Consider the following 144,179-nt stretch of genomic DNA (forward strand, 5'->3'; position numbering starts at 1 on the left):
GTTGCACGTATAGCATTTCGGCACGTAGGGCGCACAGATCATCAGTCATTATGTGTTACACCTGTGCTGGTTGCCGTCTCGTTAGTGGGTAGGTGTTTCACCTGTGTTGGCCCAGGTGCTATTTAGGAGTGGCTGGACCAGTGCTTCAGTTGAGTTTGAGAGAGCTACACGTCACATCAGCTGAGGTGCGATTTCAAGCTCAACCTATATAAGTTTGAAAGAAGCCTGAGTTTTGGTTACCCCTATTTTGCTCCATTTTCTTTTTAGTCCCTATCCTAAGTTGTTGTGGGTTTTTCTTTTAGTTTGTCTTTTCGGAGGTAAACCTAGTGGGCGTCCATGGTGGGCGTCTTTTAGAACCCCTTGCTAGTGGCTTTCCCAACTTTCAGTGGGCACCCACATGGGTGCCTTTCAGAACTCCTTTTGAACCCCTTCCTGTTTTGTTCGGTTGGTTGTCAGTGATTTTCTTTGTCAGTTCACTTTGTTGTGAGTGTCATTTTGAGTTTGTCTTGTGGGAATGTAACAATATATATTTCACCTGATTTTAACATTCTGTCATAAAGAGCACATGTTCAACTTCATAAAAAACACATTTTCCCATCAATAAGTTAAATTATAAAATACTATAGTAAGTGTCAATTAAAGTAACAGGGTCGATAAATTCATCTTAAATCAGCGATAAATCTCCTTGTGACAGGGGGAATGAAAGCTTGTTGTGTGCAACAGGGAGGGGCAATTTTTGTTTTATTGCTAAAACCTTTCTAGTCTATCTATGGGTAACAAGGTTGGCATGTTATGCTCGACCCACTCAGTTTTCCACCACAAAACACCAGAAAATTGCCAAAAAGATAAGAACCAGCTCACCTGCTTTTACACTATGATTTGACTATTAGATGTTCAATGTTTCTTTTGAAAAAATTATTGTAAATGGGCAGTGCAGGCAAAAATGTGAATTTCCATTATTATAATTTTTTTATCTGGTGAATTAGTGTACTGTATATTGTATGCACATATTACCAGCACCTTGAATTATGATATTGCCCTTTTAGTGTAAGAACCTTTTTTGGAAAAAAACACCTAGAATTTCAGCCTGTTCAGGTGGGATGGAGTTTTTGGCCAAGAGCATGACATCTGAATCTGATCGGATTATTCTGACCAATTACCAGTCTTCTTTTATTTGCAAATGTATCCTCCTATTTTGAAGGGGTAGGCTCTAGAGTCTAGACGATCCTATCCACCAATCAGGGCTGTGTATGTAAATATATACAATTCGTATCAACACGCCCACATGATCAGACTGAGCATTTTAATGGCAAAATGAGGCTCAGGGAAATAAATGATTAACATTTTTTAATTATTAAATTTAAAAGACTGCATGGGGGTGCTCATATTTCTCCATATTTAAATGAGAGTACAGTTCACATAACAGGGTAAAGTAAATTAATCACTAATCACATGAAATAAATAATAATCTTCAGAAATTGCTTTGTCAAAGCAACAAAATAACTAGAGCTTTACAATGATGTTAACTTTAACATTCTATATTGGTGCACAATTTCTACTTAAAATATCAAAGGGTATTTGTTGAACAACCCATATATATTATACTAATCAAGGTGCTGGTAATTTGGGCATACAATATACAGTACACTAATTCACCAGATTTACAAGCTAATGTGACCAGTTGGACATACACTAACACACGCCCTCTCTCTGTCTCGCCCGTGGTCTCAGTAATTGTTTAGGATCAAGAAGCACCATGTGGGCGAGAGCGAGAGAGATGGCGCGCTAGTGTGTGTCCAACCGGTCACACTAAGTATACTGAACCTGTTATGTTTTAGAAAATAATAAAATACTTTTCTTTGTTCTTGTTATTACCATTTATGTGTTTAAAAAAAGTGCAGATTGCAACACTTGATAGGCAAAATAACTGTTGTAAGACAGAATTAAATATTTGACATATATCATATAGTGTCATAGTACAGAATCAACTGCATCACCAGTTTTAATTTCAAAGGTCATAGCAACACAACAAATGATAGTGTAATTATGGATGCATTATTTCCTTGAATGCAAAATATCTTACAGAACAGGAACATTTGGAGGTTGAATATGCAGATCGAAAGTTAGGACAATCAAAAGGTAGGTTTTCAAATAAAGGTTAGTTAGCAAGTATATAATTTCTGTGAGAGTTCAGTGACAAGCCGGAGGAAGTTGACACGACAGCACCCTCCTCAGGGGATAGGTACTCAGTGTAAAGCCAATTAGCACACAGCTGGGCCGATTAATTGCTTTGTCTTCCTCTATATAGGTGTGCCAGGAGAGGAGCTGAGGAAGGATTGGGTGTAGAGACGGGGACCTGGGAGGACGTCATATTGTCCTACCTCAGAGAAAGCTTCTTCGTTTGGGGCACCGTGTCTCTCTATTAACCAAGGCAGACTGTAGATAGAGAGAAGCGTTCCTCCTGTAACTAAACTCAGCAAAAAAAGAAACGTCCTCTCACTGTCAACTGTGTTTATTTTCAGCAAACTTAACATGTGTAAATATTTGTATGAACATAAGATTCAACAACTGAGACATAATCTGAACAAGGTCCACAGAAATGTGACTAACAGAAATTGAATAATGTGTCCCTGAACAAAGGGGGGGTCAAAATCAAAAGTAACAGTCAGTATCTGGTGTGGCCACCAGCTTCATTAAGTACTGCAGTGCATCTCCTCCTAATGGACTGCACCAGATTTGCCCGGCTGTGAGATGTTACCCCACTCTTCCACCAAGGCACCTGCAAGTTCCCGGACATTTCTGGGGGGAATGGCCCTAGCCCTCTCCCTCCGATTCAACAGGTCCCAGACGTGCTCAATGGGATTGAAATCTGGGCTCTTCGCTGGCCATGGCAGAACACTGATATTCCTGTCTTGCAGGAAATCACACACAGAACGAGCAGTATGGCTGGTGGCATTGTCATGCTGGTGTACAGGCCTCGGTGTAACGCTCATTCCTTCGACGATAAACGCGAATCCGACCATCCCCCCTGGTGAGACAAAACCGTGACTCATCAGTGAAGAGCACTTTTTGCCAGTCCTGTCTGGTCCAGCGACATTGAGTTTGTGCCCATAGGCGACGTTGTTGCCGGTGATGTCTGGTGAGGACCTGCCTTACAACAGGCCTACAAGCCCTCAGTCCAGCCTCTCTCAGCCTATTGCGGACAGTCTGAGCACTGATGGAGGGATTGTGCGTTCCTGGTGTAACTCGGGCAGTTGTTGTTGCCATCCTGTACCTGTCCCGCAGGTGTGATGTTCGGATGTACCGATCCTGTGCATGTGGTGTTACATGTGGTCTGCCACTGCGAGGACGATCAGCTGTCCGTCCTGTCTCCCTGTAGCGCTGTCTTAGGCGTCTCACAGTACGAACATTGCAATTTATTGCCCTGGCCACATCTGCAGTCCTCATGCCTCCTTGAAGCATGCCTAAGGCACATTTACGCAGATGAGCAGGGACCCTGGGCATCTTTCTTTTGGTGTTTTTCAGAGTCAGTAGAAAGGCCTCTTTAGTGTCCTAAGTGTTCATAACTGTGACCTTAATTGACTACCGTCTGTAAGCTGTTAGTGTCTTAACGACCATTCCACAGGTGGATGTTCATTAATTGTTTATGGTTAATTGAACAAGCATGGGAAACAGTGTTTAAACCCTTTATAATGAAGATCTGTGAAGTTATTTGGATTTTTACTAATTATCTTTGAAAGAGGGTCCTGAAAAAGGGACGTTTCTTTTTTTTGCTGAGTTTATAATGTGTAGACGATAGTCTAAAGAGGAGTAGCCGTTTGTTGTTTTGCTTTCCCTTTGTGGGCCACGGCCTTTTGGTCAACGGCTTAGTTTAGGTTTATTTTGTTGTTACGCTGTTGTTTCAGCGTTGAACGTTACCCTGTATTGGAATTATTATTGTTGGGCGAATGAAAACCCGCTCAGTAGCAATACAAAAGAAAAGGAACCACATACAATGCCTCTGGTCTGTTCATTTCAAGCCTCCTGCTTAAGTTAGGGTGCTTCGGACAAGCTGATCCTTTTACATTTGCCACATATTGGTGTAATGTTCCGATATTGCTTGAAGTCTTGACATAATATTCTTGAAAGTGTACCTTACAGTAATATGCATGACTGGTTTTCAAATGTTGTGTTTAAAAGATTAACCCTGAGCTGTGTGTGAGTCAGTTTACATTTGCCTCTGTAGATGGCCATGGACAACAGACTACTGTATGTTTGGCCCAACATCAGTGAGAATGATGTTGAGGTAGTAAGACATATTGCAGAAGAACTGGAGAATGTGAACTTGACCTCAGCTGCAGGCATGACTCAAAAGTATTTGGAGGAGTTGAGCTATGTGAAGCTGAATATTGCAGTCACATGGGAGTCTGGCTCTGGTAAATCCACCTTTATCAATGTGATCAGAGGCCTGATGGATGAAGAAGGGTCTGCTGACACTGGTGCAACTCAGTCCACTGAAAGCAACACCTTACCCACACCCACAATATCCAAATGTCAAAATGTGGGATCTCCCAGGTGTAGGCACTCAAAATTTCAAACCAGAGGATTACCTTCAACAAGTTGGATTTGAACGCTATGACTTTTTTCATCATTTCATCAGAGCGTTTCAGAGTCAATGATGTTACGCTGGCAAAGGAGATCGACAATGAAGAAGATGTTCTACTTTGTGCGCTCTAAGATCGATGCCACCATAGATGCAGAAAGAAAAAGAAAAAATAATTTCAACCAGGATGAGACACTTAAAAGTAGAGTATGCACAGCAAATGTACATTACTCCCAAATAAACAACATTTCACTGCAACTATCCGGTGTATGCAACAATAAAAGAGAAATGGTCATTTCATATTGCAAAGCCACATTCTGGAGTCTGTATAGCCAATTCACATTTTTTAAAAATCATGTTCATTATCTCCAGCACCATACCAATGTCTGCCTATCTGAAAACCGTGAAACACATAGTTACAGTTTCAAAACATTTTTGGGGTGGGGGTAATTTTCCCAGGACCTTTTCTTCGTATATTTTGGACTACAGTATGGAGTATTGCTGTTTTTACATACAATACACTGAGTGTACAAAACATTAGGAACATCGTCCTAATATTGAGTTGCACTCCCCTTTGCCCTCAGAACAGCCTCACTTCGTCGGGCATACAAAGTGTTGAAAGCGTTCCACAGATATTCTGGCCCATGTTGACTCAATACTTCCCACAGTCAAGTTGGCTGGATGTCCTTTGGGTGGTGGACCATTCTTGATACACACGGGAAACTGTTGAGCGTGAAAAACCCAGCAGTATTGCAGTTCTTGACACACTCAAACCAGTGCACCTGGCACCTACTGTCACGCTCTGGCTCCGGGACTGTGTATTTTGAGCCAGGGTGTGTTCATTTGGTTGTGTTGTATTTGGTTGTGTTTCATTGTTTGGTCGTGTGACTCCCAATCAGTGGTAATGAGTGTCAGCTGTCGGCTCGTTATCTCTGATTGGGAGCCATATTTAAACTGTCAGTGTTCACCTTAGTGTTGTGGGTTTTTGTTCCTTGTCAGTCATTGTACGGAGGACTTCACGTTTCGTCATTGTTTGTTGTTTTCGTGTTTAGGCTTTAATTTAATAAAGTCATGTTCACCTTCAACGCTGCGCATTGGTCCTCCTCATTAGACGATCGTGACACCTACTACCATACCCCGTTCAAAGGAACTTAAATCTTTTGTCTTGCCCATTCACCCTTTGGACGGCACATATACACAATGCATGTCTCAATTGTCTCAAGGCTTAAAAATCCTTCTTTAACCTGTCTCCTCCCCTTCATCTACACTGATTGAAGTGGATTTAACAAGTGACATCAATAAGGGACCATAGCTTTCACCATAGCTTTCATGGAAAGAGCAGGTGTTCCTAATGTTTTGTACACTCAGTGTATATAATGTATGCCATTTAGCAGATACTTTTATCCAAAGCGACTAACAGTCATGCATGCATGCATTTTACATATGGGTGGTCCCGGGAATCGAACCCATTATCCTGGCGTTGCAAGTGCCATGCTCTACCAACAGAGGACCAAAATGCTTCAAGCACCTGGTGGAAAGGTGCTATATAAATCCAATGTTGTTGTTATTATTAACTACTTGTAAGGGCACATCAGGACTTTGTTGTTCCATGTTCTGAATGGGAGCTATTCCATGACAAGATGCACCTGACAATCTTAATCCTCTACCTCCACTTCAGCTAGCCTAAACCAAGCCCTGTTTCAGAAGTGCCAACGTGCGATGCCCATTTATTTATCTTTACAATAAGAAAGTCTGCACATGGCATATTCTGCTCCCAAATGTTTCAATTTGACCTAAACCTGGTTCAATGTGCTCCTGCCGAACGTTAAGCACTTTCTTTCACTATTCATATCGTTTATTGTTGGCAGCAGGATGTGCCTATCGCTCACACAGACTTCTTGTAATGGTACATGACACATGATTCAATCCCTGCTGACTAACGTGTATTGGTTTTGTAAGTGCCTGTATACTTTTCAATACATTACACTAAAGGTGTGGTCTCCATTTTCCCAAGACTTATAGCTAAAAGTCTTGAACGTGACTCAAATATATTTGTTCTGACACAAACCTGTCTTCTCTAATGGGGGAAGATTTCTGCAGTTTCACAATAAATGGCAAGAGTTTTCCCTTCTGTTCTCGATCCAACAAGGATCATTGAGGTTTAGAATATTCTAATAATATTTCTCCCAGAGATGGTGTGAGCACTCAGGAAATCTGATCACCCATGTAGTCAAATAACAATAATGTTATTTTTCTGGACAAAAGGTAAAGTGAATTTAAACACTTAACCCTAGTTGTTCCTGTAAGTCCCTCTGTATAAGAGTGTCAGCTAAATTACTAAAATGTATATGCAATTTGTCCAATAAAACAGAATTGAACAGACTCCTGTGATAAAATGTTTTTACAATGATTGCAACAATGTCATTGGAGTGTGTGTGCAAAGCATACACAGAATATGCACAATATTGCATCCTAATGAGTGATGAGGGGACAAAGAAACGGGGCAGGAAGCCAAGTAACACAAATGCATACAACACTTTGCCCTTGAACTGAAGGTAATATGTAAAAGATTTACAAATGATTTACAATTGATTTGGTTGGTGATATTAGTTTGTCACACTCCTGTTTTTACTTTCATTTCCTCTGCAAATGAGCCCTTAAGTTTCTATTCCTTTCATTACATTTCCTGTCAAAACCTCAAACCGAACCACGTGACAAGCTCTACCTTTGAATTGATAAAGCCTGACCCACTTTCATTTCTTCCATTGTGTGGTCTATAATCCACATCTTTTTAAGGTTCTGTTTCTCTCAGTTATGTTTTATGTCATGAGCCTGTTTCACAACTTCCCGCAAAAAATAGCGGGCTCTGTCTGTGTTGCACCTATTTGTTATTGTTTGAATCCTGGAAAACAATCTGGATCCCAGTCAGAGGAACACACCTCCTATGCCTGAGGGCATTTTACCGTTCTTTTCCTCCTGTAAAAGACACCTTAGGGAAATTAGCTGCTCTGTGGTTGCTATATAAATCTGATCCAATGTTGTTGTTATTATTAACTACCTGTAAGGGCACATCAGGCAGAGCCCGCTATTGAAAGGCTTTTTCAAAGACCGTTACCCTGGCAGTGCCAACTTCACCTTTTCAACAATTAATAATCGTTCCAAGTTCATTAACCTACATTTTATACTACCCTATCATTATTACAGAGTATGTAAATAGACCAAAAAAGCAGATAGACTAGGGATCTTGTTCTTGAATAGAAATTAATGATGAAAGTGAAAACTATTGACTGAACAATACTGTTATGAAGAAGGTTAAAACTAACCACTAAAATGATTGGGGTGTTATGTCCATAGCCGCAGGAAGTAGGGGTGTTGCAGCACCCCCTGAAAAGTCGGAATAAAAATAAAATATTAATAAAAAATAAAATATGAAAAAATATTTTCAGGAAAGTAGTGCCCTGGGCCTTTAATAGTAGTCCTGTATTAGTGAACCGATATAGCCATCTGCAGCACGGGCAAAACTTTTTTTCCAGGACAAAATTCAAATTAAAGGTATATCAAATTTAAAGGGATGGCTTTAGCTAAATGTACTGAAAACCCTATTGAATGAAAACTCCATGAGAAACTCTGATGGCCAGCAAGTGGGAGGGTTTTCAGCTGTTTAATTAAATGTATTCAGCACACGCAAGGGAACCACGCCTGCAAAGCTCGTTACGCACATGCATAGGAAGTGCGTAGGAAAGGTGTACATTTCCTAAATCTGAATCGGCCCTAAATTACCACAACTGTTTTGAAACCATTTTGATAAATATAATTTTGTTGATATTGTTGTGAATGCAGATATACTGTACCCCTTTTATGTCCCGCCTACCTTGTTGGTGATTTGCAATAGTGTCGGCCAATCACCAGTCAGCACCACATTCATGTTCTGTGTAACTGTCATTTTGGTCCAGTTGACTTGATGTATGGCCCCTGCATAGAACCCAGATTGTTCTGTGCTGGAGCTAGTCAGTCCTTAAAAGTGTGTGTTGTTTGTGTACAATAAACATCAGGGAAAGAAGAAGGTTTGTTGTGGTCCTTCCACCCACGTCCTCCACATCAGCTGTACAGTGTTAGCTATTTGTTAGCTACTGTAGATTCATAGCACTAGCCAGGGTAAGGTTAGCTGATTAGGTGATTGAGCATTAGCTAACGTTAGCTCACACTCAGTGAAGATCTCAAAACATAACACTAGTGCCAGAAGTGTTTTATTGTATTTTTTAAATATTTTCTGTGCACGTTGACGGTTTTGAGTGTTTTGGGGCATTCTCACTGATCTGACATTGCTAGCTAGCTTGTTAGCTAGATTCAGTTGCTAGCTAGCTAGCTACGGGCTCTCTCCTCACAGGCCCTCCCTGTGAGCTGTGCAAGCCCTGAACACATTGCTATGGCAACCCAAGGGCAGCTAGCACAGTGAAAAAAGACCCTGCACTGCAGAGGCACAGCCAGGCCTATTTAGCATTTTTGTGCAATCCACATTTTTTCCTCTTCTGGATATTTGCTTTTTTTCATCATTGTAGGGACTAAGTGGTTCAGGGAATACCACATCCAGCTGGCCAACACCATAAGGCAGGCTGGAAAAAGGCTCTATTTTGTTAGAAACAAAGTGGACAGTGACCTGGAGGCCTCATTCAGGTGCAGGAGTGGCAAGGGTCTCACTGAAGCTGATATTCTGAGTCAGATAAGAGCTGATTGTGAGGTGAATCTGAGGAAGGCTGGGGTAAAGCAGGCCAAAGTGTTCTTACTGTCCTGCTTTCAACCACAGAGCTTTTACTTCCCCCTCTTGCAGACCACCATTGAGAAGGAGCTTGAGGGCCACAAACGCCACGTTTACCTCCTGTCACTGCCTAATCTCTCATCTGCTGTGGTAGAGCGTAAGAAGATGTCTCTGGCTGGGACTGTGTGGAGAGCCATAGAGGCATGCCTGACTGCTGTAACAACAGGAGATGCTGGCCATGGTGTTGTGTCTCTGTTGATGAACACACAGATCTTACCAGCAGAACTTTGGTCTGGATGCGGATTCATTTTGTCAGTTAGCTGCACTGACAGGAAAGACTTATCAGGTAAAGGAGCCGCTCTACTTCAATATGAGACAGCAACAATATTACAAATGTTGATAATTGATTAATCAATAATAATCGATAATAATTGATAACTTTTTATTTTTTTTTTCTCTCTCCAAAGGTAGATTTTTCTTTGCTATCCATAATCACTTCTCTGATCATTCTTTTTCTGTCAACTCAAAACCACCTCCCAGGTAACAGGTTTGGGTTTTTCCATTTATGTTTTGAGGTTGCACGTATAGCATTTCGGCACGTAGGGCGCTACAGATCATCAGTCATTATGTGTTACACCTGTGCTGGTTGCCGTCTCGTTAGTGGGTAGGTGTTTCACCTGTGTTGGCCCAGGTGCTATTTAGGAGTGGCTGGACCAGTGCTTCAGTTGAGTTTGAGAGAGCTACACGTCACATCAGCTGAGGTGCGATTTCAAGCTCAACCTATATAAGTTTGAAAGAAGCCTGAGTTTTGGTTACCCCTATTTTGCTCCATTTTCTTTTTAGTCCCTATCCTAAGTTGTTGTGGGTTTTTCTTTTAGTTTGTCTTTTCGGAGGTAAACCTAGTGGGCGTCCATGGTGGGCGTCTTTTAGAACCCCTTGCTAGTGGCTTTCCCAACTTTCAGTGGGCACCCACATGGGTGCCTTTCAGAACTCCTTTTGAACCCCTTCCTGTTTTGTTCGGGTTGGTTGTCAGTGATTTTCTTTGTCAGTTCACTTTGTTGTGAGTGTCATTTTGAGTTTGTCTTGTGGGAATGTAACAATATATATTTCACCTGATTTTAACATTCTGTCATAAAGAGCACATGTTCAACTTCATAAAAAACACATTTTCCCATCAATAAGTTAAATTATAAAATACTATAGTAAGTGTCAATTAAAGTAACAGGGTCGATAAATTCATCTTAAATCAGCGATAAATCTCCTTGTGACAGGGGGAATGAAAGCTTGTTGTGTGCAACAGGGAGGGGCAATTTTTGTTTTATTGCTAAAACCTTTCTAGTCTATCTATGGGTAACAAGGTTGGCATGTTATGCTCGACCCACTCAGTTTTCCACCACAAAACACCAGAAAATTGCCAAAAAGATAAGAACCAGCTCACCTGCTTTTACACTATGATTTGACTATTAGATGTTCAATGTTTCTTTTGAAAAAATTATTGTAAATGGGCAGTGCAGGCAAAAATGTGAATTTCCATTATTATAATTTTTTTATCTGGTGAATTAGTGTACTGTATATTGTATGCACATATTACCAGCACCTTGAATTATGATATTGCCCTTTTAGTGTAAGAACCTTTTTTGGAAAAAACACCTAGAATTTCAGCCTGTTCAGGTGGGATGGAGTTTTTGGCCAAGAGCATGACATCTGAATCTGATCGGATTATTCTGACCAATTACCAGTCTTCTTTTATTTGCAAATGTATCCTCCTATTTTGAAGGGGTAGGCTCTAGAGTCTAGACGATCCTATCCACCAATCAGGGCTGTGTATGTAAATATATACAATTCGTATCAACACGCCCACATGATCAGACTGAGCATTTTAATGGCAAAATGAGGCTCAGGGAAATAAATGATTAACATTTTTTAATTATTAAATTTAAAAGACTGCATGGGGGTGCTCATATTTCTCCATATTTAAATGAGAGTACAGTTCACATAACAGGGTAAAGTAAATTAATCACTAATCACATGAAATAAATAATAATCTTCAGAAATTGCTTTGTCAAAGCAACAAAATAACTAGAGCTTTACAATGATGTTAACTTTAACATTCTATATTGGTGCACAATTTCTACTTAAAATATCAAAGGGTATTTGTTGAACAACCCATATATATTATACTAATCAAGGTGCTGGTAATTTGGGCATACAATATACAGTACACTAATTCACCAGATTTACAAGCTAATGTGACCAGTTGGACATACACTAACACACGCCCTCTCTCTGTCTCGCCCGTGGTCTCAGTAATTGTTTAGGATCAAGAAGCACCATGTGGGCGAGAGCGAGAGAGATGGCGCGCTAGTGTGTGTCCAACCGGTCACACTAAGTATACTGAACCTGTTATGTTTTAGAAAATAATAAAATACTTTTCTTTGTTCTTGTTATTACCATTTATGTGTTTAAAAAAGTGCAGATTGCAACACTTGATAGGCAAAATAACTGTTGTAAGACAGAATTAAATATTTGACATATATCATATAGTGTCATAGTACAGAATCAACTGCATCACCAGTTTTAATTTCAAAGGTCATAGCAACACAACAAATGATAGTGTAATTATGGATGCATTATTTCCTTGAATGCAAAATATCTTACAGAACAGGAACATTTGGAGGTTGAATATGCAGATCGAAAGTTAGGACAATCAAAAGGTAGGTTTTCAAATAAAGGTTAGTTAGCAAGTATATAATTTCTGTGAGAGTTCAGTGACAAGCCGGAGGAAGTTGACACGACAGCACCCTCCTCAGGGGATAGGTACTCAGTGTAAAGCCAATTAGCACACAGCTGGGCCGATTAATTGCTTTGTGTCTTCCTCTATATAGGTGTGCCAGGAGAGGAGCTGAGGAAGGATTGGGTGTAGAGACGGGGACCTGGGAGGACGTCATATTGTCCTACCTCAGAGAAAGCTTCTTCGTTTGGGGCACCGTGTCTCTCTATTAACCAAGGCAGACTGTAGATAGAGAGAAGCGTTCCTCCTGTAACTAAACTCAGCAAAAAAAGAAACGTCCTCTCACTGTCAACTGTGTTTATTTTCAGCAAACTTAACATGTGTAAATATTTGTATGAACATAAGATTCAACAACTGAGACATAATCTGAACAAGGTCCACAGAAATGTGACTAACAGAAATTGAATAATGTGTCCCTGAACAAAGGGGGGGTCAAAATCAAAAGTAACAGTCAGTATCTGGTGTGGCCACCAGCTTCATTAAGTACTGCAGTGCATCTCCTCCTAATGGACTGCACCAGATTTGCCCGGCTGTGAGATGTTACCCCACTCTTCCACCAAGGCACCTGCAAGTTCCCGGACATTTCTGGGGGGAATGGCCCTAGCCCTCTCCCTCCGATTCAACAGGTCCCAGACGTGCTCAATGGGATTGAAATCTGGGCTCTTCGCTGGCCATGGCAGAACACTGATATTCCTGTCTTGCAGGAAATCACACACAGAACGAGCAGTATGGCTGGTGGCATTGTCATGCTGGTGTACAGGCCTCGGTGTAACGCTCATTCCTTCGACGATAAACGCGAATCCGACCATCCCCCTGGTGAGACAAAACCGTGACTCATCAGTGAAGAGCACTTTTGCCAGTCCTGTCTGGTCCAGCGACATTGAGTTTGTGCCCATAGGCGACGTTGTTGCCGGTGATGTCTGGTGAGGACCTGCCTTACAACAGGCCTACAAGCCCTCAGTCCAGCCTCTCTCAGCCTATTGCGGACAGTCTGAGCACTGATGGAGGGATTGTGCGTTCCTGGTGTAACTCGGGCAGTTGTTGTTGCCATCCTGTACCTGTCCCGCAGGTGTGATGTTCGGATGTACCGATCCTGTGCATGTGGTGTTACATGTGGTCTGCCACTGCGAGGACGATCAGCTGTCCATCCTGTCTCCCTGTAGCGCTGTCTTAGGCGTCTCACAGTACGAACATTGCAATTTATTGCCCTGGCCACATCTGCAGTCCTCATGCCTCCTTGAAGCATGCCTAAGGCACATTTACGCAGATGAGCAGGGACCCTGGGCATCTTTCTTTTGGTGTTTTTCAGAGTCAGTAGAAAGGCCTCTTTAGTGTCCTAAGTGTTCATAACTGTGACCTTAATTGACTACCGTCTGTAAGCTGTTAGTGTCTTAACGACCATTCCACAGGTGGATGTTCATTAATTGTTTATGGTTAATTGAACAAGCATGGGAAACAGTGTTTAAACCCTTTATAATGAAGATCTGTGAAGTTATTTGGACTTTTACTAATTATCTTTGAAAGAGGGTCCTGAAAAAGGGACGTTTCTTTTTTTTTGCTGAGTTTATAATGTGTAGACGATAGTCTAAAGAGGAGTAGCCGTTTGTTGTTTTGCTTTCCCTTTGTGGGCCACGGCCTTTTGGTCAACGGCTTAGTTTAGGTTTATTTTGTTGTTACGCTGTTGTTTCAGCGTTGAACGTTACCCTGTATTGGAATTATTATTGTTGGGCGAAAGAAAACCCGTTCAGTAGCAATACAAAAGAAAAGGAACCACATACAATGCCTCTGGTCTGTTCATTTCAAGCCTCCTGCTTGAGATAGGGTGCTTCGGACAAGCTGATCCTTTTACATTTGCCACATATTGGTGTAATGTTCCGATATTGCTTGAAGTCTTGACATAATATTCTTGAAAGTGTACCTTACAGTAATATGCATGACTGGTTTTCAAATGTTGTGTTTAAAAGATTAACCCTGAGCTGTGTGTGAGTCAGTTTACATTTGCCTCTGTAGATGGCCATGGACAACAGACTACTGTATGTTTGGCCCAACATCAGTGAGAATGATGTTGAGGTAGTAAGACATATTGCAGAAGAACTGGAGAATGTGAACTTGACCTCAGCTGCAGGCATGACTCAAAAGTATTTGGAGGAGTTGAGCTATGTGAAGCTGAATATTGCAGTCACAGGGGAGTCTGGCTCTGGTAAATCCACCTTTATCAATGTGATCAGAGGCCTGATGGATGAAGAAGGGTCTGCTGACACTGGTGCAACTCAGACCACTGAAAGCAACACCTTACCCACACCCACAATATCCAAATGTCAAAATGTGGGATCTCCCAGGTGTAGGCACTCAAAATTTCAAACCAGAGGATTACCTTCAACAAGTTGGATTTGAACGCTATGACTTTTTTCATCATTTCATCAGAGCGTTTCAGAGTCAATGATGTTACGCTGGCAAAGGAGATCGACAATGAAGAAGATGTTCTACTTTGTGCGCTCTAAGATCGATGCCACCATAGATGCAGAAAGAAAAAGAAAAAATAATTTCAACCAGGATGAGACACTTAAAAGTAGAGTATGCACAGCAAATGTACATTACTCCCAAATAAACAAAATTTCACTGCAACTATCCAGTGTATGCAACAATAAAAGAGAAATGGTCATTTCATATTGCAAAGCCACATTCTGGAGTCTGTATAGCCAATTCACATTTTTAAAAAATCATGTTCATTATCTCCAGCACCATACCAATGTCTGCCTATCTGAAAACCGTGAAACACATAGTTACAGTTTCAAAACATTTTTGGGGTGGGGGTAATTTTCCCAGGACCTTTTCTTCGTATATTTTGGACTACAGTATGGAGTATTGCTGTTTTTACATACAATACACTGAGTGTACAAAACATTAGGAACATCGTCCTAATATTGAGTTGCACTCACCTTTGCCCTCAGAACAGCCTCACTTCGTCGGGCATACAAAGTGTTGAAAGCGTTCCACAGATATTCTGGCCCATGTTGACTCAATACTTCCCACAGTCAAGTTGGCTGGATGTCCTTTGGGTGGTGGACCATTCTTGATACACACGGGAAACTGTTGAGCGTGAAAAACCCAGCAGTATTGCAGTTCTTGACACACTCAAACCAGTGCACCTGGCACCTACTACCATACCCCGTTCAAAGGAACTTAAATCTTTTGTCTTGCCCATTCACCCTTTGGACGGCACATATACACAATGCATGTCTCAATTGTCTTAAGGCTTAAAAATCCTTCTTTAACCTGTCTCCTCCCCTTTATCTACACTGATTGAAGTGGATTTAACAGGTAACATCAATAAGGGATCATAGCTTTCACCTAGATAGTCCATGTCAGGGAAAGTGCAGATGTTCTAAAATGTAATGTTCCTAATGTTTTGTACACTCAGTGTATGTAGACACTGGTATGGTGCTGGTGTAGAATAAAGCCTAATGTTAAAAAGTGGCCCTTTAAAGCCAAAAAAAAATATTTTTTTAGGGGTGATGTCATTACGTCCAGCTGTTTTCATCGAAAAGATAGAGAAATGGAAACTCACCCTAGCAGACAATTGTCGCATCTATTTACTATGCAAACTTTCTAAATGTCGACAACAACAAAAAAATCACTGGACAAGTTAATGGAAACATAGTTACTGTTGTGGTTGTACTTGTCTTGATTTTATTAGCTTTGCTCTTCTTAGGACTTTGAGTATCATGGTGTGGTCTCCTCAGGTCTTCCTCGTCTCCAGTTACAGTACCTCTCTATGATTTCCCCAAACTGGAGGAGACGATGGAGAAGGAACTTCCTGATCACAAGAGGCGTGTCCTGCTTTTAGCCATTCCCAACATGAGCCTGAAAATCAACCAGAGGAAGAAAGCGCCTCTTCAAGCCAACATGTGGAGATCAGCTCTTGTATCTGGATGTGTGGCAGCAATACCAATTCCAGGTCTCTCCTTTAGTGTAGATATAACCATCTTGGTAAGGGAGATCAGAATGTACTACCAGGCTTTTGGTCTTGATAATGAGTCTCTGCAGAGCCTTGCTGGTAGAACAAATGTGCCAGTGGAGGAGCTGAAAGCAGTCCTCAAGTCCCCTCTGAACAAGGAGATAAGCCAAGACGCATCAAAATTCTGACCAAGGCAGCTGGGTCAACATTGAAGGTGGTTGAGTACTTCTGGAGTATCATTCCAGTTTCTTTGCTGCAGGAGGAATTTCACATGGCACCACCTAAAAAAAGTATTTAGTCAGCCACCAATTGTGCAAGTTCTCCCACTTAAAAAGATGAGAGAGGCCTGTAATTTTCTTCATAGGTACACGTCAACTATGACAGACAAAATGAGAAAAAAAAATCCAGAAAATCACATTGTAGGATTTTTTATGAATTTATTTGCTAATTATGGTGGAAAGTAAGTATTTGGTCAATAACAAAAGTTTCTCAATACTTTGTTATATACCCTTTGTTGGCAATGACACAGGTCAAACTTTTTCTGTAAGTCTTCACAAGGTTTTCACACACTGTTGCTGGTATTTTGGCCCATTCCTCCATGCAGATCTCCTCTACAGCAGTGATGTTTTGGGGCTGTCGCTGGGCAACACGGACTTTCAACTCCCTCCAAAGATTTTCTATGGGGTTGAGATCTGGAGACTGGCCAGGCCACTCCAGGACCTTGAAATGCTTCTTACGAAGCCACTCCTTTGTTGCCCGGGCGGTGTGTTTGGGATCATTGTCATGCTGAAAGACCCAGCCACGTTTCATCTTCAATGCCCTTGCTGATGGAAGGTTTTCACTCAAAATCTCACGATACATGGCCCCATTCATTCTTTCCTTTACACGGATCAGTCGTCCTGGTCCCTTTGCAGAAAAACAGCCCCAAAGCATGATGTTTCCACCCCCATGCTTCACAGTAGGTATGGTGTTCTTTGGATGCAACTCAGCATTCTTTGTCCTCCAAACACGACGAGTTGAGTTTTTACCAAAAAGTTCTATTTTGGTTTCATCTGACCATATGACATTCTCCCAATCCTCTTCTGGATCATCCAAATGCACTCTAGCAAACTTCAGACGGGCCTGGACATGTACTGGCTTAAGCAGGGGGACACTGCAGGAATTGAGGCCCTGGCGGCGTAGTGTGTTACTGATGGTAGGCATTGTTACTTTGGTCCCAGCTCTCTGCAGGTCATTCACTAGGTCCCCGCGTGTGGTTCTGGGATTTTTGCTCACCGTTCTTGTGATCATTTTGACCCCACGGGGTGAGATCTTGCGTGGAGCCCCAGATCGAGGGAGATTATCAGTGGTCTTGTACGTCTTCCATTTCCTAATAATTGCTCCCACAGTTGATTTCTTCAAACCAAGCTGCTTACATATTGCAGATTCAGTCTTCCCAGCCTGGTGCAGGTCTACAATTTTGTTTCTGGTGTCCTTTGACAGCTCTTTGGTCTTGGCCATAGTGGAGTTTGGAGTGTGACTGTTTGAGGTTGTGGACAGGTGTCTTTTATACTGATAACAAGTTCAAACAGGTGCCATTAATACAGGTAACGAGTATAGGACAGAGGAGCCTCTTAAAGAAGAAGTTACAGGTCTGTGAGAGCAAGAAATCTTGCTTGTTTGTAGGTGACCAAATACTTATTTTCCACCATAATTTGCAAATAAATTCATTAAAAATCCTACAATGTGATTTTCTGGATTTTTTTTCTCAATTTGTCTGACGTGTACCTATGATGAAATTTACAGGCCTCTCTCATCTTTTTAAGTGGGAGAACTTGCACAATTGGTGGCTGACTAAATACTTTTTCCCCCCACTGTACATGCTGAAGAGCTGTTTGAATGAGGTGGCTGAAGATGCACAAAATGTACTGAAGGCCGATGAGTGAGATGTCAAAGAGACTGTTTTGATTGTGTTTATCAAGATCGAGGGATGTTTTTTCATAAGTGCCTTTTTATTATACAAGGGAAATATATATTGCCCAAAAATATACATTAAATACTACGCTTCTTTTCGCATTTCATACCAATTTAATCTCTATAACCTACAGCATGAAATCTATTATTTATTTTTTAAAGGATTCTATCACCACCATGACAGTCAAATCTGATGTTTTGAGATGAATGTATAATCAATCAATAATTTTTGCTTCTGGATTTGAAAAGAATCCTAGTTAAGACTTTATCAATATTACTTGCCTGAAATGTAAAGGTTGTGGTTTACAAAGGATTTTATACTCTTTCAGAATGTTCTTACAATATTATTGTTATTACATCAGAAGGGAGAAATAACAGAGTATATCTGTTTAATGTTAATAAGTGTCTCGTACTGAATCTCAGCTCCATCTTTACATAATAAACAATAATAACATTTCAGGTGAACAGGTAACAAATACTTTAGACAATCACATATTTTGAAATAAAAATTAAGCACCGCTGTACACTTAAACTAAATATTACTTTCACCATTTGCATCATGTTAGTCAGAATGTACAGTACCAGTCAAAAGTTTGGACACACCTACTCATTCCAGGGTTTTTCTTTATTTTGACTATTTTCTACATTGTAGAATAATAGTGAAGACATCAAAACTATGAAATAACACATGTGGAATCATGTAGTAACCAAAAAAGTGTTAAACAAATCAAAATATATTTTATATTTGAGATTCTTCCAAGTAGCCACCTTTTGCCTTGATGACAGCTTTGCACACTCTTGGCATTCTCTCAACCAGCTTCATGAGGTAGTCACCTGGAATGCATTTCAATTAACAGGTGTGCCTTCTTAAAAGTTAATTTGTGGAATTTCTTTCCTTCTTAATGCGTTTGAGCAAATCAGTGGTGTTGTGGTAGGGGTGGTATACAGAATATAGCCCTATCTGGTAAAAAACCAAGTCCATATTGTTGCAAGAACAGCTCAAATAAGCAAAGACAAATGACAGTCCACCATTACCTTAAGACATGAAGTTCAGTCAATCCGGAAAATGTCAAGAACTTTGAACATTTCTTCAAGTGCAGTTGCAAAAACCATCAAGCGCTATGATGAAACTGGCTCTCATGAGGACCGCCACAGGAAAGGACGACCCAGTTACCTCTGCTGCAGAGGATAAGTTCATTAGAGTTACCAGCCTCTGAAATTGCAGCCCAAATAAATGCTTCAGAGTTCAAGTAACAGACACATCTCAACATCAACTGCCATGACTAAAGGACACCAATAAGAAGAAAAGACTTGCGTGGGCCAAGAAACATGAGCAATGGACATTAGACCGGTGGATATCTGTCCTTTGGTCTGATGAGTCCAAATCTGAGATTTTTGGTTCCAACCTCCCTGTCTTTGTGAGACGCAAAGTAGGTGAACGGATGATATCCGCATGTGTGGTTCCCACTGTGATACACAGAGGAGGAGGTGTGATGGTGCTTTGCTGGTGACACTGTCTGTGATTTATTTCGAATTCAAGGCACACTTAACCAGCATGGCTACCACAGCATTCTGCAGCGATACGCCATCCCATCTGGTTTGCGCTTAGTGGGACTATAATTTGTTTTTTAACAGGACAATGACCCAACACACCTCCAGGGTGTGTAAGGGCTATTTGACCAAGAAGGAGAGTGATGAGTGCTGCATCAGATGACCTGGCCTCCACAATCACCCGACCTCAACCCAATTGAGATGGTTTGGGATGAGTTGGACCGCAGAGTGAAGGAAAAGCAGCCAACAAGTGCTCAGCATATGTGGGAACTCCTTCAAGACTGTTGGAAAAGCATTCCAGGTGATGCTGGTTGAGAGAATGCCAAGAGTGTGCAAAGCTGTCATCAAGGCAAAGGGTGGATACTTTGAAGAATCTAAAATATATTTTGATTTGTTTAACACTTTTTTGGTTACTACATGATTCCTTATGTGTTATTTCATAGTTTGATATCTTCCCTATTATTCTACAATGTAGAAAATAGTACAAATAAAGAAAAACCCTTGAATGAGTAGGTGTGTCCAAACTTTTGACTGGTACTGTGTCTTTCAAAGTCAGTCATTTTCTGTATCATCTGATTCTTCCAAGACTTACCAGGGTTATTTACTGTCACATTGACACCTGAATCTGACCAGCTGTCCCTTTTTCTCCCTCTGTTACAAAGCCAGAGCCACCAAAGTTGAACTGTCTGTAGTTCCATATGTTCCCAAAGAGATGGACCTCTCCTCAACATCAAGCACCTCAGATCACCACTGACTGAACCTGTGAGCCCAATAGTACTGGAACTGTTCATCTCCAGACCCACCTCTCTCGGTCTCTTCTGGTCCTCATGTAGGATAGGGACATCTATTTCCTCCAGTATATTCATCACAGCAGGTTGACAGTGCTGCTAGGCCTGTAGACGGCTGTATTCAGACAGGGCTGAGGACTTCTTTACCCCGTCCCAGATGCGAGCTGCGTAGTGAAACCTGTCACAACCACAACATAACAGTCAAACATATTTCCGAGTACAGTTTTGCCTCATTTCCAACTAATCACAAAATGTATACAGTGAGTGACAGACACGACAACACTTGTGTCCCTCTGTGCTTCCTTACCAGTTCTTCTCTGTGAGGATGGTGTGTGACAACTGACAGCGGGACATGGCCAGGATTTGGCTGCGGAGCTTGGAGACCTGAGAGGAGAAGGTGGGGTGTCCTCTGTACCCCGGGAGGAGAGAGAAGAGAGGGGCGGCCCCAGACCCTAGAACAAAACACCAAGACACAGACATGGGTAATCAGTATCACAAAGGACAGTGAGGAGAATATCCACAAAGATAGACAGACGTGTGTGAAAACTAAGACATGGTAGTTGCTCTGACCTGCTTTGGTTAGCGCGTCCTCCCCCTCATTCTCCATGAGGGGCAGCAGGAACATGTTGACCTCTGTTTCCAGGTAGTCCCGGCCCAGTCCAGGGAAAATATTACAGTCCAGCATGGACAAAGTGCCTGCATATAGAAACCAAAAGATGATCAGCCAATACATGCTAATTAAACCCATGTCTGCACACTTTATGGGGATTTTTAATGACATATGTCACTGCTTTGCACTTCTCATCCTTCAAAAAGATGCACGTGCTGGAATCATAATATAGAAACAACACAATAGTATAGTGTTTAAATATGTGAATGTTGTGATAAGCCTGTTGGTACATTCTCTCCAGTGTAACCTTTGTATTTCAGATGGGAGTGGGACATCAGCTTGTCCACTGCCATGTGCATCTTCTTCAGGTTTCTGGGACAGAACTCATCTCGACTAGATTTGTTCTGCAGGAACACTAGACAACAGAACAATAGCAATACATTAGTGAGCGTTCAGTACAATGAGCCAGAACTAGAGTGCGTGTGTGTCCGTCTCTGCGTCTGTCACCTATGTGAGGGTAGTACTCTGATCCCTCTTCGTTGCCAGAGGAGCCAGTGCTGTCGTGGCTGGCTGAGGGGGTGGACGGCTTCAGCATCTCTGCTGTCTGGAGGAACCTGGCCAGAGACAATATCATCATCACCACAGAGACACTTCATACAACCTGGTCAGAATATTCACACAGCACAACAACCACTACAATGACAACGTGAATATGATATCAGAACATTCACACTGTTGTGACAGTGGAATGGATGCGAGGGTCTAAAACATTTCCCCAAAAATATTTGACAGGTGGGGTGATTACCTGTAGAGGTTGATATCAGTGAACCAGTCTTGAATCACAATGACCACGTGGCACACTGTGAACAAGAAGGCAGTGATCTGAAGAGACTGATTCAAAAAGAGCAAAGGAGAAAGAGTGAGTTATAACACCTTGAGAACAGTAGAACTTACAAACCGACTTCAACATACAGTATGGAAACACGTTATGCAAACACAGACAGATGTTTCAAGACTGAATCAGCTCTCCTTTAGAGCCTCTGTTGTTGCCCCGTGCCCCCTGCTGGCCCCTCACTGACCTGCATCTCCACATAGGTGTGAGGGAGGTTGTACTCTGGAGGCAGCTTGCGGTCGTTGTTGATGAGGTGATCCAAAATGGAGGGGCTGAGAATGGGCTGGAGGAACACACAGAGCAGAGGAACATATTGGTATAGAAAATAATGTTGGAGCAAGAGGAATGGTATATGGATAAATACAACATTTGAGATACAGTGAATCGCCTTAACCGCTGATGCTTTAATCTGACCTGTGTGTCCAAGAAGATGACTCTTTCCTGAGTGATGTAGAAGTCAATACCAGTGCTCTGGTTCCCCCCTCTCTCTTTGATCTCCTGAGTCTGGGCCCTGAACACATAGCCCCTACACAAACACAGGCCTGTCAGACACACAGATACAATACAACCATCTGTTACCATTTACTTTCTAATTGAATTACATTCATTTAGAATATAAAGTACAATTTACAACACAATATTCCCTGTCTTTGCAGATGGAAAGAGCTCCATGTAAGGAGGTGCCAGCAGAACAATACCTTTGGTCTTCTTCAGGTGTGTTGGCAGACAGGAGAGACATGATGGTGGATTTCCCTGTTCCCTGCAGGCCAATGACTCCCACTACCAACATGTCTGTCTGATCCCTTAGGTACTGTAACACAGGACAACACAACTGTTACACAACATGTCTGTCTGGTCCAGTGTTTCCTCTGGAAAAATGTGTATCAGTGGGGAAAAGGATCGCAGTGGAGGGGGTTAAGAGGGGGGTCCGGGTCCCCCCGGATAATTTTTACGTAGAAGGACTGAGAAGCTCAGTTCTTGGGATTTTTTAAAAAGGTTATTCTTCTCCAAAATGAATGAAAATTATGCTGACACCATATAAATTATAATTTCCACCTTCAGAAATGAGCCCAATAACATATTGGTAAAATTATTTTAATATATTGGACCATGCATATAGCCTATGCATGGTCCATATTATCAGGTATGCTATTAGCAATAAGCATGATCACCTGTAGCCCAACCAATAGAAGTGGATAGAAATAAATTGGCTGAAGCATTGGGTCGCTATCTGCATTTACCCTATTGCGCTAATCATTAGCTAGATCCCAAATGGGATCTTTTAAGTAGTTAGCATCATATTGATGCATAAATACAGTGAATATAATGTAGGCCTACCCGTTAGGGTAACTTGGGGTAAAATGCCACTTTGGTAACACGTCCCCTGCCTATATTTCTCACAGAAACCACTTCATGTCACAATCCCCCCCCCCACACATTTTCCCTGGTTGCCACTATTCTTGCTCAACTAAAAATTACATCTGTCACATCACAATTTTTGAAGTCACTCCCCAAAAAATATTTTTACCCCAAGCTACCCTACAATTGACCTGTGTTATATTCAGCCCCACTATCCCCTATGCACTCACAGCAAATTGCTGAGCAGTAAGGTGCTTAACCATTTAGCTGCTAAAACCTCTGGATTTAAAATGGTGCAGTTTGCGCATATTTAGGAGTTGATAAATAAATAAAGTTGTAATGGGATGCTTTAAAACAGCTGTCCCTGTGATTGCATTATGAATTGTTGTGCATTGACTGCTTGTCAGAACACGTTTCCCTCCCTATGGCACTCGCAACTTGAATGTGCCTTGAGAGTAATATTTATCTCGCATAGAACGTACAACAACAAATCGACTAGGTAAATAGATAAACTGTTATACTATGGGGTTGTCTGGTTTTTCTATTCATTATTCATTTATTTTGCAGAGGAAAAGTAAATGTGGACTGTTCTAGCATCTAAATGACGGAAACACTGGTCTGGTCCCTTAGGTACTGTAACACAGGACAAAACAACTGTTACACAACATGTCTGTCTGGTCCCATAGGTACTGTAACACAGAATAACACAACTGTTACACAACATGGAACATGGTCCTGTGTAGCTCAGTTGGTAGAGCATGGCGTTTGCAACCCCAGGGTTGTGGGTTCGATTCCCACGGGGGGGCAGTATGAAAAAATTTATGCACTCAGTAACTGTAAGTCGCTCTGGATAAGAGCGTTTGCTAAATGACTAAAATATAAATATAAACATGTGTAGCCTGGCTACGGATCTGTTACACATATGTATGGCATGACAACGATAATCAGAAGAGCTTTACCTCCATGGCGCTGTCACACCAGTTCATCTGATCGTCCACCAGCTTGATGCTGTGCTTCATCTTCTCAGGGGGGACGAGCTTGGTCTGGCCAATCACAGCTGTAAGTAACGTGCATTTGTTAGAGATTGTATTCACTGCTGCTGTAAATAAACACTTATGATGGCTAGGGTAATGCTGATGATCAGTAGACATGTCCTGCATCCATGGTGGTCTGAGGCCTTTATTTCATTGTCTCTATTATGTCTCTGATGACACTAGTAAAGAAAGCAGTGGTCTTTGACAAGCATTGACTCACGGTCCACAGCACCGCTGGAAGCAGCTGCTCCCATGCCTCTGTTTTGTATCTGGTAGACAGGTTGGGTAGGGCGCTGGCCCTCCCTCTCCAGCTTTGAGGCCCCAGAGCCAGAGGCCGGAAGAGCCACCTCAGGGGGGGTCCCTGGTTTCACCCCGTCCTCCCTGGTCTTGATGAGCATGATGGGCTTCTCCAGGGCCTGGCCTCCGCTGATGGGTACACTCTGGGAAGGCTTGGACTGAAACAAAACAAGAGCCAAAGCATTATACTTGTTGTTGTGTTTACTGCCAAGACCCATGCATCTGAATTCAGTAAAAACTTTTAGTCAGCTTAAAGACTAAAACCTAAAGTAAGAGCATCTCTCCTTACCCGTTCTCCAGGGGGTTTGGCCAGTATGATGGGTGTCTTCTGAACGAGTGGTCCTGGAGGCTCCTCACTGCCATCCTTCAAAGATCAGATGAGAACTACAATAAACTAAGGAAACCCATATAGATAATTTTCCCGCATAGGAAAGCGTTGCACTCTTGTCCTTACCCTGCGTTCTCTGGGAACATATTCCCGATCTCGACTGGGACCAGAGAGGTTTTGCCCCAGGGGACCCACATCCCTGTCTCGGCGTCGCCTTCTCCTCCTTCCCTGTCCGTACATGCCGGGTTGACTGTGGCCGGATTCTGACATGTTGCACACTGAGGTCAACTGTCAAAATAAAACGAGAACAGATAACTACAACATCAGTTCAAATGTAATGCATACTGCTCTACTGATATGCAGTGGCTAGCTACAGTAACATTAACATATATGGGTGGAATGGATCTGAGTGGCTTTTTTCACACTTCCTGGTTCTTAAAAGCGGAAGTAGCTGCAGATGGGAAGACGCACTTCCGGCAACAACAATGCCAATGGCGGAATCGAGAAACATAAGATTTTGTTGTGTCCCGCAGTGCTCAAATTCCAAACAAAAACAGCCATATTTCCCGAGCAATTATGAATTGAAGAAGGAGTGGGGGCAGGCAACTAGATGAGACTTTAAGCTACGGCGAGGAAGCACATCTTGTTTATTTGCAGCTTCCACTGCAACCCTGGCGACTATCTTCCTTCGTCAGACCACAAGTGTCAGAAGCCGGATGCTGTTCCTAGACGTTCTCAATGGAACGACTACCATCCCCCAACAACGCGGGAATCTGGATATTACATTTACATTATTTAGCAGACGGTCTTATCCAGAGCGACTTACAATTAATGCATACATTATTTTTTTTTTTTTATATACTGGCCCCCCGTGGGAATCGAACCCACAACCCTGGCGTTGCAAACGCCATGCTCTACCAATTGAGCTACCTCCCTGCCGGCCATTCCCTCCCCTACCCTGGACGACGCTGGGCCAATTGTGCGCCGCCCCATTGGTCTCCCGGTTGCAGCCGGCTACAGCAGAGCCTGGATTCGAGCCTTAGACCACTGCGCCACTCGGGAGGTTGAAATGGATATGAAAGGGAAAATGCTCGTCTTGGAGTTGATGTTCGAGAAACCGAGAACCAGCAGCCGGACACTTAACTGCTCTGGTGTTCACGACTATGCGAAACCTCCTCCTCTCGGTAAGTGGTGAATGTCTATTACTGTATTATTATTATTATTATTATTAACTAGATCAACTCGCTGTCCAGGTAAAGTGGACAGGAACATTTTAAATAGAAGATATACCTACAACACGAACAGCCATGAACAAACCATGTAAATAGCTGTAGCCAGGAAATTACAATGATTGAAGTCTTTTCAGGCCAACGACGCATATTTAAAACACATTACCTCGTCTTTACAATACACAGTTATTTCGTTAACACTTACATTATGCGTTTAATTTGGTTTTCAAAAAGGATTAGCTACTTGCTTTCCAGATAGAATCCACAAAACGGAAACAAAAACAGACGATAACGCTGAAGTACATCTCTCAAATTCCTTCGTTGGGAAACGAAGGCAGCTGACTAGGCTACATTAGTTCCGGGCAGTTCAATGTGGTTTTGCTGCACGACAGGGTTGTATTCATTACGCCGATTATGTGGCAAAACGGAAAACGAGAGTTTCTATTGGACAAATTCAAGTAGATAGGTGCGAGGTCCCTCCCCGTTTCGTTTGCTCTGTTTTCTTCCGTTTGGTTCTTAAAAGCTAAACGGTTTCCGTTGCAAGACGTAACGAATACACCCCATAATTCGATGTTTTGTACACTGACTGGAGTTCCAACATTTGTAAATGCAGTGTAAAATATGGTTAGTAAAATGTTGCACCGTTCATGTAGTTCAGGCATACATTTAGCTAATCATATTCTTTCCATCTTTTTTTTTCTTCTCATAAACAGGCCTGGCATGGGTGTCACATGTTGATGACAGTAATTTCAGATGGATTTTGAAATGTCCTCATAGTGAACCTAGAATAAATCATGTGAACAGGCACAGACTTCAAAGCAATACATGCATGTGTAATGAGCCATTGCCCTGAAAACATTTTTATTTTGTTGTAGAGGGTGAATATACAATATAGGCCTACACCCTGGTAAAAAAAAAAATATATTGTAGCTATCAAAACTTTACTCATTGGTAACCAGGTTTCCATCCAACCTTTTTTATGCGAGTTAAGTACATGTCGGATAATTTTTTGATAAACTTTCCAAATGTCGACAAAACAAAAATATGCTAGACAAGGTGGGATCTTTTTGTGTCCGTAAAATTAATTATGCAAGAAATACCTGTGGAAACGCTTTTATGTGCAAATATTGATATAATTACCATCATATCGAAGTAAATTTGGAGTCACGCGATGACATGTTGTGTAGTCCTCCCACTACCACTCGTCAGGAGGCATGCAGTTTATTAGGCTACAGATTAAATACATTATGATGGACTTCAGAGTGGTGAAAGTGCATGGTGATGAGCTCGATGCTCCTTTACAATAATCTGGTGACATGATCATCGATGTTTGGTTGCCATTTGACGAATACAAATAATCTCTCTCTTTAATCCATAATAATCTCTTAATGTAGGCTATACATGCGCTCTAGCCACTGCGCGCTGTTGGGTAGAGCGCACGTGCCAACACCAGGAGTGGGCACACTCGCTATATAACGCAAAATGTTTTGTGAGAAAACCATCCGTAGAGTTGAAAATTAAATGGAAACCCATTTAACTTGTATTTTTTATTCGGTACATGGGAATTTAACCGCAAAAGGTATTTTTATGTGCACTACGTCATCACACACATTATTTTATCTGCAACAAATCAATTTGATTGAAACATCTTTGGTGGGGAAAAGCCCATATTGTTTTTATGCGGATTTTGGAATATTCACATGAAAATCTCTCACCAATTGGATGGAAACCTAGCTAGTGATGCAAAACTGAAGAAATAATAATCAAATGGAACCAAGTGTATTTTCTTAGGCCTAAATGGTATGATACCATGATCTAGCACAGCAAGATTTCATGACTATGTTATTGCCATTAGATTGTGCAATTAGGCTGTGGGGAAGATAAAAGTGCCCTACACATAACCTAAAAATAGTAATTTAGCTACCTAACAACAATATAGTCTTATTGTTACTCATTTAAATTCCCCACTTAGCTAATAAAATAGTCCTAATAATATAATTAAGCCCATAATTGAAATTGCATCAGAACTTTGCATTAAATTTAAATCATAATTTATAGTAGGCCCTTATGGACAGAGGTTACGTTATGGTAAACAAAGGTACAGTTTGTAGTTTCTACAGCAGTCTTTCAATTTGCAATAGGCGATATGCACAGGCGAGCATGACGTATTTCCGGTTAAATCTCAGGATGGATGTAAACTTCCGGTTATCGTAGAATGCTGTGCTACCGTATGCTAGCATTGAATGCTTGTCGTCAAAAACATCCGAAACGGTTAATTTTCGTCGTTGTTGTTGTTTATCTTAATGTTTTTACTTGTAATACTTTGTCTTGACTTATAACACGATGACGTGTAAACGTACGAAAGTGTCCTTTCAAAAACGGGATGACAGCTCTTCCAGCCATCACTGCTGTGTGCCGCAATGTACAGTGTCTGCCAGATGCAATTCTTCTGTTAGTTTTTTTACTTTTCCCAAAGACAGTGAATTACATAAACGGTGGGTGATTAACATTCGACGAGTCAACTTTCTTACAACAAACACACGAGTCTGCAGCCGACACTTTCTAAGTGAAGATGTGATAGAGCCTCCGACTCCAGCTGGGCGCAGACGTCTGAAGAAGGGAGCTGTTCCAGTGCTGTTTCAATGGAACAATTTCAGTCTTCCAGCCCCACGGCCCGGAGTTTGGGAAAGGACCGAGCGTCCCAACACAGAAGGCAGGTAGTGGTTGAGGATTGATGGGTCTGGTAGCTCACAGCTGTAGCCCTTGTAAACTGTAGATCTGGAATAACAATATCAGGAAAAGTAAAGGGTTCACTAGGAAATACACCAGAATCTAACAGCGATTAATAACATTTATTTCGCAACACATTGTAGTCTGCCTATTTAATTGGACTCTGTATACCTAATTCCGCTTGCCGGAGTAGCATCTGGTTTGGCTTCACTACAACCATGGCATCCACAGGTCCTGGCTTCACTCCCTATTTATTTATGAGATATGAGAGATGCTAGTATGCATGTGACACAACTGTCTGGTATTGAAATGATACAAACCATTATTCGTGGTTTATGCTACTTCTGCTCTGTTTCAGTGCACGAAAGTACAGGAGGGACGACAGACATGCCACATTCAGAGTAATGGGCAGTCTGATATAGTAATGCAACCAAATGATTACATATCCCACACCCAGCCACACAGGAACAGTAGCTTTTAACAAGCACAACTGGCTGTGAATCACGCAATGTCATCTGAAATACACAGAAGCATAATTTAATGGGTTTTGAAAGACGAGGGTCTACAGCAGCAGGAGTAGGAGCAAAACTTGTTCTTTCTACTTTTTACTGGTGTAAGCAACTTATCTACTGTCTCGTGTCACTTTTGTGCTTTCTGCATCACTTTCCTACTGTCTTGCACCACTTACCTATTGTCTTGTGCCATTTACCTACCTTCAAACAGTATTGGCAGAGCAGTAGGTGAGTGGTGCGACATTGTAGCCTAGTACCAATAACAACAGTAGAGTGAAGGTTTTGCTCCTAATTCCTCTTGAAAAGTAGAAACATTAAGTACAAAAGCAAGGAAGTTGGGCCATATGTTTATAAAGAAAGAAGTAAAGATGACAGGACAGTTTTGAGTAGAACATCAGCAGTTTGAAGAATAGCTGAGTAGAATATGTTACTGACAAGTCAGGAAAAAGTAGTAATCTCATGATTGTTTACATTTCAAACCAAACTCCAATTTGTTTACAACAGACCCAACAACAAAGCATGGCAATTCCCACTCAGCTACCCTGGTCTGTATTAGGCTACCACTGTTCAGCTGTAGTGAAAACCACTAAAGTTCTAAAGTGTTCTCTTAGCAATGGCAATCAAAGCTGTGGTAACATTAAACGAGTAAAACATGTGTTGAACGGAACCTTGAACAAGTTCAATAGAACTTTGAACGTGTCACTTAATCTAGTCCTACTCTCAGCTGGTGTGGTGGCTTTAGTTTCTTAATTGAGCGGTAGCAGTGGGCTCTTACAGAGATCTCATTTGTAGCCCTGTTTTTACCTGATACTTTCAAAAAAGTACAAACACATGAAGTGAGAGGTATATACACATGATTAAACTTTATTTAAAGCATGATTAACCTGAAACAGTACGGAGTCATGACTTAAAACACCAAAGCAAGGCTTCTAGCTCAGGCTAGCTAGCGTTAGCATATTACCTTCAAAGTTGCAAAGAAAAGAAGAAACGTAAAATTTGAAGCCTTTATCCAGTTTGCGACGTGGTGTCGTACTGGATGTCCGGACGACCCTCCGTATATCATTAACAGATACTTTAGGCAACTCCAGCAAACACCTTGTACACTTCATCTCTGCCATCATAACGGTCTACTGTCACTGTCTGTTTTTTTCCGGTAACCAGAAATGCCCAAGCATCCTTACGCCAATGCGGAAGTGATGCGTGCATAGAGCCTATAGCAGTATGTGTAGCCTAATTATGAATTTGTTTGTTTTTTGCAAATTAGTGGAAATCGTTTAAGTATAATATGAATACTGGTAGTTGTAGTATAGCGTTTACAAAGATGGCCACTGATGCATGCTGGGAGCTGTAGGCTTCACACTGACTCCACCCATTCCTGTTCAAACAGGAAATAGAGAATAAATGATGGAAGCCAAAGCAGGGAATATTAACGTTTTAAAAAGGACTTAAAAGGTAATGTTTTTCGAAATGTTGCTATAGTTATGTACAATTCGTAGTAGGTGGTAGCTAGGGAATTTAAGTCAAAAAAATAAACGAATCAATGGCAATTTCGCACGTGCACCAGACCAACGACATTGTCGAATGGGGAAACGCGCTCTCTCTCTATCGATGACAACAACGTTGGAGATAAATGGTTACGTGATCCTCACATTTGAGAGTTAACTTGTACGTTAGCGAGCGATCAAACTACACACCCGTGTAGTCTGAAGTACATCATTGGAATAACTTGTTGTCTCATATCTAGTTAGGGGTGTATTCATGAAGCTATTCTGTTGCAAAACGTTTCGTAAACGGAAGCAAACGAAACGGGGTGGGACCTACTTGAAGTTGTCCAATTTTCAACTATTTGTCTAATGATTACACCCTAGGTTGTCTGAATAAAAACATCTTGATGATGATAACTTTTGAAGTGGCTATCTGTGTAGCCTAGCTAACGGTAGTACCAGCAGAGAGGAATAGGCGACAGTACCAGGTAGTTAGTAACGTTTGTAGTTAGCTGGACAATATCATGGAAGTTAAGAACCTGCTTAACCAATATTAGCAACGTTTTGCAGAAACTGACATTGTAACTAATCTTTTGCCTTTGGGAGTTTAACTATCACAGTCTACACAGTAATGCCAAAGATACTGGTAACTAGCCATTCTATCTGTGGTAATACTGTAGCAAGTTATTCTGACTTTCTCCATGTCACTATATCATCTCTCTGTGTGTCTGTCAGTAAGTGTCTGTTTGTGTGTGTGTGGATTTCTCTTTGCTTACTTTGTGTCCCTCAAAATGTAGGGAGCCAGTATACGGTTGCTATGGAGATGGCTGCTGAAGACATAGTGATTCAGGAGATCTTGGGGGCAGAGGTGGAGCTACTGGAGGATGTGAACAAAGCCCACAAGCAGAGCCCACCGGTGAGTTGTTTAAACAGAGTTGATACAGGCCAGAGACTACAGTTATCAATGATATCCTATCAGTGTTCACAGTGTCATCCATCCCAAATTATGTACAGCGGGAGAGTACATATCATGTTGATAGCTGTCAATTTAGATAATAATTTGTTTGAGGAATTTTTCATTATTTACATTTTTAACCCAAATTCCCTTTCAATCGATTCAGTCTGGCATGGAAATTGAATTGGCTGTGTATCCCTCTTGAATGTATCCCTATCTATAATTCTCTCTTACCTCTCTCAATGCCCTCTCCATCGGCTGCCTTGTTATTTTCTCTCTTTTCTCCTCTGCAGGACAGGGAACCGTCTGAAAATCACAACTTTATTTCTACACGTGTACACTTGGTTCTTTTTATATGTTTTCCTTTATGTAGGCTATTAAAGGAGAAGTTCACTCTTTTGAACCAAATCTGTATTTTAGATGTAAATGGCATGTTATAGAAGTACCCAGACACATTTTTCCTGCGATTTCACTTGTTTTTGAGAAGCGTACCCCACCAGCGATATACTTCTTAATGCTCGTTCAGCAGTTGCAGGGGCATTATAAAACAGGAACAAAGGCTCCAAAAACACCCAAGTACATATTTTTTGAAACGGCAACTCTCTCAGTATAGTGATGCAGGTCTTTAGATATTGTACACATTAAATTGTGTGATTCCGAACTTTATCCGCAACGTTATATTCCATTTTGTGTGATTTGAGTGCTACTTCTCCGTGTAGCCCATTATACTTTTCTGTGTGTGTATGTGCAGGCTACACAGAGAAGTGGCACAGATGGATAGGGGAAACTGCTCGAGTCGCACAAAATGGAATATAAAGGTGTGATTAAAGTTCGGAATGACAGAATGTCATGTGTATTGCTGGTGGGGTAAGTTTCTCAAAAACAAGTGTCTGGATACTTCTATAAAATGCCATTTACATCCAAAATACAGTACTTATCCTTTAATGAATTGATTAAGAAAAACTACTTGGGCTGTTAGGCTTTGAGTATGCTGAAGCTTAGGCTGTATCTTTCTGTATACTGTTTCCAAGGCTCTATTTATTGACCTTCACCAGTGCCTGCCTCATATGTAAGCAATTGGCAAACAAAAATATATTTGTGGTCAGTCAATAGTCATCACTTTGTAAACTATTGATTTATTTACTCACTTTGTCTCTAATATGTAATTTTGCTGTGAATTGCAGGAGATCCCCAGGGTGTCTGTGCCACGCCCATTCTCCATGCCAGAGGACTCGAGTGACGATGACTGTGACCTGTCAGGGGACAGTGTCTCTGCTTACGGCATACATTCCATGGAGCTGGGGGGAAAGTGCTGGGAATGTGGCGTGCAATTCAAGTCTGGTCAGGAGTTGATCGAACACTTTGAGAGCCACAGGTCCAAGGTCTCAACGTCCTGCAACATATGTCGGGTGACTTTCAGTCGCACAATATCACTGGCCATGCACCTAGTCAACGCACACCCAAACTCAGTCCTCCATTGCAGCAGCTGCCAGCTGCATTTCAGCAACTTGTGGGATCTCAACAAGCACATAGGAATACACTTGTTCACTGAGTTGTTAAATACACCCCTTGAGGACATCTCAAATAATGGCTTGAATAGCAGTGAAGAGACTTTAAAGGGACAGTATACTCTACCTTCAGCAGTGGCCCTTAAACATGAGGACAACTCAAATGATTGCTTGAATGGAAGTGAAGAGACTTTAAATGCACAGTGTACTGTACCTTCAGCAGTGGCCCTAGACCATACATACAGCATGGAAAGCAATGGGAGAGTGACAAAGACAAGACATAGGCTGGAGGAATCAGAGGAGGAGGAAGATGTCAAACCAGACCCCTCCACTCTGACCCTAGGCCCCTCCATTCTGACCCCCTCACTGAGGATCCGTGTCAAATTAGAGAGAGGGGTTGAGGTTGATGGCGCCCCCCTCCAGTGGGATGAGGGGATGAGCGATGGAGAGGGGTCTGAACATAGCGAAGACACTGAGAGCGCAGGAGGAACAGACAACGACAGGTTAACAGAGAGCAGCGGGGAAACGGATATCGATGAGGACATCAGGCTGAGTGAAGAAGAGGAGGAGGAAATGAAAAGCAAACAGGGGGAGGATAGGAAGAATGACATCCAGAGCGAAAAAGAGGACGAGGATGCTGAGATGCTGATTGACCAAGATGGTGAGCCCTCCTCGTCTGAGCGGGAGTCAGAATTTGACCCAGAAGAGTTATCAGATTCTGACTCGGGGTCCAGCAGCAGCGGGGAATCCAGTGGGTCTTCATACACTCCTGTACGCACAAGGAACGCCATGACTCGGCCATCTCGGACTAAGCGGCCCCGGACCAAGCTGCCCCAGACCAAGTTGTCCCAGGTCAGGCCTTATTATTGCATCTATTGCGCCAAAGGACCGTATCATAATATGGACTTTCATGTGAAGAGCTGCAATATGAAGAAGGACTTTCAATGCTCTTTGTGCCAAGCCGTCTTCCCTACCGAGATGGCCATGTTGGACCATGAGGTTCGGACTCACTCCGAAGCCATATCGGGCCAAATGTACGCCTGTGAGTTCTGCCGTAAGGTCTTCCCCGATCTGGCCTTCTACCAAAACCACAACTGTCCCAAAAAAGACACATCCCCCCCATATGTCCCTGATCCCACTACGTGTATCCATTGTGGAACAGGGCCATTCACTAATATGGACGTTCATTTGAGAGGCTGCAGTTGGAAAGGCCTTACATGCACTGAGTGCAGAGTACTCTTCCATAATAGGAAGGCCCTGCAGAACCATAACGTTTCGGTTCACGGACAACTTTCCACTATGTGTGCCGTTTGCGGCAGAGGGCCTTTCACTAATATGGACTTCCATTTGAGGAGCTGCTCTAGGGATTGGTCCTTCCAATGCTCTGAGTGCAAAGTACAATTTCCTTCAGAGAAATCCCTGGTGGACCATACTTTTCACTATCACAGTGCCACATCAAAGACCTCTGACAAAGGTGTCTGTGTTTATTGCGGCAGTGGACCATTCACTAGTCTGGACATCCACATGAGGACCTGCTCTAAGCAGAAGGGCTTAAAATGCTCTGTGTGCAAAGTATTTTTTCCTACTGAATCGGTCCTGGCGGATCATATGGTTTGCTATCACAGCACCCCATACCAAGTCCAGAGCATCCCATACCAAGACTCAGAGACCCCTGAAGGTACCTGTCTCCATTGTGGCAGAGGTCCATTCAGTAGTCTGGACATCCACTTGAGATCCTGCTCTGAGAAGAAGGGCTTCAAATGCTTTGTTTGCAATGTTTTCTTTCCTACAGAGACATCCCTGGCCGACCATAAGGTTCTTGTTCACAGTATCCCATCAGAGACCCCTGAACAAGGTACCTGTGACCATTGTGGCATTGGGCCATTCACTAATCTGGACAACCACATGAAGACCTGCTCTAAGAGGAAGTGTATCCAATGTTCTGTGTGCAAGTTTTTCTTTCCTAGTGATGTCCTGGCCAACCATATGATTTCCTATCACAGTACCAAATCCCGAGTTCAGAGCCCAGTCACAGAGGCACATGACAAAGGTGCCTGTGTCCATTGCGGCAGAGGGCCCTTCACTAGTCTGGAACATCACATGAAGTACTGCAATAAGCAGAAGGGCATCCAATGCGTAATGTGTAAAGCTTACTTTCTTACTGAGGGCAGTCTGGTGGACCATATTGTTTTGGCTCACACTGACAAGCTGGTGACCCAAGCTGGTGGGTCCTCCGCCACAACTTTCTCCTTCTTACCCACGGCTATCTCTACCACCTCAGGCCAGCAGAGCCCCAGTAGCCCCACCCTGATGTGTTACAGTAGTGGTGTCAAGGAGCTGAAACGACTGGCCCCAGTCCCTGTGGCTGATCAGGGCCCCAGTGCAGTTGGCCAGCTAACACCTGTTGGACAGTCTACTGTGTCTCTGCCTAGAGTAATGCTGTCTACCTCTTCCCCATCCTATTCCCAGCCAGCTGTTCCTGTGATGGCCACCTTGCTCTTTGACAACACTGGTGGTGGTCCAGGGAAAATGGCAAGGCTGGTCCCAGTGGCCCCACAGACCAACCCTCCCAAACCGCAGGTCACGGCCCCCACACAGACTAACACAGCAAAGCCCCTTGGGCAGTTCTCTAACCTTCTGCAACAGGCTGTCCAACAGCAGACACCCAGGCCCACTGCCCTAGCCATGGACCCTATCAGATCCCCCACCCCCATCACCCCATCCCCTAGACCTGTCTCAGCCTCTGCCCCGGGGCAAATCACCATGATCCGGCTCTCACCTGTCCCTACCCCCCCTGTAGCTCAGTCTTCCCCCCTTACACTTACCCTTGCCCCAGCCCCTCTAAGCATCATGTGTATGTTTGTGAATAGAAGTAAGGAGCTGGCCCTGAAGAAACGCATGAAGATGAGCTGGCGCTCCAAGGGCACCTACACCTGCCGCCAGTGCGGCGCCATCTCGCAGCAGCCCTCGCTCAGCGTGAAGCACCGCTACCTCCATCGGGGCTCCCGGCGGTACCGCTGCCACTGTGGTAGGTCGTTCCTGCGGCGGCTGCACCTCCTGCGCCACTACCTCCAGCACGCCCAGGCCACCCGCTACATATGCACCGCCTGCGGGGAGACCTTCGACGGGGCAAAGTGCCTCGCACAGCACATGGTTGGCGCTTCCAACATGACTAGATGTCCAGGTGACAGCTTAACTTTGAAGCCGAGGAAAGCGTGCCGGATGCCCTTCTCCTGTCATTGTGGGCAGGTTTTTTGTAGGCCCGCTGCTTTTCTCTGGCACAAACTGAAAAACACACAAAGGACTTAACACTGAAATGGGCCCACAGCAGGGCCCAGTCTAGGCCCTATTCAAAGCACTGTTTTTTTCCATGGTTCACACAGGCAGGCAAGCCTATCCTTTACTATGCTTAGGGGTAGAGGAGGACAATGCAGTTTGTGGACTTGTTTGACTTTTTTCACTGTGAATGAAAGATGATTCCATATAAAAAATAATCTATGTAAATTATGTATGTATTGGTTTAAAATGCATTTTACTTCCACTAAAACATTGTTTTCACCAAAAGAGCAGAAATACAATCATATTAAAATATATTTGACTTGAGTTGTCTTTATAAGAGGTCATAGGGTATTTGTACATTAGGAAGTCTAAAGCATTATCATTAATTTGGTTCCATGAGATGGCAATATTATTATCGTTAATATTATAAGTAGGTTATGATTTAGCTGGGAGAATAATACTCATTCAAAAACATCCACTCACCAATGGCTTTTAATTGTCAGGAAGACAAGAAAATGTATTTACAATGCATGGTTTTATCATGTGCAAAAGAAAAGCTGTAAACGTTTTCAGTTATTGTTTTTGCATAATCTATCCTTTGTAAGCCGATTTCACAATGTTACCTGTACATGTGATCCTCGTTAAAAAAACATTTTTTAATAATTACATATCTTAACTCCAGTTAATGAAGACGCAGAACTCCAGTTTAAATACAACCATGGGAATAGTTGTCCTCACAAGGTGCTTGATTTGGTAATGCCCCAGATTACCAGCATGTGTAGAATTTGTGGATTCACAAAGTGAATGACATAAATTATGCATAAAAGACAATGCAGTGCCACTGACATACATTTCCCCATTCACATTTGAGTGCAAAATGTATTGAGAGCTGTGTTCTAAAAATGCACCCTCCTTTGAAGACTGGCCACTTTTAATCCTACCTGTGTACTAAATATAATGTGGCTGTTACTAGTCCAAAAAACAATCCATGTCACCAAAGTTTTGTTTGGTTAATGATTTCAAAAGTATTTAGACTGATGATGTATTATTACCCATAGGCTTCCACAGAGACCCAAGAATAAGACATCGTTTGACATATATTAATGTATGTGCCTGGTGTGTGTAATTGTCATGCATGTACATATCCACTGGGGGGAGCTGCCACATCAGAATTAGAATAACAGTGAGAAATGTCTCCCTGTACTTTATGCAGGTTGACGTTAATTGTCGTGAGTCTTGCCCTGGAGGCAGAACTGTCAAAATTGGCTATATTGTAAAAATTAATGAAAACAAAATTAGGTTAGGCATTATGTTTTGCAGTGTGGTTAGGGTTCAGTTTCAAATCAGATTGTATGACTTTGTGGCTGTGCCCAGCTAGTGACCACTCTGCAGAGCTGCCTCCAGGAAATGAGTCATCCCAATAATTGCCAGCCTGCGTACTTTATTAGGCTATGCCACTTGTCTCTTGATTGTTATAAGAACAGCTTAACTATGTAAACTGACTGCTTCCCCATACAATCATCCTTAAGACAACAATATATGTCGGGCCTTAACAGTCTAGATTAGTTCTTTATGCGAAAGAGTCTGTTAAATTCAGTCTACTTTGGTAACTCCCCAGTACCCTAGGGAGTGTTTGAGTGGGCAGTCCTTCAGACATGGCAACTGACTAGCAGTTTATCCCTCTAACTAAAGCCGTGTGAAGAGAAATTGTGTTTTATTCCCTAATCTAACCAAACGGATAGGATTAGAACAGTAAAAGAACAGAGATGTGTATTTTATAAGTGACCAGCAGCTCTCTCTAATAATGAGGCAGTTGTCCCATACACTGTGATGTTGCCGCTTTATACTTCCTGGTAGGAAAAACGTGTGGAATAACCGTTTTGCTTTTACTTGTGGAAAAAGGTATGATTGAAAGACACTGAGGGAGGCTGTCAATACTGAGTGGCATACAAATAAGTTCCCCTCACATTTAAAAACGCTGTTTAAACCTTTCTGAGGTACAGAACCAGATGCTATGTTACTGTAGTTCTTAATTGAGATTATTACGCAATACTTTGTACATTAAACACATCTGATACAAATACACAAGTCATCTATATCAGACCCCGCTTTTGTAAAATGAAGTATTTTTCCTTTTTTGTCTTTACAAGTACGAGTCGTTGCGTAGGGTCCATTCAGCCGCTGGGTCAGAAGACGATGCCAGCCTTGGTCCTGGCAGTAGTCCAAGTGGTGCAGCAGGCCAAATGTTAAATGCAGCTTTGGGGGGAATAGGATTCCCATCCCGGTCTGACGGAAATACAGACAAGGCTGGTAGCATCCATCTTTAGTCTTTGGGAAAGGCCTGCAGGGAGTGTGGTTCACCCAACCACCACACAGCCACGAGTCACCTGCAGAGAAGGAGAGAGAGAATAGTTAGAATCTACAGTACAGGTTATACTCATGCATGTTCATATCAAGTTTGGTTGTGATAGTTAAAGGTGCTACACAGAAGTGTTTTGAATTTTTGCATTGTAATTTCAGAAAATGTCCATAATATATCTGGCGCTAATAGTGGAATGATAGTGTTTCACACTATTACTTACACGCCAGTGTTGTGATTGGCTGTGTTATAGTCGCCTGTTGATTTCTCCCGCCGCTGTTCTGACTGTGTGGCTGTGTTATCTAGTGGACATTTCCGTTTATGTGAGAAAACAAGCACTGAATAGTGTAGGGAATCGTTGTACCATCGAAACACTTTGAAATATATTTTCAATAACAGAAAATATCATTTTTACGGCTGTTTGAAGCTGGTGGACCAAAACCAAAAGTAACAGCTGTAAAAACAAAATGTTTTGTTATTGAAAATATATTTCACAGCGATTTAGTTGGTACAATGATTCCTTACACAATTAAGTGCTCGTTTTCTCACATAAACGGAAATTGAGCTAACAGTGTAGAATTTTAGCAACCAGGAAATGACAGCGATTTCCACTAGATAACACAACCACAAAGTCAGAACCGCTTTCCCAGTTTGACCACAGATGCGACTCCTTCAGAATAAATCAATTGGCGACTATCACAGCCAATCACTACACTGGTGGGTAAGTAATAGTGGGAAACACTATCATTCCACGATTAGCGCCAGATACTGAATATTATGGACATTTTCTGAAATTACATACAAAAATATATAAAAAAAAATGTGTAGCACCTTTTAAGGTCTACAGTAAAAACTGCTTAGGTAGTGGTTGTGAAATGGTCTAATCTCAGGGTTGTGTTTGGGTTGTGGTTGTCTTACCTATACCTGATATACAGTATGGGTTGTGGTTGTGTTAGCTGTACCTGATATATGAGTTTTGTATTTATTAAGGATCCAAACAAGATTAAGGCGATTACATCACAAAAAATAAAACAGTACATCATACAACATATTATTACACCACTACTCTACCACTACATACAGTATCTACAATACAAAATGTATAATACCACAATACAACAATATTACAATGTATGTGTGTGTAGGGTGTGTGTGTTAGCGTGTGTGTACGTATGCGTGTGCGTCTCTTCATAGTCCACGTTGTTCCATAAGGTGTAGTTTTATCTGTTTTTTTTTTTTAAATCTGATTTTTACTGCTTACTTGAGTTGCTTGATGTGGAATAGTGTTCCATGTAGTCATGGCTCTGTGTAGTACTGTGCGTTTCCCGGTGTCTGTTATGGACTTGGGGACTGTGAAGAGACCACTGGTGGCATGTCTTGTGGGGTATGCATGGGTGTCTGAGCTCTATGCTAGTTGTTTGAACAGACAGCTCGGTGCTTTCAACATGTCAATACCTCTCACAAAGACAAGTAGTACTAGTTGTGCAGTCAATCTCTCCTCTACTTTGAGCCAGGAGAGATTGACATGCATGTTATTGATGTTAGCTCTCCGTGTACATTTAAGGGCCAGCCTTGCTGCTCTGTTCTGGGGCAACTGTAATTTGCCTATGTCCCTCTTTGTGGCACTTGACCATATGACTGGGCAGTAGTCCGGCTGCAACAAAACTAGGGCCTGTAGGACTTGTTTTGTTGATAATGATGTCAAGAAAGCAGAGCAGTGCTTTATTACGCACAGACCTCTCCCCATTTTAGCTACCGTTGCATCAATATGTTTTGACCATGACAGTTTACAATCCAGGGTTACACCAAGCAGTTTAGTCTCCTCAACTTGCTCAATTTCCTCATTATAAGATTAAGTTGAGGTTTAGGGTTTAGTGAATGGTGCCAAACAATGCTTTTAGTTTTTGAAATATTTAGGACTAGCTTATTACTTGCCACCCATTCTAAAACTGACGGCATCTCTTTGTTAAGTGTTGCAGTGATTTCACTTGCTGTGGTAGCTGACATGTATGATGTTGAGTCATCAGCATACATAGACATTTTTTACATTACATTTTAGTCATTTAGCAGATGCTCTTATCCAGAGCGACTTACAGGATCAATTAGAGTTAAGTGCCTTGCTCAAGGGCACATCGACAGATTTTTCACCTAGTCGGCTCGGGGATTAGAACCAGCGACCTTTCGATTACTGGCACAACGCTCTTAACCACTAAGCTAACTGCCGCCCACACAGGCATTACTCAGTGCCGGTGGCAGGTCATTGGTAAAGATTGAAAAAAGTAAGGGGCCTAGACAGCTGCCCTGGAGAATGCTTGACTCTACCTGGATTGTGTTGGAGAGGCTTCCATTAAAGAACACACTCTGTGTTCTGTTAGACAGGTAATATTAAATCCACAATATAGCAGAGGATGTAAAGCCATAACACATACATTTTTTCAGCAGCAGATTATGATGGATAATCTCAAAAGCTGCACTGAAGTCGAACAAAACAGCTCCCACAGTCTTCTTATTATCAGCCAATCATCAGTCATTTGTGTAAGTGCTGTACATGTTGAGTGCCCTTCCCTATAAGCGTGATGAAAGTCAGTTGTTAATTTGTTTACTGTGAAATAGCATTGTATCTGGTCAAACACCATTTTTTCCAAAAGTTTACTAAGGGTTGGTAGCAGGCTGATTGGTTGGCTGTTTGAACCAGTAAAGGGTGCTTTGCAATTCTTGGGTAACAGAATGACTTTTGCTTCGCTCCAGGCCTGAGGACACACACTTTCCTGTAGGCTTAGATTGAAGAGATGGCAAATAGGAGTGGCAATATAGTCCGCCATCATCCTCAGTAATATTCCATCCAAGTTGTCAGTCCCAGGTGGTTTGTCATTGTTGATAGACAACAATAATTTGTTCACCTCTTCCACACTCACTTTACAGAATTCAAAATTACTATGTTTGTCCTTCATAATTTAGTCAGTTATGCATCGATATGTAGGTTCAGAGTTTGTTGTTGGCATGTCATGCCTACATTTGCTAATCTTGCCAATGAAAAAATCATTAAAGTAGTAGGCAATATCAGTGGGTTTTGTGATGAACAAGTCTTCTGATTCAATGAAGGATGAAGCTGAGTTCGATCTAATTTAAGGTGCTCCAAAGCTTTTTACTATCATCCTTTATTTTACATTTTAGTCATTTAGCAGACGCTCTTATCCAGAACGACTTACAGGAGCAATTAGGGTTAAGTGCCTTGCTTAAGGGCACATCGACAGATTTTTCACCTAGTCGGCTCGGGGATTAGAACCAGCGACCTTTCGATTACTGGCACAACGCTCTTACCCACTAAGCTACCTGCCCCCATTTATCTTTGTTTCATTGTACAGTTTCTTCTTCTTTTACTTAGGTTAGTCACATGATTCCTCAATTTACAGTAAGTTTGCCAATCGGCAGTGCAGCCAGACTTATTTGCCATTCCTTTTGCCTCATCCCTCTCAACCGGGGATTTAACTGTTTTTACAGTCATTTTCCTAATGGTTGCATGCTTATTAATAACTGGAATAAGCAATTTCATAAATCCATCAAGTGCAGCGTCTGGTTGATCCTCATTACACACCACAGACCAGCAAATATTATTTACATCTTCAACATAGGAATCACTACAAAACCTCTTGTATGATCTCTTATACACTATATTAGGCCCAGCCTTTGGAATTTTGGTTTTCCTTGATATAGCTACTATATTATGATCACTATATCTGATGGATGTGGATACTGCTTTAGAGCAGATTTCTGCAGCATTAGTAAAGAGGTGATCAATACATGTGGATGATTTCATTCCTGTGCTGTATGTAAATACCCTGGTAGGTTGACTGATAACCTGAACCAGGTTGCAGGCACTTGTTATAGTTTGAAGCTTTTTCTTGAGTGGACAGCTTGATGAAAGCCAGTCAATATTTACGTCACCCAGAAAATATACCTCTGTTGATATCACATACATTATCAAGCATTTCACACATATTGTCCAGATACTGACCGTTAGCACTTGGTGGTTGGATTGTGGTTGTGTTAACTGTACCTAATATATGTGTTGAGGTTGTGTTAGCTATACCTGATCTCAGGGTTGGGGTTGTGTTAGCTGTACCTGATTTCAGGGTTGCGGTAGCGCAGGGCCTGTGCCAGCAGCTCAGAGGTCTGTTGGAAGCAGTGGCCCAGCTCGTCTAACTTCTGCTCCATGGAGATGATGCGCTGCTCCAGCTCCCGGTACGAGTTGTTCCAGTTGGCACTCAAATCGCACATGATCATCTGCATCTGTTCACCATCAATCAACCAAACAAACAATCAAACAGACAATTAATCCATTCATCCAATGCTAGTTGTTTTGTGCTTTTTATAAAGTTATTTGTCGTAACAGCACAAGCATGCCTAACAGAATCCAGACATGGAATTCAGATAAACCCAGACTTAACCCCGGATGAGCTGAGGGTGACAGTGGCAACTTTCTTGGGGGAACAACTCCCTAGGGTAGTTAAAACATTGAGGGGAACCACATACGTCACATGTACATATCTCCCTCCTAAATACTGGCTCCTGTGACTGTTTCCTCTTCATAAATTTGCTCCTGTGTTCGATATACATATGAGCTGGACTTGCACAAATATATAGATCAATTTAATTAATAGAAGCGCTCACAACCCATTAACTATAGCCATTTTCTTTAGTTGTGCATTCTTTGCCAGGTATACTGCCCATTAGGTAAAAAGCTCTGACTCTAGGATTACATCACAGAGTGACTTGAACCTTCTGCTAGACCTCATGGCCGTTTTATAGAGTTTTATGTGTCTTTTACAGACATTTTATGTGTCTCAACACCTAGTAATAAATAACACAGCAACCTTAATATACTGGATAATGGTCTGTGTAAGAGTGTGGTTATTACCTGGAACTGGGTTATCCTGCGCATGGTGTGTGTGTGTGTGTGTGTCAAACATGTCGACACAGCTCTGCGTGAGTTGTTCTAGCCTACTGTGTGGTGTGGTTGGTTTACCTTGGGCAGGTCGACCATCTCACTGGCGTAATCTCTCAGCTTCCGTTGTTTGAGGCGCAGGTGCCGGAATCTGTCCAAAACAGACAAAGTACGTAGCAACATCTTAGTATGATAACAGTGTGATAGTGACCTTAAATAAATGCCTGGGCCTGAAGTGAGAAACTATCGTCACTGCCATTAGTACACATTACAGTATTGTCTGTTGCTTCAACGTTCTTGACGTTAGTGTTGGAATTTTTTATTTTTTTAGATGAAACCAGAACTGCCCCAGAAAAAGAAAAATGGAAACCAATATTGCAGGGAACTTCCATCAAGCACTCATGTGCACTAAAATGTCCTAGTGGGGATGCCAGAGCCAAAGAACCGATGCATAAAAGCCTGAAAAAGTCCAAACAAAATTAGTCTCTAAATAGTCTCTTAACTGTTTGGCTCTGTCTCCATTCCAAGTTGCTGGAAGTGCCTCATCATGCTTTCTTTCCACCATATATTTATAGTGGGTATGCTAACTGTACAACAGGAAATGTAACCCCTCCACCCTTACAGGCATACTCTCTCTCTCCCACACACATACACACACACACACAAGGACACACACACACACACACACACACACACAGTATTATGAAGTCCTGCTGCCTGATAATGACTCACACATTCACACGTCTAAGCTTCCTAGTTTCCTATTTGTTAGGATCTCCCGTGAAAGAGGTCAGGCAACCCCACACCTCACTCCACTTGTTATTAACAGGAAGGCTAGGAGACATATTGTCAAACAACATGGATGAACAACAATGAAAGTAGAGATGGGGAAGCAGGCAGAGGACGTCAAAGTTTCTAAGTGCTATTATGGAGAAGGAGCTGTCATTCAGAAATTTTTTTTTGTCAAATTCAAGCAGTTTTTTGTTAACTTTTCCGGTGTTTCTTAGTTGTGATTTGACTACACATGATGTAGGTTCCTTCTTCTTCTGAATTCCGTGTCAAATAAATGTTTCACTGTTTGTCAGATGACCACCGTCCAGTTATTTTGGTCACGAGAGCTTTTGTGAGAGTGAGACTATGTTGTATGCTTTTCTCTATTCTAAATTTAAACTTTACTATTAGATGACTTGTCAGTGAGCGTATCCATTTGATTGATGTCTAAAGTAGATTTTACATAGTGGCCTAGTCTTTTACCAAAGGGGTGGAGTGCCAAGATTGTTTTGCTGGACCGTAACATCCAAACAAAATAATAATAATAATAATATGCCATTTAGCAGACGCTTTTATCCAAAGCAACTTACAGTCATGTGTGCATACATTTTTACGTATGGGTGGTCCCGGGGATCGAACCCACTACCCTGGCGTTACAAGCGCAATGCTCTACCAATTGAGCTACAGAGGACCAAAATAGACTCAGTTCAGTGTTGACAAATAGTTAATGACCCATAAAACCAGCACAACACACACAGACACACACACACACACACACACAGAGACATGCACACACACACACACACACACACTTTAGACGGCTTAGTGGTCTCTAAATGCATTGCTATTCTTCTGTTCTCCAGTGTTCCTGCAGAAGAAAACTAGTTGAGATGAGTTCTGTCCCAGAAACCTGAAGAAGATGCAAATAGCAGTGGACAAACTGATGGCCCACTCCCATCTGAAATACAAAGGTTAGACTGGAAAGAATCATACTGTGATGAGGACTTACACTCTGATGGCCTCCAGTAGGCACCTCTGGTGTTTCCGGTGCTCTCCACTGTTGCCCTTGGTCAGGTTGGTGCGGTGCAGCAGCCAGCACTCCCTCAGCACATTGGCAGCAGCATGGCGTATCTGGGACAGACAGAGCCGCCAACATCAAGACCCAGTCAATCAAAGCTGCAGCCCTAATGTGTAAGTGTGTTACACACTCCTTTGTACAGAAGGACTGTCCCAGCTGGAGATAAGAGTATATGGAACTGTGATGCATTAAGCTAACACTCATGTTTATAGCAGGATTAAGTTATAAAGAATTACAGCACTAACCGGAAGGATGACAGCATGTCATACCATGGTGCCATCTTGGGAGCATGTTTATATCATGGTGTCATCTTGGGGGCATGTTTATATCATGGTGCCATCTTGGGAGCATGTTTATTTGCTGATTAAACTGTTGTTATGAAGTGAGAGGTAGTCCATGGTTAACGTTGACGAAAACAATGTTGCCTAGTGCAGAACTGGGTCAGGCGGGGTGGGCTGTACACTGATGTTTGCTACACGCCGGTGTTTGCTAAAAACATAAACGGATGGACACGTACTCGTCATACAGGGAATAATATTTGAGGATGCGAATAGGCATCAGTGGGCCATATGTTGGTTACGGAAACACAATCCTATTTTTTCTCTTTGATTCTATTCGTGTCTGCTGTCCTTCCTGATGAGGACACCGTAACTGCCCTGCTATCTGAGCCTGGTGATGTTACTCCAGCCGGGCCCTGTCTTGTGTTGTCCTGTGTGTGGGGTTATTATTAGGGGCCGTCAGGGGCCGTGGCCAGATGTCTTCTCTTATTCTTCCTGTCAGCATAAATCAGGGCAACGATGGACAGCTCCGCGGGGATGCACACACACACCAAACAACTACAAACAGACGTAAGAATGCACCCAGTGAGAGGATGTGTTCAGTGCCAGGGGGGAAGTGGTTGTATCCTCAGCAGACTCAGACCTACAACCTCGCATCCTCACGCTGACAACACACTGCAGCCTGCAGCCAGTTGTAGCCTACACCTACCCTGCCAACCTAGTGCTCAGCTAATGCTCAGTCAGGTCAGTGGATTTCAAAGAATCCTGCTATACACTACTTACATATTAGAGAATTATGTATTTGGAAAATAGATAGGGAAATCATGCTAGCATCTTCCGTTGCGTTCGTTTATTTTCAGGTTGTTGATTCTCCTTCCGTGCGATAAGCAAACAGATGGATCCTGTCCAAGGCTTCAACATGAAGTAACCCCTCACCAACACACACTCGCTCACTGTATCCTCAGTTATGGCAGTGAGTATATACACACACATGACACACACATCATCTTATCCAGTTTCCCGTCAGTCCGAGTGCCCCGTCCTGGACTGACACAAGTCCCTTTCCTGACAGGGACACGATTGTTTCCTCCTTTTGACGCCTTTTGGAGGCTATTAAGAGATTGGCGGGCCCCACCTCCCAAGCCCTCCAGCCCCCCAGTCCTTTTCCCACACTATCCTGTCCTCTGGAATGCCCTATTTAAGGAAAAAATAATATTATAAAAAGACAAAACCATAACACGCGTGCAACGCGGAAAATATCGCTGCATCCACCCAGAAGGCCTCATCCGTTGTGTCATGGGTTTTGTTTTTCTTGTGAGACCAAGGGAACCTTTGAAGGGAGCTGGCTGTTACCGGTTATCAATGTAGGACAGTGGTTTGGATCTTCACAATATGTTTTTCTTATCATTCAGTTATTGGAAAATGGGGATAAATGACTCCTTGAACTGAGAGACACCCACAACATGTTCATTCATTACTGTCATTATAGAGCCAGGTATTTTTACTGACCATGTAACCAGGAAAAACTCCCAGCCCTTGTAAAGGTTATAACTAGGGCCCAGAGTTTTACTGACTAGGTGGACACATGGGATCTGGAAAAACTCTGGTCTCTAACTCTGAGTGATTGATACAGTCGTTCTCCTCCTCTCACCCGTTTGGAGATCTGGATGTCCATCATGAAGAAGTGCACGTGTTTCTCTCCTTTGTTCAGCGCCAGCTTCTTGGTCATGACGGCCACCAGCATGGCGGTACAGGCCACACCCTGAGGACAAACACACAGACAGCCACACCACCGTCACCATGGTTACCACAACCGCCATTTGTCATCCTCCTCCTGTCCCCTTGTGACCCGTAAGAGCGGGAGTCAGAGTCGGAAATCACAAATTATCATGTCAACATTCCAAATTTGCCCTATAGCCTCAGGTCTGTTTGGCCAACTTCAAGATAGACATCGTAATTCCTTTTCAAGAGGTTATGAAATAGTTGTTACTTGCTATAATTTGGACAAATATGGTGGGCCTATTTCGCCTATTTCGCCAAATAATACTAGTTACACTGAATTGACCTTATGCTTATGTGAGAGTGAAATGGTTAATCATATGCCATTGTGGGCACTGATATAATAGTATGGGTTTACTCTGAGAATAGCATTGTGCTATTGCTGGATAGGGAACAACAAAATGCTGACGAATGCTTAGGAACACCACAGAGTGAATCAGAGTGACTTGCACACTAAAATACCCTATATTTCAGTGTGGTACAATAGTTTCAACATACTAATTCTTACTGCGTAATCTTAGACTACACTTCTGACCTATGGGGAGATTTAACATAGTTAATTTACCATTGAGTGCAATTTTATATCAATATGTACTGTAATTACACAAAGTTCACAGTTGTACCAATATGTATCTACCTACACTGTAATTGCATTGTACATGCCAGTGTAATTACTGTGGAAATACAGTACATGGTTTTAGAGACATAGTGTAATCATATCATTTCAAGATTAGACTGGTTTGAAAATGAAGACCGATTTTTACCTTTTTTTCCTTCCCTTGTTTGCATGAATAAAAGAGAGAGAGAGAGCAAAATCTGATAAGGAAGAACAATCATATTAGGATGCACGCCAAGGCTCACAATGAAACACAGGTCACAGTCTGGACACAGAGATGATGCTAAGAGCCATTCGGATGGATGAATCACAAAACTAGTCCCCTGTCCCCTCCTAAGAGCTCCCAAAATACTCTGCTGGCTTCCTAACATCAACCAGCCTACTCACTGGTACTGGCATGGGCATGACTGGAACCAAAGATTCCGTGTGAATCTGCCCCAGTGTAATCTGGGAATTCTGAGAGGCACAACATCCTTCCCAGGGATCCATCCACACCCCACTGATAGGATGTGTGGCGAGCACTCTGCTCTGCTCACCTCCCCAACACAGCTGGGGCACTACCAGAGAGGCAGGTTAGCCCAGGGTAGAGGTGCTGAGCGTAGGGGTCCTTGACAGCCGAGTGCTACAGGTGTGAGTACTGCTTCACTCATTGTCCTAGAGAGCTGCCCTGTCGGGAGTAGGAAACGCCCTCCTGTTCCAGTGGTGCCAAAGGCTATAAACCACCTACAAATGGAAATGGTGGAAAGTTTTCCCTTAAAAAAGGGGAAAGCTTATAAAAACAAGGGGAGAGGGAGAGAAAGAGGCGTGAAGGATTATTTTCCACTGTGTCAGGGAGGTGTCTCGGCCTGGCTCGCGCCCCTCTGCCGGTCTTGTGACTCGCCACCGCTTATCTGCTCGGATCGGAAACGGACAGAGCTGAGGTGAGGCAGAGAGCCAAGTCCTTACAGCCCAACAGGCAGAAAACACCCAGATACCTCCCTCTCCCTCTCTCTCTCTACTAGTCATATGGCCCTAAACCTTTCAAAATGCAAGATCCTGTTGGTGACATGTATGAGGAACCTGCCCCCTGCATGTCCCCTTATGATATATGGGAAAAACCTGCACGTCTGTGAGTGTGAAAGTCCTTGGAGTCATATTGCAAAACAATCTGCAGTGGGACGAACAAATCGATTCAATGATTCGCAAGGGAAGCAAAAAGTTGTTCTTCCTATGTCGACTTAAAATATATAACGTGCCACAAATGGACCTGGTAGCCATCTACACAGGCTATGTTCAACCCTGCCTAGAGTATACCGCAATAGCTTAGCACAGCTCCTTGACTCAAGCCGTCTCTGCACAACTCGAGCCCATACAGAAGCGAGTTTGCAGAATCATCCCTGGCATGGCATATCCTGGATACAACAATGCTCTGACGTCACTATCACTGCCCTCACTTCATGAGAGAAGAGAAGAGAGAAACTGTGCCTGGACTTTGCTTTCTCCCAGTTCAAGTCCCCCTTCAGAGACTGGTTACCTGCCTGCTGAGGACAAGTGTCAGGCAAATATTCCAACTGCCAGGACTGAGATATATAAAAACTCACCCATTCCATACCTATGCATATTAACAAAACAAAACTTTGAGTCTCCTGAATGTACATATTGTCATGAATTTCAACTTCAATGTGTTATTGCGTGTGTATTGTAATATCCAATAAACTTTGTATTTCAGTTTCATTGACTGCCATGTGGAATCTACCTCTACCTCTCCCTTTCCCTCTACCTCTACCTCTACCTCTACCTCTACCTTTCCCTCTACCTGTACCTCTACCACTACCTCTACCTCTACCTCTACCTCTACCTCTCCCTTTCCCTTTCCCTTTCCCTTTCCCTTTCCCTTTCCCTTTCCCTTTCCCTTTCCCTCTACCTCTACCTCTACCTCTACCTCTACCTTTCCCTCTACCTCTACCACTACCTCTCCCTCTCCCTCTCCCTCTCCCTCTCCCTCTCCCTCTCCCTCTCCCTCTCCCTCTCCGTCTCACTCTCCCTCTCCCTTTACCACTGCATCTCACTCTGCATCGCACTCTCCTTCACTCTCTCTACTCTCCTTTTCACTCTCCCTCTCCTCTTACTCTCCATCTTCCACTCCCTCCAACCTCCCACCTCTCACTCTAATTTACTCTCCATCTCTCTCCATCTCCTTCTCACATGTTCTTCCATTGTTAAAACCTAGCAACACTCAACTGACCCCTTACTGCCTCTCATTCTAATCTTTGTACTCAGCATCAACCTACTTAACTGACATATTGGCCTACATTCTTCCTGGTGAGGGTCCATTGTTTTGTAAACAATGGCAGTTGAATTTGACAATATATCATATTAAAACTTCTTTTTTATTTTCTATGACAGAACAACACCTGAAGTGTATTATTTAATGTAATTTCCATGGCACCCAGACTGCTTGAACATAAGAGTCGCAGCACTTTCACAAATTTCAAATAAGCTTACAGTGCTTGAAATTAGCTTTTTTTCTTCTGCGTGTACCTTTCTTACAATGGGTGTAACCAAAGCATTTGAGTCACAGACATAACAATACATGCGTCAATAACCACACCGCTTTCGTCGTTCGACAAGAGAAAGGTCATATGTTATCATGTAGAGCACATTGGGGCTGCATTCTGTATGAAACGTGCTATAAAAATAAAGTTCAATATTATCAGTACCTATACTCTTTGAGTTCACCCATAAAACCAGTGAACCCACTATAACCTTTCACATCTCCCCACCTCTGCTCAGTGCCAAGATATCTCCATAAAAGCAATGTGTGTGGGGCCAAAGCCAGCTCTCAGCATCAGACAACTACTTCAGTGTGTGTGTGTGTGTGTGTGTGTGTGTGTGTGTGTAAGTGTGAGAGAAAGAGAAAGAGAGAGTTGTGTGTGTGTGCGCATGCATGTGCGTGTGGGGTGAGAGAGTGCCTGGTACCAGAGAATCATTTCTCTGACCCATTACTCAACACCCCTTATCTCAGAGGTGTATAAACAACCAAGACATCATCAGGCATTCTCCCTTGAACATGTTATATACAGACTGATAGTGGGGAAAACAATGCAAAATAAAGAATATTACAGTGGTACAGTAGTGTTAAATTCATTTTCAGAATAGAATAGAATAGCTTTAATATGGAAACTACAGCTACTGTACTTTAAGACATCAAAGCATGCACTGGCAACACACAGGGGGCACATGCTATAGTGTAGGACTGTCACGATCATTACACGATGAAGAAGCGGACCAAGGCGCAGCGTGATAAGCGTACATCTTTATTACTTGTACACACAACGAACCAAAACAATAAACGATACGTGAAGTCCTAGGTTAAATACACAAACCTTCCGGAACAAGATCCCACAATAAACAGTGCCAAAAGGCTGCCTAAGTATGGTCCCCAATCAGAGACAATGAGCCACAGCTGTCTCTGATTGGGAACCACCCTGGCCAACATAGAAATAAACGATCTAGAACACAACATAGAAACTATAACAAAGAAAATCCACACCCTGGCTCAACATTAAAGAGTCCCCAGAGCCAGGGCGTGACAGTACCCCCCCAACCAAACACAACAGGGGAGGGGCCACTCTCTTTCCACCCCCCCCGTAGCGCCCCTGGTCTGGTCTGGCCCCGCTGGCCGGAGCTGGACTGGACACCGGTGGAGCGGATTGCTCTGGCTCCGGTGTGGAGCAGCTGACCGGTGCCCGACCAGGCATCGGTGGAACAGGCACGGGCCGTGCCGGACTGACGACGTGCACCACTGGCTTGGTGCGGGGAGCAGGAACGGGCCGGACCGGGCTGACGACGCGCACCACTGGCTTGGTGCGGGGAGCAGGAACGGGCCGGACCGGGCTGACGACGCGCACCACTGGCTTGGTGCGGGGAGCAGGAACGGGCCGGACCGGGCTGGCGACGCGCTCCACTGGCTTGGTGCGGGGAGCAGGAACGGGCCGGACCGGGCTGGCGACGCGCACCACTGGCTTGGTGCGGGGAGCAGGAACGGGCCGGACCAGGCTGATGACGCGCACCACTGGCTTGGTGCGGGGAGCAGGAACAGGCCGGACCGGGCTGGCGGCGCGCACCACAGGCTTGGTGCGGGGAACAGGAACAGGAACAGGAACAGGCCGGACCGGACTGGCGACGCGCACCACAGGCTTGGTGCGAGGGACAGGAACAGGCTGGACCGGGCTGACGACGCGCACCACAGGCTTGGTGCGAGGGACAGGAACGGGCCGGACCGGGCTGGCGAAGCGCACCACAGGCTTGGTGCGGGGAGCAGGAACGGGCCGGACCGGGCTGACGACGCGCACCACTGGCTTGGTGCGGGGAGCAGGCACGGGCCGGACCGGGCTGGCGACGCGCACCACTGGTTTGGTGCGAGGGACGGGAACAGGCCGGACCGGGCTGGCGACGCGCACCACTGGTTTGGTGCGAGGGACAGGAACAGGCCGGGCTGGACTGTGGAGACGGACTGGAGGTCTGGAGCGGAGAGCTGACACAACCCGTCCTGGCTGAATGCCTATTTCCACACAATCAGTGTGCGGCATCAGCACAGGACGTACAGGGCTGTGCACTCGTACTGGCAATACAGCACGTGGCACTGGCGCAGGATATCCGGGACCGAAGAGGGGTACTGGAGGCCACGAGCGTTGAGCCGGCACACTCCGTCCTGGCTGCATGCCCACCTTAGCACGACACGTGCGTGGTGCTAGCACAGGACGTACAGGACTGTGCCGGAACATTCGCGGCACAGTACGTGGCTCCACATAAATCGGAACCTGCCCAGTCTCACGCTGCCTAGCCTGAGTACGGGGAGTTGGCTCTGCTCTACCTCTAGGCTCCGCCAACCACCCCTCCAGCCCCCCAAACCTGGTGGCCTCCTCTCCTAAATCGCCGATGCGCCCTGTAGCTGCGTCCAGCAGCCCCGTCGTCCACGCCGTGTGCCCCCCCAAAAAAATGTATTGGGGTTGCCTCTCGCGTGTCCGTCGTCGGCACGGTTGCCGCCGTTTCTCCTCTCTTGCCAGGGCCTGTACCTTTTCCCAGGGCCCTCTGCCTGCGAATATGTCCTCCCAAGACCACCATTCGCCCACCTGGGACATCGCCAACTCCTCCTGCTTGGCACGCTGCTTGGTCCTTTTATGGTGGGATCTTCTGTCACGATCATTACACGATGAAGAAGCGGACCAAGGCGCAGCGTGATAAGCGTACATCTTTATTACTTGTACACACAACGAACCAAAACAATAAACGATACGTGAAGTCCTAGGTTAAATACACAAACCTTCCGGAACAAGATCCCACAATAAACAGTGCCAAAAGGCTGCCTAAGTATGGTCCCCAATCAGAGACAACGAGCCACAGCTGTCTCTGATTGGGAACCACCCTGGCCAACATAGAAATAAACGATCTAGAACACAACATAGAAACTATATAAAGAAAATCCACACCCTGGCTCAACATTAAAGAGTCCCCAGAGCCAGGGCGTGACAAGGACATTGTAAGAATGCCATCATGGAAAAGAATACAGAAAGAAGCCAAGACAAGAGAAATCGATGGGAGTAGCAACAGTACTGTTGTACATGGCGTGCTCTTTGTATGTACCCAGCAACTAGCCGCCTGCATCAAAGTCATTATTGGGTCTGTGTGGCACCAAGCACCACTGTATTTCTTAATGGGCACTTACACAACAACCAACTCAAGAGCCCTGACTACTGTTTCAGTTTCCCTCTATTCTTCTTAATTTGATCACCCTGTTGCAGGATAACTTTCCTGCAATGCAGGAAATGTAAAACGTAGTGTATTTGAGGTTTAAAAAGGCTTCTGAAGTTTGTAATTTCCACCTTGAAATTACAGACATGATTTTCCCTTACGAAAAATGTTTCTGTTACGAATTCCTCCGAATCTGCCTCCTCTCCTTGTTCGGGCAGGCTTCGGCATTCGTCGTCACCGGCCTTCTAGCCACTGCCGCATCACATCTCATCATTCCATTTGTTTTGTTTTGTCTATTACACACACCTGGTTCATATCCCCTCATTAGTACATGTATAAGTGTTCCCTCTGCCCCCTTGTCCTTGTGGGTGATTGTTTATGTGAGGAGTGAGTAGCTCGGTTGAGCTACGTGTATTTTGTATTGCCGGGGTATATTTTCCCTGTGTGCATGTTTTGTTCCAGTGCGCCTATTTTGCACACTGGACTGTTTGACGCTATCCTGCGTAACTCTGTATTCTGGAATAAACTCTGTATTCTGTGATTTACCCTCCTGTGCCTGACTCCTTCAAATCACCCATCACAGAATCACCCACCAACAATGGAGTCAGCGGGAGAGGAGCGCATGCCTGGAGTCGTGGCACGGGTCCAGGAGCATTCGACGATGCTAGCCAGCGTGGGAGAAGCGATGGATCGGTTCTCCAGGTCGTCCAACGCCTGGAGAGGAGAGGACCCGATCTGTCGAGACCAGCTGGGCGACCGGATCCAGCCACCCACACCCCAGCACCCAGAGGGATCCATATATCTCGACCTAGGGATTTCGATGCTCTCTGCCAAGGATTCCTCCTCCAACTGGAGCTCTATTATTCCAGCATCAGCCCGGCCCCATTGGAGCGGGAGAAGGTGTCCGCCCTCATCTCCTGCCTCTCGAGGAAAGCCCTGGAGTGGGCCAACGCGGTCTGGAATGAAGGAGGAGCCGCGTTGGACAACTACGGGGAGTTCGCTTGCCTCTTTCGGGCTGTCTCCGATCACTCGCCCGAGGGTCGAGAGGCGGGCGAGCGGCTGGTCCACCTGAGGCAGGGGACGAGGACCGCGCAGGACTTCGCCCTGGAGTTCCGGTTCTAGCAGCTGGGTCCGGGTGGAACGAGCGGGCCCTCATTGACCACTTACGGTGCCATCTGCGGGAGGACGTCCGAAGGGAGCTAACCTTCCCGGGACACCATCTTCACTCAACTGGTGGACATGGCCATCCGCTTGGATAATCTGCTGGCGGCCAGAGGACGTCCTGGACGGGGTCTGCCCGTTCCAACCCCGTCCGACTCAGATCACGAGCTGATGGAGCTGGGAGGAGCGGCGATCCGAGAGAGCGGAGGACGACAGCACTAGTGTCACGAGAGGACATTTCACGCACAATGTCGTCAGCGTTCTTTTGGGTCTGGAGGCGGCAGGCAGGGCACACTCGCATCACCCCAGGTATCGAACACCCACACTCGTTCAGAGCCCTCTGCTGCACACTGTACTCTACCCATCCACTTTCCTGATCACATTGTAGTTCCCCAGTGTAAGGCGCTAGTCGATTCAGGCGCAGCTGGGAACTTTATGGACAGATCATTCTCACACAGTCTAGGCATTTCATTGGTTCCCCTATCCATTCCACTCCCCATCAGAGCACTTGACAGTCGACCATTAGGGTCCGGGTTTGTTAGGGAAGTTACAGCACCAGTCACTATGGTTACCCACGAGGCTCATCGCAAGCAAGACACTTTTTTTTTTATTGAGTCTCCTGCTTTCCCTGTTGTATTAGGTATTCCTTGGTTAGCACTCCACAACCCCACCTTCTCATGGCCGCAGAAGGTTCTCACGGGGTGGTCGCAAGAGTGTCAAGGTAGGTGTCTCGGTGTTTCCGTTAGTGCAACCACGGTGGAAAGTCCAGACAGTACCTCCACCGTGCGCATTCCCCCCGAATACCTCGATTTGGCGCACACGTTTTTCCAAAACGCAGGCGTGATTAACCTCCGGGTAGATGCTGTGCCTCCCAGGAGTCATGTGTATCCCCTGTCACAGGCTGAAATGGAGGCTATGGAGACATACGTCACGAGTCCCTGCGCCAGGGGTTTATACATCCCTCCACTTCGCCCGCCTCCTCAAGTTTATTTTTGTTAAAAAGAAAGACGGCGTTCTGCGCCCGTGCATTGATTATCGATCACTGAACAAGGAGACGATACGATTGAATTATCCTCTCCCCCTCATTCCTTCGGTGATCGAGTCTATGCATGGGGCGCGCTTCTTCACCAAATTAGATCTCCGGACTGTGTACAACCTGGTGCGTGTCTGAGAGGGGGACGAGTGGAAGACAGCATTCAGCACAACCACGGGGCATTATGAATACCTGGTAATGCCTTACGGTTTGATGAATGCTCCATCCGTCTTCCAGTCCTTTGTGAACGAGGTGTTTCGGGACATGCTTGGTCGCGGTGTAGTTGTCTACATCGATGACATTCTGGTGTATTCTGCTACGTGCGCCGAGCATGTGTCCCTGGTTCGCAAAGTGCTGGCCCGACTGTTGGAAAATGACCTTTATGCCAAGGCAGAAAAGTGTCTGTTTTTCCAACAGTCCGTCTCCTTCCTCAGATACCGCATTACCACCTCAGGTGTGGAGATGGAGGGAGATCGCATTTCAGCCGTGCGTAATTGGCCGACTCCAACCACGGTAAAGGAGGTGCAGCGCTTTATTGGCTTTGCCAACTACTATCGGAAGTTTATCCGGGGCTTTGGCAAGGTCGCAGCTCCCATCACATCTCTGTTGAAGGGTGGGCTGTTCCGGCTCAGCTTGTCTGCTGTGGGTAGGTTCCTGCATTCCTACTGCCAAGACCGGCCGGGGGATTGGTCGGTGTTCTTGCCATGGGCCGAATATGCCCAGAACTCTCTCCGTCACTCCTCCACTAACCTAACGCCATTCCAATGTGTTTTAGGTTACCCACCGGTTCTGGCACCGTGGCACCAGAGCCAGACCGAGGCTCCTGCGGTGGATGACTGGTTTCGGCGCGCGGAGGAGACGTGGAACGCTGCTCACGTCCACCTCAAACGCGCCGTGCGTCGTCAGAAGGCCAACGCTGACCGCCACCGCAGTGGGAAATGTAACCCCTCCACCTTTACAGGCGCACACACACACACACGGACACACACACACACAGTATTATGAAGTCCTGCTGCCTGATAATGACTCACACATTCACACGTCTCAGCTTCCTAGTTTCCTATTTGTTAGGATCTCCCGTGAAAGAGGTCAGGCAACCCCACACCTCACTCCACTTGTTATTAACAGGAAGGCTAGGATACATATTGTCAAACAACATGGATGAACAAAAATGAAAGTAGACATGGGGAAGCAGGCAGAGGACGTCAAAGTTTCCAAGTGCTATAATGGAGAAGGAGCTGTCATTCAGAACATTTTTTTTGTCAAATTCAAGCAGTTTTTTGTTAACTTTTCCAGTGTTTCTTAGTTGTGATTTGACTTCACATGATGTAGGTTCCTTCTTCTTCTAAATTCCGTGTCAAATAAATGTTTCACTGTTTGTCAGATAACCACCGTCCAGTTATTTTGGTCACGAGAGCTTTTGTGAGAGTGAGACTATGTTGTATGCTTTTCTCTAATCTAAATGCAAACTTTACTATTAGATGACTTGTCAGTGAGCGTATCCATTTGATTGATGTCTAAAGTAGATTTTACATAGTGGCCTAATATTTTACCAAAGGGGTGGAGTGCCAAGATTGTTTTGCTGGACCGTAGCATCCAAACAAAATAGACTCAGTTCAGTGTTGACAAATAGTTAATGACCCATAAAACCAGCACGACACACACACACACACACACACACACACACACACACACACACACACTTTAGACGGCTTAGTGGTCTCTAAATGTATTGTTATTCTTCTGTTCTCCAGTGTTCCTGCAGAAGAAAACTAGTTGAGATGAGTTCTGTCCCAGAAACCTGAAGAAGATGTATATGGCAGTGGACAAACTGATGGCCCTGGTCTTTATTTTAATTTTATTTTTTCACCTTTATTTAACCAGGTAAGCCAGTTGAGAACAAGTTCTCATTTACAACTGCGACCTGGCCAAGATAAAGCAAAGCAGTGTGATAAAAACAACAACACAGAGTTACATATGGGGTAAAACAAAACATAAAGTCAAAAATACAACAGAAAATATATATACAGTGTGTGCGAATGTAGTAAGTTATGGAGGTAAGGCAATAAATAGGCCATAGTGCAAAATAGTTACAATTTCGTATTAACACTGGAATGATAGATGTGCAAAAGATGATGTGCAAATAGAGATACTGGGGTGCAAATTAGCAAAATAAATAACAATATTGGGATGAGGTAGTTGGGCTAATTTCAGAATGGCTGTGTACAGGTCCAGTGATCGGTAAGCTGCTCTGACAACTGATGCTTAAAGTTAGTGAGGGAGATAAGAGTCTCCAGCTTCAGAGATTTTTGCAGTTCGTGCCAGTCATTGGCAGCAGAGAACTGGAAGGAATGGTGGCCAAAGGAGGTGTTGGCTTTGGGGATGACCAGTGAGATATACCTGCTGGAGCGCAGACTACGGGTGGGTGTTGCTATGGTGACCAGTGAGCTAAGATAAGGCGGGGATTTGCCTAGCAGTGATTTATAGATGACCTGGAGCCAGTGGGTTTGGCGACGAATATGTAGTGAGGGCCAGCCAACAAGAGCGTACAGGTCACAATGGTGGGTAGTATATGGGGCTTTGGTGACAAAACAGATGGCACTGTGATAGACTACATCCAATTTGCTGAGTAGAGTGTTGGAGGCTATTTTGTAAATGACATCGCCGAAGTCAAGGATCGGTAGGATAGTCAGTTTTACGAGGGCATGTTTGGCAGCATGAGTGAAGGAGGCTTTGTTGCGAAATAGGAATCCGATTCTAGATCTAACTTTTGATTGGAGATGCTTAATGTGAGTCTGGAAGGAGAGTTTACAGTCTAACCAGACACCTGGGTATTTGTAGTTGTCCACATACTCTAGGTCAGATGGGCAGGTGCAAGTGGGTGGGCAGGTGCAAGTAGCGTTCGGTTGAAGAGCATGCATTTAGTTTTACTAGTGTTTAAGAGCAGTTGGAGGCTACGGAAGGAGTGTTGTATGGCGTTGAAGCTCGTTTGGAGGTTTGTTAACACAGTGTCCAATGAAGGGCCAGATGTATACAAAATGGTGTCGTCCGCATAGAGGTGGATCCGAGCGTAACCAGCAGCAAGAGCGACATCATTGATATACACAGAGAATAGAGTCGGCCCGAGAATTGAACCCGTTGGCACCCCCATAGAGACTGCCAGAGGTCCAAACAACAGGCCCTCCGATTTGACACATTGAACTCTATCTGAGAAGTAGTTGGTGAACCAGGCGAGGCAGTCATTTGAGAAATCAAGGCTATTTAGTCTGCCAATAAGAATGCGGTGGTTGAAAGAGTCGAAAGCCTTGGCCAGGTCGATGAAGACGGCTGCGCAGTACTGTCTTTTATCGATCGCGGTTATAATATCGTTTAGGACCTTAAGCGTGACTGAGGTGCACCCATGACCAGCTCGGAAACCGGATTGCATAGCGGAGAAGGTACGGTGGGATTCGAAATGGTCAGTGATCTGTTTGTTAACTTGGCTTTCAAATACTTTCGAAAGGCAGGGCAGGATGGATATAGGTCTGTAACAGTTTGGATCTAGTGTGTCACCCCCTTTGAAGAGGGGGATGACCGCGGCAGCTTTCCAATATCTGGGGATCTCAGACGTTACGAAAGAGAGGTTGAACAGGCTAGTAATAGGGGTTGCGACAATTTCGGCGGCTAATTTTAGAAAGAAAGGGTCCAGATTGTCTAGCCCAGCTGATTTGTAGGGGTCCAGATTTTTCAGCTCTTTCAGAACATCAGCTGTCTGAATTTTTGTGAAGGAGAAGTGGGGGGGCATGGGCAAGTTGCAGCGGAGGGTGCAGAGCTGGTGGCCGGGGTACTGGTAGCCAGGTGGAAAGCATGGCCAGCCGTAGCAAAATGCTTGTTGAAATTCTCGATTATTGTAGATTTATCGGTGGTGACAGTGTTTCCTAGCCTCAGTGCAGTTTGCAGTTGGGAGGAGGTGTTCTTATTCTCCATGGACTTTACAGTGTCCCAAAACTTTTTGGAGTTAGTGCTACAGGATGCACATTTCTGTTTGAAAAAGCTAGCCTTTGCTTTCCTAACTGATTGTGTATATTGGTTCCTGACTTCCCTGAAAAGTTGCATATCGCTGAGGCTGTTCGATGCTAATGCAGTACGCCACAGGATGTTTTTGTGCTGGTCAAGGGCAGTCAAGTCTGAGGAGAACCAGGGGCTATATCTGTTCTTAGTTCTGAATTTTTTGAATGGGGCATGCTTATTTAAGATTGAGAGGAAAGCACTTTTAAAGAACAACCAGGCATCCTCTACTGATGGAATGAGGTCAATATCCATCCAGGATACCCAAGCCAGGTCAATTAGAAAGGCCTGCTCGCTAAAGTGTTTTAGGGAGCGTTTGACAGTGATGAGGGGTGGTCGTTTGACCGCGGACCCATTACGGACGCAGTGTACCAGGTGATCGGGTCTGGCTCTCGACCCGGAATCTGCCCCTCCGTCTGCCCTGCCGGAAGCTGAGCCTGCGGTTTGTGGGGCCGTTCAAAGTCCTGAAGAGGATCAATGAGGTTACTTATAGGTTATTACTTCCCCATGATTACCGTATTAACTCCTCGTTTCATGTGTCTCTCCTCAGGCCGGTGGTGGCTGGTCCGCTCCAGGAGTCTGAGGTGCGGGAGGTCCCTCCGCCTCCTCTGGACATCGAGGGGGCTCCGGCGTACTCCATCCATTCCATCCTGGATTCAAGCCGTTGTTTGGGGGGCCTTCAGTACCTCGTGGAGTGGGAGGGGTACGGTCCGGAGGAACGGTGCTGGGTCCCGGTGAGGAATATCCTCGATCCCTCCCTGTTGCGGGATTTCCACTTTCGTAATCCGGCTCGCCCCGCTCCGCGTCCTCCTGGCCGTCCCCGAGGCCGGTGTCGGAGTGCTGCTGGAGCTGCGCGTCAAGGGGGGTACTGTCACGACTTCCTTCGAAGCTGCTTCCTCTCCTTGTTCGGGCAGGCTTCGGCGTTCGTCGTCACCAGCCTTCTAGCCACTGCCGCATCACATCTCATCATTCCATTTGTTTTGTCTTGTCTATTACACACACCTGGTTCAAATCCCCTCATTAGTACGTGTATAAGTGTTCCCTCTGCCCCCTTGTCCTTGTGGGTGATTGTTTATGTGAGGAGTGAGTAGCTCGGTTGAGCTACGTGTATTTTGTATTGCCGGGGTATATTTTCCCCGTGTGCCTGTTTTGTTCCAGTGCGCCTGTTTTGCACACTGGACTGTGTGACACTATCTTATCTCTGTATTCCGGAATAAACTCTGTATTCTGTGGTTAACCCTCCTGCGCCTGACTCCTTCAAATCACCCATCGCAGTATCAACCTTACAAAAATGTTAATTAATTACAGTCCATATAGTCATTCACATTTCCTGTTGCTGCAGGATTATTTCCCTGCTGTAGCAAACTGGCTCAAATTTAGATCATACATCTGTACACCTGCAGAGACATGAAGCCATGTACAGTACATGCACAGTATGTTATTTAGCCTGCCTACTTTAAAAAGCCATTGTAACCTTTAACATACAGGCTTTATCATGCTTTGACACTCAGGCTAGAAACATTATTTCCCTTATCCCTCCATTCCCCCCACCCCATATAGTTACCATGACTCCGGTGAAGAGGCACACCACTTTGCCACAGCTGGTTTTGGGGGACACGTCCCCGTATCCCACAGTGAGGAAGGTGATGGCAATGAGCCAGAGAGCCGTGTCCATACGACCAGTCTCCTCCTGTGTCTGCCTGTAGAGGGCAACACACCCTGGGGTCACTCACTACATACATAGATACATATGTCTGACATGAAGATATTCATAGATTTTATAGATATTATATAGACATGTTGCATTACTAACAAGATCAGACCAATGGGTAAGACAAAACCAGAGATATATTAAGTTGGCAAATCTGGTTTGAGATTTAGAATCTTTATGGGCACCCAAAGATCCAAGCGTTCTAGTAACAGTTAGACTGTGATTATCTATGTATCTATCAGTGGCTGTGGGGTCAGGGAAGGTCCTGTTTCTGTTTCAATTCCAGGAAAGAGAACATGGAAGTTGAATTGTCTGGACAGATGGTGAAACTGCCTCAAAAATGGGTTGACTTTTCTATGTTGTTGTTTTCTCAGAATCTATTTCAAGACCATTCCAATTCAGTGTTCATCTCAAGTCTTCCATTGACTACAGGGAAGTTATGATGCATTATACCTGTCAGGTGTTACTCAGAAGTCTTACAATCTGTCAATCATCAGATCGTATAACCAAAACGTCGCAGTTTGTTTAACATGCAGCTTGATAAACTAACACGTTTGATTTTCTCTATGTAACTGAGATCTAAGAATCCTATCCCATTGTAGGTTCAGCCTAAACAAATGACCTCACGTTGGTCACAAGCAGACTTCAGAGGCCTAGGATGGTATGTGTTGGCTCACAATGAAGAGCAATTTGTCAGAGTAACTCAACAGAAAACAATCAACATTGAATCTGTTATTAGACTTTCCGAATGGGGAACTCAAATTGACCATCAATATTTGAAGTAGAGTGATCAATTGATTGCCCCAGTCTGTTTGTAATAAACTGTGTAGGGGTGTGTGTGTGTGTGTGCATGTTTCTGTGCTGGCAGTAGTAATGTGTTATATTTAGAATTTTGGCAAACTGTTTTCTTCTCTCACTGTGTGTCCTCTTTTTCTGTTCTGTCTATCACACAGACGCCTGTGCCTGTGCCTGTGTATCTCAAACAGGAGAGTGTGTGTGAGTCATGCATGAGTCGTGTGTGTGTGTGTGTTTGTTTGTGTGTGCGCGTGTGAGCATGCGTGTGAGCATGAGTGTGTGTGTGTGTGCCTGCGTGTGCGCACCCCTCCTCCCTACCTCTCACACAGCGTGAGCATCCAGGAGGCGATGAGCCAGAACAAGAAGATGAAACCCATCAGCGTGCGCGCCGGGTACTTGTTCATCAGCACCTTGAGCACGAAGCGGAACGTGAAGTTGATGTTGTTGAGCGAGCCGATACTCCTATAGGAGGCACTGAGCAGCACCTTGCTGTGCAGTAGGATCGTCCTGTGGACCAGGTACAGCCTGAGGAACATCAGCACCGACAGCAGCAGCTCTGTGTCCAACAGCGCCTCCCCGTGGCGGGAGGATACACACAGCGGCGCCGAGTTGGAGGAGTTGACCTCTACCCCCTCCCTGGCGATGGGCGCGGGGACGCCCACCTCCCAGTAGGTGCCCACAGGGTGGATGGCACAGACCAGCAGCTCCAGGGAGATGCCCAGCACCCTGCGGCTTGTCATGGCGATGCGCCAGTCCACCTGGTTGTGGTCAATGATGAAGAGCTGGAGAAGAAGAGAGGGGTCGGGACAGGGGCGACAGGGGAGAGAGAAAGGGATGAGGGCGAGCGGAAGAGCCAGAGGGAGTAGGAGAGTTAGAGGGAGAGAGAGGGGGAAAGAGAGTGAAAGAGAAATAAAAAGAGAGAGAGAGAGAGAGAGAGAGAGAGAGAGAGAGAGAGAGAGATTGCGAGAGGGAAAGGGAAGGGGAAGGGGATTGAGTGGGAGAGAGAGAAGTAGGAAAAGAAGGATGTCAACAGAGAATTGTTCATTTGATTTGAAGCATTAAGGAAATGCTGATGATTAACTAAAGGTGGAAATTGGAAGAACAGCAACGACAGGGACATGATTCATTTATTTTTGTTTGAGATGGAGGCCAAGGCAAACAAAGACCCACCCAAGCAGATACGGAGCCAGTGAAAGTCAAGATTGTGTGGGTTGTAAGCGACACAAGCCCTCTCTGACTCACAAGTCTCTTAGATCATCAATATAATCCTGTCTGATCCTAGTCTGACATGACACAACTCCAAGATATCACTTTATCATAATACTAAAGAAAATGAAAACCAAATCCCGCGCTGGCCAAAACCTCAAATTCCTGTTGTTTTGAGGTTTCTTTGTAACTCTTGATATTTGAAACTGCCGTAAGCATATTAGAACACTCAGTTCATAGTCTTGTTGCCCTTGACTGACTTTCCCATTACCCAATCCCCACCCAGTTCCTGCAGCAGAGGGGTAACTTCAGCCACATTCTTCCCCTTGATATTGCCACACCCTTCCCTTGATATTGGCCTCCTGTAGCTCAGTTGGTAGAGCATGGCGCTTGCAAAGCCAGGGTTGTGGGTTCGATTCCCACGGGGGGCCAGTATGAAAAATGTATGCACTCACTAACTGTAAGTCACTCTGGATAAGAGTGTCTGCTAAATGACTAAAATGTAAAAATGTAAAAATATTGCCACACCCTTCCCTTGATATTGTCACACCCTTCCCTAGATATTGCCACACCCTTCCCTTGAAATTGGCTCACCTGAGGCGTATTGGTGCTGGTGATCGGGCTATCGTGCTGCAACACTCTTTCCTTGAAATGGATTAATCTGTGGCTAACCTTGTCCTGAGGCTATTGCGCAAAGTGCATATAAGATTGGTATATCAACCACTCAAAGTTGGCCTTAGTGGGAGTGACCATAGAATTCTATAGGAGTGACCTACTGAGTAAAGTATTTGACATCATTTATTTTTAACGAATCACACGACTGTGAGGAGTGGCTCTGTGCTTGTGATGTGCTAGTGTACAGGGGAGGGTTAGGGGGATGTTGTTGTGGGAGATGATTGGTTGGTAGATTAAGCCGATTAAGCCATTGCCTATGCGCCGGGAGTTTCTCTCTATTGGCTAACAAAGGCCAAGTTTGACGCATTGGTCCACCAGACTCTTCGCGTATTTGGGCAGAAGTGTTTGGAAATGTGATTAATCTGTGACTAATCAGTGTGGCAGTCTGACAAACATTCCAGTTACAGTGAGGGAAAAAAGTATTTGATCCCCTGCTGATTTTGTACGTTTGCCCACTGACAAAGACATGATCAGTCTATAATTTTAATGGTAGGTTTATTTGAACAGTGAGAGACAGAATAACAACAACAAAATCAAGAAAAACCCATGTCAAAAATGTTATAAATGTATTTGCATTTTAATTAGGGAAATAAGTATTTGACCCCCTCTCAATCAGAAAGATTTCTGGCTCCCAGGTGTCTTTTATACAGGTAACGAGCTGAGATTAGGAGCACACTCTTAAAGGGAGTGCTCCTAATCTCAGCTTGTTACCTGTATAAAAGACACCTGTCCACAGAAGCAATCAATCAATCAGATTCCAAACTCTCCACCATGGCCAAGACCAAAGAGCTCTCCAAGGATGTCAGGGACAAGATTGTAGACCTACACAAGGCTGGAATGGGCTACAAGACCATCACCAAGCAGCTTGGTGAGAAGGTGACAACAGTTGGTGCGATTATTCGCAAATGGAAGAAACACAAAATAACTGTCAATCTCCCTCGGCCTGGGACTCCATGCAAGATCTGACCTCGTGGAGTTGCAATGATCATGAGAACGGTGAGGAATCAGCCCAGAACTACACGGGAGGATCTTGTCAATGATCTCAAGGCAGCTGGGACCATAGTCACCAAGAAAACAATTGGTAACACACCACGCCGTGAAGGACTGAAATCCTGCAGCACCCGCAAGGTCCCCCTGCTCAAGAAAGCACATACAGTGGGGAGAACAAGTATTTGATACACTGCAGATTTTGCAGGTTTTCCTACTTACAAAGCATGTAGAGGTCTGTAATTTTTATCATAGGTACACTTCAACTGTGAGAGACGGAATCTAAAACAAAAATCCAGAAAATCACATTGTATGATTTTTAAGTAATTAATTTGCATTTTATTGCATGACATAAGTATTTGATACATCAGAAAAGCAGAACTTAATATTTGGTACAGAAACCTTTGTTTGCAATTACAGAATCATAAGTTTCCTGTAGGTCTTGACCAGGTTTGCACACACTGCAGCAGGGATTTTGGCCCACTCCTCCATACAGACCTTCTCCAGATCCATCAGGTTTCGGGGCTGTCGCTGGGTAATACGGACTTTCTGCTCCCTCCAAAGATTTTCTATTGGGTTCAGATCTGGAGACTGGCTAGGCCACTCCAGGACCTTGAGATGCTTCTTACGGAGCCACTCCTTAGTTGCCCTGGCTGTGTGTTTCGGGTCGTTGTCATGCTGGAAGACCCAGCCACGACCCATCTTCAATGCTCTTACTGAGGGAAGGAGGTTGTTGGCCAAGATCTCGTGATACATGGCCCCATCCATCCTCCCCTCAATACGGTGCAGTCGTCCTGTCCCCTTTGCAGAAAAGCATCCCCAAACAATGATGTTTCCACCTCCATGCTTCACGGTTGGGATGGTGTTCTTGGGGTTGTACTCATCCTTCTTCTTCCTCCAAACACGGCGAGTGGAGTTTAGACCAAAAAGCTCTATTTTTGTCTCATCAGACCACATGACCTTCTCCCATTCCTCCTCTGGATCATCCAGATGGTCATTGGCAAACTTCAGACGGGCCTGGACATGCGCTGGCTTGAGCAGGGGGACCTTGCGTGCGCTGCAGGATTTTAAAGACTGTGGTCCCAGCTCTCTTCAGGTCATTGACCAGGTCCTGGCGTGTAGTTCTGGGCTGATCCCTCACCTTCCTCATGATCATTGATGCCCCACGAGGTGAGATCTTGCATGGAGCCCCAGACTGAGGGTGATTGACCGTCATCTTGAACTTCTTCCATTTTCTAATAATTGCGCCAACAGTTGTTGCCTTCTCACCAAGCTGCTTGCCTATTGTCCTGTAGCCCATCCCAGCCTTGTGCAGGTCTACAATTTTATCCCTGATGTCCTTACACAGCTCTCTGGTCTTGGCCATTGTGGAGAGGTTGGAGTCTGTTTGATTGAGTGTGTGGACAGGTGTCTTTTATACAGGTAATGAGTTCAAACAGGTGCAGTTAATACAGGTAATGAGTGGAGAACAGGAGGGCTTCTTAATGAAAAATGAACAGGTCTGTGAGAGCCAGAATTCTTACTGGTTGGTAGGTGATCAAATACTTATGTCATGCAATAAAATGCAAATTAATTACTTAAAAATCATACAATGTGATTTTCTGGATTTTTGTTTTAGATTCCGTCTCTCACAGTTGAAGTGTACCTATGATAAAAATTACAGACCTCTACATGCTTTGTAAGTAGGAAAACCTGCAAAATCGGCAGTGTATCAAATACTTGTTCTCCCCACTGTATACAGGGCTGTCTGAAGTTTGCCAATGAACATCTGAATGATTCAGAGGAGAACTGGGTGATAGTGTTGTGGTCAGATGAGACCAAAATCGAGTTATTTGGCATCAACTCAACTCGCCGTGTTTGGAGGAGGAGGAATGCTGCCTATGATCCCAAGAACACCATCCCCACCGTCAAACATGGAGGTGGAAACATTATGCTTTGGGGGTGTTTTTCTGCTAAGGGGACAGGACAACTTCACCGCATCAAAGGGACGATGGACGGGACCATGTACCGTCAAATCTTGGGTGAGAACCTCCTTCCCTCAGCCAGGGCATTGAAAATGGATCGTGGATGGGTATTACAGCATGACAATGACCCAAAACACACGGCCAAGGCAACAAAGGAGTGGCTCAAGAAGAAGCACATTAAGGTCCTGGAGTGGCCTAGCCAGTCTCCAGACCTTAATCCCATTGAAAATCTGTGGAGGGAGCTGAAGGTTCGAGTTGCCAAACGTCAGCCTCGAAACCTTAATGACTTGGAGAAGATCTGCAAAGAGGAGTGGAACAAAATCCCTCCTGAGATGTGTGCAAACCTGGTGGCCAACTACAAGAAACGTCTGACCTCTGTGATTGCCAACAAGGGTTTTGCCACCAAGTACTAAGTCATGTTTTGCAGAGGGGTCAAATACTTATTTCCCTCATTAAAATGCAAATCAATTCATAACATTTTTGACATGCGTTTTTCTGGATTTTTGTGTTGTTATTCTGTCTCTCGCTGTTCAAATAAACCTACCATTAAAATTATAGACTGATCATGTCTTTGTCAGTGGGCAAACGTACAAAATCAGCAGGGGATCAAATACTTTTTTCCCTCACTGTAATTTCAGTTCTTTGTTGGTGCAAGTTATTTTCCTTGTCTTTTACCTTTGGAAACGTTTATAGAATTTCAACTGTACCTCCATCTCATGTGTTCTCATAGACGTACCACCTGGGTAGACCACAGTAAGCCAACGTAAAAATACAGTCCATTACCAACCAATCCTAACCCTAAGTTTTTACAATAAGAAAGTATTGTTTTTATTTGTACATTGTAGTTATACAGTATATACCGGTAAGCAAATACAATTTGATTGGATCATATTGTCACGCCCTGACTCTAGGGACTCGTATTTGTTGAGTCAGGGTGTGTATTTTCTGTGTTGTGTTTGCTATGTCGATGTTCTATGTTTAAGATCTAGAATGTGTAGATCTATGTTGGCCTGTGTGGTTCCCAATCAGAGGCAGCTGTTGCTCGTTGTCTCTGATTGGGGACCATACTTAGGCAGCCTTTTGGTACCTGTTAGTTGTGGAATCTTGTTCTGTGTGAGGTATGTTTTGTATGCTACCTTGGACTTCACGTTTCGTTTGTTGTTTTGTCGTGTGTTTATTTGTTTAAATAAACATGTATGCTTATCACGCTGCGCCTTGGTCCTTCTCGTTCGTCAACGATCGTGACAGAAGATCCCACCAAAATAGGACCAAGCAGCGTGTTCAGGAGCAAACGCCGGGAATTAAACGGGAGGTTACATTAGTTGATGTCCTCCTCGGTTGGGGGAGAATTACGGAGGAAGAGGCCGTCCGTTACCGGAGGGCGATGAATGAGGATGCCCAGGTAGGAGAGGAGAATGCCATACAACGAGCTTCAATGCCATACAACAATCCTTCAGTAGCCTTCAACTGCTCTTAAACACTAGTAAAACTAAATGCATGCTTTTCAATCGAACGCTGCTAGCACCCGCCCACCCGACTAGAATCACCACTCTCGACGGGTCTGACCTAGAGTATGTGGACAACTACAAATATCTAGGTGTCTGGTTAGACTGTAAACTCAACTTCCAGACTCACATAAAGAATCTCCAATCCAAAGTTAAATCTAGAATCGGCTTCCTATTTCGCAACAAAGCCTTCTTCACTCATGCTGCCAAACATGCCCTCGTAAAACGGACTATCCTACCGATCCTTGACTTCGGCGATGTCATTTACAAAATAGCCTCCAACACTCTACTCAGCAAATTGGATGTAGTCTATCACAGTGCCATCCGTTTTGTCTCCAAAGCCCCATACACTACCCACCACTGTGACCTGTACGCTCTTGTTGGCTGGTCCTCACTACATGTTCGTCGTCAAACCCACTGGCTCCAGGCCATCTATAAATCACTGCTAGGCAAATCCCCGCCTTATCTTAGCTCATTGGTCACCATAGCAGCACCCACCCGCAGTCTGCGCTCCAGCAGGTATATCTCACTGGTCATTCCCAAAGCCAACACCTCCTTTGGCCGCCATTCCTTCCAGTTCTCTGCTGCCAATGACTGGAACGAATTGCAAAAATCTCTGAAGCTGGAGACTCTTATCTCCCCCAATAACTTTAAGCATCAGTTGTCAGAGCACCTTACCGATCACTGCACCTGTACACAGCCCATCTGAAATTAGCCCACCCAACTACCTCATCCCTATATTGTTATTTAATTTGCTCTTTTGCACCCCAGTATCTCTATTTGCACATAATCTCTTTCACATCTAGCATTCCAGTGTTAATACTATTGTAATTATTCTGCACTATAGCCTATTTATTGCCTTACCTCCATAACTTGCTACATTTGCACACACTGTATATATATTTTCTGTTGTATTTCTGACTTTATGTTTTTTTACCCCATATGTAACTCTGTGTTGTTTTTATTGCACTACTTTGCTTTATCTTGGCCAGGTCGCAGTTGTAAATGAGAACCTGTTCTCAACTGGCTTACCTGGTTAAATAAAGGTGAAATAAAAAAAATAAAAAAAAAGAAACGGCACCAACAGTGCCGACAACGGAGACCCGAGAGGCAACCCCAAGAAAATGTTTTGGGGAGGCACACGGTGTGGACGACGAGGCAGCAGGAGGCAGCGACAGGGCGATTCTGCAGGTTAGGAGAGGAGGCCACCAGGTTACGGGGGCTATTGGTTCAGAGGGAGCAGGAGTTATTTGGTCAGAGGGAGGAGCTACAGGAGGCTATAAGGGAGAAGGAGAGTGTAGAGGCATGGCGAGAGGAGCTGGTTAGGCAGCAGAAGGAGCGGGGGTTTATAAGGGAACCCAGTCCCGCTCCTCGCACCAAGCAAGTGGTGTGTGTCGCCAGTCCGGTCCGGCCCGTTCCTGATCCCCGCACTAAGCCAGTGGTGCGTGTTCCCAGTACGGCCCAACCCATTCCTGCTTCCCGCACAAGGCCAGTGGTGTGTGTTCCCAGTACGGTCCGGCCCGTTCCTGCTCCCCGCACTAAGCCAGTGGTGCGTGTTCCCAGTACGGCCCGACCCGTTCCTGCTCCCCGCACTAAGCCAGTGGTGCGTGTTCCCAGTACGGTCCGGCCCGTTCCTGCTCCCCGCACTAAGCCAGTGGTGCGTGTTCCCAGTACGGCCCAACCCGTTCCTGCTCCCCGCACTAAGCCAGTGGTGCGCGTCGCCAGCCCGGTCCAGCCTGTTCCTGTCACTCGCACCAAACCAGTGGTGCGCGTCGCCAGCCCGGCCCGGCCTGTTCCTGCCCCTCGCACCAAACCGGTGGTGCGCGTCGCCAGCCCGGTCCGGCCTGTTCCTGCCCCTCGCACCAAGCCAGTGGTGCATGTCGCCAGCCCGGCCCGGCCTGTTCCTGCCCCTCGCACCAAGCCAGTGGTGCGCGTCGCCAGCCCGGTCCGGCCTGTTCCTGTACCTCGCACCAAGCCAGTGGTGCGCGTCGCCAGCCCGTCCCGGCCTGTTCCTGTCCCTCGCACCAAGCCAGTGGTGCGCGTCGCCAGCCCGGTCCGGCCTGTTCCTGTCCCTCGCACCAAGCCAGTGGTGCACGTCGCCAGCCCGGTCTAGCCTGTTCCCGCTCCCCGCACCAAGCCAGTGGTGCGCGTCGTCAGCCCGGTCCGGCCCGTTCCTGCTCCCCGCACCAAGCCAGTGGTGCGTGTGTCCAGTCCGGCACGGCCCGTGCCTGTTCCACCGGTGCCTGGTCCGGCACCGGTCAGCTGCTCCACTCCGGAGCCAGAGCAATCCGCTCCACCGGGGTCCAGTCCAGCTCCGGTCAGCGGCTCCACTCCGGAGCCAGAGCAATCCACTCCACCGGGGTCCGGTCCAGCTCCGGTCAGCTGCTCCACTCCGGAGCCAGAGCAATCCGCTCCACCGGTGCCTGATCCAGCTCCGGTCAGCGGCTCCACTCCGGAGCCAGAGCAGTTCGATCCACCGTCGTCGGGTCCAGCTCCAGTCAGCGGTTCCAGTCCAGACCCAGACGTCAGCCCCTCTCCAGGTTCGGGGTCTCCCACACCAGGGTCCAGACAGGGCTTGGTACGTTGTGGGAGGAAGGAGAGGGAAAGCAGCGCGCCGAGGTCCAGACCAGACCAGTGTAGACCTTTACGGGAAATGCTTACTTACAAGCCCTTAACCAACAATGCAGTTCAAGAAATAGTTAAGAAATATTTACTAAATTAACTAAAGTAAAAAATAAAATAAAAAGTAACACAATAAAATAACAATAACGAGGCTATATACAGGGGGTACCAGTACCGAGTCAATGTGTGGGGTTACAGGTTAGTCGAGGTAATTTGTACATGTAGGAAGGGGTAAAGTGGCTATGCATAGATAATAAACAGCGAGTAGCAGCAGTGTAAAAACAAAGGGTGGGGGGGGGTCAATGTAAATAGTCCTGGGTGACTGGAGTCTTTTACAATTTTTTGGGCCTTTCTCTGACACCACCTAATATGTAGGTCCTGGATGGCAGGAGGCTTGGCCTCAGTGATTTACTGGGCCGTACGCACTACCCTCTGTGGTACCTTATGGTCGGATGCCGAGCAGTTACCATCCAAGGCGGTGATGCAACCGGTCAGGATGCTCTCGATGGTGCAGCTGTATAACTTTTTGAGTATCTGGGGACCCATGCCAAATCTTTTCAGTCTCCTGAGGGGGAAAAGGTGTTGTGGTGCCCTCTTTATGACTGTCTTGGTGGGTTTGGACCATGATAGTTTGTTGGTGATGTGGACACCAAGGAACTTGAAACTCTCAACCCGCTCCACTACAGCCCCGTCGATGTTAATGGGGGCCTGTTCGAACCTCCTTTTTCTGTAGTCCACGATCAGCTCCTTTGTCTTGCTCACATTGAAGGAGAGGTTGTTGTCCTGGCACCACACTGCCAGGTCTCTGACCTCCTCCCTATAGGCTGTCTCATCGTTGTCTGTGATCAGGCCTACCACTGCTGTGTCGTCAGCAAACGTAATGATGGTGTTGGAGTCGTGCTTGGCCACGCAGTCCTGGGTAAACAGGGAGTACAGGAGGGGACTAAGCACGCACCACTGAGGGAACCCAGTGTTGAGGATCAGCGTGGCAGATTTGTTGTTGCCTATCCTTACCACCTGGGGGCGGCTCGTCAGGAAGTCCAGGATCCAGTTGCAGAGGGAGGTGTTTAGTCCCAGGGCCCTTAGCTTAGTGATGAGCTTTGTGGCCACTATGGTGTTGAACGCGTCGCTGTAGTCAATGAACAGCATTCTCACATAGGTGTTCCTTTTGTCCAGGTGGGAAAGGGCAGTGTGGAGTGCGATTGAGATTGCGTCATCTGTGGATCTGTTGGGGCGGTATGCGAATTGGAGTGGGTCTAGGGTTTCCGGGAGGATGGTGTTGATGTGAGTCATGACCAGCCTTTCAAAGCACTTCATGGCTACCGACGTGAGTGCTACGGGGCGGTAGTCATTTAGGGAGGTTACCTTCGCTTTCTTGGGCACAGGGACTATGGTGGTCTGCTTGAAACATGTAGGTATTACAGACTCGGTCAGGGAGAGGTTGAAAATGTCAGTGAAGACACTTGCCAGTTGGTCTGGGCATGCTCTGAATACATGTCCTGGTAATCCGTCTGGCCCCACGGCCTTGTGAATGTTGACCTGTTTAAAGGTCTTGCTCACATCGGCTACGGAGAGCGTGATCACTCAGTCGTCCAGAACAGCTGGTGGTATCATGCATGCTTCAGTGTTGCTTGCCTCGAAGCGAGCATAAAAGGCATGTAGCTCGTCTGGTAGGCTCGCGTCACTAGGCAACTCGTCAATGCACTTATTGATGAAGTCGGTGACTGAGGTGGCATACTCCTCAATGACATTGGATGAATCCCAGAACATATTCCAGTCTGTGCTAGCAAAACAGTCCTGTAGCGTAGAATCCGCATCATCTGATCACTTCTGTATTGAGTGAGTCACTGGTACTTAGTGCTTTCGTTTTTGCTTGTAAGCAGGAATCAGGAGGATACAATTATGATCAGATTTGCCAAATGGTGGGCGAGGGAGAGCTTTGTATGCGTCTCTGTGTGTGGAGTAAAGATGTTCTAGAGTTTATTTTCCTCTGTCAGGGGGAACTTGCATGTGAGCGTGTGTAAGTCACTGCATGGTTATTTACTAGGAAGTCCTGCTGACAGTCTGTGTGTGTAATCAAGATATCATCAAGGCAAAAACAGCATCTGAGGTTTTTGTGACCAATCAATGAACAAACCAATGGCTGAATGTTATCAAAGTCTGGTTGGTAGGACAGCCACAAAATCTGAGCAATTCACTTCCAGATCAAACAAGAAGTATCAAAACAAAAAACACCATTAGCAAATTAATATCAGAACATCAAGTAGCCAGCGTCAGTCCTTGACGTTCTGCCGCCATAGGCCACACCAATAAATGCAGCGTGGCAGATGTGTTGTTGCCTATCCTTACCACCTGGGGGCGGCTCGTCAGGAAGTCCAGGATCCAGTTGCAGAGGGAGGTGTTTAGTCCCAGGGTCCTTAGCTTAGTGATGAGCTTTGTGGGCACTATGGTGTTGAACGCTGAGCTGTAGTCAATGAACAGCATTCTCACATAGGTGTTCCTTTTGTCCAGGTGGGAAAGGGCAGTGTGGAGTGCGATTGAGATTGCGTCATCTGTGGATCTGTTGGGGCGGTATGCGAATTGGAGTGGGTCTAGAGTTTCCGGGAGGATGGTGTTGATGTGAGTTATGACCAGCCTTTCAAAGCACTTCATGGCTACCGACGTGAGTGCTACGGGGCGGTAGTCATTTAGGCAGGTTACCTTTGCTTTCTTGGGCACAGAGACTATGGTGGTCTCCTTGAAACATGTAGGTATTACAGACTCGGTCAGGGAGAGGTTGAAAAGGTCAGTGAAGACACTTGCCAGTTGGTCCGCGCATGCTCTGAATACATGTCCTGGTAAACCGTCTAGCCCCACGGCTTTGTGAATGTTGACCTGTTTAAAGGTCTTGCTCACATCGGCCACGGAGAGCGTTATCACACAGTCGTCCAGAACAGCTGGTGCTATCATGCATGCTTCAGTGTTGCTTGCCTCGAAGAGAGCATAAAAGGCATTTAGCTCGTCTGGTAGGCTCGCGTCACTGGGCAGCTCGTCAATGCACTTATTGATGAAGCTGGTGACTGAGGTGGTATACTCCTCAATGCCATTGGATGAATCCCAGAACATATTCCAGTCTGTGCTTGCAAAACAGTCCTGTAGCGTAGAATCCGCGTCATCTGATCACTTCTGTATTGAGCGAGTGACTGGTACTTAGTGCTTTCGTTTTTGCTTGTAAGCAGGAATCAGGAGGATACAATTATGATCAGATTCGTCAAATGGAGGGCGAGGTAGAGCTTTGTATGCGTCTCTGTGTGTGGAGTAAAGGTGGTCTAGAGTTTTTTTTCCTCTGTCATGGGGAACTTGCATGTGAGCGTGTGTAAGCCACCGCATGGTTATTTACTAGGAAGTCATGCTGACAGTCTGTAAGTGTCACGACTTCCTCCGAAGCTGCCTCCCCTCCTTGTTCGGGCAGGCTTCGGCGTTCGTCGTCACCGACCTTCTAGACACTTTTTATTACACACACCTGGTTCATATCCCCTCATCAGCACTTGGATAAGTGTTCCCTCTGCCCCCTTGTCTTTGTGTGTGACTGTTTATTGTGGAGGTATTATAGCTTGGTGGAGCTACTTTATATTTGAATCGCCGGGATATTCACCCATGTGCCTTGTTTTCTCAAGTGCGCCGTATTTACTGCACTGGAGTGTATTACGCATTGATGCATACCGCTGTGTTCCTTATTAAACTATATATTCTGTGATTTATCCTCCTGCGCCTGACTCCATCCGAAATCACCCGCCACAGAATCACACACCCGAACATGGAGTCAGCAGGAGAAGAGAACATGCCTGGAGTCGTGGAGTGGGTCCGGGAGCATTCTACTATGCTAGCCAGCTTGGGAGAAGCGATGGATCGGGTTCTCCAGGTTGTCCAACGCCTGGAGAGGAGAGGACCCAACCCTTCAGGACCAGCTGAGCGACCGGATCCAGCCACCCACACCCCAGCACCCAGAGTCATTCACCTATCCCGACTGAAGGAGTATGAAGGGACAGCTGCCCGCTGCCTGTGATTCCTCCTGCAGCTGGACCTCTACTTCTCAACCATCACCCCGGCTCCATCGGAGCTGGAGAAGATGTCCGCCCTCGTCTCCTGCCTTTCGTGGAAAGCCCCCCTGGAGTGGGCCAACGCGGTCTGGAGTGAAGGAGGAGCCGCGTTGGACAACTACGGGGAGTTTGCTCGCCTCTTCCGGGCAGTCTTCGATCACCCACCCGAAGGAAGAGAGGCGGGCGAGCGGCTTGTCCAACTGAGGCAGGGGACGAGGACTGCGCAGGACTTTAGCTGCTGGCTCTGGGTGGAACAAGCGGGCCCTCATCGACAGCTTCCGGTGCAGCCTGCGAGAGGACGTCCGAAGGGAGCTAGCCTGCCAGGATAGCATGTTGCCTTTGACCAGCTGGTGGACATGGCCATCCGGTTGGACAACCTGCTAGCTTTAAGAGGATGTCCTGGAAGGGGCCTGCCCGTTTCACTCTTGACAGCTCCAGTGTCTCTCTTGTGGCAGGAGAGGACATTCTGCTGCATGCTGTCATCAGGGTTCTCCCGGGTCTAGTGGCGGCAGGCAGGGCACTCTCGCGTCACCCCAGGTAGTGCACACCCACACTCGTTCAGAGCCCTCTGCTGTGCACTGCACCATACACGTCAACTTCCCTGATTACCTGGTAGTTCCCCAGTCTAAGGTGCTGGTCGATTCAGGCGCAGCTGGGAACTTTATTACATTGGTTCCCCTACAAATTCCGTTGCCCATCAAAGCGCTTGACAGTCGACCATTAGGGTCAGGTTTTGTTAGGGAAGTTACAGCACCAGTCACGATGGTTACGCAAGAAACCCATAGAGAGCAAGTCACCTTTTTTATTATTGAGTCTCCCGATTTCCTTGTTGTGTTGGGTCTTCCCTGGTTAGCACTACACAACCCCACCTTTTCATGGCCGCAGAGGGTTCTCACGGGGTGGTCGCGAGAGTGTCAGGGTAGGTGTCTAGCTGTTTCCGTTGGTGCAACCACAGTGGAAAGTCCAGACACTACCTCCACCGTGCGCATTCCCCCCGAATACCTCGATTTGGCGCACGCATTTTCCAAACCGCAGGCGACCAAATTACCACCTCATCGGGCGGGGGATTGCACGATAAACCTCCGGGTAGACGCTGTGCCTCCCAGTACTCAAGTATATCTCCTGTCGCAGGCTGAAACGGAGGCGATGGAGATATACGTCTCCGAGTCCCTGCGCCAGGGGTTCATGTGTCCCTCCACTTCACCCGCCTCCTCGAGTTTCTTTTTTGTGAAGAAGAAAGACGGAGGTCTGCGCCCTTGCATTGATTAACGAGCACTTAACAAGGGGACAGTTTGTTGTAGTTATCCTCTACCCCTCATTCCATCTGTAATCGAGTCAATGCATGGGGCGCGCTTCTTCACAAAATGAGATCTCCGTAGTGCGTACAACCTGGTGCGTGTTCGAGAAGGGGACGAGTGTAAGACAGCATTCAGCACAACCACGGGGTATTACGAATACCTGGTGATGCCTTACGTTTTGATGAATTCTTCATCAGTTTCCAGTCCTTTGTGAACAAGGTGTTTCGGGACATGCTTGGTCGTGGTGTGGTGGTCTACATCGATGACATTCTGGTGTATTCCGCAATGCTCGCCGAGCATGTGTCCCTGGTTCGCAAAGTGCTGGGCCAACTGTTGGAACATGACCTTTATGCCAAGGCAGAAAAGTGTCTGTTTTTCCAGCAGTCCGTCTCCTTCCTCGGATCCTGCATCACCACCTCAGGTGTGGAGATGCAGGGAGACCGCATTTCAGCCGTGCGTAATTGGCTGACTCCAACCACGGTAAAGGAGGTGCAGCGCTTTATTGGCTTTGACAATTACTATCGGAGGTTTATCCGGGGCTTTGGCAAGGTCGCAGCTCCCATCACCTCTCTGTTGAAGGGTGGGCCGTTCCGGCTCTGCTGGTCTGCTGAGGCTGACAGGGCTTTCAGTAACCTGAGGGCTCTGTTCACCTCAGCCCCGGTGCTGGCCCATCCCGATCCATCATTACCGTTCGTAGTGGAGGTGGATGCGTCCGAGGTAGGGATACGCGCTGTCCTATCTCAACGCTCGGGCGCTCCACCCAAGCTCCGCCCCTGTGCCTTCTTCTCCAATAAGCTCAGCCCGGCGGAGCAGAACTACGACGTTGGTGATCGGGAGCTGTTGGCTGTTGTCAGAGCCCTGACCGCTCGAGGGGGCGAAACACCCTTTCCTCGTCTGGACGGACCACCGTAACCTGGAGTACATCTGGGCAGCGAGGAGGCTGAACCCTCGCCAGGCCAGGTGGGCCCTGTTCTTCACCCGGTTTTATTTTACACTGTCCTATATACCGGGTACAAAGAACGTGAAGGCAGATGCACTGTCACGGCTGTACGACACAGAGGAGAGGCCTATAGACAACACCCCCATACTCCCGGCCTCCTGCATTGTGGAGCCAGTAGTGTGGGCGGTGGACGCAGACATAGAGTGGGCGTTACGCACAGAGCCATCTCCACATCAGTGCCCAGCTGGGCTGCGGTACGTGCCGTCTCTTGTCCGTGTCATCTGATCTATTGGGCACACACATCCCCCTCCTCTGGTCACCCAGGTATCGGCCATACAGTGCACTGCCTGACCGGGAAGTACTGGTGGCCTACCTTGGCTAAGGACGTGAGGGTGTATGTCTCCTCCTGCTCGAGTAAGTCACCTAGGCACCTCCCAGCGGGTAAGTTACATCCCTTACCAGTTCCACAACGGCCATCGTCCCACTTGTGTATTGACTTTCTCACTGGTCTTCCCCTCTCTCAGGGTAACACCACCATCCTGGTTGTTGTGGACCGCTTTTCTAAAGCCTGCCGCCTCCTTCCTCTACCCGGTCTCCCCACGGCCCTGCAGACTGCGGAGACCCTGTTTACTCATGTCTTCTGGCACTACGGGGTGCCAGAGGACATAGTGTCTGACCGGGGCCCCCAGTTTACATCCAGGGTCTGGAAGGCATTCATGGCACGTCTGGGGGTCTCGGTCAGCCTGACTTCTGGGTTTCACCCCGAGTCTAAAGGGCAGGTGGAACGGGTGAATCAGGATGTGAGTAGGTTCCTGCCTGTCCTACTGCCAGGACCGGCTGGGGGAGTGGTTGGTGTTCTTGACATGGGCCAAATATGCCCAGAACTCTCTCCGCCACTCCTCCACTAACCTATTGCCATTTCAATGTGTTTTAGGTTATCAGCCGGTTCTGGCACCGTGGCATCAGAGCTAGACCGAAGCTCCTGCGGTGGATGACTGGTTTTGGTGCGTGGAGGAGATGTGGAACGCTGCTCACGTCCACCTCCAGCGCACCGTGCATCGCCAGAAGGCCAATGCTGACCGCCACCGCAGTGAGGCCCCGGTCTTTGTACCGGGTGATCGGGTCTGGCTCTCGACCCAGAATCTATCCCACCGCCTGCCCTGCCGGAAGCTGAGCCCGCGGTTTTTGGGGCCGTTCAAAGTCCTGAGGAGAATAAACAAGGTTACCTATAGGTTATTACTCCCTCCAGATTGCCGTATTAACCCCTCATTCCATGTGTCTCTCCTCAGGCCGGTAGTGGCTGGTCCGCTCCAGGAGTCTGAGGTGCGGGAGGTCCCTCCGCCCCCTCTGGACATCGAGGGGGCCCCGGCGTACTCCGTCCGTTCCATCCTGGATTCGAGGCATCGGGTGGGGGGCCTTCAGTACCTCGTGGAGTGGGAGGGGTACGGTCCGGAGGAGCGGTGCTGGGTCCCGGTGAGGGATATCCTCGATCCCTCCCTGTTGCGGGATTTCCACCCTCGCCATCCGGCTCGCCCTGCTCCGCGTCCCCGAGGCCGGTGTCGGCGAGCTGCGCGTCAAGGGGAGAGTAATGTTACGACTTCCTCCCAAGCTGCCTTCCCTCCTTTTTCGGGCAGGCTTCAGCGTTCGTCGTCACCGGCCTTCTAGCCACTGCCACTCCTCATCTCATCATTCCATTTGTTTTGTCTTGTTTTTTACACACACCTGGTTCATATCCCCTCATCAGCACCTGTATAAGTGTTCCCTCTGCCCCCTTGTCTTTGTGTGTGATTGTTTATTGTGGAGGTATTTGTATATTATTACTTTATATTTGTATCGCCGGGATATTCACCCTTGTGCCTTGTTTTCTCCAGTGCGCCGTATTTACTGCACTGGGCGGTAGTCATTTAGTCTGCTTGAAATATGTAGGTATTACAGACTCGGTCAGGGAGAGGTTGAAAATGTCAGTGAAGACACCTGCCAGTTGGTCCGTGCATGCTCTGAATAAATGTCCTGGTAATCCGTCTGGCACCACGGCCTTGGGAATGTTGTCCTGTTTAAAGGTCTTGCTCACATCGGCTACGGAGAGCGTTATCACACAGTCGTCCGGAACAGCTGGGGCTCTCATGCATGCTTCAGTGTTGCTTGCCTCGAAGCGAGCATGAAAGGCCTTTAGCTCGTCTGGTAGGCTCGCGTCACTGGGCAGCTCGTCAATGCACTTATTGATGAAGCTGGTGACTGAGGTGGTATACTCCTCAATGCCATTGGATGAATCCCAGAACATATTCCAGTCTGTGCTAGAAAAACAGTCCTGTAGCGTAGCATCCGCATCATCTGATCACTTCTGTATTGAGCGAGTCACTGGTACTTTGTGTTTTAGTTTTTGCTTGTAAGCAGGAATCAGGAGGATATAATTATGATCAGATTTGTCAATTGGAGGGCGAGGGAGAGCTTTGTATGCGTCTCTGTGTGTGGAGTAAAGGTGGTCTAGAGTTATTTTTCCTCTGTCAGGGGGAACTTGCATGTGAGCGTGTGTAAGCCACCGCATGGTTATTTACTAAGAAGTCCTGCTGACAGTCTGTGTGTGTAATCAAGATATCATCAAGGCAAAAACAGCATCAGAGGTTTTTGTGACCAATCAATGAACAAACCAATGGCTGAATGTTATCAAAGTGTGGTTGGTAGGACTTTATCAGGAGTTATCTCAAGCCTATTTGCAATGTGTTTACACAGCAGGAAATGCAGAAGTATTTAATTTTTTGCTATGATCAGCTTGTCAAAAATGGACCGATACAAACTTGAAACCACTGATCATGACAATGGGGTGAAACTCCTGGACAACCGTTGTGATTGTTCATTCCATATTGTCCATTTTACTTTGACCTGTCCTGTTTTTAGGATATGTTGTTTGTAAAAAAAAAACATTTGATTGAGCGCCATTTAGGTTAGGCTATTTGATCTGAGAAACCTGCATGATGTAAAAAGTGTCTGTCTCATTACATTATCATACATTTGATCTCTAGCCTGTAGGCTAAAGTAAAGGCCACATACTCTTTTTACCATATCCTATATCTGCTACATGATTTATGTTAGATTTTTTACAGAACGTTGGTGGAGCACTGCAGAGATGCATCTCTCCAACAGCACCCTGGAGAGGCGCGCTGGGAATGGACAAGCAAGATATTTTGCAACCCTGCCTTTAACAAACTGCTTATCAAAGGGCGGCATCAGCGCTCACCTAAAAAGCCCATATGCCACTGGTTGAGAGAAATTGTCATTTAGGCAGAATTATGTGAGGTTTTATGTGTTGTTGTTGGAGGTGTGTCTTGGTCAGTTTAGCTCAGAAAATGCCGCCCTTGTCAATCTACCGCCATAATCCTGCCTAATGAGTGGGCCGGCCGTGCAAGTAGCATTCATAGAGGACTGAAGCACCTTTAACAGTACGTGATTTAATGTAACCCCTGCCTTCAACTCCTCCGTTCAAAGAGTAACTAACACTGTTCCCTCCAGTGATAGAGAGCTGGGCTGCAGAGTCAGTAATGGGGTCAGAGGTCAGAGAGAACACACACTCACCCTGATGTCCTTATAATGGAAGGCTACGATGAGAATCAGAAGACAACCAGTGGACATGCTGATGGAGCAGTGGATGATAAAGGCGTAGTGGGAGCCCTGGGAATGAAGAGGTGGACAGACAAGATAAAGACATTAAAGGGAGGTTTAAAGTTATTCCAACAGTGCTTCGGTTTTCGATTATTTTCCGTTTGCCGTTTTCCAGAACAGTGTGTTAGTGTTAGCGGAATGCTCTGACCTTCAGCCTCCACTGGCCACGCACACTGATTTGGTGACAACTTTATAATGTGTGAGATACACATGGACACTCACGAACGCACGCACACACTTGGGCGGCATGAGATCAAGTAGGCCAATTGACCTGGCATGATATGAAGTACTGACTTCAAGTGAACCATCAGGTTTTGTAACCAAATAAAAGGAGTATAGGCCTACAAAGCTCTTAGCTGATGCATTAAAACAATCTTTATAAACTAGCAGAGACGGCCCTAGCCACTAAGCGACATAAGCGGAAGCTTAGGGCCCCGCGGCTGCTAGGGTGCCCCCGACCCGAAGAAATAATTGTTTTTTTGTTTGTTGGTTCTTTTAGGAACTCAGTCAGGGTCTCAACTTACTGTTGAGAGTTAGAATAGTAGACTACACAAGGTGCAATTTCAAAATTTGGTTGTGCATCAGCAGTTTTTCTCTTGTTATGTCAGTGACTGACAGTCACTCAATTAGCACGTCAGCTAACTTTTTGTAGATTGGTCTAGCCAGCTATATAAACTAGTAATCATGTAGTCATGGTTGAATTACCAACCGTGCACGCAGGGCATGTGCCCAGGGGCCCTGACCTCCAGGGGGCCCCCATTGATTTTGTTAGACACTCTCACTCAGATATCATATTAATATGGCATAAGTCAGTGCAAGACTCCTCCCCATGGCAAAATGAGTAGAATTGCATGAAATGAGTTATAAAATTGCTCAATCTTCTCTCTGCCCTATGGCGAAATGTGTAAAATTGCAGCAAATGAACTCTAAAACAAAAAAAACACTGTCAATAAAATGTAACTTAGGGCCTCCAAAAGGCTAGGGCCGGCTCTGTAAGCCAGTAACTAACCAGGAGAGAGGTGACATGCTCTCCATGAGGCAAACATTATTTTTTTTTACTTTACCCTGGACTGCAGCAAACCCTAAAGATCATGGTACTTTTAGTTAGATTAAAGAAAAAGGAACAGGATTTGGCTTCTGTAGCTATGAACATAGCCGCAGGAAGTAAGGGTGCTGAGGGTGCTGCAGCACCCCCCGAAAAATCAGAATAAAAACATTTTTTTAAAATAAAAATCAAATATTTTATCTTCACAAAAGTAGTGCACTGGGCCTTTACTAGTATTAGTGGACCGATATTGACATCTGTAGCATGGCATATATTTTTTTCCAGTGTCTCCACTTTGCATAATTAAGAACAGTATCTTGCAGGATTAAATAGTTGTAATTGTAAGAGTTGTTGCCCTGTCTTTTTCTCTGCGATTGCCATTCTAATGGAATCCATAAAGGACAATACCATGATGTGATTATGTAGCTTAGTTAGTAGGCATAGGGCTTGCAACACTAGGGTTGTGAGTTCAATTCCCACAGGGGACCTGTATGAAAATGTATGCACTCACTACTGTAAATTGCTCTGGATAAGAGCGTCTACTAAAATGTAAAAGGAATGAATAGACGTTTCAATTTACACATAGAAATAAGTATTTTAAGAAACTGGAAAACATATATCAAGCAAGTATTTCAGTATTAGATTAACTGTCTGGCACAGATAAATATCAGACTCAAGTTACAAATGTTGGTAAACACTAAAATATAAATAGATTTAGTTTAAATATGTTCACGAATGTAGTGCATTGGGCCTTTACTAGTCCTGTATTAGCGGACCTTCAGCCCAGGCATTGGGCCTTTACTAGTCCTGTATTAGCGGACCTTCAGCGCAGGCATACTACTTCCCGCGAAAATGCGATGATATGTCAACACATCTGATAAGTAGGCTATGAGTGTCTTCATAATTGACCCTGTGAGTAACGATCACTTGACTTCACTGTACTTGAAACGATCGTCTCGACAGTAGGCTAAGTGATAAAAGGTGTGCTGTTTATTGCCATGATGTCCACGCAGGCAACTGATGTAATCTCGATGAAGGTTTTAACGGGGAGTTAATTTAATGATGGGTGGTTGGAGTTTACAGTCTAAAAGATATAATTGCAAATTTTCAGACAACGTTAGGGAAACTTCAACGCATAGAGGTGGTATGGTGTGACGTAGGTTGGCAACGTTGATCGTTTTCCACAATTTCACTTGTAGCATCTGCATCATGTCTAATTTTATCCAAAGCGTAATTGGACTCCACATAAGCGTAACGTTAATTTCACTACATTATTAGACCTATCACATGGCACAGCAGGTTGCTTGCTCCGAGTGTCTAAATTTGTTTTGTAATATTTTCCTTTTGGAAACGGAGTCATTTCAATCCCTTTTGAAACGACCTAATTTGTAGTAACTGTAACACGGGTTGTTTATCCAGGCCTTGGACAGACAGAAAGGCCACCCAAGACCAATGCATGCCAGCATCCATCCCATCAGCCTTCAGACAGACGCTGTGAGTAGAGGATGTGAGTAGAGCCTGAAACATTCATCATAATTCTGAATTAATTATTAAAAGAAAGAAAAACCCCGTTGTTGATCACTTTTGAAAAGGTCTAGTTGATTTGCAACAATGTCCTCGGTGTGCTGTGTTCGTGACAATGGCACACCCAAACAGCTGTTAGGCCGTCGTTAATAACATCAATAATCATTGTCGTTTGTTTTGTTTTTACAGTTACAACATGATGATGTTGTATCGGCTTTACTATAGAAACGCATCCTCTTGGCACGCAGTCAAACCTGGCGCATATAACTTGGGAAAACACAGTGCAGATTTGCAGATGTAACTAACTAGATGGTCACACTCCAAGAGCCCGTTCTGCCTTATCAGTCTGTCATGCTCGCCCAAAGACCTTGACAATCAGCCCAGCCTTAGCCCCCCTTCTCCAGGAGAGGTGAAACTCTTGCATTATTCAAACAGTCTCTAATGAAACACAAATGATGTGGAAAGGTCCAAAATGACCGTGGGCAACCTGAGAAACACTAGCTGTGAGGGGAAACAAATACAATGTGGAAAAAGTACCACAAATAGCTCATTTTCCTCATCCTGCATAACCTGGTTTCCACGGAAAAGTATGCTTAAATACACTGTCATGCAGAGAGGGTATACCAGGCATCTAGCTATTTCTGAGCATCCAGTTGTCTCACTCATCATGCAGCATATGTTTTCTAGAGTTTTGATACAACTTATGCATTTCCAAAAATAATAGTTTGGCAAACTCAAGAGTGGTTTTCAAAATCAAGATAATGTATAAGGAAAAATGCATGGAAACGCCTGCCTGGGTAATTGCCAGATACATCAGCATATGGAGCTGTTTTCAACATGAACTTGCAACATGAACTTCCTCCAGGCCCAGGTACACACTGTGTGTAGGCCTAGTTGCAGGTAGCTTAGTGGTTAAGAGCGTTGTGCCAGTAACCGAAAGGTCGCTGGTTCTAATCCCTGAGACGACTAGGTGAAAAAATCTGTTGATGTGCCCTTGAGCAAGGCACTTAACCCTAATTGCTCCTGTAAGTTGCTCTGGATAAGAGTGTCTGCTAAATGACTAAAAAAAAAAAAAAATGTTTGATCAAGCATGACAATCATATTAATCAAAGAAGACAAAACAGATTGGATCTCCTTTCCCTGAAATCAGCCTGATTTAAACAGACTGACTACTGCACTCAGCAGTTTCACTAAGGGAAACATTGTTTTCACTTCACTTGCCTTTGGATCATTACATGGAGGAATTAGGTCAGCTGTACAGGGGCTACAGCTTGCTCATCTAGCTGTAACTACCTCTAAGTATAGGGACCTCAGATTGGATCTCTTTTCACTGGATGGCCAGGCAGGTATAACCAGGCTGACCGATTGTTTCACTCCATTGTTTTCACTTCACTTGATAAGTGAAAGTGAATTGAAAAAAATGGTGAGTGCAGTGGTCAGGCTGGTTACACCAGGGAAGGAATCACCTACCGCATAGTGTTTAGGTGGTCTGACATTTGCTTGCATCATGTGAGCTGCTGAGAGCCTGTTTTCTACTTATGGAACTGGCACGTGTACTCTAGAACTTCAGTGGGATGGAGTTAAAAATGGCTTGATTGTGTGGACTGACGTTATTATCCACCCTGATCTGTATGTTAATGTTAAGAGACGGCAGTACCAAGTAGTGGTTCTGGAAATAGGCTCATAATCAGAAGGTCACCAGGTTCAAAAATCAGGTGTGGGTTATGCTATTGTGCTGTGATGCAAGTCATGCTTGTTTAAGGGGTCTGTTAATCAAGGAAATGGTTTCGACAAAAATTAGACATGCCGTTCCGTTCTCTTCCTATGAATGGACTGGATATAGTATTTCTGTACGTAGATTAATCCAAGGACATTGTGGTAGAGCTACAGGGCACATGTAGGTTGATAATAGCATTCATGATCTTTATGTTGTATCAACAACACCTGTTTTCTGTCTGTCTGACTGACCTCTTCATGTTAAAGGGATACTTCAAGATTTTGGCAATGAGGCCCTTTATGTACTTCCCCAGAGCATGCTAGCAGTTACCCGTAGACTTCCAGTCATTGCGCTAATGCTAGTTAGCATTGGCTCGTGAAACTACATCCAACTTCCTTCATACTGGACACAGAGACATAAAAATGGTATCCATGAGTTCATCTGACTCTGGGGAAGTAGATAAAGGGCCTCATTGCCAAAATCCTGAAGTATCCCTTTAACATGTTCATGATCCATGCAGAGGTTGATACTCATTTCTCCACACAAGGGGGGTGACATTCACTCATAAAAAAACACAAATAGTGGTCAGTAGGTCTGTGACCTATTCTCAGATAGACTCTCTTTCTTGAGCAGCCTAGTCAGAATACTAGGGCTATACACAGGATATCTGGTTCCCTGAGTTAGTTGCTACTATTCAATGAATTGCTGTGGTGGCCTGGCCAGCAGCAGGTCAGTTGAATCCTGCAGGTTTCAGTTGTATTACATGCTGTTGTTGAGGCCTGCGTTGCTGGTCATTTTATAATTGGTCAGGTGGGGACAAGGTAATTGAACCCTAAAGAGGTCTCTAGCTCACCAAACCAAAGTGGTCCCTGTGCCATCCTAGTGGTGTCAAACAGGTGTAGTTAACGATTAGGTAGAGAATCAATCTAATTTATTTTACAAGGACAACCTTGGTGTTCTCACCACTAGCCTATTCGATAGTAATTTGATAATCATGATGGTATTTGCTGTTCTAAGGGGAATCATATATTGTGAGCTTTCCAAATACAATGTACCACTGACTTTACTCTCTCTTTCTCTCTCTCTCTCTCTCTCTCTCTCTCTCTCTCTCTCTCTCTCTCTCTCTCTCTCTGGCATGTGGCTTTGACAGGTCAACCTGTGTCTTAGACTAAATCACTTTTTTGGCACATGATTACTTGGCTCTTGATTAATCAAAATATGTGAGCTGAGAATTGATGAATCTTCTATATATCCATAATGGCCTGTGCATAGTGGCAATAGTGGCATATGTTTGACCCCTGTCTTTGACCCACTTTGAATGTTATCATTCTGAGGGAAGCCTTGTACTTTTAAGTTCACTGTCTTGATCTAATCATTTTTAAATAGAAACAGCTCTTTCAGTAACTCCCTTTCAACTTGAGTGTTGCAAGACTATAATGTAGGTCCACTTTATTTCACTGAAACTGAAAACCAACAGCAAACAACTTTAATAGCCAGAGATTTGTTTTCATTTCCTTGATAAATGAGTTAGCATGATTATATTTTAAGTCTTGTTGGTAGTTGAAAGTGAATTTTACGGAATGTGAAGTGACCAAAATGACCTACCGATTGGTAAATAAACGGGCACAGCTCCGCGTGCAGTATCATGAGCAGTGTCCCAAGCAGCGCGGTGCCCAGAGCCCAAGCGCACAGACGCTTTTTGTCCTCCAATAACAACTTTCTGTCTCGCAATCTATAAATATTGTCCCCCTCGATTTGAGGCATACGCTTCCCAGGGTGGGACAGTGGCACAGATATCTCCGTCATGTCCACGCCGTTTCTGTTGATCACTCCATCGCAATTGTCAACTTTGGAGTCGAGGTGCAAGTTGCGGGTTGTCATCTCCATGTCGCGTTGGGGTCGGCTGTGGCCGCTCTCCGTGTCGTCCTCCTCTGATGCCTCGTCTTCTCCCTGTCCAGTCTCCCCTCCGTCCGTGCTCTTCCCCGGAGTGCGGGAAGGCATACCACGATGGGCCAACTGTGTCCCAGGTCCTCCTCCTCCTCTCCGTGGCTCATGAAAGTAGCGGAATAAGGACAGTATAACTAACTGTACGCGCTCACCTGAAGACGAACAGCGAACACCTCCACTAGCGGCATGGGATAAACGTACCGCTGACAGTTGATTGGTTGACTGGGGCGCTGTTCTTATTTGCATGGGTTATGAGGATATATGAGAGGGCGCCATAAAAAGTATATCTCACTCTCTCTCTCTCTCTCTCTCTCTCTCTCTCTCTCTCTCTCTCTCTCTCTCTCTGTGTTTGTGTGTGTGTGTGGCTCCTCTGATCATTTCAGATGGTGAGGAGTCAATCACCAATTCAGTTGGACAACCATTTTAGCCTGTCTCTACCTTTTTTAAATCCCATTTTGATGGCCTTTTCAGTGATGTGTCCCATTAATTACAGTACTGATAAAAAAATAAAAAATAAAAATCCAGCAATCCCCATCGAAACAAATTATTTTAACAATACCACAATACTGTGTGCACCCAAAATGCTATTCTGTAGCCTTGTAGAATGAATGAATTCATTTTGGCATTATCAATTGTAAATAAGCTATCACTTAGGCTACCAATTACAAGCATAGTATAGACTAGTACTGTTGTTATTTACCTGTGCATTGACATGGTGAGCCTATTCTCAAACAACACTTTCACAGCTCCAGGGTGACCTCTGGTGGATAAAGGTGTAGGGTGTTTATTGAGATATAGGGACAATGTTATACAGTATGTAGCCAACAATTTATTGTCAGTCAGACCCTTATTTATATGAGAGGGATTTTCAGTCTTTCTTGAACAAAACTGCATGGTTATTATTTTACTATTAATAAATGTCCCATGGAATGTAGACGTCACCTCGTAATTGTTTTATTTTGTTTTGTACTGTGCTCATATGTCTCAACCACTAAACTCTAGAGATCTTTTATCTGTTCCCAACAAACTGATGCAATAAGTCACAATTAGATAACTACCCCCCTCCTTCCCCAGACACCTAAGTAACATTCCTCAAAGTGCCTTGAGCTATAGTGTAGAGTGTATGAAAATGCCCCAATATGAAAATGTATGCACTCACTAACTGTAAGTCGCTCTGGATAAGAGCGTCTGCTAAATGACTAAAATGTAAATGTAAAATGTAGACTGTGTCTCCCCTCCCCCACCCATACATACACACTCAATCCCCATCACCCCCACACAACCTCTCACCCTATTTCCTAGGTTCTGTGCCTGGGAGGAACAGCGTCATGACCTTGGGCCATGTGACGCACTCACCCCACACGGATCCTTCCGATAGGGTATCCTGTGCTGGGCTGCTGCTGACGACATTGTCACTACTCTCACGGCTCTAAGTGACTGGCTGACCGCCTCATAGTGGCTTTCTGCTGGACCTGACCTGCTCTGTATCAGGACCGGACCTGGTCTCTGTATCAGGACCTGACCTGGTCTCTTTATCAGTGTCAGGGAGAGGTTGTGAATATAGGGTTAGGGTTAACTGGTGGAGACTGATTTGATACATACATGGGCCCAAGGCCAACATAGTACACTATATATACAAAAGTATGTGGCCACCCCTTTCAAAGGAGTGGTTTCAGCTATTTCAGCCACACCTGTTGCTGACACGTGTATAAAATCCAGCACACAGCCATTCATTCTCCATGGACAAACATTATTGCGGGTGTAGCGAAATGCTTGTGTTCCTAGCTCCAACAGTGCAGTAATATCTAACAATACACAACAATACACACAAATCTAAAAACTAAAATAATGGAATTAAGAAATACAGAAAAATTAGGACGAGCAATGTTGGAGTCCGGAGTACGCTATATATACAAAGTATATGGACACCCCTTTAAATTAGTGGATTTGTCTATTTCAGTCACACTCGTTGCTGACAGGTGTATAAAATCGAGCACACCGCCATGCAATCTCCATAGACAAACACCGGCAGTAGAATGGCCTTACTGAAGAGCTCAGTGACTTTCAACGTGGCACTGTCATAGGATGCCACCTTTCCAACAAGTTAGTTCGTCAAATTTCTGCCCTGCTGGAGCTGCCCCGGTCAACTGTAAGTGCTGTTATTGTGAAGTGGAAACGTCTAGGAGCAACAACGGCTCAGCTGCGAAGTGGTAGGCCACACAAGCTCACAGAACGGGACTGCCGAGTGCTGAAGCACGTAGCATGTAAAAATCGTCTGTCCTCAGTTGCAACACTCACTACAGAGTTCTAAACTGCCTCTGGACACAACGTCAGCACAAGAACTGTTCGTCAGGAGCTTCATGAAATGGGTTTCCATGGCTGAGCAGCCGCACACAAGCCTAAGATCACCATGCTTAATGCCAAGTGTCGGCTGGAGTGGTGTAAAGCTCGCTGCCATTGGAATCTGGAGCAGTGGAAATGCATTCTCTGGAGTGATGAATCATGCTTCACCATCTGGCAGTCCGAGGGACGAATCTGGGTTTGGCGGATGCCAGGAGAACGCTACCTGCCCCAATGCTAGTGCCAACTATACAGTTTGGTGGAGGAGGAATAATGGTCTGGGTGTCACGATCGTTGACAGATGAAGCGGACCAAGGCGCAGCGTGATAAGCGTACATTCTTTATTTGTGTACACAACACGAACCAAAACAATAAACAAACGATACGTGAAGTCCTAGGTTACAACACAAACCTTTCGGAACAAGATCCCACAACCTAACATGCCACAAGGCTGCCTAAGTATGGTCCCCAATCAGAGACAACGAGCTACAGCTGTCTCTGATTGGGAACCACCCTGGCCAACATAGAAACTAAATGATCTAGAACAAAAACCAATGAAAACTAAACATAGAAAATCCACACCCTGGCTCAACAATTAAGAGTTCCCAGAGCCAGGGCGTAACAGTACCCCCTAAAGGCGCGGACTGCGACCACGCCACACCAACACAACAGGGTAGGGGCCGGGTGGGCATTCCGCCTCGGAGGCGGATCCGGCTCCGGGCGTGACCACCACTCTCTCTCTACCCCCCCATTGCGCCCCTGGTCTGGTCTGGCCCCGCTGGCCGGGAGCTGGACTGGACACCGGTGGAGCGGATTGCTCTGGCTCCGGAGTGGAGCAGCTGACCGGTACCGACCAGGCACCGGTGGAACAGGCACGGACCGTGCCGGACTGGACGACGCCGCACCACTGGCTGGGTGCGGGGAGCAGGAACGGGCCGGACCGGGCTGACGACGTGCACCACTGGCTTGGTGCGGGAGCAGGAACGGGCCGGACCGGGGCTGACGACGCCGCACCACTGGCTTGGTGCGGGGGAGCAGGAACGGGCCGGACCGGCTGACGACGCCGCACCACTGGCTTGGTGCGGGGAGCAGGAACAGGCCGGACCGGGTGGCGACGCGCACCACTGGCTTGGTGCGGAGAGCAGGAACAGGCCGGACCGGGCTGGCGACGCGCACCACTGGCTTGGTGCGGGAGCAGGAACAGGCCGGACCGGGCTGGCGATGCGCACCACTGGCTTGGTGCGGGGAGCAGGAACAGGCCGGACCGGGCTGGCGACGCGCACCACTGGCTTGGTGCGAGGGACAGGAACAGGCCGGACCGGGCTGGCGACGCGCACCACAGGCTTGGTGCGAGGGACAGGAACAGGCCGGACCGGGCTGGCGACGCGCACCACTGGCTTGGTGCGAGGGACAGGAACAGGCCGGACCGGATTGTGGAGGCGGACTGGAGGTCTGGAGCGGAGAGCTGACACAACCCGTCCTGGCTGAATGCCTATTTCCACACAATCTGTGTGAGGCATCAGCACAGGACGTACAGGGCTGTGCACTCGTACTGGCGCTACAGCACGTGGCACTGGCGCAGGATATCCGGGACCGAGGAGGGGTACTCGAGGCCACGAGCGTTGAGCCGGCACACTCCGTCCTGGCTGCATGCCCACCTTAGCACGACACGTGCGTGGTGCTAGCACAGGACGTACAGGACTGTGCCGGAACACTCGCGGCACAGTACGTGGCTCCGCCAACCACCCTTTTAGCCCCCCCAAAAAATTTTCTTGGGGCTGTCTCTCGGGCTTCCTCCTCGGCCGGTACCCTCTGTGTTGCCGCTGCTCCTCTCTGTAGCACGCCTCCACAGTCTCCTCTCCTGCCTGGGCATACACCTTTGCCCATGGCCCTCTGCCCGCGAATATCTCCTCCCATGACCACCATTCGCCCACCTGAGCCATCGCCCTCTTCTCCTCCTGGGCACGCTGCTTGGTCCTCTGGTGGTGGGATCTTCTGTCACAATCGTTGACTGATGAAGCGGACCAAGGCGCAGCGTGATAAACGTACATACTTTATTCAGTACTTAACACGAACAAAACAATAAACGAAACGTGAAGTCCTAGGTTAACACAAAACCTTAACGGAACAAGATCTCACAACCTAACATGCCACAAGGCTGCCTAAGTATGGTCCCCAATCAGAGACAACGAGCTACAGCTGTCTCTGATTGGGAACCACCCTGGCCAACTTAGAAACTAAACGATCTAGAACAAAAACCAATGAAAACTAAACATAGAAAATCCACACCCTGGCTCAACAATTAAGAGTCCCCAGAGCCAGGGTGTGACACTGGGGCTGTTTTTCATGGGTCGGGCTAGGTCCCTTAGTTCCAGTGAAGGGAAATCTTAACGCTACAGTGTACAATTAAATTCTAGACAATTCTGTGATTCCAACTTTGTGGCAACAGTTTGGGGAAGGCCCTTTCCAGTTTCAGCATGACAATGCTGGTGTGGAAGAACTTCACTGGCCTGCACAGAGCACTGACCTCAACCCCATCAAACACCTTTGGGATGAATTGGAACGCCGACTGTGAGCCTGGCCTAATCACCCATCATCAGAGCCCTACCTCACTAATGCACTTGTGGCTGAATGGAAGCAAGTCCCCGCAGCAATGTTCCAACATCTAGTGGAAAGCCTACCCAGAAGAGTGGAGGCTGTTATAGCAGCAAAAGGGGGACCAACTCCATATTAATGCCCATGATTTTGGAATGAGATGTTCGATGAGCAGGTGTCCATATACTTTTATCATGTAGTGTATGTTGCTATACAGTATAGTTGCAAGTGATTCTGGCCTGAGGTAGCCTATAGACTGCTCTTGCGCAAAGACAAATATAAATATTCTCTCAATACACTACTTGTCTGTGTGAAACAGTACAGTATACACAAGGTAACAGATTTCAAAAACACAATTTCATTTTAGAAATAGGTTGATTTAATGTTATGTGCTGACAAGACAGAGAGATGATAGGTATAAAAACTGACACAGCTTAACATAAACATTAGCATGGACAATTGTCCATCAGATACAGTAATAATCGTGTGAACACAGAGTACTGCTCTGCACTCAGGACAAGTGAAAAGACAGTTAATAAAATGGAATAAATATGCATCCAAAGCAGATCAATTGGCCAATAAAAGCCAGTAAAAAAATAGAGAATATAAGTATTAAGTTATGAAAACATCTATTCATATTAAAGATAAACATTTGGATCACCCAAGCATTTTTCATTTCCAGTATATAAAACTATTTACAGTAAATGCATGGAAGCCTGATTATAGAGGAGTGAATACAGTTCAGTCCAGACCCATTGTATCCCAGCAATCAATCAATGAATCAATCACATTTAGTTATAAAGCCCTTTTTACATCAGCAGATGTCACAAAGTGCTATACAGAAACCCAGCCTAAAACCCCAAACAGCAATCAATGCAGAAGTAGAAGCACGGTGGCTAGGAAAAACTCCCTAGAAAGGCAGGAACCTAGGAAGAAACCTAGAGAGGAACCAGGCTCTGAGGGTTGGCCAGTCTTCTTCTGACTGTGCCGGGTAGAGTTATAAGAGTACATCGCCATAAAGGCCAGATTGTTCTTCAATCTGGCCTTTAGCAAACTAAAGATTTATAAAAATGGAAATTATAAACAAATAATTATTCAAATCATACATGCACCAACACTACAAACTTTATCAAGATATATAAAATAGAGTATAGCCATAAATATGCTTGGAATTTGACTTTACAACAGTGATTTTGGTACCACCCACAGGTGGAAAATAAATTACAACAGATTTTTAAAAAAATAATGTGGTTGATAATTAATATTTCTTAATAGGTTACAGTATGTACAAAAAGCTTCTGGTTGGTCTGTTAATTATTATAAAATAGAGAGAGTTTTGTGCTTGACAGATAAAATATACAGTTTACAATCACAGTGAATTGTCAAAAATAGTAAATCACATTTGATTGGATTCCAGAATACCATTTCTTATACTGTACAGTGCTTGTGATAATCTATTGTCTTGTATTGATACATTATATTGTAATGATATGCAGTTAGATGCAGCTTCTGAGAACACAACAGACACGGTACATATGTTACCACATGTAACTGCATATCATTACAGTCTATAGCAGGGCTGCCCAATCCTGGTCCTGAAGGGCCGAAACACTACTGTTTTTCATCTTCTCCTTCTAATCAGGGACTAATTCAGACCTGGGACACCAGGTGAATGCAATTAACTACCAGGTAGAAACAAAAACCAGAAGTGTTTTAGTGACATATGAAAAGGTAGTCTATAATATTACAAAAATATCTAAAATCATCAAAGAAGCTTTGGCTTTCAGCTTATTGATGAGGATTCCTGAGATGGTATGAGCACCCAATGAAGTAATACAGCCCTCAAACTACACTCTGGACCTCCAAGCCAGTTCCACTGCTTTTTTTCATTGTTCCCCTTTAATCAGGCACTGATTTAGACCTGGGACACCAGGTGGGTGTAATTCATTATCAGGTAAAACAGAAAACCAGCAGGCTCCGGACCTCGTAGGGTAAGAGTTGAATACCACTGGAATACAGTATCACACTAAACTAGTCAATCTGCAACACACTGTCTAGCAGGCCTACTCTAGACACGTCAGCAATATGAACAGACTACTTTTAATCAGTGGATTACCCTAAACCAAAACCTACTGGCAGCCCTTAGGGAAGTGCCTGTAGCAATATTTGCTAAACCCTGTTTTAGTATATTCCCTGTTTACTTCAGTGGCAATTCTACCTAAGAAAGTTACATAGAGGAAATCCCCAAAACCGATTCTCACCAAAAATAAGAAAATGAAGTGTACAGCAATCAAAAACGTATATAATGAATTAAGTTGTGGCTCATAGGTAAAATGGCAGTTTTACATCCCCCTCTCCAACCAGTTGGTTTAGCTCTTCACAGCCCCCCATGGCTGCAGAGTGGCATAAGGCATGATGAACTGCGGGGGTGGCTGGGGCAGGACGTAGTAGCCGAACACTTGGGGAGGCGGAGGTGGAGGCGCGTATATTGTGGTGAGGAACACAGGACCCTTCTTCTTGTACGTTGTGGGCCACACAGGGGCAGGGTGGTAGAAGTACTGCTGAGAGGTGGGCTGGAGCTGGAGAGAGAAATAACAGAGGGAGAGAGATCTTAGATATGATTCCGATTATAATTAATCTTCATTTCAATAATCAGATAGTACTTTGAGAGCACTTATTCTGGATGTGTAGGATCTGGTGCTACGTGAATCCACGTGTCCACAGTGCTACATTGTGGATGTCAGATAGGGAGATTTGGTACCACATTAAGGTCATGTAGATTAACAGAAAAGTTCTTACCAGTGTTTTGTTGACCTTCTGTTGAGCATGCTCGACCCTGAACCTGTCCCGAACCCTGGGCATCATGGCAATCACGCAAGGTTTGCCCTCCACCTTTCCCTTCTCTTTCTTTCCCTCTTTCTCTTTCTCCTTCTCCTCATATTTTCTTCCCTCCGTCTCTCCATCCATCCCCTCCTCCTCTGTGTCGCTGGAGACAGCAGAGCCACAGTCAGACGAGGTGGCGGAGTGGTAGTCGGACGTATCCAGGTCGACATCTTTGTCTCCTTTCACATAGTCCTCATCCTCCTCTTCTCCTTCTTTGAAACGAGCTACTGTGAAGTACCTGCAGTTCTCCCCTGACCTGTGAGAGAGGAAAGAGAATACATTAGTTCCTGTAAAAAAAACACAGAAACAAGCTACTGTGAAGTACCTGCTGTTCTCCCCTGACCTGTGAGAGAGGAAAGAGAATACATTAGTTCCTGTAAAAAAACACAGAAACAAGCTACTGTGAAGTACCTGCAGTTCTCCCCTGACCTGTGAGAGAGGAAAGAGAATACATTAGTTCCTGTAAAAAAAAAATACAGAAACAAGCTACTGTGAAGTACCTGCAGTTCTCCCCTGACCTGTGAGAGAGGAAAGAGAATACATTAGTTCCTGTAAAAAAACACAGAAACAAGCTACTGTGAAGTACCTGCTGTTCTCCCCTGACCTGTGAGATAGGAAAGAGAATACATTAGTTACTGTGAAAAAAACACATGGGAATGACCTATAAACCACCTTGTAGCCCTTTCCTGCAGTCAAATGACCTAGTGGCCTCATGGGTGGAATATTATTAATATTTTTCATAATATTTTGAATATTTCATAATCAAAAAAGCAGCTGAAAATTTGGTGTTTCTATGTTAAACAGTTTTGTTATATTTCAGTCTTCTGTGATGTATATAAAGTGTAATACATTTCAACTCTATATCTGACATGGAACATGTTTTCTTTTTTTAAAGCCCATAACCATGTGTTTTGTTTCACAGCAGATTTTTTTAAGACTACCAAGAATCACTCTGTGTGACCCTGATTTAACCCACTGCAGTAAAAGGTTGAAGGGTCTAACAGTTTCACTTGTATCAACACATCTCCCTCAGGATAATTTCCTCATTGTAGTTGCTATATTTCCTCACCCTCCTCCTACCGTAACTTGATGAGTCATCACATAGTGGGCAGGTTCGTACAACACATGCATCATGATGATAATTATGGTACCTCCAGAGAGCTGACTGTATGACTGTACAATGAATGACGAATGAAAGCCTTCTTCCTCTGCCTTCTGAGACTGAGTATGTCACTGTGTGTGTACGTCTGTGCACATGTGAGTAACATAGTGTGACTCACCGTGCGCACACCTCCAGTGGGTCGATCCACAGCGCAATCTCGCATGGGAGGCCCAGCTCGCTGGGTTTGAGCTCGCTCTCCTCACACGCCCTCAGCACCTCCTCATCACACGGCACCCCCTCGCTTACCCTGATGCACCTGAGAGGGGTGAAAGGGCAGATGTCACAACTCCACTCTCCTGAGTGCTGTTCACCTGGACCACAGTCAAATTCTCATCATATACAGCTATGGAAAAAATTAAGAGACCACTGCAAATTTTTCTTAAATCAGCATCTCTACATGTATGACAGACATTCCATTCCAGTGTCTGTTGAATTCCAACACAGGCACACCTCATTCTACTGAATTAGGTACTGATTAGGTGATCACATGAACCAAATCTTATTTAACGAGGAAAAGTATAAAAACCACTGCTGTGGTCATCACTATCCTCTTGCAATAGGACCAGCTGGATGGCAAAAACAGTGCTAATAGTACCTCAAAAGTAATATTAATCAAAAAATAACTATTGACCATGCCAAAAGAGTTGAAAAGGAAAGGTTTGAGTGAGGAAAAGAAGGGTTCAATTCTGGCTTTACTGGCAGAGGGATACAGTGAGCGTCAGGTTGCTTTTTTATTAATTTTTTTATTTAACCTTTATTTAACCAGGTAAGCCAGTTGAGAACAGGTTCTCATTTACAACTGCGACCTGGCCAAGATAAAGCAAAGTAGTGCAATAAAAACAACACAGAGTTACATATGGGGTAAAAAACATAAAGTCAAAAATACAACAGAAAATATATATACAGTGTGTGCAAATGTAGCAAGTTATGGAGGTAAGGCAATAAATAGGCTATAGTGCAGAATAATTACAATAGTATTAACACTGGAATGCTAGATGTGCAAGAGATTATGTGCAAATAGAGATACTGGGGTGCAAAAAGAGCAAAATAAATAACAATATGGGGATGAGGTAGTTGGGTGGGCTAATTTCAGATGGGCTGTGTACAGGTGCAGTGATCGGTAAGGTGCTCTGACAACTGATGCTTAAAGTTAATGAGGGAGATAAGAGTCTCCAGCTTCAGAGATTTTTGCAATTCGTTCCAGTCATTGGCAGCAGAGAACTGGAAGGAATGGCGGCCAAAGGAGGTGTTTGCTTTGGGAATGACCAGTGAGATATACCTGCTGGAGCGCAGACTACGGGTGGGTGCTGCTATGGTGACCAATGAGCTAAGATAAGGCGGGGATTTGCCTAGCAGTGATTTATAGATGGCCTGGAGCCAGTGGGTTTGACGACGAACATGTAGTGAGGACCAGCCAACAAGAGCGTACAGGTCACAGTGGTGGGTAGTGTATGGGTCTTTGGAGACAAAACGGATGGCACTGTGATAGACTACATCCAATTTGCTGAGTAGAGTGTTGGAGGCTATTTTGTAAATGACATCGCCGAAGTCAAGGATCGGTAGGATAGTCAGTTTTACGAGGGCATGTTTGGCAGCATGAGTGAAGGAGGCTTTGTTGCGAAATAGGAAGCCGATTCTAGATTTAACTTTGGATTGGAGATTCTTTATGTGAGTCTGGAAGTTGAGTTTACAGTCTAACCAGACACCTAGGTATTTGTAGTTGTCCACATACTCTAGGTCAGACCCGTCGAGAGTGGTGATTCTAGTCGGGTGGGCGGGTGCCAGCAGCGTTCGATTGAAAAGCATGCATTTAGTTTTACTAGTGTTTAAGAGCAGTTGGAGGCTACTGAAGGATTGTTGTATGGCATTGAAGCTCGTTTGGAGGTTTGTTAACACAGTGTCCAATGAAGGGCCAGATGTATACAAAATGGTGTGGATCTGAGAGTCACCAGCAGCAAGAGCGACATCATTGATATACACGGAGAAAAGTGTCGGCCCAAGAATTGAACCCTGTGGCACCCCCATAGAGACTGCCATAGGTCCAGACAACAGGCCCTCCGATTTGACACACTGAACTCTATCTGAGAAGTAGTTGGTGAACCAGGCGAGGCAGTCATTTGAGAAACCAAGGCTATTTAGTCTGCCAATAAGAATGCGGTGGTTGACAGAGTCGAAAGCCTTGGCCAGGTCGATGAAGACGGCTGCACAGTACTGTCTATTATCAATCGCGGTTATAATATCGTTTAGGACCTTGAGCGTGGCTGAAGTGCACCCGTGACCAGCTCGGAAACCGAATTGCATAGCGGAGAAGGTACGGTGGTATTCGAAATGGTCGGTGATCTGTTTGTTAACTTGGCTTTCAAATACTTTCTAACTTCCCTGAAAAGTTGCATATCGCGGGGGCTATTTGATGCTAATGCTGTACGCCACAGGATGTTTTTGTGCTGGTCAAGGGCAGTCAAGTCTGAGGAGAACCAGGGGCTATATCGGTTCTTAGTTCTGTATTTTTTGAATGGGGCATGTTTATTTAAGATTGAGAGGAAATTACTTTTAAGGAACAACCAGGCATCCTCTACTGACGGAATGAGATCTATATCCATCCAGGATACCTGGGCCAGGTCAATTAGGGAAGGCCTGCTCGCTAAAGTGTTTTAGGGAGCGTTTGACAGTGATGAGGGGTGGTCGTTTGACCGCGGACCCGTTACGGACGCAGGCAATAAGGCAGTGATCGCTGAGATCCTGGTTGAAGACAGCTGAGGTGTATTTAGAGGGTATGTTAGTCAGGATGATATCTATGAGGGTACCCATGTTTACGGATTTAGGGTTGTACCTGGTAGGTTCGTTGATAATTTGCGTGAGGTTGAGGGCATCTAGCTTGGATTGTAGGATGGCTGGGGTATTAAGCATATCCCAATTTAGGTCACCAAGCAGTACAAACTCAGAGGATAAATGGGGGCAATCAATTCACATATGGTGTCCAGGGCACAGCTGGGGGCTGAGGGGGGTCTGTAGCAAGCGGCAACAGTGAGAGACTTATTTCTGGAAAGGTGGATTTTTAGAAGTAGAAGCTCAAACTGTTTGGGCACAGACCTGGATAGTATGATAGAGCTCTGCAGGCTATCTCTACAGTAGATTGCAACTCCACCCCCTTTGGCAGTTCTATCTAGACGGAAAATGTTATAGTTGGGGATGGAGATTTCAGAATTTTTGGTGGCCTTCCTGAGCCAGGATTCAGACACTGCTAGAACATCAGGGTTGGCAGAGTGTGCTAACGCAGTGAATAACTCAAACTTAGGAAGTAGACTTCTGATATTTATGTGCAAGAAACCAAGACTTTTGCGATTACAGAAGTCATCAAATGATAGCGCCTGGGGAGTAGGAGTGATACTGAGGGCTGCAGGGCCTCGGTTAGCCTCTACATCACCAGAGGAACAGAATAAGGATACGGCTAAAGGCTTTAAGAACTGGTCTTCTAGTGCGTAGAATAAAGGGGGCAGATTTCCGGGTGTTATAGAAAAGATTCAGGGCATTATGTACAGACAAGGATATGGAAGGATATGAGTAAAGTGGAGGTAAACCTAAGCGTTGGGTAACAATGAAAGAGATAGCATCGCTGGAGGCATCAATTGAGTCGGTCTCCGCGTGTATAGGGGGAGGGGCAAAGGAGCTATCTAAGGCAGGTTTAGCTAGGCTGGGGGGTCTACAGTGATATAGTACAATTAGAAATAACCGAAACAACAATAAACTAACCATGTTTGGGCTGAGGCTAAACATAAACAGGATGTAGTACCGTAAAAAGGAACAGTCCAGCAGACATCAGCTGTATAGCTGAGTTATCATAAGGTCCGGTGGTAAAGGACTAGTGAGTAAGAGGCCACGGCTAGCGTGTGCTAGCGGGCCGGGGCTAGCAGATGGATGGAATCTTCGTGGTTAACGTCGTAACCACATCAGACGATTTCGTCGGCAGACCAGTCGTGTAGGATCGGCGGGGCTCCGTGTCAACACTAGGTGGTCCCGTCCGGTTGACAGAGAGGTAGATAGCCGGGAGATGGGCCTAGCTCAGGATGATTAGCCAGACCACAGCGTCCGTTTTGTTGTAGCTAGTTGGTAGCGATGAATCCGGGAGTTAAAGGTCCAGTGATTCAGTGATTCCGGGCGGAAAAACTGATATGTTCTGGGTCGATAAGCGCTGTGCAGACTGGCCGAATATCCGGTGATTAATGTCCAGTGATTAAAATTAATCCCGCAGAAAAAAATCCAATGTTCTGGGTGAAATACCGCTAGCTGTGGCTAATAGCAAGTAGCTAGTTAGCTGGCTAGCTAGTTTCAACTGGAGATTCTAGATTCTAGATAAAGGTAAGTCAATAATAGAATCCGTTCCACATTGAGTGAGGCGGGTTGCAGGAAAGTATATTTTGTAGAAGGATGAAAAGTCTGATAGGGAAATATGTACGAAAAATACAGAAAAATAGGGTATTTACAGGCTATTTACAGACATACGATAAAAACACAACTGCACTACTACGCCATCTTGGTTCTTGGCTCCCCAACTACAACTCTTCCAAGCACTCCTTCACAAAAGACGGCGGTTTATAAGAACAAGGTCAAGCAGCAGACATTGGAAACAACAAAGACCGGCAGAGGGCGAAAACGACTCTCTACTGACTGGGATGAACGCCAACACATTCAAATGTCACTCAACAACCGTAGGATGACATCAAGTGACCTACAAAAATAATGGCAAACGGCAGCTGGGGTGAAGTGCACGGCGAGGACGGTTCGAAACAGGCTCCTAGGGGCAGGGCTGAAGTCGTGCAAAGCTAGAAAAAAGCCCTTCATCAATGAGAAGCAAAGAAGAGCCAGGCTGAGGTTTGCAAAAGACCATAAGGATGTGACCATTGAGGACTGGAGTAAGGTCATCTTCTCTGATGAGTCCAATTTTCAGCTTTGCCCAACACCTGGTCGTCTAATGGTTAGACTGAGACCTGGAGAGGCCTACAAGCCACAGTGTCTCGCACCCACTGTGAAATTTGGTGGAGGATCGGTGATGATCTGGGGGTGCTTCAGCAAGGCTGGAATCGGGCAGATTTGTCTTTGTGAAGGACGCATGAATCAAGCCACGTACAAGGTTGTCCTGGAAGAAAACTTGCTTCCTTTTGCTCTGACATTGTTCCCCAACTATGAGGATTGGTTTTTCCAGCAGGACAATGCACCATGCCACACAGCCAGGTCAATCAAGGTGTGGATGGAGGACCACCAGATCAAGACCCTGTCATGGCCAGCCCAATCTCCAGACCTGAACCCCATTGAAAACTTCTGGAATGTGATCAAGAGGAAGATGGATGGTCACAAGCCATCAAACAAAGCCGAGCTGCTTGAATTTTTGCGCCAGGAGTGGCATAAAGTCATCCAACATCAATGTGAAAGACTGGTGGAGAGCATGCCAAGACACATGAAAGCTGTGATTGAAAAGTCTTCCTAAGTTAAAACATTACTATTGTGTTGTTTAAAAATTAACATGAACTTATTTTCTTTGCATTATTCGAGGTCTGACATCACTGCATCTTTTTTGTTATTTTGACCAGTTGTCATTTTCTGCAAATAAATGCTCTAAATGACAATATTTTTATTTGGAATTTGGGAGAAATGTTGTCAGTAGTTTATAGAATAAAACAAAAATGTTATTTTTACCTAAACACATACCTATAAATAGTCAAACCAGAGAAACTGATAATTTTGCAGTGGTCCGCAGCTATATTATGTATCTTCTCAGAGACAGTCACACGAAATAACAACCCAGTTACTTCACTTCTTTAATATTTCACTTCACTTGTTGTTTACCTGAATGCCTGTCCTTTGTTGGGGTTGTCGGGGTACCAGTGGTCTTTGAATTTGTCACACAGAAGTTGCCGCAGCTTTCCAGCAAAAGCGTCAGCTTTGGTTCCATCCAAGCCACCCCGCTCCACGGCTAGGCGTCTCAGGAAATTCACCCCGGCGTTTACCTCTCTCTTCATCGTTTCTGTGAGGAAATAGGTGCAGAAAACATTTGTCTATCCTGTAAAGCTACTCAACTAATTTAGAAGATTTGAACCAACAGTACAGCGTGGAAAAACTATTCAGAAACTACAGCGTGTGTGTTCAATTCACAAGCCACCACTGTCAAAATGTTTTTCTCAGTTCCTCAAACCCCAGAACAGCCCTATTTCACAGTCTGTATTACAAAATATTTACCACCTTTCAGTCTAATGTAGGGCTGGAGGAACTCAGTTCCTCAGATAAGACCTCTTCCTAGAGTATTTATATGATCATTACCTTCAGACCACACTACATCTATCTGTTCAATGTACGCAAGTCAGACTGGCCTTCTGTTGTTGAAACAAACTGGGAGCCAAAGGTCATAGTTTGTATACAGGCAAACAAGATGCAAATAGACTCATAGGCCATGTTGGCATGTGAATATGTCACATACGCAAAACATGTCAGATTCAGGTACAGACCAAAGGTACAGTATGTGCCTTCTGATAGATAAGAGTGTCTGTTTCTTCTCAGTAGTGCCAGACAGTGTCAGATTGACATAGGGTAGAAGGTACAGTACAACCCTTGCCTACAGTACAGGTCAAAGAACTTGAATGTTTGCCCGCTTAGCAGAAATGCTGAGCCAGTTTAGCTGATTAGCCATCATGAAACTACGTATGTGAGGAGTGCAAGTGACACCCTGGAAAGACAGTGTGTTGACTTCCTGCTCTGGTTTAGTCGAGGTGCGAGGGTTAATTGTTGTTGTCAGTGTAGACCTGACATACATAGAGGGAGTCAGGGAGAATCTGAAAAAACACTGGTTGCATCAGCTTCCACCTCAAGCATCTTCCCGGAGGTGACAGACTTTGTCTGGTGACAAAACAATGTACTAATGGCATTACGTAAACTGTTAAGCAATTATACAGAAACAATTTGTTTCTACAGGTCACAAGTGAAGAAGTAAGTTAATTTCCCTTAAGACCAACATAACAAATAGCTTTACCGTACAGTCCTACTAGGCACAGATGTCAGTTTAATGTTTAATCACGTCATTAGATTTAGGTTAAAAGTTTAGTGAAAAAAATATGAAATGCCCTTATGTTGATGACTTTTTGCAATTCCAATTCGTTTTCCACATTGATTTAACGTCACCACATTGATTTGGGCGGTTGAAATGATGAGGAAACAAGGTTGATTCAACCAGTTTTGTCCCAGTGGTGTAGGTTCAGTGAGCTTATTCAGTTATTAACCACTTTGTAACTCAGTTGTAGAGATATACCAGATGGTGAGGTAACAAAATCATATTCATTACATTATTACTTCACAATATTGCTTTCAGATGCTTTTGATGATCGCATGGTACTGTGATTATATCTTACTCAATAACAGAATGCATTTTTCATTAGAACTCTACCAGTACATGGTCACAAGTCCTTGAAGAACTCAGTGTGCCTCAGGATGTTATGTCGAAACTCTCTCCCTCTATCTCGCTTTCACATAAACACACACACACAGCCACAGACACCAGTACCTCAGTCTGAAGACAACTCTGTAAACCCAGCTGACACTATGGTGTTTCAGATAGCTGGCATAACTGAAAAGCATTTGCAGGTGGTGCCTCTAGCCTGCACTGTTAAACTGCCTCGTCCCACAGTTGGTGGAAAGAAAGAATGTTACATACGTAACAGGATATTTACAGTGGGGGGGTGACAGAATGGTAATCCTTTTTACCTTAGGGGTATACAGAAGAAGGGTAGACTATTTGTTTGTACATGTGACATGGACCAATTTGAATGGACTGAAAAATATTGTTTTCATCACCATGTTGAAACCCAATAGAAATGTCAGTGAGAAGTTACTGATGTAGGATCTTAATTTGAGACAGTTTGCTACAGCAGGAAAATAATCCTGCAGCAACAGGAAATGTGAATTATTATGTGGATTATAATTAATGGACGTTTCTGTAGGGGTTGATACATTTTTTGTAAGTGAAAATCAATTCTGAAATTTCAAAGTGGAAATTATAAACTTCAGAAGCCTTTTTAAACCTCAAATACACTACACGCAGGAAAGTTCTCCTGCAACAGGGTGACCAAATGAAGATCCTACATCTGTACAGACATACAGTAACACAGACTGTTACAGACACAGACTACTGACTCATCACATTGTTCTGACTGACTAGTTCACAGTCTGACCACTTCTCTAACTTCACAGCCACATAATGTCATTCAGTCTAATAATATTGCCCACAACAATCACCACAGGTTTGTTATTTTTCAGACTGCACAGCAACATACAGATGTAGGATCTTAATTTGACCTATATTGTCACAGCAAAATAATCCTGCAGCAACAGGATTGGAACGTTTAGTCCATAATGTTGCTTGATCGGTGATTAGGCTATTAGCTGGCCAAAGGTAGGCTACATGAAAAGTGCAACACTGTTAATATAACCATGTGTTAGTGTGGGTTTTCAGTGAATTTATGTAAATAACAAAGCTCCTCTGCATTTCCTGCGGTGCATTTCAGCAACAAGAGAGAGATCAAATTAAGATCCTACAACGGTAGAGCCATTTCTCAAAAGTGTAACTAACAGACACATATTTTGGCCACTGCTGTACATCACTGAAGACATTGAGAGGCTAATTGAGAGACATGAGCATCTCTGAACTTAGTAATGTGGTTCTTGTGCAGTATCTAGGACAGGGCATGTAATGGCGAGGGTTATCAGGTCAAGAGGTGGTGAGAAGTTTCATTCTGTGCAATGCTCCCCTCCACTCTGCAGTCTAGTGTGAAACCTCTTACAGCTCAGAGAGCTGACCTCATGTTAGATGATGGCCCAGTCATTTACTGGTTGCCTCATCTGTCATCATAAACTTTGCATATTAAAGTGCTATTATCGCTAAATCATTCACTACCTTATTTAGACTGGCTTGATGTGTCTCCCGAGTGGCGCAGTGGTCTAAGGCACTGCATCGCAGTGCTAGCTGTGCCACTAGAGATCCTGGTTCGAATCCAGGCTCTGTCGTAGCCGGCCGCGACCGGGAGACCCATGGTGCGGCGCACAATTGGCCCAGCGTCGTCTAGGGTAGGGGAGGGAATGGCCGGCAGGGGATGTAGCTCAGTTGGTAGAGCATGGCGTTTGCAACGCCAGGGTTGTGGGTTCGATTCCCACGGGGGGGTATGAAAAAAAAAAAAGTAACAATAATGTATGCACTCACTAACTGTAAGTCGCTCTGGTTAAGAGCGTCTGCTAAATGACGTAAATGTAAATGTGGACGTTGCTCATGATTAGATTAGAATATGTTAGGACCACTGAGACCAGCATTAAACATCTTCCTGTCTATAAATTACATTATCCAGATAAAAAATGTAATGCCATGAACAGATCTGCATTCTGCAAGGCCCTCATCTATGTCCTAGATCAAAAGCCATCGCACAGAAGTGAGGTGGAGAGCCATGGTGGACGCCCTATGCTCCCAAAGGGGCCAAGAGGTTTAAAGACACACTCCAGCTATTTTTTAACTTTTCCTGTTAAAAAAATTTATCCCGAGTATAAATACAGTAATGTACACACCAGTGGTGGCTGGTGGCACTTTAAAAGGGGAGGGCAGGCTCATAGTAATTGCTGGAACAGAATAAATGGAATGGTCTCAAACACATCAAACACCTGGTTTCCATGTGTTTGATACCATTCCATTCACTCCATTCATTATTAAGAGCCGTCCTCCCATCACCAGCCTCCTCTGGTACACACACTTAAGGTTAAAACAATACGTTTTGAGAAATGTTTTGTTTTTTAAACACAACTGCAAACTTCACGGAGTTGGTCTGATGTGATGTCATTGGCATCCCCCCTTGCTTGCGGGAAAAATAGAATAGCAATAGAGGACAATAGAGGATCATCGAGGACATCAACTACCCGAGCCACGGCCTGTTCACCCCGCTATCATCCAGAAGGCGAGGTCAGTACAGTGCATCAAAGCTGGGACCGAGAGACTGAAAAACAGCTTCTATCTCAAGGCCATCAGACTGTTAAATAGCCATCACCAGCCGGCTACCACCCGGTTGTGCAACCCTGCACCCTAGAAGCTGCTGCCCTATGTACATAGACATTGAATCACTGGTCACTTTAATAATGGAACACTAGTCACTTTAATAATGTTTACATACTGTTTTACTCATTTCATATGTATATACTGTATTCTGTATATACTATATACTGTATATACTGTATTCTAGTCAATGCCACTGACATTGCTCATCCTAATATTTCTATATTTCTTAATTCCATTCTTTTACTTTTAGATGTGTGCGTATTGTTGTGAACTGTTAGATACTACAGCACTGTTGGAGCTAGGAACACAAGCATTTTGCTACACCTGCAATAACATCTGCTAAATATGTGTATGTGAAATTTGATTTGAAGATCAAAGCCCCCCCACACACACACACACACACACTTGTGCCATGTCATGACATACCTGGAACTCCTATTGAGATGTGCCTTTTGGTAAGTAAATCAGGTGATAAAGAGGTGAAATGGAGCCTGGGGTGCATCTTTAAGCCAAATCAGATCTGTATGTGAATTGCATTTACATGCATAGCAACCGTTCCAGTAGCAGAGTCTTTGAGTGACATGTTTACCCTCTATAGACAGTACACAGTGACCCACTGCCTCTAACAGACAAAGCAGTAACACTGAGGTGTTGGTATTGCAGCAACCCCTGTATTGATCTGTGTGTAAAGACAGAGACATGACCTCTCTACAGCCCAATAACAACATACATGTCAGTCCATGTTGTTCAAGGGTGAGAAAATTGACATTATTGGTGTTCCCAATAATCTGAACCAATCCACTGAGCCTAACACAGTACAATAACCTACATAATAACCAATAATTGTATAATAACTAGTTCCTATTAAGATGAGTGAACACTGGCAGTGAGAAGCTTCTGTGTTATACATGCTATCTGTATCTGTATTTCTTTGACACCAGTTAATTAATATCTGGTTGTTGTTGAGTAATATGGCTGCTTGGAAGATTATGGTTATAGCACAGTAATGTTATAGCAGCATATACAATACATGAGGTTGTTGGCCCATGCCATGTGGGGAGTCTTGTTGATAGCAAGTTCATGTAAATGGCAAGAAAACAGCTGAAATGTCAGATCTGAAAGAGTGGATTTGAGTCTCCTATAGCCCGGTCACGTGCTTCCTGAGCCTATGGAAAGAGTCAACACTGCAGATATTGGATACATTTTAACACTTGAACTCAAGTGATTGCTATAATGTAACTTGTGAATAACATTAAATGGTTATCATTTAGAGATCACACATCCTGTAGGCTACACGTCAAACAGATTTCAGATTGGGTTTTCCGTTCAGCCTGTGGTTTTTGTGGCGCCGACTTTTTTCTGCCTCTTTCGAAAACATTGAACAGGGGAGTGGGTTCTCAACGCGGAAATCCCCCCATGTAATTGGAAATTCAAAACGTTTCCTTGAATAGATTCCGCGTTTATCCTAAAGATTAAGTCTAAATTGTTTAAAATATACAAACTTAAATAATAGTTCGATTTGGGAATAAAAAAGCTAAACAACAATTAAACTAGGCTCCAATTAAATTATTACACACTACAAGGATTGTCGTGGTGAGCTAGCTGTTGTAATTGCTGTCATTTCTAGTCATTAAGCAACATATTCCTTAAAGAATAAATACATGTACAACTTTTGTAATACCCAAACAATCACCAAGTTATTTAAATCGCATGTGGAAAGAGCCTACATTTGTTTACAAAATAATTTTTCAATCACATCAAAAGGTTGACTTCCAAATATGGTAAACTTCTCAATATTTCTCACTTACCTGTCTAATAACCGCAGTATTTTAAATATCCAGTGTAATGACGCTGTTTTCTCTATTTCCTCTCTATATTGCTGTGATCAGACTACTTGTATAGTTATCGGCACATGTTGCTTCCTTGTTCTCTTTGGTACAATCAAAGTGATCCACGTTCCTGGTTTTGCGTTGTTCTGTGGGAATATCTCAATTGTATTCTCCTCGCGTCCTCTCTCCTCGTCTCCTTCTCAAAACCCATTGGATGAGAAAGCCAGAGATCCCGCCCCTCTGACCTTCTCCTCCAATGGGTTTTGATAAGGAGACGAGGAGAGAGGACGCGAGGTCTATGTAATTGAGATTATCCCTGTGTTGAGTAGAGGGTCTGGTGCAAGCCAGAGGTAACACCGTCAATATGACTCACTTCCTTGTTCAGTGCTATGAGCAATATGCTCACCCCCTTTCACCACACCCAGAGACTCCCACTACAGACCAAATATGGTAAGCCCCGGTGCACAGATAGTCTTCTACTATCATAGGCTATCATACAAAAACATGTAAGGATTACATTTAATTCTCACCATCTTATAACCTTATTATAGTCCTAACCTGTTATTATTTATATTGATGAATAGTAGGCCTAACAACGTTTGGCTTGTAAGGCTACTACAACAACATCAGCCCATCAATGTAAAATGGCAGTCTACTCAAACTTGAAATCCGTCTGTGATAAGCTTGATGTTCATTTCAAAGTTATTTTGACCCTATGTAATTGTGCATGTAGTGACTTCATAGGCCTGCATGTTGGTACCATCAGTAGTCGCTGACAACCAGATGTTTTGACACAACAAGAAAACATGCCTAAAGGCATAAGGCATGTTTTTATAATATGTCACATTGCATAATTTGTCTAACATACATAAGGGTAATTATTCTTCCACTCAGGAATCATTCATTATGTCAAGCGCTCATCATGCCTAGAGCATCTTGTAGGCTCCACTACTGATGTCTATTTAACTTAGGACAGGTAGTCACAGTTTACATAAGAATGTCTGTGGGCACATTCATTCTGTCATCAAAATAATAATTTTCTTATCAACAAAATTCAAGACACTACATATTAGGCCTGTAATTAAAAACATCCTCCAGACTGCTCCAAGGAGAAGCCTTGAAATTCCTGATGGCCCTCCTGGATGGCTGCTTATAGTACTCTGAGTCGATACACCATCTATAAATGCCAGTTGCTCACAGCAACACATTAAGTTGAAGGACTGCATCTTGAATCACTGTGTGGAGCCCTTTCATTCAATAGAAACACATGCACTGTAATTGATACACAGGCTGCATCTTAATAGTATAAAATGGATTCCTTTCCCCTAATCCTCATCTCCTCTCCTTCATCTTCACTGATATGAAACAAACTAGACTGGTGAAAGCAAATACCTTGGTGGCATCTAACCCATTTATTGCACTTATTTCATGTTTTCAGATCAGTAGACAGAGGAGAGACGAGTAGAGGAAGTGGACACAGACTATTGAGATGCATCCACAGTGCTCTCAAACAGATGAATGTGGATGAAAGATGCAACATTCTCCATATACATAATATAGAATTTATAAAGGTATATGACTGTGATATAAAGCATATATAATAAATAATAATAATAATTTGTTAAACTTCTATAGCGCTTTTCATAACAGAAAGACATCTCAAAGCGCTTCAAAAGCACACACAAAAAAAAAAAGCAATATATCATCATGAGTAACCTAGCTATATCTAGCTAGCTAGGACAACCAATAGACGCCAAGTCTTTGAGTGCATGCATCCTCCAAAAATGTAGAGGGTCAGTTCATGGCTTGATCAGATTAAGGGGTTTAGGGAGATGGTTGTTGGAGATGGAGTCTGATGATGATCTTGTAGAGGGCTTCTCTGGGAACCAGCCTGAGTCCTGTAGCCACTGGAGTTCTCCTCCTTCACAATGTGTGGCACCCACTTGGGTGATGCCTTAGCAGCTCTAGGCGCCAGAAATTTCACTACACAGTTCAGAGTAGTAGCCAGTCGTCCTCACAACGAGCCCTCTGCCTCAGCACTGCTTTCCTCCACTGCATCTCCTATTCCTCTCAAACTTAAGCTGACTCCTCAATTGATGTTTTGTATTCATGTTGGATACATTGTAACACTGGAACTCAAGTGATTGCTAAAATGTAACTTGTTAAGAACATTGAGGTATTTCAATGAAATTGTTATCATCACACATCCTGAAGGCTACACGTCAAACAGATTTCTGATTGGGTTTTCCGTTCGGCTCGTGGTGTTGTCATTTTCCGCGTTGTGGTGCCAACTTTCTCCCATTCCTCTCAAGCTTAATTGACTCCTCAATTTATGTTTTCAAAAGATCAGGCACCAGCAGCCAGGTGAAACAAAAAAGCTGGTACAGTGTCCAGATGCATTATTCAAAGAAAAGCATTATTAGTCAGCTAGCTAGCTAGCCAAGCCCCAAAAAGTAGACCTGTTAGTCTGCAAATCTGTAAATCTGCAAATCTGTAAATCTGTGGGTACAAACCACCAGATATATGCAATAAAAACTCAATGTTTTAAAAAACGAAACAGCTGATTACAAAACAACATGAAAAATATATACACTACCGTTCAAAAGTTTGGGGTCACATAGAAATGTCCTTGTTTTCCATGAAAACATACATGAAATGAGCTTGAATAGGAAATATAGCAAAATGCATAGGAAATGTAGTAATTGACAAGGTTAGAAATAATGATTTTTAATATAAATAATAATTGTATCCTTCAAACGTTGCTTTCGTCAAAGAATCCTCCATTTGCAGCAATTACAGCCTTGCAGACCTTTGGCATTCTAGTCCCCTGTAGCTCAGTTGGTAGAGCATGGCGCTTGCAACGCCAGGGTTGTGGGTTTGTTTCCCACGGGGGGCCAGTATGAAAATGTATGCACTCACTAACTGTAAGTCGCTCTGGATAAGAGTGTCTGCTAAATGACTAAAATGTAAATGTAGTTGTCAATTTGTTGAGGTAATCTGAAGAGATTTCATCCCATGCTTCCTGAAGCACCTCCCAGAAGTTTGATTGGCTTGATGGGCACTTCTTACGGTCAAGCTGCTCCCACAACAGCTCAATAGGGTTGAGATCCGGTGACTGTGCTGGCCACTCCATTGTAAACAGAATACCAGCTGACTGCTTCTTCCCTAAATAGTTCTTGCATAGTTTGGAGCTGTGCTTTGGGTCATTGTCCTGTTGTAGGAGGAAATTGGCTCCAATCATGCGCTGTCCACAGGGTATGGCATGGTGTTGCAAAATGGAGTGATAGCCTTCCATCTTCAAGATCCCTTTTACCCTGTACAAATCTCCCACTTTACCACCACCAAAGCACCCCCAGACCATCACATTGCCTCCACCATGCTTGACAGATGGCATCAAGCATTCCTCCAGCATCTTTTCATTTGGTCTGCGTATCACAAATGTTCTTCTTTGTGATCCGAACACCTCAAACTTCGATTTGTCTGTCCATAACACTTTTTTCCAATCTTCCTCTGTCCAGTGTCTGTGTTCTTTTGCCCATCTTAATATTTTATTTTTATTGGCCAGTCTGAGATATGGCTTTTTCTTTGCAATTCTGCCTAGAAGGTCAGCATCCCGGAGTCACCTCTTCACTGTTGACGTTGAGACTGGTGTTTTACGGGTACTATTTAATGAAGCTGCCAGTTGAGGACCTGTGAGGCGTCTGTTTCTCAAACTCGACTCACGACTTTCAGAAGAAAGTTCTTTGTTTCTGGCCATTTGGATCCTGTAATCGAACCCACAATTGCTGATGCTCCAGATACTCAACTAGTCTCAAGAAGGCCCGTTTTATTGCTTCTTTAATCAGCACAACAGTTTTCAGCTGTACTAACATAATTGCAAAAGGGTTTTCTAATGATCAATTAGCCTTTTTAAATGATAAACTTGGATTAGCAAACACAACGTGCCATTGGAACACAGGACTGATGGTTGCTGATAATGGGCCTCTGTACGCCTATATAGATATTCCATTAAAAATCAGCAGTTTCCAGCTACAATAGCCATTTACAACATTAACAATGTCTACACTGTATTTCTGATCAATTTGATGTTATTTTAATGGTCAAAAAATGCGTTTTTCTTTCGAAAACAAGGACATTTCTTAGTGACCCCAAACTTTTGAACGGTAGTGTATATGTACAAATGTACAGGAACTCTGTGCTTAGGCTGCTACTAGGGCGTCATGGCAACTAATGAGCTGCTGTGACCTATTGGTCCTCACTGCCGGAGCTGTGGGTCTGATTTCTGATGAAAGAAATACAGGCTACCCTATAACCTTCTCTTTAACCAGCAGAGGGCAGACTGGTCTGAGGTTTCTCATGTTCCTCTCCTTCATATCTCTCTCTCTCTCTCTCTCTCTCTCTCTCTCTCTCTCTCTCTCTCTCTCTCTCTCTCTCTCTCTCTCTCTCTCTCTCTCTCTCTCTCTCTCTCTCTCTCTCTCTCTCTCACTCTCACTCTCACTCTCTCTCTCTAATTCCCATCACCCAGACCTTGTATTTTGCTAACCCCCCTCACACACTTAATCTCTTCACATTCAGGCTACACTATAACCTTCTCTTTGACCAGCAGAGGGCAGACTGGTCTGAAGTTTCTCATGTTCCTCTCCTTCATCTCTCTCTCTCTCTCTCTCTCTCTCTCTCTCTCTCTCTCTCTCTCTCTCTCTCTCTCTCTCTCTCGCTCTCTCTCTCTCGCTCTCTCTCTCTCGCTCTCTCTCGCTCTCTAATTCCCATCACCCAGACCTTGTATTTTGCTACCCCCCCTCACGCACTTAATCTCTTCACATTCAAATTCTAGGGTGGCTCAGCGGCTATGAAGGTGACGTCACCTTATCAGGAGCTGGCCAGAGAACAGTGTGTTAGATTGCTGTCTGGTCTCTCCTTTACTCTCCCACCCCCCTGCTTCCCTCCCTCCGTTGGATCATAGTCCCTTTCCCAGATGACAAGTCAAGAGGAAATGATCGCAGAGAGAGAGATGAAGAGAGGGAAGGTGGGATGGGAGAATGAGATAGAGAGAGGGTAGAGGGATTGTAGGGTCACTGTGGTCTGTTGAGAGTATATGAGTTGTAATATTAATTTACGACAATAGGAATATTAAACACAAAGTCTCTCTCGCTCTCTCTCCTTTTCCCCTCTGCTATCTCCCTATGCTCTCTGCTCTCTCTCTCTTCTCTCACTCTCTCTCTCTCTCTCTGCTATCTCCTTCTCCCCTCTGCTCTCACTTTCTCTATCTCTATCTCTCTCTCCCCCATACATTCACTTAGCCTACGTCTCAGTGGGCCATTCCGGTCGTTGACGGCAAGACTGATTGCATTTTCTTCTCGATGCCTTTAAACAAACAATTAATTTGACCAAAGAGCCATGGGTCGTTTGGCTTCCTGCTCCAATCAGGACTGACAGAGAGTGTTGAAAGCCCAGACTGGTCTGGCTCCTTAGAGCTCTTAGAGGCAGGCCCTCCACATACCTAGAGGGAGAGATGGGGATTCAAGAGAGACAAAGTGAGGTGGCCTGTTTATAAAGAAAAATATATATATATATTTTACTCAACTAAGTTTAGGCATCTCATATATATTGTCACACAGTTGACACATGGTACCAGGGGCGTAGGCACGGGTGGGCCTGGGTGGGAGATCAGATTGAGCAAAAAAAAAAATGTATATATATTACTTTTTTTGCACGCTCTACATGTCAGTGTTCCAAACGGGACATTATTTGTCTTTTTACCTAAGCACAGTACTTGACTTGGGCAGGAACTCACCGGAACTGAGTACCGGCACCTCAAATGTTCCTGCACCTTCTATAGAATATTAGCTAAAACGTATTGAGCAGTTCCTGCACCAAAATATAAATGGTACCGGCACCAAGAATGAGTACCGGCACCTATTTCAGTCGAAGTCAAGCACTGGCCTAAACATGCATAAATAAATCAATAAAAATCAAATCCAATTTTATTGGTCGCATACACCTATTTAGCAGATGTTATTGTGGGTGTAGTGAAATGCTTGTGTTCCCAGCTTTGATGACAAAGTTGGATGACAAAATTTGCCCACAAGAAGGAACGCCGCGCTACCTTCCTGTTCAAGTGAGCACAGCACAACAAGGTGAGTCCAAAAATGTCTGGTATGCTGCTGCTAAATAATGTAATATGTCAGGGAGATACTGTAGCTAAGAAAGTAATTGTATGTTGTGTAGTAAGCTGTTAGTAGCCCATGTGCCTCACCCTAATAATTTGGTCCCTTTCCCCCTCATAACTTAGCATACTATTCTGACTTGGTGGTGCACATTTATGCTGTAGCCTGTTTTAGAGAAATGTAATCATCGAATATTGTAAGAGCTTTCATTGTCTGCTTATATGCCCCCTTTATTTATCCTAAGGTTCTGACTTGGTGTACAGGAAGAATACTGTAAGAACGGCCCATGTTCTGAATTCTGTCGCTGTACATTTCAAAGGTGCTGAAGAAATAGTTATATTGACTACGTCCGTCCTAGCTCGCTCATTGTCTTAATCTAAATTACGGATTGCCTCTTATCCGCTCGTCGTTCCCTTATGCCATAGTTTGTACATCTCAATTGTCAGTAGAAACCAAATTTGTTTAAGCAAGTCAGCCATGTCAGCTATGTTTTAAAAAAAGACAGTAAATGAGGCTGAAAGAACTGTTTTGCTGCCAGACAAAGCTCCGCTGATAGCCAGGTGTAGCAGTGGTAAGGATTCACTCCGTGGTGATGAAAAGAAAGCTCTGCTGTTGGGAAAGCTTTATGTAGGCCCTAACAGTTTGTGGGCACCATTTGTGACCGTTATAGTGCAACTAATGTATTGTTTAGTGTTGTGTTGTGTAGTGGGAGTTTGCCCCACCAAAATGTACATGCTAAAATCGCCACAGTGCATTCGGAAAGTATTCAGACCCCTTCACTTTTTCCACATTTTGTGGATTAAATGGTTTTTTCCCCTCATCAATCTACACACAATACACCATAATGACAAAACAAAAACAGTTTTTTAGACATTTTTGCTAATTTATTAAAAATAAAAAATGGAAATATCATATTTACGTAAGAATTCAGACTCTTTACTCAGTACTTTGATGAAGCACCTTTGGCAGCGCTTACAGCCTCAAGTCTTCTTGGGTATGACGCTACAAGCTTGTCACACCTGTATTTGGGGAGTTTATCCCATTCTTCTCTGCAGATCCTCTCAAGCTCTGTCATGTTGGATGGGGAGGGTTGCTGTGACTCTATTTTCAGGTCTTTCCAAAGATGTTTGATCGGGTTCAAGTTCGGGCTCTGGCTGGGCCACTCAAGGACATTCAGAGACTTGTCCCGAAGCCACTTCTGTGTTGTCTTGGCTGTGTGCTTAGTGTCGTTGTCCTGTTAGAAGGTGAACCTTCGCCCCAGTCTGAGGTCCTGAGCGCTCTGGAGCAGGTTTTAATCAAGGATCAAGGATAAGGCTGTAACGTAACAAAATGTGGAAAAAGTCAAGGGGTCTGAATACTTTCCGAAGGCACTGTAAATATATACACTACATGTCAAAAGTTTTAGAACACCTACTCATTCAAGGGTTTTTCTTTATTTTTACTATTTTCTACATCGAAGAATAATAGTGAATACATCCAAACTATGAAATAACACATATAGAATCATGTAGTAACCAATTTCTTTTTAAACAAATCAAAATATATTTTATATTTGAGATTCTTCAAATAGCCACCCTTTGCTTTGATGACAGCTTTGCACACTCTTGGCATTCTCTCAACCAGCTTCATGAGGTGGTCAACTGGAATTCATTTCAATTAACAGGTGTGCCTTCTTAAAAATACATTTGTGGAATTTAATGCGTTTGAGCCAATCAGTTGTGTTGTGACAAGGTAGGAGGGGTATACAGAATATAGCCCTATTTGGTAAAAGACCAAATCCATATTATGGCAAGAACAGCTCAAATAAGCAAAGAGAAATGACAGTCCATCATTACTTTAAGACATGAAGGTCAGTCAATATGGAACATTTCAAGAACTTTGAAAGTTTATTTAAGTGCAGTCGCAAAAACCATCAAGCGCTATGATGAAACTGGCTCTCATGAGGACCGCCACAGGAATGGAAGACCCAGAGTTACCTCTGCTGCAGAGGATAGGTTCATTCGAGTTACCAGCCTCAGAAATTGCAGCCCAAATAAAGGCTTCACGGAGTTCAAGTAACAGACATATCTCAACATCAACTGTTCAGAGGAGACTGTGTGAATCAGGCCTTCATGGTCGAATTGCTGCAAATAAAACACTACTAAAGGGCACCAATAATAATAAGAGACTTGCTTGGGCCAAGAAACACGAGCAAAGGACATTAGACCGGTGGAAATGTGTTCTTTGGTCTGGAGTCCAAATCGGAGATTTCTGGTTCCAACCGCCATGTCATTGTGAGACGTGGAGTGGGTGACTGGATGATCTCCACATATGTATTTCTGGATGGTAGCGGGGTGAACCGGCCGTGGCTCGGGCGGCTGAGGTACTTGATGATCTTCTTGGCCTTCCTGTGACACCGGGTGCTGTAGATGTCCTGGAGGGCAGGCAGTGTGCCCCCGGTGATGCGTTGGGCAGACCGCACCACCCTCTGGAGAGCCCTGCGCTTGCTGACGGTGCTGATACAGCCCTACAGGAGACTCTCAATGGTGCATCTGTAAAAGTTTGTGAGGGTCTTATGGGCCAAGCCACATTTCTTCAGTCTCCTGAGGTTGAAGAGGCACTGTTGCGCCTTCTTCACCACACTGTCTGTGTGGGTGGACCATTTCAGATTGTAAGTGATGTATACGCTGAGGAATTTGAAGCTTTTCACCTTTTCCACTGCGGCCTGTCGATGTGGATGGGGGAGTGCTCCCTCTGCTGTCTCCTGAAATCCACAGTCAGCTCCTTCGTTTTGTTGTTGTTGAGGGAGAGGTTATTTTCCTGGCACCACTCCACCAGGGCCCTCACCTCCTCCCTGTAGGCTGTCTCATCGTTGTTGGTATTTAGGCTACCACTGTGTCATCTGCAAACTTGATGATTGAGTTGGAGATGTGCGTGGCCACCCTGTGTCAAGGATCAACGTAGTGGAGGTGTTGTTGCCTACCTTTACCACCTGGGGGCGGCCCGTCAGGAAGTCCAGGACCCAGTTGCACAGGGCTGGGTTCAGACCCAGAGCCCCAAGCTTAATTAGGATCTTGAAGGGTACTATGGTGTTGAAGTCTGAGCTGTAGTCAATGAATAGCATTCTTACATAGGTATTCCTCTTGTCCAGATGGGATAGAGCAGTGTGCAGTGCGATTGCGTAATCCATGGATCTATTGGGCCGGTATGCAAATTGCAGTGGGTCTAGGGTGTCGGGTAAGGTGGAGGTGATATGATCCTTAACTAGCCTCTCAAAACACTTAATGATGACAGAAGTGCTTTGAGAGGCTAGTGAGTGCTAGGATGCATAGCAAGCAGTAGGGAGGGGGTGGGAAAATGAAAGGGATATATATTGACAATAATAATAATAATAATACATTTTATTTGGCAGATGCCTTTCAGGACACTCAAAGACATCTTACACAAAATCTAGTGCTGTACATAAAATCAATTGCATTTAGGCCTATGTAATGAATCTGAATTATGTTTGATCATTTACTAGGAAAAACAATACAAATAAACAAAACAAAGAAATAAGCGTATTAATTTCAAAAGAATTGGCGGGTTCTGGCACGTGTCTTTGCACTGATACTTTGCACTGTTACAATGTGCAGTAAACAGTAGCTATCACTGTGTAGGCTAGGCTACACTGTGTAGGCTACTTACCATTAGCAAAAACATCAACAGATTTCTACCTACACCACTGCATGGTACAATATGATTTGACCAGACAAGGTCTTCCTCAGGCATGGTTTAGATTGCCATCGTCATATTATAGGCCTCTTTGGGTTATCATATCAATTTCTTGTGGTTCTCTTCTGTATTTGGTATTTCTGTGGTGATCACCCCTGTCTTTGTTTCATTACAATGAAGGAATGCAAAACATGGATAGCATCTCCCTGTGTATTTCTCACCAGATCACAGATCCTTGATCTGGTACTTGTAAACAACTGCTGGGAATTTGGAGACCTGACCTCAAATTCAGATCGTTTATCTGCCATAGTTTGGGCATCAGCCACTCTGTGAATCCGCCTGGTATCAATGAAGCCCACACGCACATGCCACATGCAACCTGCTTCGCCTTTAAAAACATATTGATTTCTCAAATTCGCAGAGAGCTTTAACGCAATCGATAGCCCTGGCCTTCCAAGATCAACGCCAGTATAAGCATCCCTTCCCCTAACACACACACCCACCTCTCTTCCCCTCAGGTAATGATTGTCCTTGGGCAGGAGAATAGTTTGTCTGCATTAGGAGTGAAGTGTTTCTAATGGAATTGGGTCTCTCTCCTCCCCCACCCTCACCCACCTCACCCCTCTTCTGGGTCTGTAGTAATGTGGTTATGTTCGGTGTGTATATATCGGTGCTTTAACAAAGGTGAGAGAGATTGCGGCACACCTCTCCTTTGACCTTTAACATCCACTTGGTTTTCCATCCCTCGCTCCTTACTTCCCTTCTCCCCCTCCCTCCCTCCCTCTCTCCCCCAGCCTCTCTACGACTCCCCCACTCTCCGTCAGTATGGATCGATAACAGTTTGTATTTGCAACGCATTAGAGGCCTGCCTACCTCCGTGCTATATTGAAAAAGGAGGCTGCCTGCTCATTTTGGTGCTGTGCGGTCAAATCACATCACCCAGATTGAATAGGTTCTTAGGTGATGTTAAGGTGGCACTCGTGTGTTCCAGATGTTGTTCTCAATGATCAGACTCTGTATTATGTTTCATTATGTTCACACCTAGTTTATATTATAGCTCCTCCCACTGTTCCTATCCATCTCATTGTTATCCTATTTCATCCTCCAACCTTGTTCCTTGTTCCTGTCTGACCTAGTCTTATCCCTCAATGGCCAGTATGGGAAGGAAAGGTGGTAAAAGGCAACATGTATGATTGAACATTGGAAATACTAAGAGATATATGCTGGTCTATGCAATTGCTGTTTTTATTAGAATGTAGTTGATCTGTAGAACGCCCTTCCGCCAATCAGAATGAAGTATGCAACAAAGCCACGTGAGTCTAAAAGTACATACCTAGTGCCCTTGAGATAAACCCTTTAAATAAAAAGCCCTAAGACTTTTACATGAAATATCTCTACATTTTCAGTTGTTACCATGGTGATCTAGTGCTGTTTCACAAGTTATGGATAGCTTTTCTGTACAGTGTATGATTCCATTTAGTAGTTTGAAACCCACAAGTAGACAGAGCATATTGTTTTTTTTCCCGTCAGAAAGATTCTCATGTCAACATTAAACTCATGTACCCTTGCGCACACACACACACACACACACACACACACACACACACACACACACACACACACACACACACACACACACACACACACACACACAAGATAGTCACAGACCAGAGTTTTGTTCAGTAGGGCCTTCTGAGCAAAATCACTTAAATGAAATACAGAAAAATGTATATGAATATTAAGAAAATGCACTGCTTGTAAACTTAACCTTGGGTCTTGAGTTGTAGTTTTTCCTAAATTGTACTTTATTTTTGAAGTCTGACTTCAGAAAGATAGTTTTCTTAAAATAAATCAGCGGTTCTTCAATGTTGTCACCCTAACAATGTGATGATCCAAGATAGTGACATTTCCTGAGTAGTTGACCTGGTCTCAGCCGTAACCTTGAACTAATGTTGGCAAACCTTTCCCCTCCCCCTATCTGTAGTTCTCTCAGCCCATTTTTACCCCTCCGTCGCTCTCTCTCTTTCTCCTTCTCTCTCTCTCTCTCTTGCTCTCTCCTCTGTGTGCGCCTCTCACTTGCTCACCCCCTGCCTGCTGACTGTGTCTGCTGGCTGTGTGTTAGAGTGTGCTGGGGGGCCAGCAAAGGGGAAGTCGACTGAGGAAAGCTTTCAGAGTTCAAGTGCACGGCCAGAGAAACGTTCCTGAGTCGGACAAAGGGATAGAGGAAGGGAAGGAGATACAGGAAGGTGAGAGGCTGAACTACTGACAAAGCAGCTGAGGACGGGGGAGAGAGCATGAGGGTCATTTAAAAAAATTGGTGAAATTTGAGAGAAAAAAATGTGAACGGGAAAAAATAGAGAAAAAATGTCCACCCCCTCCCCTCTCTCCACTTATACACTCCTCTTACCCTCCCCCCAAGATATTCCTTTCAGAACCACCCCTTTTCTCTCTTTCTCTCGCTCCGTCCCTCCCTCTCTCGCTCTCTCCTCCATTCCTGCCCCGCTTGCTCACACACACTAGATGACTGACGCCCTCTCACCCTCCCTCTCTCTCTCGCCCTCCTTTTCTCTCTCTCTCCAAGCTCTCTCCACTACACCACCAATACTTTTTTCCCTGGCTTCGGTGTGTTTGTGCATTAGCTAGTGTACGGACAAAACCGGTTCTGTGCTGATCCAGCGTGTGCTATCCCATTCACAGAGCCAGGAGCAGCGTACCTCTTGCCAACAGCCTGCCGCCACTCTGCTGCCTTTTCTGCTTTGTTTTCCCACTGTCTGATTTTCCAACAGACCTTTTCTTTCTTTAACCCTCTGCTCTCTTCCAAGAATGATCTAGGAAGAGGGGAAAGAAAGAAAGGTGTCTGTGTGAAGGGGAGATGAGGAGGCAGAAAAAAGGAGATAGAGAGGGGAGAGGACTAGAGAGAAGACTGGGGTGCAAGACGAGAGGAGAGGGAGAAAGAAAAGAGCAACAAGGATCGAGGGATGATCGAGGTGGAATCGGGAGAAAACACAGGAAAAGGAGGGAAAAAATTTACAGACTCATCCGACCTCTGCTGGTATTTTTCTCATCCTTTTGTGATTCACATACTTTCTTTTTAAGTGTTTCTGAAATTATTTGTTTCCTTTATGTTTCCCTATCTATCTGTCATGGGTTTCTCTTTCCATATCTTCTAGGGTTTTCAGTGTTGCATGTCTTTCCTCCCGGTTTAAAAAAAGTGTCTCTGCCCATTTGTGTACTTTAGAACCCTTTCCTTCCTCCCACTCCCATCGGAAGGTTTTCCTCTGTCCTTCCACGTTTCTCTCGCCGAAATGAAATGCAATGATTGCTTTTGTTTGAATGTACGTTTTGATACGTTTGCTTGGATTTTCCGATTGAAAGTGTACATAGTTTCAAACAGAAACTATGTTGGAAAGGTAAAACCTGAAATTGGGGCCCAGTAGTGAGGCCGAAAGGAAGGGAAGAAGGGGCCTAATTTTCCTCAGTTTTTTGGTTTGTTTAATCTTCGTGTGTATGGGTATGTAAGTGTTTTATTGTCGTAAGCTTTGTTCAATTATTGCATGCATATTTTCTGCACAGTTTGGAGTCATTTTGATGAGTTTTCATAATATTTCACTGGTAAAAAGGCGACATTGTGAAGTGAATGTAGTACTATTATTGGGGTATCCCCATCGCCGCTCTCTCTCTAACTCACTCCTCCGTCTGTTCTCCCCTACTTCCTCTCTGTTTGTCTGTTTGTGTCCTCAATACGTCTGTCTGTTCATCTGTATGTAAACACATCTCTTCTGAATGTGTTTCACTATTTATCCACTAATACGGCACTCTAATTTACAGCAATCTCTGTGGGCCTTCTCTGTCCGTCCCCACACTATTGGCTTCCACCCTCGCTTCCATTGTTTGATTTACACAAGTCGGTGTGTCCCTCCGTTCCTACACTTCTCGGAGGCCTGAGTGTGTGCTGTGTGCTGTGTGCTGTGTGTACATGGATGTGTGTGTTATATTCTCATTCCATCCCAGCTCTTAGCCACCCTGTCCATCTCCATGGAGACCTGCTATGTGCTCTCGGGCCCCCGTACCTCGGCCTATGCGCGGGCGCACAAAGACACCCCCGGACGTCGCCCTGCGAGGGTGTCAAATTGGGACGGAGAGGGGGGTACCTCGATTGGGAGTTGTCGGAGGGTGACGGCAGGGATGGACGTGGTCCTGATAGCCATGGCGAAGGGGCTTTGTGTCTGAATGGAGGTTAAGCTGGGGACTTAAGTATGGAGCTCAAGCCCAGACACCCCGCCACTACGGGCCTGCAGGCTTGGTTAACAGTGGGTAGAAGGGCTGAAAAGAAGGCCTGGCTGACTGGCTATCTGAAAGGCCTGACTGAGATCTCTGCTCTATTGTCTTATCAGGTGGACTTAAGGCACGGCGTAACAGTGCTCTCTTGTCCTTCCCCCAGGCCCGCTGAAGCTGCTAGTCCTATATGGTTTAGACCATCATCTCAACAAGCAAACTAAGCCTTTATAGTTTAAGGTTTGTGTAAAAACAAGTGTTTACTGTATTTGCCGTTTTGTATTTTCACGTTGATGGAAAGGCATTGTACACTGTAGTAGAGAGCACTTTTTGGAAATTAAAATGTGTTGTTTGCTAGTCCAAAATCGCACATTATCACACTATGACGACATCGTGGATCCACGCTCACACCTCAGATATGACGATAGAAATAAACGATAGAGTGGTCAGTCAGTGCTGCTAGATATCTGGCCGGTGATGATGGAATGCCACAGATCACAGTTACCAGCCGTTAAATATTTGAACCGGCTGTAGCTTAACGTCAGTTCCTCAGGCTCTCCCAGCCATCTCAGAGTCAGTGCTGCGGTGGAGGAGGCCACTAAAGTGCTTCCCTTTATGAAGCATAACTCAGCCAGCACTATCAATTATACAGCTAGTACTTGTCTGACTCTGAGAGGGGGTGGGCTACTAGCCTGCTACAGAAGGTACACCAGGCTACTGGGTCCACTATGGAAGGACTGACTAACTGACTGACTGACTGACTGACTGACTGACTGACTGACTGACTAACTGACTGAATGACTGGGGCAGAGATAGAAAGAAGCAACATGTGACCATCATGGATGCATTCCGACTCTCAGGGTCTGTGTGAGGATTTGTCTGCCTCAGCTTGACGAGGACACAGACTGCGGAAACACGGAGGAACCAGACAAGCTGCGAGTTCTGTTTTTAATTCATGTAGGCTAATAGGGGCCTTTTTCGTAAATACTGAATTATTTGTGTGTTTTTTTCATACAGTGCTTCAGTCCTCCATTGTCTCTGTGTGTCTGTCGCTGTGGATAAATTGAGTTACTAACTCATATTTTTTAGAGCACTCGGCAGCACACCTGGTTTTGTCAATAAAATTGAATCCATTATTTTTTTCAATTGGATTTGATGTGTCCATACTGTGTATTGTACCAACACCTAAGCCCAAATTGAATTTGAGTACATTGATGTATAGGAGCTTTGACATCGATTTGCGCACAGAAATCAGCACATATGAAAGACCCAGTAGTGAGAGGTGTGGGTGGGGGGTCATACCCAGCTGTTCTGTTGGGGTTCCAGTACGATCTGGTCTGGGTTGGTTTAGGTTAGTTAATGGGTTAGTTAATAACAGGTCTTTTAGACATAAGCTGGGATATACTTTACGTATATTAGGATATATATGTCCATCCCAGTATGAAATTGAAGTTGATATTTTGACGTTTTTTGATGTACCCAAATCAATTCGGCCTACTAATCATTCGTTCTTAGTTGAGCTAATAGTCCATTCTTACTTTAAAGCAGAGAGGTGAAAAAGTATGAAAAGACAGGTATTATGTATCCAGAATGTATTAATTACATTTTGATGGAACTAGAAAACCTCTTTAACCTTCAACTCTTCATACCTCTTCTGACGTAGTTATGTCATTGTGTTCAATAATTGATGTTCTAATACCTTAAATGTGTTTTACCCTGAATTACACATATCACTTCAAATTACACCATTGTCATTGTTTGGACACAATATTACCTTCTCTCGGAGTCAGAGTCTCTCTCTTCATGTGGACAACCCCTAGTAATGTGATAGGTGTATGAATGGCTACATTCTGGTGGTACTGTACTGTTTTGACATTTTTGTGGAGATTCTATAGAGTGGTTTTGTCCTGTGTGTGTACTGTAGATTGAGGCGGTGGTAGTGGTGGTGGTGTGGGGGTTAAACTTACAGGCGGGAGGAATGTGTTTCGAGTCAGCAGTGATAATTCCTCAGTTCTGCATTAGTAGGTCACAGCTTTGCTTCTTACCTCGGCAAACTCTCTGCTCTCTCTTCTCCCTCTCCACCATGTCTGTCTCTCTCCTCCCCCACCCACCCACCCGCCTCTCTCTCTCTCTCTCTCTCTCTCTCTCTCTCCTGATCCTTCTCGGTCTCACCATGTTTCCTCCCCCTCCCTCCCTCCGTCCCTCTTTCTTTCTTACTTTCTTTCTTTCTCTCTGCTCCCTTCTCTAGTTCTGATCCTAATCCTTCTCCCCCTTCTCCCTCTCTCACAGACATCTAAGGCCCGAGGTGTTGGGGGTGGGTTGAAAGGGAAGCGAGATGGGGAGACTGTGTGTGTGTGTGTGTGTGTGAGTGTGCTGGTGCGCATGCGTGTGTTATATAAATCTAGCAGCACAGCTCTCACTCCTGCTTTCAGTGCTTCTAGTCATCTATGATTTATTGAGCTGGGTTCCTGAGGAATGGCCATTGTCTATGTCACCAGATTCTACCTGTTCTTATAATCTAGCGTACATGTCATTTACCTCACATGTCCCACTCGACTATCATGGTCAGACACCACTGATTCAGCTCCCACTAGCATTGATATCCATATTGCTGATCGTCACATGCCAGCATACTTTCCTGCTGAGGCAAAAATTCCAGAACTATCTCGAGTCCTTCACAAGACTGTCTGACAGACTGGGGGATCTCCCAGAGATGCTGGCTGTGAAGCAAACACATAACATTATTAAGATAACACACAGAAACATATACAACCGAAAACATGGCATACACAGTCAGCGGCCAGTACTGTCTATCAGATAACTCGTGGCGTATATCGTTGGTGTGGTGTGACTGTGAGTCAGGCCTGCTGGCTGGTTGTCTGGCTGCCATACTGACATGGCTAACAAACCTTCATAGTCTACCCGTTTTATGCTCAGCTAGGCTCTGCTCTACAGTACCATCGGTGGCGCTAGCCGGCCGTATTTACAGAGCAACACCCTTTAGTGCTATAGGCCCTGGTGCCAGACGATGAGAGAAGGAGGGGAGGCGAAGAGGCAGAGGAAGGGAGGAGAAGAGGAGGGAAGGAGGAGGGGAGGAAGGGAGGAGAAGAGGAAGGGAGGAGGGAAGTCGAAGACGCAGAGGAAGGGAAAGAATGCTGGCAGAAGCACAGGGAGGTAGTGCTGCTCAGTTGGTAGAGCATGGCGCTTGCAACGCCAGGATAGTGGCTTCGATTCCCGCTGGGGACCAATATGAAAGAAGTATAAAAATGTATGCACTTACTACTGTAAGTCGCTCTGGATAAGAGCATCTGCTAAATGACTAAAATGTGAATGTAGTGGGGTAGAAGTGGAGGGAGGTTATGGTAAAGAGGAGAGAACAACTAGAGAGACAGGGAGGTGGGGAGGTGAGGAACAGCCAAGGTGATGTCAGAACCCTCAGACTAATTTCCCCCCCTGTGTCCCAGCAAGTGCTCTGTGTATGATGTCTGTGTTTTCAGAGAGACACAGCTCTCTGAACTACATGAATATCTCTCTGCCCTAATCTAGATCTACCCTAATAACTATGCCAGTGTGTGGCTGTGTATATCTCTACGGCTCAGACATGTCTTATAGTGACTGGCTGGACTGTCATGGCCGCTGGGCCGTCTCTGAGTTCTAGCTCCCAGTTCCCACCATCATGGCTGCAGAATCCCCAATTTAAAAGACTGTTGTGATACCCTCTGTACAATATTGTGACAAAGCACACCAACCTAGTAGTAATTGATTGTGAATAGTGAAGTAAAGCCTCCTGAGTGTGTCTGGGCGGTTGGTTGTGGTGGCAGGGGGGATATAGGAGTGTCTGTGGGGGTCAGGGCTGGGAGATGAAAGGACAGGCTGTGGTTGGTCGCTTCATGCTTCAGAGGTTCCTCAGAGAGAGGGAGAGGTCAGGAAATGACCCCAGTACAAACACCAGGCACATTGTTCAAGTTCAAGGTTAGGTTGAATGGCACTTTTCATTCTGTCTGTGCATATGCCCTCCCCCGGCTGGGCTTTTTTTCTAACAGTGGTATTAATTGGGGGGAAATGTTGCTGTTGGGTCAAATCATAAGTTTGTGTTATGATAGCATAATTGACAAGCAATTAGGTCAATATTAATTGCAATTACACATTTTACTATTTAAAATTGCGTGAGGGCTTAACCATGTAGGGTTTGGATGGCTACTTGGCTCAAAGAAGCAATCAGATAATTCAATTTGCAAAGTGTGTTTGGAGGTAAGTCAAAAATGGTCAGCATTTTACTTTTTCGGAATAGCTATGGGAATAGATTTATTCCCAGAGATTTGATTGCAAATCTGGCTCAGCAAACATCGATACCTTATGTGAGGTCATCTGATTGAGAAAACCCAACTCTTACTTCTGCCAAATTGCTGTAAGATCATAGTCCCAGACATAGTGGAGGAGAATCAGATTGAGCTTTTTGTGTGTATGGGAGCGTGTGTAATTTGTGTGTGTTGTCTATCTGTGTGTTTACCCACAGAGGAAGGGGATTACATGTATTTTATAGAGGATGAGTTTTGGGAGGGGTGTGTGTAGGGGGCAGGCCCTCCCTCCCCGAGAGCTGACCCGTGCTGAGCTGCAGTGTGTCTATCTGTGCCCTCCCAAACCTCCCAGACAATGGGTCAGATGTCAGGCCGGGAAATGCAACACTTCCCCTTCCCCTCCTCTCCTCTCCTCCTCTACTTCCTCCTTCCCCCTCTTCTCTCTTCTACTGTTGTGTCTGGTGGCTAGTCAGGTGCTGTTCATTAACCCTTCACAGGGGACTTCCTGTCCCCGTCCCCCCCTCCGTCCCCAAATATAACATGTAATGTCTTAACCTCTCTATTTAGAATGTATATATTTTTTATTTCTGGATATTTATTTCATTGTCTAGGCCTGTTCAAGATTAATATACTATAGCAGGATAAATCACCAAAGAACAGGAATGTATAGACAAGGTAGAATAGCCCCCCCCACACACACACTTAATTCCGCACGCTGCTTATGTATGTGGTAAGGCCCTTGCTTTTCAAGGCTGTAATTGATGGTTTTGTACTCTCCGACTCTGTGCACAGTGCACACGTGCACACACACACACACTATACACACATACACACACTGAGGTACATAATTCTGGGTCTGAGTCACCCCTTTAACAGAAAGTCAATAACAATACAGGAATGATTAATCAGGCCCTCTATTCCCTCCTCCACTCTACCTCCATCCCTCCCTCTATTCCCCTCCTCCACTCTCTCTCCATCCCTCCCTCTATTCCCCTCCTCCACTCTACCTCCATCCCTCCCTCTATTCCCCTCCTCCACTCTCTCTCCATCCCTCCCTCTATTCCCCTCCTCCACTCTCTCTCCATCCCTCCCTCTATTCCCCTCCTCCACTCTCTCTCCATCCCACCCTCTATTCCCCTCCTCCACTCTCCCTCCCTCCATCCCTCCCTCTATTCCCCTCCTCCACTCTCCCTCCATCCCTGTCTCTCGCTCCCTCACTTCTCTCAACCCCACTCTCAGCTAACTATTGATCTGAATGCATTTGCCTCCAATTTATTGCTCTAAACTCCCCCTACACTCCCCCGTACACCCCCTCCCCCGCCACTGACACACACACACACATAGACACACGCACACACTAGATACGTCAATTTGTGTGTAAAATCGTGTTAATTGCATTTGATGTATGTAAAATTATGCATTTGTATCTAAAATTATGTATTTTTAGCCCAACTAAAGCAGCATATTCATATAAGTTGTTTGCACAGCTACACATTGCTGAGGGGAAGTCCGGTAGTCAGAAATAGACTGTATATTAACAATTTAAGATAAATAATAATAATAATATGCCATTTAGCAGACGCTTTTATCCAAAGCGACTTACAGTCATGCGTGCATACATTTTATTTGTGTATGGGTGGTCCCGGGGATCGAACCCACTACCTTGGCGTTACAAGCGCCGTGCTCTACCAGCTGAGCTACAGAGGACCACGAGATAATATAATATATGTAATTTAGCAGACGCTTTAATCCAAAGCGATTTACAGTCATGCGTGCATACATTTTACATATGAAGAGGGTTAAGGTTCACTTCTGCAATGTGGTGAGCACTCGTCTCCTTTCTATGTAAAACACTCTAAGCTTTATACCAGAGTAACTACCTATGTAATTACCATTTTACAGACTTCGAAGTCTACAGTTATACATTACTACCTAATTCAGAAATCAGTTGTATTAAATAAGACGTTTGGTAAAATGGGCACTGATTTATAAAGCTTTATAATGTTTCGGGGATGCAGGTGCACTCTAAACCTCTTTGCATGCATGCCTATGTGTGTGTGTACGTGCGTGCGTGCGTGAGTGCGTTGCGCGTGTGTTTCGCCTCAACCTTTGTAAACCTGTGGCGGGATTGAAAAAGGTTTGACTGACAGCTCCTTTGACCCCCCCCCTCCCCCTCATCCCCTAACCATTCTAGTTGGTGGCAGTCAGGTTGCCATGACACCAGACTGTTTTGTCTGCCCTTTGACCTCCCGAAGTGGTGCTGTGGTCAATCAGGCATTACATTCGATGGGCGAAAGGAAGGGGGAAAGAGGCGAGGGGCGAGGAGTCGAAAGAGGGGGGCCGAGGGGCGCATTTCCTCTCTAAAAATGAGGTACAAAAGGTTCTTCTATACATCCGCTGTGTACACAGACATGGAGATGGAGAGCCGTGGAGGGGGGGAGGGAGGGAGGGATACTGAGACAAAGACACGTGCACACAGACATGAAAGCTCGCTCTCTCTTTCTTTCTCTTTTTCTCTCTCCCTCCCTCCATCTCTCCCTCTCTCTCTTTCTCTCCCTCCCTCCCTCCCTACCTCTCTCTCTCTCTCTCACAGGGAGGAGAGAAGTGAACTAGGCTGTGTGTCCCAGGGGTTGGAGGGGGTTATTATACTCATTGTGCAGCCTCCCGGCCCGGCCAGCTGAAACCGTTTGGCTGCTGTGCCGTTTGAAGTTATATTTATCAAGCAGAAGCAGGAGGCTCAGCTTATACACCGAGATCTGTGTCCTCTAATTATTGAGAATGGGGAAGGACACGTGTTTGTTTAGACTGTAAAGTGAGGCTTATTTTGATATTAGGGATTGGACATATGTGCAGATGTGTGTCAAAATGCTTTCCTGAAACATCAAAGAGGGAGAGGAAGTGTGAGACAGATTATATTTCAACACACTACATTTCTGATACTTCAAATACGATGAAAAGTCTGTTTTTTTATGCCAATATATTTGACCAAAACGTCCCATGTCATTCACTTAGTTGTACTTTCAAATATGCATATGATCAATTAAATCTGTATAGCCTGTACAAAACATTGCCATTTTGCATTGTGCTGAATTAGCCAATTATTAAGTAAATCAACCTGACTAAATTGTAGAAATGCATTAATGAAAGCACTTGAACTGAATGAGACAGGCACTCTAGATGCTGAATGTGGATTTGAGTGACGTCCTGCATGTGACATTTATTCTAATTAATTTACACTCTATCTATAGTGCTGTATTAATGATCTCCTTCTACAGATCATACAGTATAGCGTAGATAGATGATTGTTCATTTAATTATTTTGCCTGTTTATTTACTGTAGATGGTGATAATTGATTGTGTAATTTAATCATTTTAATTGCAGCTGTGTTAGCCTGCTTTTGATTTTCCTCATTAGCAATGACCTTTATCTGACCCATAGAAAATAGGGCATGGGGCCTTTCTCTGCTATGAGCACATATACTGGTGTCATAATATTGACAGTGACTATTAAAGGTGTGCATCACCACCATGGCCCGAATCTGTGTGCGTTTAAAAATTGGTACTCATATATGACACGTTGGTTTAACATGCCGTGTAAGATGCCGAGACAAAGAAAGACTGTCAGAGCTCAGGAAGTTAGAGGAAACTATTTCCCAGTGGTAAATTCCCATTTAATATTTCCATTTCAATCAAAATATTGATGTATACTGTAGTGTGTCGTACTGAACCATGTGTATATTTCTCTTCTGAAGCTGAGCAGTTAGAATTTACGGTGATTAAAATGTCCTGTCATGATAATCACTTCTAAACACTGGCAGTGGTATTTGAATGTGTGCATTACGTTAAGTAGCTGTGCAATTACTTTCTTGACACTTGGATCAAATTGAATCATCCCCTCTGGAAAGAAGTTGACTTATTGTCTGGAAATATCTACCTCATTCATATAGAAATATCTCACTCATCGATCATATGACTGGAAAACAACACTGTGTTTTTCCACAGCAGCTGCACCTCTACAGTACGTCTCTCTCTAAGCTCTTGTCCTTCCTTGTTTTCAGTGTGGGGACCGGACCCTTCACCTGACTGTCCTCTCCTGTCTTCCTGGTCCTCAGCAGAACAGCCATGAGGTAATATCATCTCCTCCTCTCTACCTCCATCTATTCATTCATCCATCATTCCATCCCTCACTCCCTGCACCCTGGGTGTGGGAGGCATCGACCCTTCTAACACCCATCAGTCTATGGTTTTAGATATCCTGTTTCTCAATCTGTTTTATCTTCTGTTTACTGTCTGACAGACAGCTGTCTTGCTGCCTCTATAGAAAAGCTCTACTATCCCATCTGCTTTATGGAGAACCAGGGCTCTTCACCTCCCTGTTTCTGGCATGACTCATGCCCATTGTGCTGTGGTGACTACAGTGTGCTTGTGAGACACCTGGTTTCTATGGTTTTTACCATAGCTGTATATAGTCCATGTACAAGAAATAGCCATGACTAGCAGGATTACTATTTTCTTCTCAACCTTGCAATACACTGCCTGCAATTAAAAAATATCCCACTTTTAATATATATATTTTTTAATGTAGTGTATTTATATCAAAGGAGCTATTTTCAAAATCCACATTTGAGTAGAGAAGCCTACAGAAGGTTATTACCCTGCAGTGTACAGTGCAATGTAGTGTGTATGAATGCTGTTACCCATGGCTGTCCACTCGTACACTAAAACCATACTAACCTCCATCATCTGAAGCACACTTTGTGTAAATGTCTAAAATTCCATTTCCACATCACGTAATGTAATGCACCCCGACTGGGTGGGGCTAGGGGCACGCCTGGCACACCAGCCTGGCCCGGGCAGAGATTGACAGCTGTGCCCTAGCAACCATTGGTTTGGCACATTGCCAAACCGACAGGGGTTTCCAGGGAAGAGGTTCCCATGGCAACACTCATTTTGCCACTTTGGTTGGCGTACTTACAAGGTTGGCGTTGGGCAGATGAATGTGTGTTACAGCAATGTTGCTCTCAGCTGGAAAATCAAATGCATATTCTACCCGTCTGCACGGCACGGCATTACCAATGGCGCTTTTAAATGACATAGCTAAATTAGTCCCATCTGATGGTATTTTACGCAGTAATCACTTCGAGACCCAAGGAGTGGCATTAGTGACTTTTAATTAATTAATTATTTACCGTATAAAGTCTAACACGGATGTTTGAATTTCAACCCTCATCCAGTAATGTGTCATTCATTAAGTGTCAAGAAAATAGTACAATCTGTGAATAATGTTTTAGAGACTGATTTCCAGCAGACCAGACACTGTCCAATAGCCTGTCTTCACTTCATCAACCGTTTTTCACATAGTCTCTCCATCCGACTGCGCTAGCTGGTGCATTCCCCACAAAATGTCTCTCCCATTCACACATCCTCTGGATGTACTGAAGGGTAGCTACGATGATCAGAGGGTTTTGAATTGAAGGGTTGAATGGAGAGATATAAACTGACAGAATACTGCACGTAATAGTGTGGTATAGGTCTGTGAGGGTTTAGGAGTCAATTGCAGGCAGAATACTATGTAGGCTACGACAACCTTCTAGGGGCACACACCCGCCACAGCCCAGACACTTAAAGTTGGCCAGCTCTCTTGGTGGAATTGCCTCAGGCCCCCAGACACACAGACAGACCTGCCGAGGAAAGAGAAAGAGAGACGACGAGAGAGAGAGAGAGAATGAGCAGGATAGCGGATAACGGCACAACCACGCTGCATTTCTGCGTGACTTGACTGTGAAAAAGATTGCAGGCGGGGAGTCGAGCGGAGGAAGAGGAAGGAGGGGCATGAAAGACAGGATGGGGTATGTAGAGAGAGGGTGACAAAAAGGATAAGAGGCGGGAAAGGAGGAGTGACGAGGGCGGGCGAGGAGAAAAAGGTCAGCTGAGTGGAGAGAGGGAGGGGCAGGGAGGCGAGCACTTTGGGACAGGAGAGAGGCACGAGAGAGGGTGATGGTGGAAAGGAGAAGGGGGGATTAGGAATTTGAGCACAGTCCAAAAGGGGGGGAGGGGCGTGAAGAGGAAGAGGACGGAGGGGGAAGAGAAACATTCCACCTGGCAACGTTTTAATGGTTCTGCTGGCATAGCCATGGTAACCCTGGCATCATCTGATTGGCTGAGGGAGTGTTCTGAGGCTGGATGTGTCTGAGTGTGTCTCGCTCTCGCCGTTCACACACCAGCCTCATCCACGGATAGCTAGCTATAGTTCAAAGAAAGGTCTGCAGAAAGATAGGTGGGGCAAAACACGGTCACGGATCTTTATTAGTTTCCTTCTTGCTAATGTCATCTGACAACCTTCGGCTGGCAGGATGACATCCCTCGCAGCAGCCTTCCCAAACTCCACACGCCACACAAACACAGACAGACTGCTTTTCAAAGGCAGAGAGAGAGTCACATAGCTACAATCTCACAGCTTCACTTCATGGCTTCAGCTGGGCACCTGGAGGGATTAGAACCTATATCCTCAATGCTAACGATATGCGTCAGTATTAATTGCACAGGCAGTGCCGTTCACAAACTGTGAGAAAGCAGGCCGTTAAGGCACAAACACACAGTGTGACTTTGTCATTGCAGGTCCATTCACTTTAGAGCAGGTCACTGTGCTTCCCTTTCAACCTTTGCAGCAGAAATCCATTTAGCTAAATGAGTCAACTAATTTGGTTAAAACCTTGCAGGGTAGAGGCTCCTGATAAACACAGAGGAACAATGACAAGCATCGTCTCAAATACATTTGTGACTTTGGATTTGCAGACGTAACCACATGGTGAAAAAAAAATGCTTTATTTGATCAAATGTTCAATAACTACATCAACTATAATTTTGCCTAAAGCTATTATGACAACAGCACACAGAAGGAGGACAGCTATTTTTGACTGGTATTTCATTACATTTCATGAATGTGTTTATATAATAAGAAATACCAGAAGAGGATATGCAACCACATAGTGTATAATGACAGTAAGAGATAATGCATTTAAAACCATTATGGGTTCAGAATATATATTTCAGGCCACTTTGTAGTGAAGTGGGTTAGGTAGCACTGTGTTGTGAGACTAGTGTGATGCTTGTTAGAGTGGAGCTAAGAGAGAGAGGGGACAAAGCAAGGTCAGTCGCCACAAGAGGGCAACAGTGCCCCAGAAATGATTGCATGGTGGTTGGTTGTAGCAGTTGTGCACAGTTTGTAGCAGTTGTGCATTTATAATAACGGTGTGTGTGTTTTCTGTAAAATGATATGTCTAAACTCCCCTAGTATGTATTGTATGCTATCATCATCATGTCTATAAACAGCCAGATTCTATATTGACCATTCAGACAAACAGACCCATAGACAGACAGACAGACAGACAGACAGACAGACAGACAGACAGACAGACAGACAGACAGACCAGATAGACAGTCAGACAGACAGACAGACAGACCAGACAGACAAGACAGACCATATAGACAGACAGACAAAACAGACATAGACAGACAGACAGACAGACAGACCAGCCAGACAGACCAGACAGACAGACACCTGGCCGGCTGGTGAAGACATGGCAGAGGGAGTGCTACTACAGAGTGTGCTGCGGTGTGAGGTAGTTGGTTGTATGGTTTCACATAATAAACAGGCCGGAGATAACTGTACAACCTTCTAGCTTTCCCCGCGGTGTCACCACAATCTACAGTAAGCACCCCTGGAGTCACACCACCAAGCCAACACTGTGGTAAGTATAGGACCGTCAGAGAGTACATGACACAACACACAGAGGCTAGTTTAGGTCACACACAAGACAACATTTGCTCAAAAATGTTTCATTATGTGATCCATGTGGTTTGTTCTGTTGCGGAAGGTTGAGTTGAGTTGGATTCAATTGAATGCAAGAGCTGCCTTCTGTCTGGTCTCTTTAGCTTCCATTAGTATCATTCACATCAGTCCATTTTAATAGCATGTGTCTAGTAGCTACAGTACAGTATCAGTGAACTGTCCAGGCACCATGGAGTTAAGGCCTTACAGCCCTGTGTTATTACATATCACTACTCTGGGTCAGTAAGTGATACTATGTATTGTACACTGCACAGCCCCCTTACTGTAGGCTACCTTTCCATGAAGGCCAAAATACTGTCACAGAGCTCTCGCTTTAGGTGCCTCTTAAAGTCCTTAACTAGACCTTTAGATCCAATATCGTACTGTATCATACTCCACACGATAACACACCTCTATACTGCATTCCCTCTCTCCTGCAGCCATTTGACTGGAGTCTACTGGCTAAAACGAGTTAAAGCGGTCATTTTCAGTCGTTACCACACTGTCATTATTCTGCAGCCTGTGCGCTGTGTCCTCTGGCTCTGTGGTTCTGATCAATGATACCCAGAATTTGCCCGCCCCTCTGAAATAGAGAATTCACTAATGCCTGCCATCCTCCACAGTGGTAACATTATTCTAGTATCTCCTCTCCCTCCTTCAACTGGGTTCTTTACTTTCATATAGGGTAACAATATCATATCACATCCCAATAACTAATCATTCTAGCTATTATTTTTAAATAACATTTTTTAGTCATATAGCAGACGCTCTTATCCAGAGCGACTTACAGTTAGTGAGTGCATACATAAAAATAAAAAAAATCATACTGGAATCGAACCCACAACCCTGCCGTTGCAAATGCCATGCTCTACCAACTGAGCTACATCCCTGCTGGCCATTCCCTCCCCTACCCTGGACGACGCTGGGCCAATTGTGCGCCGCCCCATGGGTCTCCCGGTCGCGGACGGCTACGACAGAGCCTGGATTCAAACCAGGATCTCTAGTGGCACAGCTAGCACTGCGATGCAGTGCCTTAGACCACTGCGCCACTATGTAACTGGGTGTCATACATTCATTCTGTGTAACATGATCCATGTCTATGGCTTTCTCAGCTGTGTTCTTCTCTCTAATATCACACCAGAACATGTACTCTTTGTGTTCCATTTTCCTGAGGTTCGCAATCACAGTCAGAGAAATATATCAGTTGCTTGCGAACAGCCAACCCCTCACCACCCTCCCAGGAGCCCCCCTCCCAGAAGCCCCCCTCCTCCCCTCCCGCTGCATCCTCCCCTTCACACTAACTCACCCAACCTCCGCCTCACCCTCCCTCCCCCATGCCTCCTCTCGTCCCCCCAGTGTGTCTGGGCTAGTAGCTAAGACAACAGCCATCCGCATTGCGTTGTGGCTCCTCTCCTCCTCTCGTCTCCTCTCCTGGAAGGGACAATCAGAATTCTGCTGATTCGGTGCCGTCGTGGCGCTGCTCTTTATCATATCCACAACGCCTTTCTCCTGCTGCCGTCCCAGACAGATGCACCTTTGTCAAATGCATGACGTGTCGAGCGAGGATGGGGAAGGGTTGCGTTTTCTCCTTCTCTCTCCTTCTGTGTTCTTGTCTCTGTAACTGTTGTATCCTCTGTCTTTTTAGATCGATAGGGAGTTGCGATTTCTTTCTTTGTCTCTGTTCTTGTATCTCGATCATTGTGGCACAGAGAGGAGATCTGGATATCACTGATTGGATGTTATCCACATGGCTGATCAGAGCTCATTGGCAGTCTGGGTAGATAATGCAGCTAGCCTACACACACACACACACACACAAACACACACACACACAAACACACACACACAAACACACACACACACACACACACACACACACACACACACACACACACACTCACAGCCAGCTGTACAGGTATCTATGTGAACTGTATGACATTGATCCAAACATATGCAGTGCAACATGCTAGTTAGAACAGCCCAGACCTGAGAGGGGGGGATGGACCGACTCAGACCAATGACGTCACATCTTCTGGAACACTCTTTGTGCTGTCTGACAGTGGAGTGATGCAGTGCAGAGAACAGCCGCCGGCAGATGCACCTGTCTAGGACAGCATATCTGTGTGCATCTGTGTCTCTCTGTCTCAAAGCCCCAGCACCACGAGTGGCTCTTGCTTTTTAAGTGCAAATGTCTCCGAGATAGCTACCAGCCTGGAGTGGTAGGCTCAGAAACAGATACAGGAAGGTATGCTGGCACTCACTCTGTCAGGCGAACAGCTGTGAGCTTGGAAATGAATGTTCTCCTTTTATATTCAAAAAGGTTGCGCCGGATTTGTCTGGTAATGATGGTGTCGTTGGTAATTATGGTGTCGTTGGTAATGATGGTGTCGTTGGTGTCGATGGTGCTGGTTTTGGTGTGTTTTCTGGAATACTCCATTCAGCTGTTATTGAGTTCTCTGCTTAATAAGGTATTTTTCTGATGTTATATCAGAATGGACGAGAGGTACCAGTGAAGATCTGTATTAAAAGCCTGGTTGAATGATACAGAGGATCAGTCTAATGAATGATCTCCCCATGTAGGACTCTTTGATGTCTGATAGGATCTCCGTTGTCTGTTGATGGCTGTTGTTTTCCGGGTCAATATGCCTCCACTCCTCAACCCCCACCTGCTGGCTGCTAAATCAAGATTACAAAACAGCTATTATCGTTAGAGCATAGTTTATAGGCTAAAGAGAAATCTTGCCCAGGGAGAATGTACTTGGTTGCACTCAAAGTTGCTCCCTCTAAGACTATACACACACAGCATGCATACTGTACATGTGCACACACACACACACACACACACACACACACACACACACACACACACACACACACACACACACACACACAAATGGAAGCAAGTGCTCATGCACACACACAAAGACACACACACACATGATTTAGACACTCCTATGCCCTCAAAGACTTGTGCACATCGGTGATAGTCTTTACAGTGTAACAAGGTTAGAGCACTTTATGACCAATCATGATGCTTACACATCAAACGTTACCTTTATGCCCCGTCTCTCTGTACAGACAACCAAGTGGCTACATTTGATTCTGTTTCAGGTCCACATTCCCCTCAGGGGCCCTGTGATTCTGTTATACAATAAACACATATGTACAAATGAGGTAACAAGATGTTCTCTCTGAGGACCTGAGAGCAACACAGATATCCCAGCAGACTGCCATGAGCCTGGCATCTGCCTTTGAATATTACCAGCCGTTAATGCTAGTTTCTATGGGAATAATGGCTATTCCATATTGAACTAGACTGTACATTTTTACTGTAGTAGTTTGCATGTTTTACTCCGTTATTGATTTGGTCCTCCTATCTGGGCGGTTTATTTGGTGTTTTTCCTGTCATTCAAGCTGCTGTTTATTGTACTGTAGAACGATTAATGGCTGGATGATTGGTGTAAAACTTGGAAAGCAGCGGTGATATCAGGATCGCAGGTTCATGTGCTCTCCTTTGGCTTGGTGTACCTTCCCTTCTCACCCTGTTTGAAATTCTGACCCTCCCCCTCCATTCCCTCTGCCTCCTAGCCTCTCTGACACCCTCTAAGCTTCCCCTGTCTAACACACACATTTCTCCTCATTCCCAGACACACACACACACACACCAGCACAGAGCCCACAGACTGCAAAGAGGGGGCTGGGCGGGTAAGAAAATGTATGCACTCACTAACTGTAAGTCGCTCTGGATAAGAGCGTCTGCTAAATGACTAAAATGTGAAAATGTAAATGTAAGTGGAGACTTGAGATTCGAAAAACGTGAGATAGAAAGCGAGAGGGATATGGAGGGTAAGAGAGAAAGCGAGAGAGAGAGAGAGAGAGAGAGAGAGAGAGAGTGAGAATGGGGACAAGGCATGTAAAAGTGGGAGGGATGCTCAGAGCAGAGAGAGGAGACTGGAGAATGAGACCATGAAGGCAAGAAGGAGGGGGAAAGCGAGAAGACAGACTTTGTGTGCATGTGTGTGTGTATTTATGTGTGTGTGTACATGTGTGTAAGACAGTTTGTATGTTTTGGGGGGGGGATTGTGTGTTCGCCAATGCATGCAAACATATATGTTAATGTGTGTGTGTTAGCGCGTATGTGTGAGAATGTGTGTGTGTGTGTGTTTGTGTTTCCGGTGACACAGATTGACGGAGGGAGAAGACAGAGGCTGAGGTGACTGTGCTGGTGGCGCTGGGGGAGGTAGGTAGAGAGTAGAGCATGCAGGATAATAGAATCAATACTATTGTCTGTAACATACCTGCCGTTGGGCTTTCTGTCTGGCCCCAGTAGCCAGTCAGCCATCAGACCCAGCCGCCGTAGAGCAAAGACAGAGAAAGAGAGAGGGGAGAGGGGGACAAAGAGAGAGAAAAGGAGGGGAAAGGCAGGCATGCCGCCTTCTTTTTTATTTGCTGCCTCAAATGATGGTGAATGAAGATGGAGTGTTGAAAAAGGCTAAGTTTGATTCTTTGTGTTTTTGAAACCTTTGTGTTTTTGAAACCTTTGTGTTTTGTTTAGTGCCTCTGACGCCAACATGCACTGGAACTTTGGATAGAGGAAGATACCGTCCTTTTGTGTCTCTGTGACTGTATTTGTGTGTATATGCATGTATGTGTGTGTCCGTGTGTGCCTGTGTCTGTGTGTGTGTTTAATCAACAACTGAACCATCAGAGGACACATGTTGAGAGAGACATATTGTCCACATGTCTGTGTCGGTGTAGCTGCTACTGTATGTGCTCATCTTGTTTCTCCTTCAGATTCCCAGATTGATTTAGTCAATCTATCTCTGCTTTTTTGCGTTTCTCTGTCTCAAATGATCTTTCTCACATATTGATGATATTCTACTATGCATTTAGAAGGAGAAGGGGGATTGGGAAGTTCTTTAATTTATTTTTTAAGGAATTGATGGAGAGAGGAAATCTATATTGGTAAACATTTTGATGCAGTTTATAAGTATATGGTTTATATCTGCACCTGCGTACACACCATATGTGTGTTCAAAAGCAGAATTTAGTTTGAGATTGTGGTATTGCGGTAAAAACGATATTTACAGATCCAACTGAATTATATTAATAATATGGACTTTTAACTTGAACCGCAGATAAATACATAATTCATTGGTGTGTGAAATTGAGATACATGTCTCTAAATGTCTCTGCTTTCCTTTCTATAAAGACTGAACTCACCCGGTTTCAAATTATTGACATTCATCAACATCTATTTATTTCTGACACCTAAACAGACACGGCCTAAATTTGATTATTTCTTTAACTCATTCATTGTATTTTTCTCTTTATTTGACATTATTGTCACAAAGAGAATTTACCTGTGTAAGAGAGTAAGTCAGTGTGTCAGTCAGACTGTCTACCAATAGGTGGCACTGCTTTGCCAGATTTTCTCTCACAGAACTTTTGCTCTTGGCACTATAGTAGGATATATTTGGACACAATGTACTTGAGTAGTTATTCAAACAAATAAACATGTTTGAGAGAAGTGTATGTACAGTAACATGTTCGTATTTCATAGGGTTTGACTGTCCCTGAGAATGACGTAATTTAATTCCCTCCCTCCGCAGGTAGAGTCGGACATTTTGGAAAATTGCATCCAGTGACTTCTTGCTAAGATGGATCCGAAGGCTTCTCTCTTCACCCTTCCACATCCTCCTTTAACCCTACACAACCATCATGTCCTGTGTCCCCATCTCACCCGGTGAGTGAGAGCACAGCTCCTGTCCTTCATCTGAACCACTGTCAGACTAACAAAGGCAACATCTACCTGTAATTGTCAGTTAAGACAGGGAGACAGTGGCTCCACCAGTAGGAGAGAAGAGAGAAAAGTCCTAGTAAGCAGATTTAGCCATTCTTGGCCAGTAGCTGGTTGCCCCTGCTGTTGTTAAATAGCAGAGCAGACCCACACAATCATGCTGGAGATTGTCAAGTGTTACATAGTGGTATCTTAAGTGTAGAGGAATTATACTGACTGGGACTATTTTATTCTGATTGACACGGCTTAGTGGACTGCCTAGGAGGTCCGTAGAGGCAAACGTCTCAAAAGAGCTATTAGAGAACTGATTCAGAGGTGAGGTTATTAAGAGAGTATATTACATATTAAAAGAATATATTAGGTATGTATACACACTGTCAATCAGTATATATCTAGAAGGTATGTATTATATTGTATGTTATACCACAGCATTGTTGAATACTCGTTTCTGATTGGCTAGAAGGGCATTCTAGAATGGACATTAACAAGTTGTTATACAGAATGTTTGGAGTGCATATTAATTATATTACATGTTTTATATTTATCAGATTTGCTGTGTTTCTGCAGCAAACCCACACAGGAGCCGGCCGGTTGCCGCAGAATTGCAAATGTCAGACGAGGTCATAGCTTTGTGTCGTCGGTGCAATGATGCGGTTCTTTTTTCTGTCATAAAAAGGCCTGCAGAACTACTTTTCCCAGCATGCCCCTCTGTCCCTGAGACCCTTAACCTGTGAGGTCATAGTAGGTCACAGGTGAGGTCCTCGGGAACAGGGCTGCATTCATGTTCGTCATTGTAGAGCAAAAGAAGAGAAGAGTCGCTGTGGGAAATGACTTACTGTTTTTATACGTCAATGAACTCCTTGCTATTTCCCATAGACTGTTCCAGTATAAAGAATGCAATGTATAGAGTCTAAACTCGTGTTTCCTTTTAAAGTGATCATAGTTAGAGTTGCTTCCACACATCTGAATATAAAGCAAAATCCCACGTTGACACAGTGGTTGGATGTCCCATGTCTTTGTATATGATAATGGTACACACAGCCCCATCCATTCCTCAGGTCTCTACTGAATGTTGCAGTACTTATGTACTTGTCTGAAGTGTGATTCCCTCTTAACAACAAATACCTGTGGAAGAGGATTTCTGTCTGTACTCTCCTACTGCAGGAGTGACCTCAGGGGGCCCACCCTATTGGCTGGCTTTGTGTTCTAACCCATCATGGGAGCCAATCAGAAGACAGCCAAGGGTGGTGACCCCGTCAAAGTTATCATCGTCGAAGACAGCTAATGATCCAAGTGAAATAAAGTATCTATACACTGTTACTGTATTTTGTTACTGTATTTTGTTTACTGTATAAATTGTGTGTCTTAATTCCTAAATAAAGACAGAGTAATGGAAACTGTGTGACAGTCTGTGTGAACGTGTGAAGAGGAGCATGCTATGAGCTATGTCTGGCAGATCTGCACGTGAGAGACTCCAGAAGTGTAAAACATGTTATCATCTAATTGAAGACTTCATGTTAATGTGGCTGCTTACATTTCCCGTCTCTATCTCTCTCTCAGCTTCTGCAGAGTAATTGAGATATTATGGCACTGAAGCACTAAAAACACTATTTCCACTGCATGATACTACAGCTGCAAAGCCATTAGCAAACATTTAACATATCCCGGACTATCATCTTGGTAATGTATAAACATGCAGTCATCTAGAAATATTATCCTGCTAACCTCCCAGTCACACACTAGATATTAATGGAGAGGATTTAAATCCTTAAAGGTAAATAAACAGAACTGAATGAACATTTAGCTGTACTGCATGAAGTGGCAATTTATTAAAGTGCCCTTGTTGGCTACACACACACACACACACACACACACACACACACACACACACACACACACTCTCTCGCTTTCTCTCACACTTGCCTTCTCTCTCTCTCTCTCTCTCTCTCTCTCATACACACAAACACACACAGGCACACAAATGTATTTGTGGCCCTCCCTCCCCAGCTGGGAAGCCAGGGAGGCTGCCTGACTGGTTGTCTGACTCTGGCAGTCTTAGCCAATATTGATTAGCTTGTCTGTGTGGAGACAGATGAATGCATTAGTACCCAGCTCACAATGCCACTGGAGATATATTAACTTGGTGTATTAGGCACCCTGTCTGGTTACCATGGAGACACACAGAGAGAGAGAGAGATGGGGAGAGTGGGGGTTGTGGGGGAGGGGTAGGGGTAGGGGTAGGGGATATGGGATGTGATGAGGCAGTGGGCTTGATTGGTAGTCTCTCTCTGTTCTTCTTTCTCTCTCCTCTGCTGTCTCGTCATCTCTCTTCTCTCTCTCCATGTCTTTAACCTTTTTTTTAATCTCTCTCTCTTTCTCTCGCACTTTTTTCCATCACTCATTATCTCATTGATTTCAGTGTCCTCCACTGCTCAGGGTTTATCCCTCTTAGCTTTCATTTCCCCTTCTGTTCCCCCTCCCTCTCCATCTCCAGACCACCAGTGAGCCTTTCTCCTTTCAGTTTTGTTTTGTCTCCCTCACAGACAAACTTCCACTCTGTATCGTTACACTTTCATGAGCATTTTACACTCTCTCTTAAACCCCCCCCTAGTTTTTCCCTCCCTTCCTCCCTCCCCCCTCCCTCCCTCCCCCCTCCTTCTCTCACTCCATCTCTCTGCTCTGCAGTAAAACTGGTGCATTGTGGTAGCAGAGAGAGGGGACCAGAGACAATGGAATGGAGAAGAAAGGTGGGGAAACCATCACAGGCAAAGGGAAAACTTTGGTGCTCCTCCTATACCTAGCCATGAAGTGGGAGCGCATTTAACATGTAGTACACTGTCATTGTCAGATATAAGTGGAGTGGTTTAAATACACTTACACCTCAAGTGTAGATGAACATCTGCTCTGCACAAAGCACCATGGGACCAAAGACACAGCATTTCATTCAGTGTGTCATGCAAATGGAATAGCCATGGAATCTGAATTAGAATTCTATGCGAATATCTGTATCTCAGTGATATCCTTTATGACATCATACATTGATATTCAACACCATAACATTCTGAGTAAGTTTTGGAACCTCAACTAACTTTTTCCACATGACAGCACATCATCCTGAAGATGTGGAAGTGGGGGTTGTGGGTTCTGTATGCCAGCACGTTGTTCA

General features: G+C 44.8%; 4 protein-coding genes, 1 long non-coding RNA gene and 2 pseudogenes across 6 annotated transcripts in view; 4 read left to right on the forward strand and 3 right to left on the reverse strand.

Moving 5' to 3' along the window:
• The first annotated feature begins 4,136 nt into the window (after positions 1–4,136).
• Positions 4,137–10,338, forward strand: LOC121585348 (annotated as a pseudogene).
• Positions 10,339–14,024: 3,686 nt separating this feature from the next.
• LOC121585349 lies at positions 14,025–18,012 on the forward strand (annotated as a pseudogene).
• A 2,049-nt stretch (positions 18,013–20,061) lies between these two features.
• LOC121586113 (protein SMG9) lies at positions 20,062–26,503 on the reverse strand. The gene is made up of 14 exons (XM_041902605.2): positions 26,334–26,503; positions 25,026–25,187; positions 24,861–24,935; positions 24,495–24,729; positions 24,200–24,297; positions 22,580–22,692; positions 22,296–22,407; positions 22,069–22,164; positions 21,795–21,880; positions 21,497–21,603; positions 21,297–21,404; positions 20,950–21,075; positions 20,687–20,831; positions 20,062–20,557 (listed from the first exon to the last, which is right to left on the reverse strand). The coding sequence occupies exons 2-14, from the start codon at positions 25,167–25,169 to the stop codon at positions 20,479–20,481; spliced, it is 1,524 nt and encodes a 507-aa protein (XP_041758539.1). The 5' UTR covers positions 25,170–25,187; positions 26,334–26,503; the 3' UTR covers positions 20,062–20,478.
• Positions 26,504–30,729: 4,226 nt separating this feature from the next.
• si:dkey-79d12.4 lies at positions 30,730–36,908 on the forward strand. Its single transcript, XM_041902589.2, has 3 exons — positions 30,730–30,822; positions 31,652–31,770; positions 32,994–36,908. The coding sequence occupies exons 2-3, from the start codon at positions 31,672–31,674 to the stop codon at positions 36,624–36,626; spliced, it is 3,732 nt and encodes a 1,243-aa protein (XP_041758523.2). The 5' UTR covers positions 30,730–30,822; positions 31,652–31,671; the 3' UTR covers positions 36,627–36,908.
• A 162-nt stretch (positions 36,909–37,070) lies between these two features.
• Positions 37,071–88,122, reverse strand: LOC121585350 (intermediate conductance calcium-activated potassium channel protein 4-like). Its single transcript, XM_041901728.1, has 9 exons — positions 87,727–88,122; positions 81,749–81,844; positions 63,221–63,684; positions 61,961–62,096; positions 47,679–47,789; positions 45,681–45,802; positions 43,982–44,051; positions 43,079–43,245; positions 37,071–38,983 (listed from the first exon to the last, which is right to left on the reverse strand). Exons 1-9 carry the CDS (start codon positions 88,120–88,122, stop codon positions 38,980–38,982), a joined length of 1,566 nt encoding a protein of 521 aa, XP_041757662.1. The 3' UTR covers positions 37,071–38,979.
• A 6,812-nt stretch (positions 88,123–94,934) lies between these two features.
• Positions 94,935–109,092, reverse strand: LOC121586122 (maternal B9.15 protein-like). Of its 2 annotated transcripts, none has more exons than XM_041902616.2 (5): positions 108,932–109,092; positions 102,890–103,067; positions 97,167–97,304; positions 95,803–96,142; positions 94,935–95,582 (listed from the first exon to the last, which is right to left on the reverse strand). In XM_041902616.2, exons 2-5 carry the CDS (start codon positions 103,060–103,062, stop codon positions 95,373–95,375), a joined length of 861 nt encoding a protein of 286 aa, XP_041758550.2. In that variant the 5' UTR covers positions 103,063–103,067; positions 108,932–109,092; the 3' UTR covers positions 94,935–95,372. The 2 variants fall into 2 exon arrangements, with proteins under 2 accessions (XP_041758550.2, XP_041758551.2); XM_041902617.2 differs by lacking the exon at positions 108,932–109,092 and adding an exon at positions 105,984–106,073.
• A 35,027-nt stretch (positions 109,093–144,119) lies between these two features.
• The window catches only part of LOC121586136, a 427-nt gene continuing 367 nt past the window's right edge, over positions 144,120–144,179 (forward strand). The window contains exon 1 of the long non-coding RNA XR_006003911.1: positions 144,120–144,179. This exon is cut by the window's right edge and continues 168 nt beyond it. This is a non-coding gene — a long non-coding RNA (uncharacterized LOC121586136).

The sequence above is a fragment of the Coregonus clupeaformis genome, unplaced genomic scaffold (assembly GCF_020615455.1).
Source record: "Coregonus clupeaformis isolate EN_2021a unplaced genomic scaffold, ASM2061545v1 scaf0096, whole genome shotgun sequence".
NCBI lineage: Eukaryota > Metazoa > Chordata > Actinopteri > Salmoniformes > Salmonidae > Coregonus > Coregonus clupeaformis.

Bases quoted from the DNA above. Each gene is read 5' to 3' on its own strand.
- si:dkey-79d12.4 (XM_041902589.2), top strand. From the start codon at position 31,672: ATGGAGATGGCTGCTGAAGACATAGTGATTCAGGAGATCTTGGGGGCA. The intron at 31,771-32,993 runs GTGAGTTGTTTA...TGTGAATTGCAG, and splicing joins CCCACAAGCAGAGCCCACCG to GAGATCCCCAGGGTGTCTGT.
- LOC121585350 (XM_041901728.1), bottom strand. From the start codon at position 88,122: ATGCCTTCCCGCACTCCGGGGAAGAGCACGGACGGAGGGGAGACTGGA. The intron at 81,845-87,726 runs GTAGGTCATTTT...CTTCATTCCCAG, and splicing joins GCCCGTTTATTTACCAATCG to GGCTCCCACTACGCCTTTAT. The intron at 45,803-47,678 runs GTGAGAGGAGGA...TGTCTGTCCCAG, and splicing joins ACATCCAGATCTCCAAACGG to ATACGCCATGCTGCTGCCAA.
- LOC121586113 (XM_041902605.2), bottom strand. From the start codon at position 25,169: ATGTCAGAATCCGGCCACAGTCAACCCGGCATGTACGGACAGGGAAGG. The intron at 22,693-24,199 runs GTAAAGCTCTTC...CCTGTGTTACAG, and splicing joins GGTGTGACAGCGCCATGGAG to TACCTAAGGGATCAGACAGA. The intron at 21,076-21,296 runs GTTACACTGGAG...TTCTATATGCAG, and splicing joins CTCCCATCTGAAATACAAAG to GCACTTTGTCCATGCTGGAC.
- LOC121586122 (XM_041902616.2), bottom strand. From the start codon at position 103,062: ATGAAGAGAGAGGTAAACGCCGGGGTGAATTTCCTGAGACGCCTAGCC. The intron at 97,305-102,889 runs GTAAACAACAAG...CACCCCTCTCAG, and splicing joins AACAAAGGACAGGCATTCAG to GTGCATCAGGGTAAGCGAGG. The intron at 95,583-95,802 runs GTAAGAACTTTT...TTCTCTCTCCAG, and splicing joins AGAAGGTCAACAAAACACTG to CTCCAGCCCACCTCTCAGCA.